Genomic DNA, 144,179 nt, shown 5'->3' with positions numbered 1-144,179 from the left:
TTAATGTTCTGGGACTCGGGTGGCGCTGTGGGTTAAACCACAGAGCCTAGGACTTGCCGATCAGAAGGTTGGTGGTTCGAATCCCCACGACGGGATGAGCTCCCATTGCTAGGTCCCTGCTCCTGGAAACCTAGCAGTTCAAAAGCACATCAAAGTGCAAGTAGATAAATAGGAAACGCTTCTGCGGGAAGGTAAACAGCGTTTCTGTGCGCTGCTCTGGTTCGCCAGAAGTGGCTTAGTCATGCTGGCCACATGACCCGGAAGCTGTATGCCGGCTCTCTCGGCCAATAAAGCGAGCTGAGCACCGCAACCCCAGAGTCGGTCACGACTGGACCTAATGGTCAGGGGTCCCTTTACCTTTACTTAATGTTCTTAATGCATGAAGCTCATAATGGTGAACAAAGATTCTAAAATACAGTACAGCAGCAACCAATGTCATTTCCTTTGAAAAAAGGCTATGCCTTCTCCCCCTCTTACTTGATGCAAGTCACTAAAATTAATGCTTTTCACATAAAGACACTTTTCCTTAGGGTGAACATGAATGACCCCTTATAGGTTAGCTAATGATGAAATCCCTGAAGGTGTTAATTAAACAGGACAATTATGATCTACCCATGATTTATACTTATAGATTACTAGCCCACAGTGGTTGGTCTGATAGGCATTTATTGCCTACTTAACCATTTAAGGTTTTTTTAATATTAAAAAAATCAGTGTGGTACAAAAGGTGATGAATGTTTCTGTTCAAACAGTCCATTAAGATGATTAATTAACATCACAATGAGGTCCTGCAGACTTCATTGGTGCCAGTAAAAGTCTGGGAAAGTGTGAGAGAGGCATTACCATAGGAAATTATTTGTGGCCAAACGTGCACGTAGAATCTAAAAACTGCTTTCCAGATCTCTCTCTGTCTCTTTCTTTCGCTGTTACCCAACAAGGTTTACATGGATGCTTTGTACAACTTCATGCCTTTGGCATAAAGAAGGTCTTATCTTTTCAATGCAAGAGATACTGGAAGAAAGGAATAATAAAATTCAAACACTAAAACTTCATAGTCCTCTTTGAAGCAGTTTGGCTGGAATGTCGAACCACTGGTTGCACCATAGGAGAATGAAAGGGGGGGAGAGTTAAATGCAATGAATTATGGTTAAGAAGGCCATAGCTTTATTTGATCATATGTAAAAATAAAAAGAGGTACTTTATGTGGTCATTTCAGGTCAAATAACCAACCCCCTGTAGCTGGGGGTCTCCGTAAAAAAGAAAGGGGAAATGCCACATTTTCAAACAGCATGATTTAGAAAGGCAGTTTTTGAGTTCATTACAACTCTGAAACTGGCAACACTTGTAGGTTTTCATTCCAAGCAAAAGTATAAGAAAACAAGGAGTTTCCTTTCTTACAAACTCCTGTGAGCTGCCCTGAGTGGCATTTAGAGAATAACACGGAGTGTTTTAAAAAAATTATCTGTCTGGGAAGTCTGTAAGGAATTCCTATTGTAAGGAAGATTCTGACAGTAAGTGCTATTTGACAGACGAACAGACTCCCATCAGAGGAGGTGGGTGGCCATTGGTCATGTGTGATCTAGTTGATATTCCTGAATTGCAGGGGTTTACACTAGATGACCTTGGCATCCCTTCCAACTCAACAATCCTATGATTCTATGAAATCCATAAACCAGTGTGATAAATTGGATTGGGTATCAAATCCCTTTTACTGTTCAAGGCAGTCCATATACCCGTGGTGGAGCTGACAGACAGTGTAAATAAGCTGTGTTGTGCCATCCCTCAATGGCGGGTGGATGAATAGGGGTGAGCGCTCCATCTCCCACACTTTGGGGGCCCCATACCTGGTGCCAGCAACCACAGTTGATGAAGAGTAAGTTGGGGGAAGAGTCTGCAGAAACAACAAAAATTTTACTGGAGATGGTATCAGAGGCATATAGTCAATGCAGAGGCATAATGGGCTGGTAAGATCTCACTTCAGTCAGCAATTGGGCTGCAGCATTCTGCACTAACTGCAGTTTCTGTTACCAACTGCAAGGGAAGACTTACCTAGAGTGCATCACAGTTACCCATGCTTGGACTACTTTGGTCAAGCTATCCTGGTTTAGGAATGGTTGCAGCTGTCATACTAACGGAAGCTGGTTCCTAGTCACCAAGGTCACCTGGGCCTCCAGTGATAAGGCTGGAAGAGCAGACACACATGCATAGGATCGAGTAAAGTTTTCCATAATAATAATACCCAAGAGGCAAGTGACTGAATGTGTGTGTCTCTCCTCAGATGTGTGCAGGTCACACCTCTTTTAAAAAACAGATTAAAGGCAATTTAAAAGAGAAGAAAGGAAAATGATGACAGTAAAAAAAAAAAGTTCACAAAACCTAATTGCTCATTTTGCCCTGGATAAATTAAAAATTCCTGTGACCTCTTCTGGGGTGGGTTTCAGAAAATAAGGTAAGGTGTTTTCAACAATTTTTTATCTGTCTGGAATTTCCAAACCATGAAGCCTTTGAAGCTGCAGCCAGCAGACTGCAGTCAGTTGTAGTCAACCGTTTATCAGAAAGACTCATAAGTACATTGCTGCCTTTTGAGTAGAAACTTTTCAAGTAACAGAGACAACATGTGGCATAGTTTATTGGTATAAAACTCTAAAGTGTGATACATTCTTTGATACATTTTGTCTTGCAACCTAGACCCCAAATACATTACAAGCATATATGAATATGTTTGCACGAAGAAATCCTTGTAGGTATTATTATTATTATTATTATTATTATTATTATTATTATTATTACCAGTTTTATATTAGGCAGCACAGATTAAGGACAGACAGCTGACAGGACAGAAGCATAATTATACAGTTTCCATCATTCGCTAAAGACTTGCTTCTTTACCCTGGCCTTTGATTTTTGTGAGACCACCTCCGCTGTCTAATGTAAATTCTTCGGTTTGTTTCAAATCTTTTTATGGGATTTTAATATTGTAACCTGCTCTGGGGCCTTGGGGTAAGAAATCTGTTAAATAAACAAACAACCTGATCGTTAAGATCTTTCCATCCAGTTCCATCAAAAACCACTAACCTTGAATGACACCTTCCCTTTATTACACACCTTGGGCCCCTCGAGACATTCTTTTTATTCTGCATTCACAGTGATTTGTTCTCACAATAGTATTGGGGTGGTTAAATGAAAGGGACCCTGAGGGTCATCTAGTCCAACCCCCTGCAATGCATCCAAAGAAACCTCCAAAGGACAGTCTACCCCCTCTTGTGAGGGTCTGTTCTACTGTTGAACATCCCTTACTGTCAGAAAACATACCTTTAAACTTTAAAGCACATTATTTCCCCCAAAGAGTCCTGGGAGTTGAAGGGTGCTGGGAATTGCAGCTTTGTGAGGAGTGAACTACAGTTCCCAGAATCCGGAGGGGGTGGCACAATGTGTTGGAAATGTATGGTGTATACGCAGCCCTGGTCAGTGAAGCATAACTTTGTTTGGCTTTGATGGGAGAAACTGCTCTTCACAAAGACCAGGCCTTGGTTGAAGGAAATGATGTTCATTTCTAGGTAGAAAGAATTGGAGTTAAGTCAGGTTGTGTGTTCTAATATAAACTTAGCCCTCACCAAACAACTGTCGGGAACCGGATCACAACAGTTCACAAAGCTCCTGACCCCTTTCTGAAAAGGCTTGGCAGATTTAAATCAATGTCAGTCCAAAAACCATCCACATGAAGGGGTCCTATTATCAGACCAATCACCACCTCCTAATTATGGGGAAAGAGGCAAGGAGTTCAATGCGTGCGTTTTCTTTCCGATTGGATTTTGGCGGAAGGTTGTGCCTTTCGCATTGTTCAGAAACATTTTGGGCATAAAATAAAAGAAGGGGACTAAACCAGGAAATGATTCATAACCTCCTTAACCCCCAGTTGTATAAAGAGACACTTTTCTGACAGCTGCTTAGAAGTACACAACATCTTAGGACAGGCATTTAACTTGCAGGCCACTGTGAAGCTTTGGGTTTTGACAGGAGCTAAATAGCTTAAGGTTACAAGTTGTGCTGCAGTTTTCCCCTTCGTGTAATCCTTTAAGGCCATGTTTTCCCCAAGTACACCAGCTGTGTGTCTCATTTCCCATCATGTTCCTCTAGACTCTTAAGAGCTAGTATGGTTTACAAGGCACTGTATGAGAATATAGTAGAGGGACCTGGGTTCAAATTCCAAGGAAACCATGCGGGTTACTAGGTAACCCGACTCTGTTGCTTTCTTTGAGTCTAATCTACTTTTCAGGCTTATTGTGAGGACAAAGTGGTGAGAGGAAACCAGGTAGACTGACCTGAGATAGGCACAGGATAACAATGTAATAAATTGTTTCCTTCCAGAAATATTTCTGTTTGCACAGCCTACATCATCACATGGCATGCATGAATAAAACCTGGATTTGTGCTATTGCACCTAATTCACAAGGAAAGAAACAAATTGGCCCAAAGAGACAAGTGGATGTACAACGATAAGGTCCTCCACTGAACATTATGTTAACCACTAAATCACACTGGCTATAGGCCTGTAAGAATGAAAGCCTAAGAACATTAATGATAGTAGGGAACATAGGAAGCTGTGTTATACTGGGTCAGATCATAGCTCCATGGAGCTCAGTATTTTCTATATTCAGTGGTAGTGGCTTTTCAGGGTTCATAGAATTGGAGAGTTGGAAGGGACCCCAAGGGTCAACTAGTCCAACCCCATTCAATGCAGGGATCTCAACTAAAGCATCCATGACAGTTGGCATTGAAACTCTGCTTAAAAACCTCTAAGGAAGGAGAGTCCACAACCTCCCAAGAGAATTTGTTCCACTGTTGAACAGCTCTTAGTCAGAGCCATAAGGTACACATCACCTTTCTTGTAACATAAAGCCATTGGTTCGAGTCCTGCCTTCCAGAGAAGGAGAAAACAAGCTTGCTCCATCTCCCATGTGACAGCCCTTGAGATATTTGAAGATGGCTATCACATCTCCTCTCAGTCTCCTTTTTTCAAGGCTAAACATACCCAGCTCCTTCAACCATTCTTCATAAGGCTTGGTTTCTAGTCTCTTGATTTTATTGGTTGCCCTCCTCTGCAAATATTCCAGCTTGTCAATAACCTTTTTAATTTGTGGTGCACAGAACTGGACACAGTATTCCAGGTGTGGCCTGACCAAGGCAGAATAGAGTTGTACTATTACTTCCCTTGATCAGGACATTGTACTTCTGTTGATGCATTGAGGGATGGCAGGGCCTATTTACACTGTCAATGTCCTATCTTGGGCTGCAGCTCCTTGGGTTGCAGGCATCTTTCTGAACCCCACCTGAAGATGCTGAGATTGACCCTGGGATCTTCTTCTGCATGCAAAGCAGATGCTCAGTCACTGAACTGTAGTCCTTCTGCAAGGATAAATTTGGGAATATTGCACTGCAAATGTTGTTCATTATGCTTATCTTCCTTTTTTATATACATAAAAATGTAAGACAATGATCACGCAGTACTCAGTCAAGGATTTGTATCACAAGCTTGTGTTTGCATGAAGTCAAGGTGGGAGGATTCTTCCTGTTTGAAAGGCTGGCTGGATGAAGTAGAGAAGGAGGAGCCTTGAAGCAGTCCATCAACAGTTTGCAGCTGGACAGCAGACTGAGTAGGCACACAGGTCACTTGGTCACAGTCTTCACTACCATGAAATATACGGTATTTTTCGCTCTATAAGACGCACCAGACCACAAGACGCACCTAGTTTTTGGAGGCGGAAAACAAGAAAAAAAATATTCTCAATCTCAGAAGCCAGAACAGCAAGAGGGATCACTACGCAGTGAAAGCAGCAATCCCTCTTGCTGTTCTGGCTTCTGGGATAGCTGCGCAGCCTGCATTCGCTCCATAAGACGCACACACATTTCCCCTTACTTTTTAGGAGGGAAAAAGTGAGTCTTATAGAGCAAAAAATACGGTATTTCTATTTTAACTCATAGGAATGATTTCTATTCCTAGTTAATTTATAGGAATGAGTTATATACTTGCACCTATACATATAAATTAGCAGATGCAAATCTGTGACCGCTTTATTTTTTTTTTCTCCTTTTCTGTGACACATAAGTGGGCACCCTTAAAGTTCCGGAGGGTTCATTCACCCCACCCCTTCTCTCTTGCACACATTTCCATGAAATTTCACAGGTCCTCACTTGCAGTCTCTGATTTGAAAATGAAATGAGGCCCCAGAGCAAAATTCAAACATGCCTTGCTATTTGTAGGATGATACGTCATGTTTCCATCTATTTTTGCTCTTGTTTTCTCCTATCCCCCCTTTTCTGCAGTCAGACCACCAAGGTGGTGCGAAGAGCCAGCAACTCTCTGTGAGTTTCTACTTCACGTTCTGCTCTGCTTAGCCTTTTGAAAGGGGTCTCAATACAGGGCCTTGTTGATACCTCCACTGGTGCCGCTGTTGATACAGGGGATCATTAGGAACAGTTTAGCCTGAACAAAAGACTTTTTGTTTCCATTGTCCTCCTTGCAATTTGATGTCTTAACTGAAAAAATCATCTTAATTGTCCAACAATATATATTTGCCTACGGGGTTCAGAAAACCATAAAGGGGGGTGGGGGTGGGGATCTTCCCATTGACTGCTGAAAAGTGGGGTAATTTATGCTGGAGAGCTCTGCCATATAGGGAATAGAGTTTTAATGTATATCATGCTAAAAATCAATTTGAGCTTTGCAGTCAGGATTATACGTTGCGGTTGTGCATTATTATTGTTATTAATAATCCCTCACATAAAAAGCTCCTTGCATGAAGTAAATTTGCATGTTAAGGTAAATGTTGTGCTAAATCTTTGTCACTGATGTGTTAAGGTTTTTTAAGCTGCTGGGGCCAAATATGCCCCAGCCTAAAATGTTATATACATTTGCAGGGATGTTTTCACACAACAGTTTTCAAATACAGTGGAAGCTTGGTTCTCGAACTTAATCCATTCTGGAAGTCCGTTCGACTCCTGAAACAGTCAAAAACCAACGCGCAGGCGCCCTGGAAACAATAGCCGACAGCTACATCGGACGTTTGGCTTCTGAAAAACGTTTGAAAACCAGAACACTTACTTCTGGGTTTTTGGTATTGGGAGCCGATTTGTTTGTCAACTAAACCGTTCAAGAACCAAGGTTCCACTGTATGGGTCTGGCATAGCACACTCCAGTCTTATCACCTAATTACAGTGAATTCCACAAAACTAGGCAGATCCAATGTCTGGTTTCAACATGAATTCTGAAAGAGTACAGTGGACTGCTCCTTTCTAAGCTGCACATGGAAGATGACATTTTCTAATGTGCCCATATTAACAACAACAACTCTATGCAAGTAAAAAAACCTAGTACATCAGGGAGAAATATTCTACCTCTTCACCTCCCTTTCCTTTTGTGTGGTGCCTTTTAGATTGCAGGGACCACCTTCTTTTTAATTCTGTGTGCAGCACTTAGCAAATTCTGGGCACCATTCAAGTGGTATGAAATAAACAAGTAATTAAATAAATACCGCAGTAACTGTGTGTTACTCAGCTCCTTGATAACTATGTACAGGATTGCTCCCTAGAAACATGAGTGAGATTTGCTGGTTTTTATGATTGACTAAGCAGAGGAAATGGATAGACGCATCTAGGTAATCTCTCAGTCCCTGAAAATATAGTACAGCAACATGGTTGTGGGTGACAGGAAAAAGACTGAACTGTGGTTTTGGAAGTTTGGGGCAATTGTGTAATTAATAATGGAATACAAATTAATCAATGCTTGATCCCTGCCAAGTAATTACACAGGATATGGAAGATTTCCCTTGCTAGTCAAAAGCACAATGATTAATTAACTTTATTCCTCCTGCACCCTGCCCACGCACTGCCTGTACAGATTGCATGCTACTTTCTATGTAGCAAATTAGTGAATCAGAATGAGCGCCAGGTTGATCCTACACATGCAGCCGAAAAAGAGAAGGGTCCTGAGGTGAAACGAATGAGCATTCCTCTTCCTGCTGCCAATGTGCAAAAACACTTTTGAATGCTCCTAGGTCCATGGCAAAAGGCAGCTCAACAGGTGAGCAGAGCCCATAGGTCAGAGGCAGGGGGCACTGACACCTCTTCCAAATGACCACTTGGGGCAAGGGGCTCCCTTTGCCTAATGGATGGGCTGGCCCTGAATGCTCCCACCAAATAATAAACTGTAAGAAGAGGAAAAAATAGCACACTAGTCAGAATGGTTCTCTCCAAGCTCTTTGTGCTAGTTTTCTACCTGCAGGAATTTTGTCTTTTTAACCACAGAGCATTCAAAAACATGGTTCCTCCCACATGCTGTTTGATTGGACAAGTCAATGCCCCCATTTCAGCATTATACCACCTTATTCTGCAGCTTGTGAAGCCCAAGCCTAAATCTTTCTTCCTGATATTCTAGTTTTCTACATACTGGGAATGAGTTCTTCTATTAGGAAGAATTTGAAAAATGCAATTCAGAATCAACCCTCTCACTCTGTGCAAAGTGGCTGAACTGTGCCCTTACCTAAACGGTTTGGAGCAAGTCACTATTTCTTGGCTTCAGTTGCTCATCTGTCTATGTTTGTGTATATGAGTGGGATGTTCCTCAACATCATTCATGCTATTAAAGGAACACATTTCAGTGATCTGCCTTTCTGTGCTTTGCACTGCAATGAAGTTCATCTTGGGACATGTCTTGCCTAGAAATACAAAACGCTACAGAAATGTGGAAAAGTTGTAGTTTCATTTAATGCCAATTACGATTTCTACCTTTCCCCTGGTTGTGCTCCAGTGCCCAGCAGGAGCTTGACTCAGAGAAATTTATCACCTTTTCCCCATTTTTTTCTTTTTACTTGCATGCCAAGAAAAGCTTCAAGTATTATTTGTTTGTATTTATTTCAGATGTGCTACTTAAGAGAGGCACAGGAGCCTTAAAGGTGTAAAAATAAAAACAAAGATGGCAGCCCTATCTAGAGTTTCCAACATTTTTTAAAAAATCAGTCCCTGCTCCTTTAACAGCACCTTGGCATGTTGGCATTAGCACAGAAAAGTAGTAATCTCATGCTGTGACAGCTTTACTTACTGATTTCTACAGATCACTGATGGCTCCAGTGTGTGCCAGGCCAGGTTTTTTCAGGTCAGTTGGCAACCTTACCCATGGCAGATTTTCCCACAGTACAGAGAGCTACAAGGGGATACCGTTCTGTAATGAGTTGCGGGTGTGTTATAAACCTGCTTAAAATAATTATGTCGTTACCACAAATCTCTTAATTGTCATAGAAGACGCAAGACCCATGCAGATTATTTCCTACACGATTGAGGTTGCCAGTGAAAAACAAACTATCTGATAACTGTAATGTAGGAACCAGCCCAGGGGTAAAAGTGGAGTTTCAGTTTCATTTGGAAAAGGACTAAGTAAGAAGAGTTGGGCGGCTTCGTATCCAAAAATATAAAAACAACAAGAGGCTTATCTGACCAAGTTCTGCAAGCTTACTTGCCCCCATAAGCCTGACATCAGGACTGCAACCTTGGTGGTGATGACCAGGTTCCCATCAGGCATATTCCAAACATCTTCTGGTGCAAATGTCACTAATGGATCAAGGCGACTTCAGCTGCCAGGAGGCAAGGCCTGATCTCAGATGTGCTTTCAGATTAAATGGCCAAGTAAAAAAGCATTTTGAGGGTATTTGTTGCTGTTACTCCTTTGTCCTTCAAAATAACCATATCAATGTGCTTAATGCAGGTCAACAAGTCCCCTTTAGGAGCCAAATTACCAGTAGATATTGTGTCACAGAACTGCTCTAGTCACAGAGAAAGGGAGGGCAGGGCAGGAGTCTGATTTTGAAAGCAAAAGGGTCATGCAGGTGAGGAGTGGGGAACCCTTTCCTTGCCATAAATAATCTCGCTCTAGCCTAGCATTCCTCACCTCTACACCATCTGGGACTTAAAAGTGATGCTGGCTGACATTGTTTTTTAACTGCTCTCCCTTATTCTGCTTTTCTTTTTAAAACCAGATTCCCTACATCTTCCTTTGGGGAACAGCCTAGTGCAGGGATGTCCAACTTTCAAGAGACTGTGATCTACTCCCACTATAAAAACACTGGCAGTGATCTACCCTTTAACCAAAGTTGTTGAGCTTTTTTGGGGAGCCTTCACCAAGCATATTGAGCTTTTGGGGGGAGTCAGACCCAAAGTCTCCCCCCTTTTGGGGGGGAGCAATACATTAGGATCATGGGATCAACCACAAATGACCAGGAACACCCCACGATTGACTGGTAGATCACGATGCACCTGTTGGATATCCCTGGCCTAGTGGTTCTGCATACAGAAGGTTCAAAGTTTAATCCTCAGCATCTCCAGTTAAATGGTCAGGTTTGAAAGACCTTTCCAGAGATTCTGGAGAGTTGCTGCCAGGCAATATTTTGCTTGACAGACAGATGACATGCAAGGCAACTTCTTAAATCTCTATGCAACTGGGGTGGCTCTGTGCTTAGAACACACAGAACTGCTGCCATCACATCTGGCTCATCCCTATGCATACCAAAGGAAAAAAGATTTGCAGAGCTAGTTTATAGGCCTATTTAATTGCTTCTAACAACAGCCACTCCCTGTATAGAGATGCTAGGAGCCACACCGAGGCTGGTGCAAGAACCTTGAGCCTATGCTCCATTTTTTTAAAATTTGGTAAATTAAATTTCCTTTACATATATTAGACTGTTTGTATTTAGGTTTCGCTCCTTCATTTATTCATACCCACTCTTTTATTTGTTTAGCCTGGGCTGCAGGCCTGTGTAGCATCCATCTCTGAGCACTGAGCTCTTCTTTAGACCGATCCTTTACATTGGCATTGGAATTTAACTTCTTTGGCACAGCGTAGGCTTGGTTGAGCTCCACAGCCCCTGCCAGAAGCTTCAGAACACTGATCCATTTGTGGCGTCCTTTGATAAAGTGGGCCGGTCCCATTTTTGCCTAATCCCCAGATCCATTTACTGCCTTTGGAGTTAATTTTGCATGCAGATGACCTTAATGAGCCTCTGGCATGTGCTTCCTCAATTTGCATGCATAGTATGCATGACAACTCACCACATGGGGATGGGCAACTGGTTACTTTGCTTTTAGGAAGATTCTTTTTTTTGGGGGGGGGGGAGGGGAAGGCCCGGGCTTCTCTTCCTCAAAGTGCAACAACAATTAAAAAAGACAGAAAGAAGTAGAAGCAAACCTCACAAAATGTATGAAAAAAACAACAAGAAGAGATGAGACTCTGGAAGACACAACAGCAAAAGTTGCTGATCTTGTCATAAGACCTAAGTGGAATTCTGCGGGAAAGAGGCACCCTGGGCTGGATGTTTATCTCATGGAAGAATCTGGAGAAACAGCTGCCAGCACACAGGTTGCTTCATCCTGGAGGAGAGGAGAGAGGGCCAAAAGGAAGGCAGGAAAGCAGAAAAACTGGTTTCTTTCTGCTGCTCTGGGATGAGATCATGGATCTGTAATATTCCCAGCAAACTGTTTTTATTACATGGGAGCTTAGGAGCAAGGTGCATTTCCCACATGGGTTATTAACAAACGTGGAGGTGTTCACGCAAGGTTGCAAACAACCTGGGAAAGTTGCAAATTAAAAATAAACAAATGTATAAACATAAGCCTTGAGGAGAGGGGTGCACAAGTAATACTTTCACAAACCTTCTCTTGGTTATACATTAATGTGACCATTCTATATTACTTAAAAACGATTCAAAGAATACGATGATGTGTCAATTCTGAAAAGTTTAACAGGGCTGTTGTAAGTAATAGCTTTATAGTTGTTTTCTTTTTTTAAATCTTTCTTGAGATGTAATGCATAGTGTCTGTAACTAAAAGTATTGTGTGGTGTGGAATACTGAGTGAGACCATTGGTCAGCCTAGTTCAGTATTATCTACTTTTGGCAACTCTCCTAAGCTTTAAAACATGGCTCCTTTTTAAATAAAAAATATTATTAAAACAAACAAACAAACAAACAAACAAACAAACAAGGCTCCTTTTCTGGAGATGCCAGGGGGCAAACTTAGGATCTTCTGCCAAAAAAGCATGCGATTTACTGCAACCCCTCCCTTATTAGTACTTTTTGGGTAATAAACTATGGTTATCACACTCCCTTTCAATGGTTATACACTGCTACATGAGTGGCAGTTCAGTAGTAATATTTCCAAATGATTGGTCATGACTACGGCTGCTGACTTCTTTTTTCCTTGGATGGCTTTTGTCATACCTGCAAAACGGGCAACAAAAATGCATAGGTTAAACTCTTCACATCTGCATCTCTGTACAGAAAAAATAAGAATTATTGTGGATTCCACACTCTCCGGCCCGCAGTTAACCAGAAATTTGGGAGTGGGGCAAATGGTATGTTGAACGTTGCAAGTCAATGGAAACCAACAAGATTGAAGGCAAGTAGCCCAATGTGATTATAAAACTTAAACCATATTGACAACCGGTTATCAATCATTCCAGTGCATTTTGTCATTGGCATAAACTCTGGGAACAGGAACGCAGAAAGTGCCCTAGACCAGCAGCGGTCAGCAAACTTTTTCAGCAGGGGGCTGGTCCACTGTCTCTCAGACTATATTTTGAGGGGGAAATGAACAAATTCCTATGCCCCACAAATAACCCAGAAATGCATTTTAAATAAAAGCACACATTCCACTCATGTAAAAACACCAGGCAGACCCCACAAATAACCCGGAGATGCATTTTAAATAAAAGGGCACATTCTACTCATGTAAAAACACGACTGGATTTAGAAGGCGATTGGGTTGGATCCGGCCCCTGGGCCTTAGTTTGCCTACCCATGGACCAGATCATGCACATAGCTATCAACTTTTCCCTTTTCTTGTGAGGAATCCTATTTGGAATAAGGGAATTTCTCTTAAAAAAAAAAAGGGAAGCGTTGACAGCTATGATCATACCACTGGCTCATTTAACGTCTCCTCTCAGTGGTGGCTGGTGTCCACTGCGGCTGGTTGGGTGTAAGGCAGGAGGCCAACAGTAGGTGGAGACAGAGCCAAGGACAGGTGCAGCTATAGCAAATGACAGGCAGATCCAACTAACTCTAGTTTTGTCTCCTCCTTCTTCCCTTCTGAGTTATACAAGGGGAACACAGACTGAGGTGGGGGAAGCTGACAGCCAGTGCCACCTGCAGGACTGGTTGTACATAGGAAGGCAGGAATTGGAGACTTTTGGGAAATGAATCCTGAAGACAAAGGGAAGAAACATACCCAAAGGGTCGGGAAACACCTGCCTTTAACCTTGTTTGAGCAGAGGTGAGCCCTGCCAGCAAACCGCTTGCAGCCTAGTCATGACCTGCCAGCGAATCACAGGAGTGTTTTGGCTGGGTCACCATCACCTATAATGGCTGCAAAGGGCAATATGGAACACAAAGTGGATTTGCTTCAAAGCCTAGGACATGAGCCAACAGATTAACCCTGAATAAAGGCAAACTGTCAATGGGTGTATCCTTGGCTTAGGGAAAACAGTATGAGAACTGCTAAATATGGGTACTGACTATGGCTATCTTTACACAATTATCTCTTGGAAGCTATTTTGGCTAGGGAGCTGTTAGCAAGCAAATCAATATTCATCAAGATCATTAAAAAGGTCAAGGCAACCGTAGTAAAAATGTTCAGTTGCTTTGGGGAATTGTGTGGCTTTTACATTCTTGCCTCATCATGTTTTGTCTTCTCTTCCCATGCTGAGCAAAGATACTATAGCCAGGTTAGCTGGGAATAAAGTTAGCAGCAACTTTTATACTGTGATGGAGGTCTATTTGCCAGCTTTTTGCTCTGGAGGGCCACTCCAAACTGTTTTTATCTTTTTTTGCTGGGTATTCTGAAACATGTCCGTGGCACAAAAGTAATACATTAGTGGAGGACTTATACTAGACCACCCATCCATCATTCTGCATTATTCACTGTTCTTCTCAGCTTTCCCCATGCTACCAATAATAATGGGGAAAATAATTGTAAAATCCCACTACAGTGGTACCTTGGAAGCTAAATGGATTCCGTTCCGGAAGTCCATTCAACTTCCAAAATGTTTGGAAAGCAAGGTGTAGCTTCCGATTGGCCGTAGGAAGCTCCTGCAGCCAATCGGAAGCCGTGGAAGCCCCATCCGACGTTCAAGTTCCAAAGAATGTTCGCAAACTGGAACACTCACTTCTGGGTTTGTGGCGTTCTGGAGCCAAAACGTTTGACTTGCAAGGTGTTGGGGATCCAAGGTATGACTGTACTTTTGCGGTATTAAAAGTTATGGGATTTCAACAGGAAATTATAGGATATGCACTGGTGGGAAACGAAGCTATACAACCTTCCCCAAACTTTTGCAGACATGAACAATATTGAAAATTGGATTGTGTATGACTGCTCCAGTAGCATAATGAGCACAAATAATCATGAATACACTTAAGAAAGGTGTCTGTAGAGGCCTCTGGACTCTAGGCCAGGCTTGTCCAACTTCCAAGAGACTGCGATCTACTCCTACTATAAAAAAACTGGCAGTGATCTATCTGCTGGATTGACCAGTTGTTGTTTTTTTTTAGGAAGCAAAAGTTGTTGAGCTTTCTTTGGGGAGGTCAAAGTTGTTTTCGCGGGGGAGAGGTCCCAAGATCTACTGTGATCTACCACAGGCACCCCACAATCTACCAATATATCGCGATCTACCTGTTGGCCATCCCTGCTCTAGGTCTTAGAATTAGATGCTTAGTCAGTGCCCCAGTAGTGCAGACCTTTGGGGACAAACGTTGCTTAATAAAGTAACGCAACTTTTTGAGGACAAAAGAATTAGGTACACCCATGATTCTATTAATCCACTTTCATAAGGGAGCTCGTTATGCCAGATAAACTTTTCAGCTTCCACCACCTGTGACCTGATTCTGAGCTTTCGAATAGCAGCTTAAGAAGAATCTTGGAAGGTTGTGGTGAGACAAACCATGTTTTAGCCAATGAGCAAAGCCCTGCACACAAGCTTTCTGGGAAAATAAGCAAGATATCCCACTAATGGGAAACATTAGGAAATGAGAAGATTCAAAACTATGTTGGGGCGGTGGCGACGGGCCACGGAATCCCATTATATAAAGAGCAGTTCTGCATAAACACAATCAGGACCAGGCTGTTAAATGACAACCTCAACCTAATCAGTGAACAGTTTAAGCATGTTTACATGGAAGTCTCACTGTATTCAGTGCAGTTTTAGCTAGCTTCTAGCTAGCAGTTTCTTGTGAAGTCGGTGCTACTCATGCATGCATAGTCTAAGCAGTGTCCGCACAACAACATCAAAATGCTGCCCCAAATTGCTTTCCCATTCAGGCTACATACATCATATGCAGTGAAACCCTTGTCAAATTCACTGAAGTCAGGCTCCAGTTTATGGGAGCTGACAAGATGGTGGAGAGACTCTATGCAACTAGTTTCCCCTTCCAAAGACCAGCACTGGTGTGCAATGAAATACTTGCTCTTTTTTAAAAAAGCAACAACCTGACAAGGCTTTTCTCCAGTTTGGTCAGCTTCACCTGAGTACAGAGAAGGGAAACAGTAAAGGAAATGGCCCTGTCTCAGAAATGCTGTTGCAGAAAAGGAGGCGTAAGGGAGCCACACTTGTATCCAATAATTATGACCAAAGAGAGACTTCCATATAGGGGTTGAGAGGGAAAGTGGAAAAAGAGACACTCTCAAATGTGTATGACTGTATGGAAAAAGAGGTAGGCAGAGGATTAAAAATGCTCTTTATATAGGAAGTAGGCAGTTGGAATGTAATTGTAGCCCCACCTTCCTGCATGGTGAACTAAAACAAAGTCTGCAGATAAGCATTTCAAGAACTGCATCCATACAAACAGTGATGCTCATGGCCTCTCCAGACGTCTTTTGTATTACTAATTATTTGTGCTCATTGACTGTGTTGGAGCAGTTATCCATGATCCTGCTTTCAATACTGTTTGTGCCTGCAAAAGATCTGGGGCAGTCATGCTGTTTTGCTTCAAACAGTCCATGTCCTGTCCATGTCCCTGCTGAAATCCTTTTCATGCCACAAATGTTCTGTTGCTGTTTCCCCCCCACTTGTGTTGCACTGTGGTGTAATGGTGCCCCTTTAGACAGTAATAATCCAGTAACATTGAGGAAGCATCACTGGGAAAATGAGTGGACGGTCCAGCATAAATCCATAAATCCACCACTGATGTACTATTATTGTGTCAATAACATTTTGTAGGATTCACCTGCTTTTTTTAAAATCACCAACTTGGAGTCATAAGCATTTTAACAGACTCAAGTGAAATTAACCCTGGGACAGATTCTCCAACCAGCAGATAGTGCCATTCTCTCTCTAGTTTAGGACGGTGGTTTTCAACCAGTGTGCCGTGGGGTGTTTTGAACTATGGTCAGGGGTGCTGCAGGCAACACTAGCCTCTGTCCCTCCCTCCCTCCCTCCCTCCCTCCCTCCTTCCTTCCTTCCTTCCTTCCTCTGATGCCCTCTTGTGTCTCTGCCTCCCAAAGGCTTGTGGGGCTGTTTGTTGCAGCAGCCCTGGCTACAAGCTCCGCAGGCAAATGGTGCATCTCTCTTTAGGCAGGGGGGACAGCTGAGAGACCAGGGACAGGACTCCCAAAGAGAGGGGAGAGGAGGCCTCCACAAAGGCGGGTCTTCGAAAAATGGTGAGGCTGCCAGCTCTGTAGGAAAGGGTGACATAACTGGGTTCCTGAGCCCCACAGGGGTGCTGCAAAAAAGGTTGAAAACCTCTGGTTGAAGAGCTGAATTCCACCTCCTGTCAATGGGGGTGAGGGCAGCTAAAATCTCTGAAAGATTCTTTTTTTATTTTTATTAAAGATTTTCTTGATTTACAGAAGTATGTGTAATGTCTCTCGTATTTTTTCCATGTAACATTTTTACAAATCAGTTTCATTTGTTGAGACATTAGGAAGAAAAGGGGGAGAGCGGTGGAGGGGGGGGAGATGGGTGGGGGTGGGGTGGCAATGTTTCTATTTTGCTTAATGTATGTAGGGTTTTGTGTCAGTGTCGCTTGTGCAGGCTCTCTGCTATTTACTTGTGTTCCTTTGGTGGTGAGAGAGGTTGGGGTTGGCCTAGGGTGTGGTTGTTTTCGTTTGTGATTGGCTGTGGTGATCTTTGTTTTCGTGTGTGAGTGGGGTGGGCGGGTGTTTTGGATCAGGTTAGCCATATTGATTTGTATGCTGTTGGTGGATTATTGTCATTGTCTTGTTGGGCTGTGTATGTGATAAAGGGGAGCCATACTGGGGTAAAGGCATCTTCTTCTGTTTGTCCCCATGTCAGTTTCAGTTTATTGGTTAATTTTTCTAGTAGGGCCAGTGGCGTAGCGTGGGGGGTGCAGGGGGGCCCGGCCGCACCGGGCGCAACATTTGGGGGTTAGGGTTAGGGGGCGCAAATCCACGGGTTAGGGGGCGTAAATCCACGGGTTAGGGGGCGCAAATTACTTGCCTTGCCCCGGATGCTGACAACCCACGCTACGCCACTGAGTAGGGCTGTTTCCCATAAGGAAAAGTTGGCTTTTCCAGATTGTGCTCCTGCTCCAGTTCTCTCAGAGTCTATCTCTGCACCAAAGAGGAGCAATTTAAGCACCTAATATCACATGCAGAGGACCAGCAGACCCTGTTTTATGTAATCATGGCACAGCAGTTGCTTGACCTGGTGACACAACCTCTCACCCCTGTAAGCAGCGAATGTTTTTTTTTTTTTTAATGCACTGTGGCATCCCCTCAAAGCCCAAGTCAGAATCAGGTGTTGTTGCTTTTTTCCTGTGAGGCAAAGATTATATATGATAAGGCAGTTGGATCATCAGGTTTGTCTATGCTAAAATTGAAGACAAGATACAACATGTGCACGTGGGTGGGGAGGCCTGGATCAAGAACTGTTAAGATCATGCTGCAACATAAGCTAACAATGATGGTATCAAGCTTATTTCACTATCTTATCCAACCGCAAGCTGGCTCTGCTTAAACATTTTCATGACAACTTTCCTTTCCCCTTTTCCACTGAGGAAAAGTGATCTTTGGCTGTCTTAGCCCACATACATGCTAACCTGTTTGTAGCATTAAAAGTGTTTCTCAATATGCAATCGTTCATGCTTATCCTCAACATGCTCCTTTCAATCTAGAGCAGTGGTTCCCAACCTTTTTCTGGCCATGCCCCCACCTAAGGTAAAGGGACCCCTGACCATTAGGTCCAGTCGTGATCGACTCTGGGGTTGCGGCCTTCATCTCGCTTTGTTGGCCGAGGGAGCTGGCGTACAGCTTCCAGGTCATGTGGCCAGCATGACTAAGCTGCTTCTGGTGAACCAGAGCAGCACACAGAAACGCCGTTTACCTTCCCACCAGAGTGGTACCTATTTATCTACTTGGACTTTGATGTGCTTTTGAACTGCTAGTTTAGCAGGAGCAGGGACCCAGCAACGGGAGCTCACCCCGTCACAGGGATTCGAACCGCCGACCTTCTCATCAGCATGTCCTAGGCTCTGTGGTTTAACCCACAGAGCCACCTGCGTCCCAATGCCCCCACCTAAGCATCTCTAAAATCCTGATGCCTGCCCCCTCCCCCCATGACATATAATTCTTATTATTCAAAAAGTGAAGTCCTATTCACGCGGAGGCAGCCTAAAAGGCCATTCACTGTTAATAACTCATTCTAGAATTTCCCCCATTAAAAATAAATTTGCCCCCCGCGGGACGTGTGCCCCACATTGGGAACCACGGGTCTAGAGTGATTCTAGATCCTGCCATCCACAATGGTGAGTGTAGTTACTTGATACAACTTGAAAAGGTTACTCACACCTTTTTCTCCCTGCACATGTTTCAGGTGAATGAAGGAGAAAGTGGTGACACACCCACCCACAAGATCACTGAGCAGGTGTGAATACGCCCGCCTCCCATTCTCTAGTGAACTGTCAGAGAAGCGGTCTCCTCACAAAGCCACAATTTCCAAGAGTGCCCTGGCAAGAGGGAATCATTGTTAAACTTCTCTGATAATTGTTGCTCTGTGGGGAATAGAGGTCCCCCAACAGCTGTTAGTACCCTTAACAAACTACAGTTTCCAGGATTATTTTGAGGAAGCCATGTGTGTTTAAAGTGCTAGGAGACTGTTTCAAATGTATAGTGCAGACTGAGTCCTTGAAGAGTCTCTGGCAGAGTAGGCAGTGGATCAATTGTCTGACTCAGTATAAGGCAGCTTCATGTGTTCACCCTGACTTGTATGCTGAACAGTCTCCAGGACGTGGTGAACCACAATGACTTAGTGGGCATTGAGAAGACCAGCTGCTATGAGAAAAAGAATAGCTCACAACTGCTCCATCATGCAGTCATCACTATGCTCTTCAATCTGAGCAGGCTGAAAGCAAAGAGTAAGGTTACTGTAACTTCCGTCATAGAGCTTCAGTATGCTGAGGACAACGTAGTGTGCGCACGCTCAGAGGATGACCTCCAAACCATCCAAAATATCTTTGCAGAAGCTTACGAAAAGCTTGGCCTATCACTCAGCATCCAAAAAACCAAAGTGCTGTACCAACAAGTACAAACTAACCCCTCCGCAGCGCCACAAATCCAACTCAATGGTGTAACGTTGGAAAATGTAGATCACTTCTCCTACCTAGGCACAAGGGCCAACATTGATGCCGAAATCCAGCATCGCCTGAGCTCTGTGAGTGTGGCCTTTTCCTGATTGAAGTGTAGAGTGTTTGAGGACCAGGACATTTGCAGAGAAAGCAAAATGCTTGTTTACAAAGCTATTGTACTACCAACCTTACTATATGCTTGTGAAACATGGACCACTTATAAACACCATCTCCAACTCCTCGAAAGATTCATAGAATCATAGAATCATAGAGTTGGAAGAGACCACAAGGGCCATCGAGTCCAACCCCCTGCCAAGCAGGAAACACCATCAGAGCACTCCTGACATATGGTTGTCAAGCCTCTGCTTAAAGACCTCCAAAGTAGGAGACTCCACCACACTCCTTGGCAGCAAATTCCACTGTCGAACAGCTCTTACTGTCAGGAAGTTCTTCCGAATGTTTAGGTGGAATCTTCTTTCTTGTAGTTTGGATCCATTGCTCCGTGTCCGCTTCTCCGGAGCAGCAGAAAAAAACCTTTCTCCCTCCTCTATGTGACATCCTTTTATATATTTGAACATGGCTATCATATCACCCCTTAACCTCCTCTTCTCCAGGCTAAACATGCCCAGCTCCCTTAGCCGTTCCTCATAAGGCATCGTTTCCAGGCCTTTAACCATTTTGGTTGCCCTCCTCTGGACACGTTCCAGTTTGTCAGTGTCCTTCTTGAATTGTGGTGCCCAGAACTGGACACAGTACTCCAGGTGTGGTCTGACCAGAGCAGAATACAGTGGCACTATTACTTCCCTTGATCTAGATGCTATACTCCTATTGATGCAGCTCAGAATTGCATTGGCTTTTTTAGCTGCCGCGTCACACTGTTGGCTCATGTCAAGTTTGTGGTCAACCAAGACTCCTAGATCCTTTTCACATGTACTGTTCTCAAGCCAGGTGTCACCCATCTTGTATTTGTGCCTGTTAAAATTCATCTTGTTTATTTTTGCCCAGTTCTCTAATCTGTCAAGGTCGTTTTGAAGTGTGATCCTGTCCTCTGGGGTGTTAGCCACTCCTCCCAGTTTGGTGTCATCTGCAAATTTGATCAGGATGCCCTTGAGTCCATCATCCAAGTCGTTGATAAAGATGTTGAATAAGACCGGGCCCAAGACAGAACCCTGTGGCACCCCACTAGTCACTCTTCTCCAGGATGAAGAGGAACCATTGATGAGCACCCTTTGGGTTCGGTCAGTCAGCCAGTTACAAATCCACTGAGTGGTAGCATAGTCAAGACCGCATTTTACCAGCTTCTTTACAAGAATATCATGGGGCACCTTGTCAAATGCCTTGCTGAAATCAAGGTAGGCTACATCCACTGCGTTCCCTTCATCTACCAGGCTTGTAATTCTGTCAAAAAACGAGATCAGGTTAGTCTGACATGACTTATTTTTCAGAAATCCATGCTGACTATTGGTGATCACAGCATTCCTTTCTAGGTGCTCACAGACTGTTTGCTTAATGATCTGCTCCAGAATCTTCCCTGGTATTGATGTCAGACTGACTGGGCGGTAATTATTTGGGTCCTCTCTTTTCCCCTTTTTGAAAATAGGGACAACATTTGCCCTCCTCCAGTCTGCCGGGACTTCGCCTGTTCTCCAGGAATTCTCAAAGATGACTGCCAGTGGTTCTGAGATCACATCTGCCAGTTCTTTTAATACTCTTGGATGCAGTTCATCTGGCCCTGGAGACTTGAATACATCTAAACTAGCCAAATATTCTTGTACTATCTCCTTAGTTATTCTGGGCTGTGTTTCCTTTGCTGAATCATTTGCTCCAAATTCTTCAGGTCGGGCATTGTTTTCTTTATCGGAGAAGACTGAGGCAAAGAAGGCATTGAGTAGTTCAGCCCTTTCTGTGTCCCCTGTTTGCATTTCACCATCTTCTCCTCTGAGTGACCCCACTGTTTCTTTGTTCTTCCTTTTGCTACGAACATACCCATAAAAGCCTTGATTCCATCAATGGTGTCTCCGAACATTTTTACACATCACTTGGGAAGACAGGTGAACTAATGCCAGTGTACTGGAAGAAGCAAAGGTCACCATTTTTGAAGCAACGATTCTTCAACATCAACTTCATTGGACTGGTCATGTTGTGTGGATGCCGGATTATTGTCTTCCAAAGCAACTACTCTATTTTGAACTTAAAAATGGAAAGCGTAATGCTGGTGGTCAACAAAAGAGGTTTAAAGACTGTCTCAAGGCAAATCTTTAAAAATGTAGCATAAACACTGATAACTGGGAAACACTGGCCTGCGAGCGCTCCAGTTGGAGAACAGCCTTTACCAAAGGAGTCATGGGCTTTGAAGACACTCAAACGCAGCTCGCAAGGGAGAAACATGCTAGGAGGAAGGCACGCTTGGCAAATCCACACTGTGATCAACTCCTGCCCAGAAACCAATGTCCCCATTGTGGAAGGACGTGTGGATCCATAATTGGCCTCCACAGTCACTTATGGACTCACTGTTAAAACTGTGTTTATGAAAGACAATCTTACTCGGCTACGAGTGATCGCCAAAGAAAGAAGAAGAATGTAAAAACAAGTGTGTGAATCATCCTTTTTTTTTTTTTCCTAGCTCCAACAAAGGCTGTAGTCAAAGATTTTCTGAAAATCTCAGTGATTACTATCAAATTGATATTGGCTGGACAAATAAAGAAATAATATAGCAAAATTATTTCTGGACTGCAGATGGGATATTGTGTGCTTGACCTCCATGGGAATGGGGAAGAAATAATCAAAGGTTAAAAACAAACACACACTAGAAGCCATCTTCTTGACTTCTAAATTTGTTTTGGGGTATTATTTTAAAAGTGGAGGAGAATTCAGTCATGTAATTCCCCACGCAACAGCAGTCTAATGGAAGTATAGTTACTGTACCTGGACTTCCTGTTATCTGCTACTGATGGGCTGGGTTTTTATTTTTTCTTATCTATAATCTGAACTTTGTTTGGCTTTCTTCTTTATTTGGTAACTGGTTTTTAACATTTTGTATGAATTGCTGTGAATCTTTCAAATTGATGTGTACTGTATTGTTAAGGAAAAATGACCCCCCCAAAGAGGAAACGTGGAGGTGCCCTGCAAAGTACGGGGGGGCGTTCAATAATGATAGGTTCAAATATTTTAAGACAAGTCCTTTGCACTGGGCCCTAGATTTCCTGGCCACCCTTTCTTAAACATGAAAAAAGTTTTTGAAAACAACTTTGCATTCAAGGCAGTGATCATGCTGCAAAGTGCGAGCCACTCACCGTCTTAATTTGCTCAGAGATCTAAATTTGCATCCATTCATACACATTAGCATTTGCAAAGTCTATGCAAATCTGCATCATGAGCCTGTTCCGAGAGTCCTTTTAAAGACCTGGCAACGCCCTTACTTACGTAGTACTGTAGCATAAAGCTGCGGCGATTGAAAGGAAGCAGTATCGAGCTTTATTTTGTTTTTACCTGCTTGCTGTGCTTGTTTTAAACTGCGCAGCTCCTTGCTAAGCCCTATACATGGAGAACAGTATACCAGAAGTACAGTTCCCACTTCACAATCCCTCCCCCCAAAAAGGTGGTTAGAAGCTACACTTTAGAAATAAACGCTGCGGCTTGATCCCCCTGTCCCAGAACTTTGGCGGGGCGTTGCTGTTGCCGGAACTGCAACAACTTCACTCCGAGCCGCAGCCGCTCGCTTTGGGGCTCGTCCGCCCACGTGAGATCCTACCTGGGGGAGCGAGCCCCGTCGAGCAAAGGGGGGGGGCTCGCTCCCGCGGAAACGCGCCGCGTGCCTGCGTAAAACAAGTGCCTCGCTTTCCCGGTGCCAGATGTGGAAGGCCGATGCGCACGCCGCGTGCGTAAAAACCTTTATTTCCTAACCTAACCCCACCCCCAGGGTCCGAGCGTTGTTGGGGGACACAGAGCCTGGATCGGCGGGGGAAGCAAGCCGGCGAGGCTGGCTTTTCCTGTGGCTTGACTTGGGACACTTCTCCCAGTTGGGCGAGGGAGTGCAACGCGCCGAGCTCCGCCCCTTTGCGCGAACTCCCGCTGCCGCCTGCTCGGCTAAGCCGCCGCTCAGAAGCCTTGCGCTTGGTGGCGAGGCGGGCGGGCGAGCGAGCACATCCCCGAGGGAAGCGGCCAGGTCGGAGCCCGGGGTCGCCGGGCCGCTCTCCTGCCCTCTCTCCGCGTATGGCTCTCGGCAAGTAAGCGCGCTCGCTCCTCCCTCCTTCCTTCCCGGGATCGCCCGGGCTATCATGCGCGCCTCTCGGTGGGCTCTCCAGGGCAGCTCGCCGGCCAAGTGATCGGTCCCTCCGCGGCGCGCTCGGCTGCCCCTTCCTTTTTAATGCGCGGCTCTTTCGGCCGGCCGCCTCTCCCCAGCCCGCCGGCTCCCTGGCTCTGCCCCCCGTGACGGAGATGCGCGCGGCGGGGTGGTTCAAGCGGCGGGCGGCGGAGGCGGCTGCCGCCCGGCTGCTGGTGTGGCTCCTCTTGGGCGCCTGGGCTGTGGAGCTGCGCTGCGCCCTGGCCGACTTCACGCTGGAGAACGAGGTGCACTCGAGCTTCATCCACCGGAGGCTCCGCAGCCAGGAGCGCCGGGAGATGCAGCGGGAGATCCTCTCCATCCTGGGCTTGCCCCACCGGCCGAGGCCCCATCTGCACGGCAAGCACAACTCGGCGCCCATGTTCATGCTGGACCTCTACAATGCCATGTCGGTGGAGGAGGAGGGCGCCGGAGGCAGCGACGGCGGAGAGGGCTACTCGTACCCTTACAAGCCCATCTTCAGCACCCAGGGGCCGCCCCTGGCCAGCCTGCAGGACAGCAACTTCCTCACCGAGGCCGACATGGTCATGAGCTTCGTCAACATGGGTGAGTCGCTCGGCTGGCAGGGAGAGGGAGAAGGGGCTTGGGGGACACTTGGGAGATGGAAGGACACTTCCTCGTGTGGCCTCCGGGAAGCCAGGAGGAACCTGTGGGATGGTGAGGCCAAGTGGCTGGCACTGGCAATGCAAGGGCATAGCAGCCCAGGCCTGGCATCCTGGGCAGTTCCTGTGGCATCCATGAGCCACCCTGTAGGGCCTGTTTGGGCAGACACCTGCGGCAGGCAGGAGCCATTTCCCCCAATGCCGCCCCCCCAATAGTGGTACTCCAGGGCACTGTGGGAAATTGCAGTGACCCAGCGGGATGGCCCCCCATGAGAGGACATCTCTTCAGACATGGAGCTAATCTTTTTTTAAAAAAACAACAACAGCCCCGCTTGAACTGACCTGGAACTATTGATTACTATCTCTTCAGTGTTTGTCCTGGCTTAAGGTGCTGCCTCTTCACCCAGAAGTATTAGACTGGGCTTTAAAAATATTAACGCTCCACTTAAGCACCTTTTGAGGAACCCTCTAGTTACACGTATGAGACAGCTGTTAAAGGAAGGGTTTAGTGCAGCACTTCTGAAGTGTTTTGATCTCCACCCCCCAAAAAGTTTATTTTAATTTCTGGGATTCCCCCATCCTTGCACCAACCATCAGGACAGCAATCCTTGGTGTGCCATTCTTGTGTGCCTGCAGCCTGCTTGGGGTTCTTACCCAACACTGGCATTTGAAAAGGCGGTGGTGTTTGAAAAGTAGATTTATGATGCCTCTCAAATCTGCAAGCAGGGAAACATATCAAATTAGTGAGTCTTTGCTAATTGGGTTGGATGATGGAGCAAGTGGAGGAACTGCTATCCTCACAAATCCAATGTGAATCAGTTATGATCCCCTTCTAAGGGACAGTCACCCTACCAGTGTGTCTAGAATACTGAGAGAAGGATGAGTCCCTCCTCAGGATCCTGTCCCTCCTTATAACTTTCTATCCCTCCTAGGGCTAGGTGATCCATACTCAACAAGGGGGGTGGTGTCCCACATCGTGAGAGCCATTAATTTAACATGTAACCTGTCAGTGCTGAGTGATCTTCAGATATGTGCTTTTGCTTATTACTGAGTGTTTCTAGGATAGCCACCTGAAATACTTTTCCAAGGCCAAAGGTTTGGGCCACCAGCTGTCTTCAGCCCTTTCCCTGCAAAGAGAGCACTCATAGATTCACTTTAAGGCTGCAATCGTATGCACACTAACTTGGGAGTGAGTGGTGCTTGAATGCGTAGGACCAAGATGCATGGCAAACCAGGGCATATTCAAAAGGCAGATTAACCACTGAGTAGCAAATAGAGCCCTTTGGGTTCCATGCTTGCAACAGCCAACGTGGATTGCAAGCATCAACTGAAACCTTCACCAATGAGTATGGATTTTTAAAAGATGAGGAAATTGCATCATTTTACTGTGTACAAGTGCTTAGAGCCTGGAGGTTACAGAATCTTGTGTATGGGCCCCTAATTATACTTTAATGTACATGTTTTGGTACCCAGTTCACAGTAGGGGTGGGGTACTTGTCTAGCTCTTTAAAAATCAAGTAAAACAGGGAGGGGTATGGTGCTGCTATGGTGTAATTTAACCTAGAATAAAGACCTTTGTGACTAATTTAGGATTGTGAGAATAATTCCATATGCATGTGCTGAAAGAGTAATAATTTCTTTTCTTTTACTATGGAAGTACTGTATGGACAAAGTGTTCTTATGGAAAACAGCTCTGTATCAAGAAGTCTTCAGAACTAGCTATAAAAAGGTGGTTCTCAGTTGTAGTTGCAACTGTGATGATTGATTATGTGGTGTTGTTAATTGTGGATTAATTAATCTCAATTAGTGTCATCTTGTAAATGCACTTGGGAGCTGGCTCAGAGACATTTGCTGTGGCGACTTAAAACTCCTTGCTTCACCTCCCAATCTTGTTTTGTTGTCTTTGCTGCTGCCTGAACAGGAATGCCATGATGTCCATCTTTATTTCTTCGCTTTAGCAGTGTTTGTCTGCATTTTGCCGTGAGGCTAGTTCAGACTTGGGAACCTGAACTGCAGCAGGCCACAGACTGCAACGTATAACAGATGAAGGGGCTTAAACCACCTTTGAATAACTGCAACATTGCTGGTGCTGCTGTAAATGGAGAAGTATTGGTGGGAAAGGACACACACACAGGCAGTATTTAAGCTTCTCCAAAGAGCCAGTTTTTGTAGGATTGCTTGTGGGGTTTCAGTTCTTTTTCAGGCTGCAGTCCCCAAACGCTTTACTTTAGAGGGATCCTATTTAGACCAGTGGGAGAACTCTGCAGTAAGTGGGTTGTGATCTTAATGACCCCAAGAAACGTTCTCTAGTAAATCCTCATTTGCTGCTCTTTCTAATGAGCTAGCCTGGGTTGCCAGCCCGTGCTCTTTTGGTGAGCACATGTGGATGGGTTTATGCAAATTAAATGGAAGTTGTCACTTTTCGGCTTGCGGTTGGCTGAGCCTTTTTAATGGGATGTGGTCCTCCAATGGGGATTTCTCTTTGTGTGCTATGGGTCAGAATAAACTGGCTGGATTTGAGTAGAACACTCTCAGGGGCAAGCTGTCTATTTAAAATATATAATTATAGGCACCAGTTTTGCTGTATCTGTTTTTAGCCTGTGTCACATGCATCTGTGAAACCACCGCATGTACAGATTGCAACTCTCTGAATCCAGACCAAATCCAAACAGAAGTTCAGAACAGCCAAGAGCTTTAAACGCAGCCCCCGGCTCCCCCCACTGCCCTCTACTCTGCAGCTCACATTTTAAACAAGAAGGGACTCCCTGGGAATTGGAAGGGACACACCCTTTGAATATGAAATGATAATCTGACTCATGTTTGTTGTTGTGTTTATGCGCTCTTTTGCTTAAGATTTCATGATTGTCCAAATGACCACAAAGTAAGACTGTTGATGACAAAATGATGGTTTTGGAAGAGTCTTGTGAATAGTCTGCTGGGAGATAAAAGGCTAAAGAGGTGCCACTTCTAAGTAGACCTGGGTTGGGGGTGTCAAATCGCCACCCCCAGGCCTCTTCAGGACTTTTCTGAGGTCATACCTCTTATCTCCAGGCCAGATCCTTCAGTAACCCTGCTCTGTATTGCCTAGGTAGAATGTTTCCTTTAACTGTGGTGATGCTGGCTTGGATCAATGGCAGCAAGATGGGTGTGGGTGTATGCACTATACAAAAGTTAGAGGCATGCCCACTTTTGCCTCTGGTCCTGCTCATCACTTGAATGTGGCCCCCAGAAGGTTGTCTATGATAGTATGTGGCTCTTGGGCTGACAAGGGTTCTGCACCTCTGCTTTAGACATTGTCGCTGAACCCGTATGGAACTCCATTGTTGGGAATCCTTTGTAAAACTTGGGTTTGGTAAGGAAAAACCCCATACTGAGCTGAGCGTCTGAACCAAGATTATTCTTCTCTGTACAGAAATCAAGTATGCTAGTAAAAGAGAATTGCCAGGAGCTTGCCATTTTATGTATTTCATCGTTTGTACACTGGGTGATACACATCTGATCCTTGTAATCGTTCCACCCCCTCTTTGATGCAGAAAGATCATGGCAACTGGGTGCACGCACACTGGCGACCATGTGAACCTGCACACAGTTGTTTATAAACATAGTGTGTGTGTGTGTGTAGATACATGCGCATAAACACAGAGAGAGCCAAAATGTTCAGGCACACTTTCTAAATCCAGGAAAACCAGGACGAACTTATAAACAGTGAAACTCAATTCATAGAATCATAGGATAGCTCAGTCTGCAGAGCATGAGACTTTAATCTCAAACCAATCCTGTGCAGGCTTTCTCTGAACTAAAACGCTTCTGTGTTCAGAGGAAAGTGGTCCCACATAAGTGAGGAAAGGATTGCAAGACTTAGAGCTGCTTTGCATATACACATCCGTCCCTTGGTGGCTGCAGCAGCCTCAAGCAAGGACTTGTATGTGTCATTGTTGAACACCACAGATAGAACTGTAGTATTTCATTCAATCAATTCCTTGCTTTTCCATGGAACTGCTCAGCTGTATCAGATGGTGAGCAATCAAGAGATGCAAATGAATGAATGAAATAGCTCACATTTTCCATTGTTTATCTCAGGGGTGGGGAACCTCTTTCAGCCCAAGAGGCACATTCCATCCTGGGCAGCCTTTCAGGGGCCACATACAAGTGGTGGGCGTGGCCAGAGGTAAAGTGGGCATAACAACAGGTGTGACTCTTACCTTTGTAATGGTAGGCTATTTTCCAGCATGCGAAAGTCAGAGATTTCTGCATGCACATACACCGCTCCCCGCCCCTCAATTCTCGGTCTTACACCTAGGCAAGTAGAGGCATTACTGCAGTTCAAGTATATATCCCATCCTAGGAGGATCACTTGAGGAGGTTTCAGGGCAGCAACAGTGTGGTGTGAATTGTAGAGTTGGAATAGCCCATGAGCATCATCTAGTCCATCTCTCTGCAATGCAGGAATCTTTTGCCCAACACTGGGCTCAAACCCAGGACCCTGAGATTTAAGAGTCTCATGCTCTACTGACTGAGCTATCCCAGCAGTTAAGTGTGCAGCTTGAGGAGAGGGGAGCTTAGATAAAGGTTATATAAAAATAAGAACATAAGGAGAGCCTTGCTGGATCAATCCCTTTCCCAATAACCTTTAACGTGAAATTTGTTCTTTTACTGCCCATGCACACAGTTTGGAAATATCATTTTGGAGCTCATTGCAATCCACCTTTCTTTTAAACTACTTTTAATAAATTTGTATCAACAGCAAACTTTGCTACCTCTCTGCTCACCCCTTAACTCTAGATCATTTATGAACAAGTTAAAAAGCACAGGTCCTAATACCAGTCCTGGGGGGGGGGGGAGGGGGTGAGTTCACTTTCCAAATCTCATCAGCAGTAGAAGTAGATAAACACAGGTGGCAGTTCCAGAGAAACAGCATGCATTATTTGTTTCCTAAAAAGCTAGCTGACTTTCCACAAATGTCTTAGAATCCTCATCCATTATCTCTATGTAAGAAAAAGCTACAGGAGTCTTGTGTTACAGTTTAAAATATTTTAACAAACCATTTCATTTGAGAGTTTTAAGCAATATCACAAAAATAGTAGCCCAGAGAAAAGTGTAAAGCTTCATTTGAAATGCTGAACAGAAAGCTCTTCTTTGTCAGGTCCTGTTTAGGAAGAAATCACAGCTTACATAAAAGCAGACAACATGCTTCTACACTGTGCAGGTTGATGGGTTGAAGTTAAGATAATTGCATGTACAGTGGTACCTTGAGTTAAGAACTTAATTCGTTCCGGAGGTCAGTTCTTAACCTGAAACTGTTCTTAACCTGAGGTGCCACTTTAGCTAATGGGGCCTCCTGCTGCTGCCGTGCTGCCGGAGCACGATTTCTGTTCTCATCCTGAAGCAAAGTTCTTAACCCGAGGTACTATTTCTGGGTTAGCGGAGTCTGTAACCTGAAGCGTATGTAACCTGAGGTGCCACTGTAGTTAAATATTATTATAACCTGAAGCATCTGTAGCCTGAAGCGTATGTAACCCGAGGTACCACTGTATTATATTGGGTCCAAACCCAACCCCTTCTTGGGCCAGCATATGCAATCAACTGGGTTTCTGTGCCCCTCCTTGAGCTGCTTAAGGTTCGATGAAGGGGCTGAGCACCTTTGTGTTGAAAAAAAATCCCTGCACATAGAAAAATACCATATCAGGGAGAAGGCAGTTTGCTTTATGGCAGAGCACCCAGTCGCTCCCCTGCTGCCTGCTGATTGTAGAGACCAGTCTAATGCTATACTGCAGGAGATGCTCGTCAAGAAATCATGGTGCTGTTATAGTTCTATTGTGTTTGCCTTCTGTTAGCATGGTCTGTCATTAGTAAGATGATAGGCAAGATCCAATCGTTTTAACATAGACAGGTGGAACTATTAGCAACAAGGCACTTCTGAGAGTTTTGTCTGTATGGTTTTGTTCCCCTGTCAACAGTGCATGCCAGGACGAGTTTAAGAAAGGACATAGATCCATAATAGCTTTCTTCATCCTTGTGCACACCTTTCATCCCATTGTAGTCTCAGTTCTTTCATCTCCATGGGACAAAGGCCAGCTTGTTTATAGACTTCTTAATGAATTAGACTAGTTGCTAGCCAGCCTATATAGCGAAGCACAGCACCTGCTTTCAGACATACAGATTTCTATTGACAGTGGAAATTAGAAGATCTTTTGTGAGGTGGTGTCCCCCCCTTTAAACTGAAGGGTTTCTATAGCGATCTTTTAAAATTGCAGCCTGTATTAAACTGTGTGCCTTGGTTTTGTAAGAGATACTCTTGTGGGCATTGTATTTCCCAGGTAGGGTTTTGTTACATACGTCAAACTAGCGCAGCAAGTGCCATAATGCCAGAATGTGCATTGCAGCAGAGAAGTGTCATAGCACTATGGAAGCCTTTGCAGCTCCTTTTCCTTTTTTCAAGTAAGTTAAGTACAGAACATAAATAAAATAAACGCAGCCCTCAATAATTGCAACATATTGGTACCCCTTTGCATGTCTGGTCATCGGGAGAAGGAGTTTTCAAGGAGGTGCTAGGTGGGCAAGCTTTGCAAGGATGGCGGAAGATCTAAAATATTTTGCATTTGGAACAAATGATCCTTTATGAGAAGACAGAGTGGCTTTGTAACTTGCAAGGAAGCACCGAAAGATGGAGAACCAGCAAACGACACTTATTCTTTTCTTTTTGTGCTCAATACAGTAAAGTGTAGTTGGGGAATGTGTGAGGAGCTGTGTATCCTCCGATGCATAGACAGCCACAGAGGTGATGCATGACTTTCCCCTCCATTCGTTACACTGGAATTGCAGAGAGAGAAAGTGCAATGGTCATATGCTTCCTTGCAATGCGCAAAGCCACCTTGAAAACAAACTTTAGTTATTATGGAAACCACAACAGTTTACTTGTCGTGACTCACACTGGAGAACCTGGGCTTTTAGCTTGAGGTAGGTATTGAAACTTCACTCTTAAAGAAATCCTGTCCTACTGAGTGACAGTTCCCATAATCTGCAGATCATTGTTTAGTGCGCACAATTCTCCGAACTGCCATCATAAGGGCAAAGGAAACGGGAAATACCGGTGTGCATTGATCTTTGCTATTCTTTTCCCTAATATGGCAGTTACGGATGCAAGTCTCTAGCACTAGCGTGCCAGCAAAACAGTGCAAGTTGGGTTTATGGGAGTATTGACCCTGCCTGCTCTGCCAGTAACACCAGAGCGCTGCATGGCTGCAGCAGCTAACAGCTCTTTTTCCAGCCCCTTTAAACAGATGTGGAATTGAAAAACAGCAGTGATTTGACAAACCACACAGAAGAAGGCTTTCCAAAGGTGTGGAACCACCACTGACAAGGCACTGATCCTTTAGGAGGGAGGGTACATTAACTGAAGGGGGAACGGGTTCTTTTTTCGGGCAGGGGAGTTGTTGATGTTTGAAGTTGAGATCCCATCTGTTACACTGTTTGCAGCCCTGGGCAAGTTTCCACCTTGCTGAATATTTGTAAGCCCATCAAATGCCTTTGAGAAGCATACAAGCAGGTATGAAGTCAACAGCCCTTCCCTGTTCATGATGGAAATGTTGGCTGTTAGAGGCACCAATTGCTCTGGATTCCCGAGGGCAGCTGGGACATAGAGCAGAGGAAGCCACCTTATATTGAGTCAGACCAGAGGTCTGTCTATCTATGTATTGTTTACATGGATTGGCAGCAGCTCTTCCCACCCTTACCTGAAGATGGCAGGGATTGAACTTGGACCTTCTGTGTGCAAAGCAGATGCCTTACCCCTGAACGGTGCTCCTTACCCAAAGCTGATGGACGGTTAAATCAGTTTTAAGTTTGTGGTGTAATATGCTCTTAGTATGATGATTTTGGCCCTTATTCCTGCTTCCTCTCTTCTCTTGTTCCTTTTCCTTGGTTTTTCCTATCTGGCTCTCTGCTTGTTGTTGTCCCTCCTCTTTTTCACACTCGCATATGCCAGATAAAGCATATTCCAACATGCATTTGAAGTACATTAGTTCCCCAAAAGAATCCTATACGTAGTTTCCCCCCTGACAGAGCTACCATTTCCAGAACTCTTTAAAAACTGCAGCTCCCAGCAGCCTTTGGGGGAAGCCATGCCCTTTAAACATGCATGGAATATGCTTTAAATGTGTAGTGTGGAACTGTCCTCCATTCTTTTCCTCTGGCTCCCTTCTTGGTGGCTGAGACCCACACTCCATTGTTGTCCTGTGCTGGGCTGAGCAGCGCTGCATCCTCAGGGATCCTTTCCTTTTCAACTGGCTCACCTTCCAGCCAGACTGCCAACACCACTGCACACTGGAGACGACTCCTTCCTGAACTCTCATCACAGTAGCTTAGCCCGAGAGAAGCTCGCCATAAGCTCCCCCACCCCACCCTGATGTTGTAGCAGCTGGGATTGGGGGATTGGAACCTGGCTCTCCCCAGACTCTAACTATTGCACCATCCTGCTGCTGCTTTTCCTCAGGTGTGGCGCTTGGGAGCTGTGGTAAGTCTAATGGGAAGTAGGGAACTGAACACCATTACAATCACCTGTTCCTTTTGGCTTAGTTAAAAGCAGCAGGCAAGGGCTTGGCAGTTGCCCAGCCGCCACCAAAGGACTCCCTCCCTCCCTCAGAATAGGGCCCCCAGGCCAGCTTCCAAGATTGATGGTTTCCCCAGATCAATAGGTAAGTGAAACCCCAGTATTCAAGGAGAGAACAATACCACCTCGCCTCCCTCAGACATGCAAAATAACCTGAGGGGGTGTGTGGAGATACTTGCCTTCTGCTTTAGATGATTGCATTTGAAACATAGCCATTCCAGGGTGAAACTCATTGTCTTTCTGTTGCAAATTGAGGAAGGACCTCGCCCTTTAAAACAGGGGTCAGCAACCTTTTTCAGCCGTGTGTCCCTCAGACCATGTGGTGGGCCGGACTATATTTTGGAGAGAAAAAAATGAACGAATGAACGAATTCCTATGCCCCACAAATAACCCTGAGATGCATTTTAAATAAAAGGACACATTCTACTTATGTAATAACACGCTGATTCTTGGACCGTCCGCTGGCCAGATTGAGAAGACGATTGGGCCGCATCCGGCCCCCGGGCCTTAAGTTGCCTGCTTTAAAATGAAGAATAAATCTTGGCTGCTGCTAATGAGAATCAAAAGGCAGGTGGTTGTTTGTTTGTTTTTAAATATATTTTGTTAAGGTTTTTGGATGTCAATTTAAGATGGCTTTGGAGGAGGATGAGGCTGTGAACGGCTCTTGGTCACCAGTCATGATGTATGCTATCTCCAGGATCAGTGAGCCTTTGAATTCCACTCACTGGGGAACAACGCCTTCAGAGTGCTGTTGCTCTCAAGTCCTACTTAGCAGGATGTCTGGTTGGCTGCTGTGGGAATCTGGGTTGCTGGACTGGATAAGGCTCTGGCCTGGTCTAGTTCAGTACCAGGTTCTCGCAGTGCTGTGGGAAACCCGCAAACAGGACCTCAACACAGCAACGCTCTCCCCACTTGTGGCACCCAGCAACTGGGAGCGACACTCGCAATCCTTATGCCTGCCCCACACTAACTGATGGAGGCTGTTTTGTGCTTGGTGACGTAAGGTGCAGGAAGGACGGGGCATAGCCAATTAGCAAGGGAAGTGCTTTAGGTAGCTCAGTGCACCTCGTTTGCATGCAACAGCCTCCTGGCATGTCCAGCAAGAGCTGGGAGGGACTCCTGGTCTGAAATTGTAGCTAGCCACTGGTAGTTCGTGTTGACAGTACTGATCTAGTTAGACCAATGGTTTGACTTGGTTTCCTCTGCACATTTTCCCAGACTTGTGTGAGGCTTTGCACATGCCCTAGCCCCTTGTCTGTTTATAGTGGTGGTGTTAGGGAAGATACTTTGTTTGCACTTGTTATTTGGGGATATAAAGCCATGAATGGCTTGGGAAGCAGGTAACTGAAAGAGCACATGCCCCAGTATCAGCCATCTTGGACACTACGATTGGCAGACGAGGCCTTGTTGGTAGTGATGCCACCAGGGGTTGCTTGGCTGGTGTTGACCTGTGACAGTCCCTTTCTGGTGGCGGCTCCCTTTTTGTGGAATACTTGCAGATATACTGTAAGTCACTGAGTAATCTGCCCGTAGATCCTACTCTTATCTTGGGCTCACTCCTGATCTGAGTGATTTTAGCAAGGTCGTTGCAAACAGCAGAGTTGTCCCACCTGCTAGGAACAGGTTGCTGAAAATATTTGCTGGTCAGGGTGGCCGTTTTTGTGTTCTTCCCTCTTCCCTCTTGGGCTCAGTATGAGTGCGAAATGCTGTCAGCTCCAGTCACTTCACTGACAAGTATAAAATTGTGGTTAAATGCTTGACAAAACTGAAGGACAGAGAGAGAGAGAGGGAGGGAGGAGGGGGACAATTTGGAAAATTACTCATTCTTGGAAAGAGTGCACAAAAGTGACTTTTGGTTCATGTAAGCGAAGATGCTGAGGAGACCTCGAGTTTCAGTTTACTTCATACCATCTGGTGGTGTTCTCTCCCCCCCCCCAAATTTCCCCCCTGACAAGCATTTGGCACCAGAATATGCATCCCGTTGCCCCCCTAGAATAGCAGGCTTTTAGCACTGTAGGGCATTAGCGTTTTCATTCTGAAGCAGTTTAAGGGGGGGGACTTGTAGAGAATCCTCCTTTGGGACTGGCTTTGTGAAGTGAATGCAGGGGGCAGGCCTTTGCAGCTGTAACCTGGCTTGTGTTAAAAATTGGAAAGGCTGCTTTGCATTCCATCTCGCTACAGGCCTTCCTTGGTGTACAGCCAAAGGTTAATATAGATGTCGCAAAGTTTCTCCCTCCCCGCCCCAACCCCCCACTTCGGAGAGAGCTTCAGATATAAGAGTATGTGTACAGCTGTGTTTGTAGTAACCCTTTCATAATCACGCTTCTTAAACTTGCATTTCCCGGCTTGTATAAATGAAAAGAATTTCTGAAGGGATATTTGACCTGCGTTTGAACTTATTTGATCTTCACGTATTTCCCACTTGAAACAAAGCAGATTAAATCTTGGCCCTGAGAAGGCCTGTCGAGGATCACATGATGTGGTCCATACATCAGGGTAAATACACTTTTTTTCTCTCTCTTTCTCCCTCATTTTTTAAACGTCTCTAGCCGTTTTGAGAAGCGTGTGCATTGGGTCATTTTATGCTGAGATTTAGAAACCCGCCCAAAGGCTCAAAGCAAAGCAACACCAGTGTTCCTTAGGGACCTTTAAGAATAGCTCCCACAACAGCAATCTTAATAAGGATATGCAAAAAGGCACTTCTGTGTGTGAATGTATAAAAGTGTTTGAAATTGCCTGTCAAATCGCCTCTCATTAAAAGTTTGCTAAAAAAAAAAAAGCTGCAAAGTTTTCTTTGAAGATGCTTGTGGTTTACAGCCTATGTTCTAGAACCTTTGAGAGACTCCCTCTTCCCCTGCTCTGTCCCCCCCCCCAGCATTTTAATCTGATGTATAGGCAGCACCGTCAAGCATTGAATGGACCATAGAAATTGACGTGGGACATGGCCTGGGCCGATGGGTTCGATAGCATGTGTGTCAAATAAAAATATCAGGTGGTGTGATGTTTTTCAGCAAGGTGGAAGGGTGATTATTTATAGCGATACGAAGGATAAAGGGGAAATGGAAAACGTATGTTCCGAAATCCAGATCTAGAGTGGTCTGTATATGTGTGTGTTGCAGGTGGGGGTCTGCATGCTTTTAGTTACGTTCCTGAAATATCTCCTTTCTCTCTAGCATTTCACATCAGGAGGCTTTGAAAACCTCTTTGGGTTGGGAAGCATTCAAACTACTTGACTTTTTTTTTTAAAGGGAGCTGCATATGTGCATAGGCTTGTAATTAAAGTACCAGGACAAGTGGTTAAGTGCAATAGGCCTCAGGAGGAATATTGCAGAGGGAGTTGTTTTCAGGCTTGCAAGCCTGCTTTAGTATATCATCGCTATGCACGAGAGATTCAGAACAGGTCCTCTAGCACGTGTATGTGATGTTGTGTATATATGATTGACAGGGGGTGTTCTATTTAGTTCTTTTTTAAAAAACAGTTTCCTAATCAGGGACAAAATCCAAAGCAAAGACTGCAATTCAGTTGCTTTCGTCTTAGGATCTCCTTCATTCTGAACATCAAAGTGTTCGGTTAACAGTTGTATTTAGGAACCTCTATCACTGAGATTAAGCATTAATTAATTAATTAATTAATTAAGCATTAAGCATTAATGCTTATAATCTTTAGATGATGCTATAATATTTTGGTATGTTACAAGGGGTGGGGGCAGAGGACATATAATTTATTTGTGACATATTATGTGTTCTTCCCGACACAAACAATTAAAAAAAGTTAAGAGTGGTGGCCAACTAAGTTTTACTCAGAGTAAACCCATTGAAACCAATGGACCTAAGTTAGGGAGCAATCCTGGGCTCAGATCTGCTGGGATGAGTAACTCCAGATCTCATGGCTGAATCCTGGCTCAGCTGGGCAATGCTAACATAAGCTCCTGCTGAGCCAAGACCAGCAGATTGTAAGAATTCTGGGGGAGTGGGGAGGATAGGAGTGAAGCCGGGGGGGGGGGCGCAACCTTATGTTAGATCCTAAGCCTGTTCATCTTGGTCACGTGACTTGACAACCTAGCATGAGTTCTGCCAGCAATGGAAGTCCGTGGGTAGGCTCTGCAGAAATCTGTAGAAATTTCAGCTCAGGCTCACCTGTAATCAGGGCCGTCTTTACCCGGGGGCGCAAGGGATGTGGGGCACCTGGGTACTGAATTCTGGGGGGCGCCAGGCACCGCCGCTGGGAGGAGCAAATGCGAAAACTGCAAAGGCAACCCTTGGGCGGTAGCGCAAGAGAATGCAATGTCGCTGTGATGGCCTGGGATTTGGAGTCGGAGGCTGAACCTGAGGAATCCCAGCCTGCACAGGAGTCCCCGCCTCCAGAACCAGCTGAGCCGGGGCTGGGGCCTGAGCCTGAAGGGTCCTCACCTGCACTGGATCCTCAGGTGCAGGCATCCGCTGAGGCTGCTCTGGCTCCTGAGGTGATGGAGGACCCATTGCCTGCAGGTGCTCCACTCTCAGCCCCGTCAGAGGAAGCTGAAGTTGCCTCTGGGTCTGATAACTCTCCAGCCTCTCCTGGGCTGCAGAGGCTCAGGGCAGAGAGGCAGAGGGAACTAAGTTCCTGCAGGAGGAGTGCTTGCCTCCAGGCCAGGAGAGGCGAGTCACCTGTGGACCGGGGCCGCCCTATGCCTCGGGGCAGATAAAAGCCAGCCAGCCCCAGTCCCAAGTTGCGGAAGCAACGTTGTTGGTTGCCAGTTCCTGCCTGAACCCTGCCTCTGCTTTTACGGACTGCCTTCATATTGCTCCTTCGACCTGGGACTGGACTTGGACCTTGCCTCTCGATCTACCCACGGGACCAGCACGGTTGCTGCTGCAGAGTCTTGGCAAGACAAACTCTACCGGGTTCCCAACCCCCTTAGAAGTTTGGCCTCCCGCTCGAAGGGGAAACTTGGGAGGTTGCTGCCTTTTGCTGGCGGCACTGGAGCAGGAAGGCGCTTCTCTCAGGCCTGGCGGCGGAGCGCAGCGACCTCAGGGCTACTGGTGATGGGGGGCGCTGGGTGGATCTTTGCACCCCAGCAGTGCATATGCTAAAGACAGCCTTGCCTACAATGCTTCAAAAGAGCACTCAGGATCCGCTGTAATTCATGGCAAATTGCACAGTGGCAAAGGCAGCACTCGGAGCACTTGTCAGAGACCACACCCAGAAACGGGGAATGGACAAGGCCTTTGTGCTAACAGCTCTCTCCCAAGCTTCTCTTCCCAGCAGAAATGGCAGCAGCAGTAACTGCTGCACTCTGGCAATTCAGCACCTCCAGCAACCACTCACGGGGAGGAGCAGCCATGGAGACAGAAAACCAGGTCAGTCTGAGAGGGGGACGCGCCACCCTGACCCCAAATGCCACTCACAACACGCCCCCATGCCCCGGGTCCCTTGCGGGATGCGGAAACTCACCAGCACCATAATACACGAGCTGTGGAATCCATTTGCAGGGGATCCGGCACCATGGATGGGGTGGGAAATAGAGGGGTAGGCACCCGCAACTGTTAGCCCCCATTCTCATTCCGCTGTGTGATTGCCTTGCAGATGCTCAGCTGCGGAAGAGGCGGCAGCACCGCCGCCACCTGCTGATGGGATCCAGGAAGGAGCGCCACAACCGCAGGCAGGCAAGGGACGCAGCAGACGCAGCTCTGAAGATCTGCCCCTCCATCAGCGACTCTGTGCTTTGCAGGAGCCAGTTCCTGTGACTCAGCGGAAGGGGCACTGACCAACTTGCAGGCCAGAAGCCCAACACAGAGGCACCCTCCATAAATTTGGTGTGTTCCCTCCCCATGATGGCGGGGGGGGGGGATAACCACTGTTGGCTGATGCACCAATAGCACTTGAGGACACCCCCTCAGTTCTCACCCCTGCTCCTCTCACTGTCCCTGCTGTGCCAGGCTCATAGTTCACAGGCTGCAAGTCAACAGGAGCTGCACCCACCATGGATCCCCTTCAAGCAGAGAGGCAGTGCTGCGACGGAGACCGAACCCAACTCCACACCTTGGCAGGAGGGGGACCCCACTGTCGTGGTTTGCAAATAAAGACTGAATGTTTGCAACTGTCTGCTCTGTCTCTTGTTTATTCACATATATTGATTGCTACATTAATTGGCAGTTGCTGTCCGGGGTTTCAGACACTGCTCTTTTCCAGCCCTATCCAGAGATGCAGGACGTTGAACCTCGGCTCTTTTGCATGTAAAACTCAGTCTTTTCTTATGTGCTATGGACCCCTCCTCCTAGGTGCTAAAGGAGAAGATGAGGTATCTTCTTGCACAAAACCCTCTTTCTATAGCCAATGATTAATGCTTGACCCTGGGCTGTTACTCATTTTGCACAAGCTCAGTATATGGCTGGGTTAACTGTTATGCTAAATGCTCTGCAGAGTAGGGCCCTATTCAAAGAGATACTCTTTTTGGAAATATCAACAACCTCAGATATGCAGATGACACAACCTTGATGGCAGAAAGTGAGAAGGAATTAAAGAACCTTTTAATGAGGGTGAAAGAGGAGAGCGCAAAATATGGTCTGAAGCTCAACATTAAAAAAACGAAGATCATGGCCACTGGTCCCATCACCTCCTGGCAAATAGAAGGGGAAGAAATGGAGGCAGTGAGAGATTTTACTTTCTTGGGCTCCATGATCACTTTCTTGGGCTCCATGATCACTGCAGATGGCGACAGCAGTCACGAAATTAAAAGACGCCTGCTCCGTGGGAGAAAGGCGATGGCAAACCTAGACAGCATCTTAAAAAGCAGAGACATCACCTTGCCAACAAAAGTCTGTATAGTTAAATCCATGGTTTTCCCCAGTAGTAATGTATGGAAGCAAGAGCTGGACCATAAAGAAGGCTGATCGCCGAAGAATTGATGCTTTTGAATTATGGTGCTGAAGGAGACTCTTGAGAGTCCCATGGACTGCAAGAAGATCAAACCTCTCCATTCTGAAGGAAATCAGCCCTGAGCGCTCACTGGAAGGACAGATCATGAAGCTGAGGCTCCAATACTTTGGCCACCTCATGAGAAGAGAAGAGAAGACTCCCTGGAAAAGACCCTGATGTTGGGAAAGATGGAGGGCACAAGGAGGAGGGGACGACAGAGCACGAGATGGTTGGACAGTGTTCTCGAAGCTACAAACATGAGTCTGACCAAACTGCGGGAGGTAGCGGAAGACAGGAGTGCCTGGCGTGCTCTGGTCCATGGGGTCACGAAGAGTCGGACACGACTAAATGACTAAACAACAACAACAACAAACCCTTTTTGCCTTGGTGAGTCATTCATATCATTGATATCTTTTTAGCTGCTGGGCACGGTAAGCAGAAATCTGTAGGAAGGTAGCTGAAAAGTAAGACAAAAAAAGCCTTATTTGCTAGAAACAATAGCAAAATCCTGTCCAGATTTCTGTTTGTGCATGCAAAGAAACCAGTATTTACACTGATGTATTTATCTAATGTTCTGGGGTTGTAACCAGCAATGTTGCACCTGGCTAATGCTCCTCTAGCCAGTTGACTCTAGTGCATTTTGAATGAAGCTATATGGTCTGTTTGGAGATCTCTCTCCCTCCACATTCCCCTTTTGTAGCCTCTCCCAGCTCAAGGCCTTGGAGGAAAAGTGACTGCTTGTGACATGTTAATGAGGTGTTAATAGCTCCAAGTGAGGTGCGAATAGTTGCTGATATAGTCTTAATGGCAGCTGCATGGACCTTATACTATAGGTGGGGAAGAAGAAGAAGAAGAAGAAGAAGAAGAAGAAGAAGAAGAAGAAGAAAGACCAAAAGGTCTTTCATTTCCCAGAATATGGAAGAAGTAGCAAGGGGAGCATCTTTCTTGGACCCGGTCCTCTCTAACAGGGAGGAACTGATTGACGAAGTGGAAGTACTGGGAATCTTTGTGAGGAAGTGATAATGTTCCCTTGGGTTTCATTCTATAGAGGCAAGGGAAAGCTGAATGTAGTCAAACATGCACTCTGGAATTTAAGAAGACTGATTTCAAAAAGCTTAAGGAATTACTGGGTAATCTCAGAGACTCTGTCTATCATCTTTGAGAATTCTTGGAATACAGGTGAGGTCCATCTTCAAAAAAGGCGAAAAGAAGACCCTGGTAACTATCAGCCAGACAAGGTGGTGTTGAGACCAGGAAAGGTCCTTGAGCTTATAACTAAACAGTCAGTCTGTAAGCACTTAAAAAATGATGCCTTGATTACTAAGAACCAGCATGGGTTTCTAAGCTGCAACCACAGAAGTACAGTGTCCTGATCAAGGGAGGTAATAGTACCACTGTATTCTGCCTTGGTCAGGCCATACCTAGAATACTGTGTCCAGTTCTGGGTGCCACAATTTAAGAAGGATATTGACAAGCTGGAACATAAAGAGGAGGGCTACCAAGATGATCAATGGTCTGGAAACTCTTGGGGAATGGTTAAGGGAATTGGGTGTGCTTAGCCTGCTAAAGAGGAGACTGAGAGGAGATGTGATTGCCATCTTCAAATATCTCAAGGGCTGTCACACGGAAGATTGAGTAAGTTTGTTTGCTCCTGTTCCGGAGGGTAGGACCCAAACCAATGGCTTCATGTTACAAGAAAGGAGATTCCAACTTAACATCAAGAATAACTTTCTGATGGTAAGAGTTGTTTGTCAGTGGAACAGACTCCCTCAGAAGGTGGCAGACTCTCCTTCCTTGGAGGTGCTTAAGTAGAGGTTGGATGGCCATCTGTCATGGATGCTTTAGTTGAGATTCCTGCACTGCAGATTTGAAGTATAGCAGCTGATAGGAAGTGGAAGTTACAAATATAATGGGTAAAATATAAGTAATATAGCAGCTTTGTAAGGTAAGAAACGAACACCATGGAAGGCTGGATGGAAAGTCGAGGCGTATGAGATGTATGTTCTGACGATTGTTTAAAAGAATTTGAAAAGCTAAAAAAAATGTTGAAAAGGAGTTTCATGAACTTCAGGGGGTTGGGCTAGATAACCCTGGGGGTCCCTTCCAAGTCTACAGTTCTATGATTCTTTAACAGGAGGGCATGTGCCACTGCTGTTTACATGGAAGATGGCAAGGAGGAGATCCATTGCACATGCCTTTGGGGCACAGAGAGGCATTACCAACTCATTGTTGAACATCCAAATACACCGAATAGTTGATTTTGCGAGGCAGTTGGGCAATCAGATCTGGCCAAGGGTACTTTCTAAGGGCATTCCAAAAAGTGTGAACCTGTCGACTTCGCTAGATCACCAGAAACCAGAGCTCTGGGAGCAGGAGCTGCTACAGAGACCCTCATCAAAGCCTGTGGTTTAAGAAGCTCCGAAGCAAGTCTTGCAATGTACAGCCCAAAAGGAAGTCCCCTCTTGAAACCCACAACATGTGTTATTACGGTGTGGCCATTGCTGTTGACGAACAACATACATTTTGACATCTCTGTGTGTGCATAAGCACACCAACTGTCTTTGGAGAGTGTGGGCAGCTGGAGCAGGTTTCTCTTAGTCACTGCAGTGGTGAAGTGACTGTTTTACACCAATTTGGGGAGCAGTTTTATTCCAAGATGCACAGAGGTCTAATTTGGCCGTTTTGTTCTTCTCTCCATTGTTGCTTGTTCAGCTGCTTTTAAAGCACACACGCACACACACACACACACACACACACACACACAGACAACTTTCTGCCTTTTCTTAATAAAAATTGCATCCAGTTTGGGATATCTTGTGGGGGAAACGGTACAGTGTGGAGAGGTGGGGATGAATGCAACTGGAAAGATTAATTTTTTAAAACACTTCTAACCATTAAAGCCTAGTCAGGGGCTGTTGACAGATGCCTTTTTAAACGGGACACTGTTATGCTTTAGTTTAATATATTCTGGCAGTGTCAGCGAGGTTAAGGCTAATACAGAGTTGTGCGGATCCTGTCAGGAGGAATGTGGGGATTACATTTAAAAGGGGGTGGGTGGGGTGAGCAGTGCAGCTGTGTACACTTATTACAAAAAAGGGGGTTAAGTCCCACCGCTAGAATCAATATATTAAATTGCAAGGGCCTTTGTTTTTAATTAGTCAAAATAAAGTATGCTGTTATAGCTGTTATGGCTTCTCTCCTTGAACCGCAGTGAGGAAATGCTAATATTTATACTGAAACTGTTAATTTGTGGCTAAAACAATAACATGTTTAGTTTTTACACAGCTCAGTGCGTCTTAATGCACAAGATGCCCAAGACTGGCTGAGATGACAGATTGGAATCAGCTGAGTGAAGGAATAAGGCAGAGTGTTTAACAGTGGCCAGGTGGAACATTTTAGCCAGTAATGCACCACATTTGGCAATAATGGTATATCTCCCCCCGCCACCTTTCTTTTTTCCTAAACCCTTCCTGTCACACACTTGACTTATTTCAATAATGTTCATCCGGGATTGACTTAATTGTGTCCGTTTTAGTCTTTCAAGAAACAAACGAAGGGACCGCTTTAGAAATAAATTTTTAAAAATCCATTCTACGGGACTTCTAAAGAGTAACACATACACACAAGAGACTGCATCCCTCTAAGTTTTACTCAGAGTAGACCCATTGAAATGAATGGACTGATTTAGTCACATCCATTCATTTCAATGGGTTTTCACTGAGTGTTCCTAAACCCAGGATCAGGATGCGGGAACTGATTCTTTAATGCAAGGGTGGGGTGCTGCAGATGTTTTTGGCTCCCAGCAAGGATGGCCAGTAGTTGAGGATGAGTTGCAGCCCATCAACATCTGAAGGGCCACATGTTCCCCCTCCTGGCTTCGGTGTTGCTTTATAATCTGCAAACTCATTAAAAGTTAGGTAAGCACCTGTCTGGAAGAGCAAGCACCATTGCTCATTAGCAGCAGAACGAAAACTGACCTTGACTTCAGTTACACAAGCATAAATCCTGCATTATTCTAATTGAACCATATTTTCACCCAATACAACTGGAGTAGGCTACAGCCAAGATCCTCACAAGGAAAAGGCTAGCATGTGGTAGCTTGTTGTTATGGTTGGCCTCGGATTAAATACCCAGTAAAAGAGTGCAACCTTGGGCATTATTTTGAAATTCAGGCCGAGTGAGATGGCAATGAGAGTGGACCATTTCACTTAATCATGTTCTTAGGTGTCTAGAGCAAAGGAGAGATGTTTTATGTTTGTGCATAATTTGGTGTTACGGTAGTAGTTTTCCTGTTCACTTCTGGGACCTCTTTTGTTTATTGATTCGTGTTTGGTCTGCTGCATCCCCTGTGCCACCTCCTGTACTGTCCCAGCTTGGCCCCAACTTTCTGGAGCAGTTTTTGGCATGTGCAGGGATCTAAATGGGGAAATGGGCAAAAGTCGCCTGCCATTCCGCCGGCAGGAGCAAAGTCTTGATCCAAGCCGTAGTAGCTATTTGTTGCAGTGTGTTAAGGAATGGTTGACGGTCATTAGTGTCAGAATGGTAAATTTAGGGATGATGTACGACTATTCTCTCTAAGTTGGTCTGACAAAATAGTTCTTATGTATTTTAACATGCCGATGTGCCTGTAGTTTTTAAAAGAAGAATTACAGTGGTACCTCGGGTTAAGAACTTAATTCGTTCTGGAGGTCCATTCTTAACCTGAAACTGTTCTTAACTTGAGGTACCACTTTAGCTAATGGGGCCTCCTGCTTCTGCCGCACCGCCTTCCTGCGATTTTTGTTCTCATCCTGAAGCAAAGTTCTTAACCCGAGGTACTATTTCTGGGTTAGTGGAGTCTGTAACCTGAAGCGTTTGTAACCCGAGGTACCACTGTATGTGCAATATTTTCTTGACTTACTTGTTTATTTTTAAATAAAAATCATGTTATATATACTTACCAATGTGCGCGAGGCACGTGCAGCCTAAGTAGTTCACGATGCTTGCTAAAATGAAGCTCAGCTATCACTCAGAACTCTAATTGTTAGTTCTTAAAGAGGAGGGCTTTTCCAGCTGGCATAGCCCTTTCCCTTGGGGCAGAGTGGAATAATTGTCTTTGCAGCTGCCCCAGGGAAGTCAGCTATAAATGCAGCATGAAATCAGTCCTGTTGCCGAATCCCCAGAACATATATTAGTGCAATCCCTCTTTCATAATGGCGTAGGAACAAAGGCAGCGGCCTTCCACTGATTCAGACTGTTTCTCTGTCTTGTTCATTATTGTCCGAACTGACTGGCAGCAGCTCTCTGGGGGTTTAGGCAAAGGTCTTCTCTGGCTCTACCTAGAGGTACTGGGGATTGAACTGGGATCTTCTGTATGCAGAGCAGATGCTCTACCCCTGAGCTATGGCCCTTCACTCTGCAGTCTCCACTGGCCTTTGGTCTGTGCTGAAGTGCCACGGCTACCTGGGGAAAGGAGGGTGAGCTTCCATCAGCATAGAAGGGCCTGGCCTGGATGAGAGCCAGGAAGAAGTAGCTCTAATATGATCTTCCAGTTAGAACTTCTTCATCACTGAAGCTTTCTGCTCCATCTGGGGAACAGACCAGAAGTCCTTAAATGCTTTGGGTTAGGGGGCTTCAGGGTCTGGTTGTAAGTAGTTCTGAGCTCTTGTAGTTCTCTTCTTATAACCACAAATCCCTATTATGGAGTCCAACACAAATTAGAGCCCCACATTCTCCTTTTGGCCTTTGGTACCTTCTTGCTAAGTGGAGCAAAACCTCCAAACAATGGCTTATCTAGTCGCTCATAACAATTATGGTCTGCAGTCCTCCTTAGGACTGGGACATTTCATAATGTTGCTTCAAATGCCTAGGGAACATGGGAAGGTTGCTTATACCAGGTCCATCTTATTCTAGTATTGCCTAGCATTGGGGTGGGAAGAAGGTAGATTGGGAATTTAGAGTAGATCTTTGGGTGATTTGCTGTAGGTCGGCTGGACTTTTGGTTTCCAGTTGTTGAACAATAGAACAACAAAGTAGACTTCTGAAACAAAGAAAGCTGGGGCAGGAGTGGGAAGTGTGGAGTTTTCTGTTCAAAGACTAGGAGTCATGGAATCATAGAGTTTGAAGGAACCCCGAGAGTCATCTAGTCCAATCTCCTGCAAAGCAGGAATCCCAACTAAAGCATCCATGGCAGATGGCTGCCCAACCTCTGCTTCAAAACCTCCAAGAAAGGAGAGCCGACCACCTCTCATGGGAGTCCATTCCACTGTTGAACAGCTCTTATCATCATAAAGTTCTTCCTGTTTAGCCTCCTTCCTTGTAACTTGAAGCCATTGGTTCAAGTCCTACCTTCCAGAGCAGGACCTCAGTTCTAGGGCCAGAAACAAATTATATGACAGAGCCATGTGCTCCAAAGTAGCCCGCACCAGTTCTGTATCTGGCTCCTGAGCCACTGTTTTTCACTTGGGTCTGGTTGTTGTCTTTTGAGGTTCTAGCAGAAACCAAAGTAGATTCTGTAATCCTGAAATCTCTCTCCCACCCACTAGGCTAGCAGCTGCTGTCCAAAGTCTCAGGCAGAACCTTACTGTCTGAAATAGCTCTTACTGGAGATGCCCAGGATTGAGTTCAGGACTTATAAAAGAATGTGCTCTACCACTGATCCTTAGTCTTCTCTATGAAAACTTCCCCATGCCTAGAAATGTTAGCATGTCAGGCAGAAAGCTAGACATGTTTCCCATAACACTCTAGCTTTCCAGAGGCAGTGTTGTTGTTGTTTTAATATGGAGATTCCCCACAACTATAGTTTACTGCCCCGCAAGGTCTCTGAACATGTAGATCAGGTCTGCGTGCTCTAAGCTCCAAGTTCCAGTGTAATTGCCTTATTGTTTTGGAACCAAGATGTTTATAATCTGGTTCCTGTGCAAACATGCTGAATGTGTGTTAATGTGTTTCAAAACCAGACCCCCTCAGCAAAATCTCTGCTTTTCATTAATTGACATCAGTAGCACATGCTACAGTATTTCAAAGTGCCGGCCAAATCTGAGCTGTGTTTCTAATTTCCTTACTTTCCTGTGTTTGGAATGCCAATGTTAATTTGTTCCCATGGAAGAGCGAGCGCTGCCAACCATCGCTTTAAGTAAATGGCTTTGCAGCGCGGGGCTGCCAACACTAAATGATACTTGGGGGAGATTCCTTGGCCGAGCTTGCCAGATTTTGTACCCGGTGCTGGGAGTGCAAAGCAAGGATAGGGTGTTTACAATATTGGTTACAAGTCTTTACTTTGAAAGATTTAGTACAGCATGCTTTCAATTTTAATGAATAATCATAATAATGAAAAGGGTCGGATTAGCTCATTTAACGAAGGACAAATGCAAAAGATTTACTGTTTGCACACGTTCCAGGCTGCATCCGAAGGCAGTGAAACCAATGGACTGATCCCTCCCCACAGTTACTTGCAACCTGATTTCAGTGGCGCTGTCTGCAAAGGAAGGGTGTTTGGGGCTTCCACCTTAAAAGGAAATGACTACCCACAAAAATCAAGTCATTATTATTTTAATTCATGTTTTACATCTATACACTTCCAAGAGCTTTGAGGTGCTTGATTTTACTTGCTGTGGTATGCTAACAGGTTCTTTCTGGTCACCCTCAGGCATGTATGCAGATCTTTCTTCCCTCGCTCTCCCCACAGTTATCAGGCAGGTGACCCTGTACATTTACTCAGATGTCAGATGAAGTCATTAATGTGTGGAACCCCTCACCTGAAGTTTATATGTAAATCTGCTATTAGGACCATTCTAACTATGTAGGGAATAGTGTCAGTTCCTTCTTAGAGTCATTTTCCTACTAGACTTTTTTCTGCTTTCTGTGATACTTTTACTTTTTGTTGTGACTTTTAACTATTATTGCTTCCCCCCTCCTTTATGGCCCTTTGAACCACAAGGGGCCCCAGAGTGTAGTCTGAAGCCACATTAGACCACCAACTTGCTGAAGCCAAGCAGGTCTCATTCTTATCAATACCTGAATGAAAGGCCACCTGGGAAACTCCCCTGTTTTGCTCCTTGTGTTCCACGATGGAAGAAAAGCGGGGTATAAATGTAAGAAAATAACTTTTGAAAAGTTAACTCTCATTTATCTCACAGAGAGGGCACGTCCACTCTATGGACTGGTTTAACCGTCATTACCTATACCTGGAACAGAAGCTAGAGATCTCTGAGAGTCAGTGTAGACATTGTTGCAGACAGCTCCTCCTCCTCCTTCTATCACCCTTCACCAGTACATTTCAAGAAGGTTCACAACTCTAAATAATTGCTTATTTATAGTTGCTGGGGCAACCCAGTCTGATGGGCGGGATACAAATAACAGTATTATTACTATCATTTCAGTGGTTTACTCATGTAAAGATTGGGCATTACAAGAACATCTCAGACTCCCTCCTTCTCCTCTGACAGAGCTGCAAGGTGGAGTCTGGAAGCTTCCACTTTTGATAAACCATAGCGTGTACAATGGTGCCCAGGCTGGGACAGACTGTGTTAAGGTTGACCAGTGATTGCTGGAAACAAGCTAACTGTAGTCCATAGTTTATGAAACTATCTTGTTTTGATTAGCCAAAGTTAAGGGTTCAAACAGCAGTTGATCAAATGGAAGCAGGAACGTCCGATCTCCTCATAGCCATGTCCAAAGAGGAGGGGAGGAGTGGGAGAGCCTAGCCTTGGTAGAGGCTAGATTCATTCTCATAACACAAAATTCTAAACCATGGTTATGTCCAGGCACACCTGTTTGTAGCATCTGAAGTGAGATGCTATTTCTGTGCATCTTGGGAGTTTTCCTAACCAATGCGTAAGAACTACACCTTGAGATGTTTCATAGATGTGTTGCTGCTGTGATCCTCTGAGGGAGTTCTCATGTATATATAACTGACAAACAGGAAACCTTTCAAAATGCGACATTGACCCCTACAGAGAATTCTCCGCATCTCCACCAAACTACAATTATTCCAATTGTCGGGGGGAAGCCACTATTAAAAGTTGGATGAAACTGATTGGAGTTTTGCAGTGCAGATATACATGTTTTTAAAAAGGTAAAGGACCTCTGACAGTTAAGTCCAGTTGCAGACGACTCCGGGGTTGCGGCGCTCATCTCGCTTTACAGGCCAAGGGAGCTGGCGTTTGTCCACAGACAGTTTTTCCGGGGGTCATGTGGCCAGCATGACTAAGCCGCTTCTGGTGCAATGGAACACCAAAACCAGAGCAGTGCACAGAAATGCCGTTAACCTTCCCGCCTGAGCAGCACCTATTTATCTACTCGCACTTTTTTGGGTGTGCTTTTGAAGTGCTAGGTTGCCAGGAGCTGGGACTGAGCAATGGGAGCTCACCCCGTTGTGGGGATTCGAACCGGCGACCTTCTGATTGGGAAGCCCAAGAGGCTCAGTGGTTTAGACCACAACGCCACCCGCATCCCATATACATGTTTAAAGGTAAAGGTAAAGGTACCCCTGCCCGAACGGGCCAGTCTTGACAGACTCTGGGGTTTGTGCGCCCATCTCACATCTATAGGCCGGGGGCCAGCGCTGTCCGCAGACACTTCCGGGTCACGTGGCCAGCGTGACAAAGCTGCATCTGGCGAGCCAGCGCAGCACACGGAACGCCGTTTACCTTCCCGCTGGTAAGCGGTACCTATTTATCTACTTGCACCCGGGGGTGCTTTCGAACTGCTAGGTTGGCAGGCGCTGGGACCGAGCAGCGGGAGCGCACCCCGCCGCGGGGATTCGAACCGCCGACCTTTCGATCGGCAAGCCCTAGGCGCTGAGGCTTTTACCCACAGCGCCACCCGCGTCCCTATATACATGTTTACTTATAGGCAAATCCATCATCTCTGATCAGGTGGGGCTGATAGGCGTTGCATTTCAACAACATCTGCAGAGCACCAGAGGTTCGCTGCTCTTGCCCTAGTAACTGTGTTTATGATGACTGTGCTAAGCAACACTTGAAGGATGCTGTAAGGTACAGATGGCCAAGCTTTGCCATGACATAAGGTAAAAGAAAATAAGGAAATTGTAGAAGCTCGTGGTTAGTTTTCGTTGTGTGCGCTATCTCTCTTTTAAAGATTCAGAGCATTTTGATTTGATGCATCTCCTTAAATGCTTGAAATGCAGCTTGACATAAGCAGGGCAACTTCACCCACTCCAGCCCTTCTCTTGAGGAGGCTTTTCAGAGCACAAGCTGCCTTCGGTTTCATGCGGCTAATGACACCAAATGGTTTTGAATCTCCTGTTTTATTGGAACAGGTGTAGCGCCTGCCATCTGCGCCAATGCCTTCCTTGGCCGGCAAGCAGAGCACTGTTTTGGTTCAATGGATTTAAAAGCCTCCTGAGAGCAAAGCAGCGAAAGAATGCAGAAAGCGTCTGGCAAAGGAAAAGCACTTTAAGTAATGAGCTTTGTCACTCAAGGCTTCTAGTAAATTGCCTTCAAATATTTCCAAACTATTTTTGGGGTGGAGGTGGGGGGTGGCAGAGTTGGGGACTGGAGACGCGGAAGGGAAGAAAAGAGAGAAAAATGCCTGCAGAGTTTTAAGTTTCTGTTGCTCTATGAAATCTTCTTTATCTTCTTGCAGTAGCTTCCAAGTGAGTTTGTTGGCCAGTTGATTTCAACCTTATGCTGCGTCCGTCAGCTGTGTGTGTGTGTGGGAGGAGATACTTTTAATACTTTGATAAGAATATAAAGCTGTTGCCGTGTTTCGGTGATGGGAATTCTGCTGATAAGAATAGGAGAAAGACCAAAACAAGATTCTTCAGAGCAGTTTTTTTAAAAAAGAGGAAAAAGGAAAAGGTAATTTTGCAACTCTAACAGACAAAGATCATGCTGAGTCTGCGGTTAGAGAAACCACCAGCACCCTTCATTGTGTCCGACCTGGCAGGGTTGAGTCAATCTGTCTGGAACACTCTTAACAGCTAAAGGGCCTGAGGGGTGGGAATGGATATTTCTCCTTTAGTGCACAACCTTGTAGTATCAAGTCTGTTTGACTTGGGAAGCTAAGCTGGCTTTCTGGAATGGAAAATCCTCTTAGTTTTATTATGACAGGAAACTCTTAAAAACCTTTAAAGCACTGTCCGCTCCTCCCCTCCCCCCAAGTTGGCACGCCTTTACTTGGAAAGCTTTAATGAGAGAACAACCCTCAAATAGATAGCTTTATATAATTATGCAGGTGCTCATTAAAAAATGTCTTGTTTCTCCCTCTGCCCAGCTGGTTTCCTTTCTCTTTGTCCCACTGGAGACTTTTATCCAATCATGTATACAGTAGCAACACTTGTAGAGCTGAGGTTGAAGATGCTGAAAAGCAATAAGGAGAAGTCCCTGAATGATCCTTCAACCCCCTCCCCCCGCTTTTTCCTTTGCCTCTTATTTTCACCTTGCAGTCTGAGTAGGCAATACTTCTATCTGTGTGTCGTATGAGTCAGAAAAAAGGAACATTGTGTCTCCACTGGCAGAGATAGGATGGCCTTTCTTGTCCGGCGAGTTCATAATTATGTGATTCGGAATGTAAATTGTATGGATGTATTACGAACTCAGGCCTGGATTCCCACAGAAATTCTCCTCCAGCTTGGAATGTAAAACGAGGTTCTGTACATAAACTTCTGGTAAGTTACTAAATGTGCATTTACAGATTGTTGTTATTAGTGCATTTCAAGGTAGAAAATAACATCTCTGGGAATTTAGGCTCAGTTTGTAATGCCTCCAAATTCTAGGGTTTCCATGTCGCAAAACCAGAGATCTGTCTAGTGCAGCTCAGAGTGTCTTTTAAGATTTCCTGATGTATCAAGAGTTGGAGTGGGTGTACCCTCTCCTGTCTGTTCCTTGCCCAGTCCAGACATTTCTTCCCTTGCTCATATCCCAATTTGCCTGCTGTAACAAGCCGGACTCAAGGTGTGGCACAATGCAAACGGAGAGGTGAATTGATGACAAGGTCAGAAGGAAGATCTGGCTGAGATAAAATACTAAGGGTTCAGGGCAGATATTTTGGTTGCACCCAAGCTGCTCAAACCATTGTACCCAACAGTGGCCTTTATACTTGCAGATTTGTCAATTGCCATGCAGATTTCCCATGTTAATTCCACATATCTCTATACCTTCTGGTTTACTTTGATCATTTTCCTGTGATAGGGAACATAGAAAGAAAATGCCTCTGGCCACAGGCAGTTGAACTATAGCAATGAAAACAATAGGATGCATATCTCACCTGTTTTCCAATTAAAAGGGTGGGCTACTTTCCCAGGTTGATGAGACCCATTTGCCCCTCTACAGCATGTGCAGAAACCGCCTTCTTGACTCTTGGACCCACTGTTGGTCTTGTCCATTCAACCCACTGGAGTCTGTCTATTTGCATGCAGGGAAAGCCGCTAACTCACAGAGGGTTTGAGACCCATTGGCTGCCCTCACCCGGTTTAGTCTGCCAGTCAAAGCCGTATTCTGGGGTGTGGCTGCTGTCTTATGCTGGCAGCTTCCAGGAGCCACAGCTGAGAACTGAGTGCAGGGCGGGAACAAAAGTGCCCATACATATTTTGGATGAACAATAATGTGTTAGGTTTTTTTTTAAATTTTGCTCTTTGAATGGTCATTGCTGAAGTTCTACGAGAAGTCAAAAGTCACAATTTTCTACTGGATAATAGAAATTGGTAGTCTGGGATGGCGTTATGCCTTGAGACATTTATATAGAAGGCGATTAATAAATAATAATAATGATAATAATAATAATGATAATGATAATAATAATAATAATGATGATGATGATGATAATATTGCATCCTTAAAAACTGTGTGTGTTTGTATGGGGGTGAAGAGAGAAGCCCCTGCCTCTCAATATGTTTAAAATTAACTCTGATTATTGGTGTGTGTGTGTGTATATATATATATATATATATATATATATATATATATATATATATAAAAGCACCATATTCACAAAAAATAGACCTCAGAGAATTTTATTCTTGCACATTTTCATTTTATTTTAAAGTATGGAGCAGTTTTAAACTATAAAGTTATAAGCCCAGAGGGAAGCTTTGAGGGTTAAAATATATATTTTGCCCATCACTTTTTCTGACCCCAGTGTGGCCCTATAAATATTTGCATGGGAGTTTAAGTTCCTCTTTTTGATTATGAGTTTTTTTGGGGGGGCAGGCAGGGTTGTTTCAGAAGGGTGACTGGGGTTATTTTAAAGTGGAAAAATGTAACTTTAGTTCCATGATCTGTTAAGTACATGGAGTAATAAATGTTTATTTGAGGCTGGGAGAACCTAAGCTAGTAGTGGTTGGTTGTTTCCTTTTGGAGGAAACTATAAATTCACCCACTTGTGTTTTAACTACATTACCACTGGGGCCCCTAATTACCCTCATGCATATAATAAGCTGCAGTGGAGGGGAACTTGGATTTTTTTATAAAAAAATTTTTTAGCATCGTTCTGTAGCTAACCTAGAGCACTAGACGAGAATCTTATTTCACCAGTAATTCTTAAATGTCTTGGTTATTGCAGGCCACTGTGGTGGTTTGCTTGTATATGGACCACCAAAACCGTTGCCTTTTCACCTGAAGAACGGAAGAAAAAACTGCTGAATCAGATCAAGGGCTCATCTCATCTAACATTTTGTCCCACAAGCAGGAAATGAGGACAACAGTTTGCTCCTACTGTTGTTCCTCAGAAACTGGTATTCAGGGTGCTCTGGGAGTGTCATGCCTGGTAGCCTTTGGTAGCTTTGTCTTCCATGAATTTACCCTAACCCCCTTTTAAAATGATCATTTTCTTTTCTCTCTCCTGAATCTTCCACCATTCTGTTCCACTGAATGACCCTGGGTTCTAATATTACGACAGAAGGAGGAAAATGGCTGTCTGTCCGCTCACTTCATACGCATGCATAATTTTACACACCTCTATCAGATAGCTCCTTTTCTTCGTTTTATCCAGAGCTTTCCTTCATGGGGGAGTTGCCCAAGCCCCTTCATTTTGGTTGCTTTCCCCCCCTACCCCCCCAGCTTTAGGGGGATACTTTCTGAGGTGTGGTGACCGGAATAGGACAACAGGCTTTTATTCCATGTAGCGTTAAGTAACTTCCCCGTCGGTGTAAGGATTTCCTCTTGCAGAACAGGACTCCTCCCGTGCAGCTTGTATCCTCCCCACATTTGCTGTGCAAAGTTGGGAGAACCCCCAGAAGAGATTTAGGGGGCACTTGGGGAGAGGAGAGAGGGGAAACTCCCATTGCACCAGTGGAAATCTTTGTGGTGATGGGACAGTTACTTAGCACTACAAAAGGGGCCTTCTGCTGATCAGAAGGTTGACAGTTCGAATCCCCACGATGGAGTGAGCTCCCGTCGCTCTGTCCCAGCTCCTACAACCTAGCAGTACAAAAGCATACCAGCATGAGTAGATAAATAGGTACTGCTGTGGCGGGAAGGTAAACGGCATTTCCATGTGCTCTGGTTTCCATCAAGGTGTTCCATTGTGCCAGAAGCGGTTTAGTCATGCTGGCCACATGACCCGGAAAGCTGTCTGTGGACAAACGTCGACTCCCTCAGCCTGAAAGCGAGATGAGCGCCACAACCCACTAGTCCCCTTTGCCTGGACTTAACCGTCCCAGGGTCCTTTACCTTACCTTACTTAGCACTCTGTTGGATACAAGCCAATATTCCAAGTGTGGTACAATGTAGAGTTGTAGAGGGGTCTTGTAGTTATTTCTGCTATCCCTTTCCTGATGATCCCTAGCATTGAATTCAGGTCTTTTCATCTTTCATATGGGAGGCTGGTGGTTCTGGGGCTCCATTTATCTATACAGCTGCCAGATGATGTTGGGCAAAAACTCCCATCTAGTTACTAGACAGGAGATTATGACTAAACACCAGGAAGAGCTTTCTGACACTAAGAGATGTTCGACAGTGGAACAGACTCCCACAAGAGGTGGTGGACTCTCCTCCTTCAGAGGTTGGATGGCCACCTGTCACGTATGATTTCATTGAGACTCCTGCATTGGAGGGGGTTGGACTAGATAACCCCCGGGATCTGTTCCAACTCTGCAATTGTATGATCCTTCTTGACCCTTTGTTGGGCTGGTTGGAGTGGCTGGGAGCTGCGGTCCAAAATATTTGAAGGCCACCAAATTGTGGAAGGTGTGTGTAAATGATAATTAAAAATGCAGAGAGTAGGGAATACAGTGGACGCTTGGGTTGCGAATGTGATCCGTGCGGGATGCACGTTCGCAACCTGCAGTGTTTGCAACCCACGTCTGCGCATGGGCAGGTTGCGATTCGGCTCATGCGCGACTGCCGAAACCTGGAAGTAACCCGTTCTGGTACTTCTGGGTTTCGGAGGTCCGCAACCTGAAAAAACACAACCTGAAGCGTCTGTAGCCCGAAGTATGACTGTATGAAGTTTGTTCTGGAGGGATAAAGAGTGCAACATCTCAATTTTTGCATACCAAAAATTTGGTTTGTAGGGAACCACTGTTTAGCATAATTTCTATACCAGCCTTTGTGTTTCATCTCTCCCTACCTGAGTCTTGCCATTTTATCCTGAGCATGGATTCTAATTGCACGCCTCCCAGACGCTTTTGGATTCGGATGAGAGAGTCAAATTGCGCATGACGCAAGAGACCTGTGATTAGCCTCCTTGGGTGTGTTTGTTGCACTCAAATACATTCATAGAGGGTTCTGAATTCATGGGGAGAGCATGTGTGCAAGTTATTCTCTGTTCTTTTTTACCAGTCAAAATCACTCTCCTACCTGCAAAAGGGAAAAGACACAGGCTCCACCCCCCCTTGGAGGGGGGGAAGAAAGCAGCTGGACAATAATTTATTCTGATTAGAAAAACAGTTCTAATTCCCTTGGGCTTCAGTAGATTCACAGACCTCTGTTGGCGCAGTTGAGGGGTGTTGGGTAATCCTCTTCCCTCCTCAACTCTTCTTCCTTTTATGCCATGTCTTTTAGATTGTAAGCCTTCAGGCACAGGGACTCTTTTGTTTCAGTTGGTTGTGCATTAGCATTAGGCCTTTTTTTGGCTGAAGAGTGGATGAAAGCTGTTCCAAGTAAATAACTGGGAGATTAATCATGAGTTTCTCACATCACATATAGTTTGAAGCTGCAAAGACAGAAAAATACCATGAACTTGAAAAATAACAACAGAGCAGGTGTTTCAGAGGTTGACAGGGAAAAGGCATGGGAATTATATTAAGAAACTTTTGCGGGATAAAGAGCTTTGTTTTCCCAAGACAACCATCTAGTCAACAGCAATCTAGTCAACATTCCAGCGATAGCAATAAGCCATTAGAAGATTCCATCACCTAATCTCTTTCCTTTAAGTGTTGCCAGTTGATGGATGTATGGGTTCTATATGCTTGTGCTTTTGAAGGACTTTTATTCTGAACTCAAGATGTGGATCTTATGGTATTAAGGGAAACAGAACAATCCTTTATTTAGCTGCACCTGCACCTTAATGCCTAATGAGTTTAGTTTGATGGAATCCAGACCTCAGGAAGGATTATAAATTCTCATTTGATTTCATTTACTTCTGAAATACCTTAAACCAGCTGTACCAGCCTGCAATCCAGTTAGCTCTTCAAGACTTTTTCTTCTTCTTTTTTTGCAAAGGCCTGTGAGCCTGTTGCATTTGTAACTTTAACTTTCTAATGCGCACACAGTAATAAAGAACAGGAGGCAGGTTTGAGAAGGGGGGGGAATCTACTGGAAAGATAAATTTCAACTTGCATGAATTTGAAAGCAATCACCTTAAGAGCAAAAGTCTGCCCGCCCTCCCCCATCATATTGAGCATGAAAGGAAGCATTTGACAAAAAAATAAAGGAACACACCGTCAGACTTGTTCCAAGCCTTTGAAAAATTAGAGGAAGTGAATTTTTATGGGTGACGTTTGAATTGCCTTTGAGCTTCTCTCACATGGTTCATGTGCATTAATTTCTGGCGGTTCTTAATGTGGAAAAGGGACTTTTCTTGAGTGTTGATCAGTTTCCTGACCATTCTATGTTTTAATTTTGTACTGCAAACCAGTTGAAGCAAACTCACTCAAATAGGGTTACCGTATTTCCAAAAGTAAAATTAATGACACCCGCAAATTTGTTGAGCTTTTGGGGGGAAACTTCTCTCCCCCCCATAGTGATTTTTTAACGCCATTTTTACACCCGAAAACCAGGACATTTCAGGATTTTTCCTGATGTATGGCAAGCCTACACTCAAAAACCACCAACAACACAGCTCTCCTTTTAAGGCTGTAATCTTTTATGCACTAACAGGTTAGTTTCTTTTGCAGTGGTCACATCCATACTATACATTTAAAGCACACTTATGACACATTGACTGTCATGGCCTTCCCCAGAGAACCCTGATAATCGTATCTGACCCTCACAGATCTACAGTGCCTGGAACCTTCAATAAAATGCAGTTCCCAGATTCTTTGGGAAAAGCCATGTTATTTAAATGTGCTTTAAATGTTTGATGTGGATGTGACTAGTGTTGCTGCTGCTGCTGCTGTTTAAAAGAAAGGAAGGGCAAAGGGGGACACAGATTTACAGAAAACAGGCATATGCTAATTGGTGCAAATTTAGGAATAATTTGTATAATTTAAATGAAAATATCATAGGTCTCACTTTATTATTATTCTTTATTATTATTATTTAGTGGGGAGTACTGTGACCAGGTCTATTGTCAAGATGTTGATGGGCATTTTCATGGCCCCTAGTCTTCAACGTTAGGTTTTATAAATATCTTTAAACCAGACTTGGACACGACACAGCCCTTCAAAGAGGGGACTTTCCTCTGTAATGTAGGAGTCAAGGCCACCCAACATGGTTAAACAGGGAGTAAGTTCCATTGGATTTCTTCTGAGTAGGGATGCATAGGATTCAGTTGAACATATCCTGTTAAAATGCTTGATGGCCCCAGCTGTACTTTATATATCCCCATCTTCTCTTTCTGACCAAAATGACACATTAGATATAGTTTTGTATAGCAAAGTTGCATAAAACGAAGCACTGAACAGATATGTACACAGCTGCATCTCTTGTCAGTCTTCATTTTCCACCCGTAGCATTGGCATGGCAAAGGAGCCCCATCTCTTGTGAGAGCTGGCAACCTCAAGACAAATTTGTTCTTCCCCATCTGTATCACATTGGTTCTGTTAGGCGGTGGTGTTTTCTAGTGTTCTTCAACCTTGCCTTCCCAGATATTATTGAACTACAACTCCCATCATCCCTGACCATTGGCTAAGCTGGCTGGGGCTGATGGGAACTGGTGTCCAACAACATCTGGGAGCCCAAGGTTAAAGGGCACTGCTTTAGATTCAATTGCGTTGCTGCTTCTGAAGGACAGTAGCACAATGCAACAACAACAAATTTAAAGAAATTTAAGTCCACATGACAACCCCGGGAGGAACAAAACCATTAAATGACCACAAAAACAACAAACTAACTTTGGAAACTCCCCCCCCCTAAAACTGAACCCTTACAGACATGGCTAAATATGGCTTAAGGGAAATAGCAAATCCCCTCAAACACAGTACCAACGACGACAAGCGGAAAATGAGCAAAAATTATTCCACACGCCAAAATCTACACCCCAAGGCACTTAAGTCACACACACACACACACACACACACACACACACACACTCTGCATGCATACACACAGAAACAAGATTGTGGTTACCTCTTCCAGATTAATATAATGCTTAAACTTCTCCAATGTGGGCAGCAACTGCCAACAATCCTCCAGTCTATTATTGAAAAGCTTCATTTGTTCCCCTGAACCGCCTTGCAGTAAAACCCTTTCAGGCAGTCTTGACTCTTTCTACAATTAAAAGGCCTTTCCTAACCTCCAGTTAAACAAAGCATTTCTAGAACTCATGATATTCCTTTATCATCATTTTCCTCTTCGCTTGTCTGATTGCTGTTTTGTTTCTGTCTTAAAATGAAGTGCTTAAACCTGGAGAAGACATTTTCTTTGCTGCAGGATGCCACTCAGTGCAGCTTTGCCAAACCAACAACCTGGAGCTGGGTATGTGTGGTTCCATCTTCAGTTGCGCTTGCAATTCTTTTCAGTTTGCTTTATCGGCCATAACATCTAGCATCTGATGCCTTCCTCTTATTCATACGAATGTCATCCAACTCGAACTTTTAATAGAGGTTCTGACTTCCTGAGTAACAGATGGAATAGCAGGATGTGGTCCTTTCCAACCTTATGCAATCTCATCACTTCCTGTAGCTTCAGGAAGGTTCTTAGTTCCTGGGTGATGGAACAAGGTCCTTCTGGGTGTAAGCTTGGAAAGGCATGTCTTCCATGGCTACCTCAAGCTCTCTCACACACATTTCTGGAGTTGGATTCCGTCTGAGACGAACACGCGACAGCTTGAGAGATAATTAAATGCATCTTCCCTGAGCTCCGACTTCTTGGTGTCTCCACAATGGTACCATTGTTCATGGCACACATGTTGACATTAAAGTGTTTAATCTTGTACTACAGTATTCAGGTTCTCCCTCCCCCCTCAACATCTGTATATGATAAGAAATGGTTTGTATTAAGAGGATTTGTTGACAAAGTAATAGCTAATGCTTATACATGTGTAGATGGAAAATGTCTCCCCCCCATTCCATTCAGCAGGAGGGACGTTCCTTTACTTCCAGTCTGGCTGCAGATGTGATATGCCACATTGCTATTAGAGATTTTTTTAAGAGAAGTCCATTTGTGATGGAAGGAAAAGGAAAGTCTCGGCTCTGTTTCAGGACAGATGATTTGGTTTTCAACAGCATTATTGTGATGAAAACTTTCGCCGTAGGGAGTGGGTCCGGAGCTAGCTTTACACTTGTGAAAAGTGCTTTTGCTTGAATTTTGCACTTGATTTTCACTGATACCCCCTATATTTACTGCAGTCCTCTGCACATACTGTTCTGGAAGGTCCGCCATCCTACAGCAACAGTTTTTCCGGGGGTGGGGGAGGGGAAGGGAGCTGCAGCAATTCAGGGGATTGGCAGAAATTCAGTGTCCTGCCGTGTATAAGCAAAAATAATTTCCACCAGCACAAAGCCATGATGGCTGGCCACTAGCAATTGGCCCTTGAGGAACGTTGCTTGGCTTTGCTTGACAGTACAAGTCACATTTGCCCTAAGGACGGCAGAAATAAGGCCTGCTTCGCAAGGTAGTGTATTGTGTTTTGCACACCATGGTGCTAGTGGGATGCCAGTGATAATACTTGAGGAAGGCTGTGTTTTCAAAGCAGGCATGTGGGCTGCAGCAGTGAACCAATTATCAGATTAATCTACTGGAGACTATGGATGCAGTGTGTTGATTTCCTAGCACAAAGCCTCTTGCGCTGGTGCCCATAATTTTTGACAGTGTCACGCTAATACTGTTTTAACAGTATTAAAGAAACATTTTCACGTTGGTTACACAGTGTGAAGCATTTTCTGCACTCTGCTTCCAGAACCCTTATTTGTGGATTTTTATTTTTTAAAATGCTGATTCAGCTCTGTGGTCCAAGCATGTAAATCTCTTTGTCAAGGGGGCTGGGGTAAATGAAGACGAACTTGAGTAACTTTGCCTTAATCATTGTCTACTTTTTGTTTTATTTGCAACAACCCTCATAACTTACGTCAAGCGCCGAGTGGAGCTAGAAAGACATTTCGGCCCATAACATTGCTAATGTGAGTCCTGAAGATGCTGCCAGACTTCTTTTTGCTACAACAGAGTAACAGAGCTACCTTTCTGGAAATTATTGTGGCACACCAGCCTGCTCCATCTTGGTGCTGTTTTGGGCTACAACTTGCACGATTCCTGGCCATTGGGTTGGGGCTGATGGAGGTTATCATCTTTGGAGAGCTTACGGGCCCATACGTGTACTATTTTGAATGCCATCATTTGGGGTGGCACACCAGAATTTCAGAGAGAAGGGGTGCCAATGCCAGTTCCAGGTTTAAAGTGGCTCTTTGAGTGGGACGGCTTCCTCATCGCCGCTGTCATCGCTGCTAATTCCCTTGCCCTCTTCCACTAGGCCCACGCCGCACTGTTGGAAGCGCAGCAGTAGAGGTCATTCTGTTTGTAACTTGAGGGTTAATTCTGTTAGTGTTAAAGTCAACTAGCCAAGGAGGAAGGGTGGATTGAGGTGTTGCTCAGCAACCTGGCAGAGTGGCATGATCTTCATGGCTCTGTCATTCTGAGGACGTTTCTCATCTGTATCTTCCAGTGGTTTTCAGCCAGTGTGCTGTGGCACCCTGGGTTGCCTTGAATGATGGTCAGGGGTCCCGAGGGCAACACTAGCCCCTGTCCCTCTTTCTTCCCTGCTCTGATGCCCTCTTGCATCTCTGCCTCCCAAAGGCTTGCACAGCTGTTTGTTGCAGCAGCCCTGGCTTCTCTGGGGCTGGTCATTGGGTGCTGGTTGCCAGGAGCTGAGGCGACCTTGGAGTAAGCAACCAACAACTCTTGGTTTGTGGCAACTGGCTAAAATGTTTTAAAACGTTTCTAATTTTGGTTCCTCTGTTTTGTTTTTGTTGGGATGGGGTTGGTTAAATGTTTAGTTTGGGGTTGGTGGTTATTTTAACCTGGGTATAACTGTAAACTGTTCGCTATTGTTGTTACTGATTTATTGGTTGGCTTGTTGCTTGTATAGGATATTTTGTTTTTAAATTTTTGATGTTTTGTTGCCTTGATTCAGAGAAAAAGAGGGTAATTCTTACTCCCATGCATTCTGAAAACAATCCTTTTAGGGTGTCACATGCTTCTCCACTTTTAATTCGTGGAGGAAAATTTGGGAAAACGTTGGCCTACATATTACCACTCCTAGCTGTATCTGTGCAAATAAATGTAATCCTTCTGCGCATCACCGTCTGCCTCCCTCTCCTTCATTTGAGGTGCCATCTTCCATTAGATGAGACTCTTAATCTCAGGGTCATGGGTGAAAGCCCTACGCTGGGCAAAAGATTCCTGCATTGCAGTGGGTTGGTCTAGATGACCCTTGTGGTCCCTTCCAACTCTACAGTTTTATGATTCTGTTATTCTATGACACAGGGAGGTATCATCATACCAGGAATGATGCAACACCAGCCCCTTTCACCCTGAAGAAATGGGTTTGTGTGTGAAGAGCAGAACCATACTGACTAGTGACATCCCATTATGTGACGCTCTGACCACGGCCCTGATCTTCACCAGTTTGGCTGTTTGTGTGCAGGGTCTTCCACACTGTTGAAAACCCTGATTGCTCAAGGTTTCCGGTTGCATGGATGCCACCCCCACTCCCGATGTGGATATCTGTACATGTGTAGGAGCCCTTTTATGAGATCAACTGAACACACAGACATCAGATGTGTGGTCAAAAGGGGACACTTGACTTTGGTGCCAGGAATAGAAGGCGCACATCTCCATGCGGTCTGAGTCCCTTCATGAATTGATGTGGTGAACATTGAATTACCATATTTTTTGCTCTATAAGACTCACTTTTTCCCTCCTAAAAAGTAAGGGGAAATGTGTGTGCGTCTTATGGAGCGAATGCAGGCTGCACAGCTATCCCAGAAGCCAGAACAGCAAGAGGTATTGCTGCTTTCACTGCGTAGCGATCCCTCATGCTGTTCTGGCTTCTGAGATTGAGAATATTTTTTTTCTTGTTTTCCGCCTCCAAAAACTAGGTGCGTCTTGTGGTCTGGTGCATCTTATAGAGCGAAAAATACGGTACATTTATGCTGGAGAAGACAATGCATGGTGTTTGTGCGTGTAATACCTCATTTTGTCCTTTAGACTCTACTTTCCCTTTGCTTATCTTTTAGTTTCAGGAATTCCAGAACTCAAGGTTTAGGAGTTGGGGTGGGAACAGAGAGATTAAAAGTCCTTCGCAAATCCCTTATGGCGTTTTGGGGGGAAGGAAAGAAGCTGAGAGGCATTGAAATGCGTGCGCACACTCAAAATTGTATGCACATTCCTGTTGGCCTGTTTCCTTCTCTCTCTCTCTCCAGCGCACTACCATTTTAAGTGGAAGGAAAGAAATGCTTTGCCCTCTTTCTCTTTGGGTCTTCTTACTGGTGTTGGGAGGAGAAGCCCACATTTCGTTATATTTATTTGCTACAGATATGCCTACCCCGTCTTTTCAACATAAAGAGAATTGCTGGAGGCGGCTTAACAATACGGCAATAACCATGAGAAAGAGAATTCGTCAGAATGCAAAACTCTAGCACGCCATAAAAAAGGATGCCCTAAAGAAATGAGCTGCTGGGAATACATAGATAGCACTAACCTTATCTCCAAGTAGCATAGGAAACACTCCAATAAAATATGCCAGGTGACAGGCCAGTGGGCAAAGAGTTTGGTTATCGCCACCAGTGGAATGCCATCAAAAGAAGCAAACCTCCCTAGGGAGGAGATACCAAAATCCAGGTGACAAATCCAGGTGTCCAGCCATTAAAAATCTCCTCTTTTTTGGCTTCCCACCAGAGGCACTTCTTACATCAGTGGGTCACAGAGAAGAGCCTCGCTTGTAGACCTTACTGCCTTGGGACAGGCTTGCTGTGGAGCAATCTGTCCTTCAAATCCAAGACAATACATTTTTTCAAAAGGAATAGATCTTTTCATCCTCTTGCCTTACATTTCGAATGCTTAGAATATTTACACTGTGGAACTATTACAGTAAGATAATTTTAAAACACACACTGACCTCTAGCAGAAAAGGAAGAACAAATGATCTACTAAGGCTAGTTTTCAGGGTTTTTAAAAATTGTGCACCCCTTAATGCTGGCTCTCTTTCTTGGGGTTCAGTATGCATTAACAGTGATCTAATGAGGGATGAGCTCCCATTCCTCTTGGGCTTGCCGATCAGAAGGCCAGTGGTTCAAATCCCCATGATGGGATGAGCTCCCGTTGCTCTCTCCCAGCCTCTGCCAACCTAGCAGTTTGAAAGCATGCCAGTTCAAGTAAATAAATAGGTAAATGGTGGGATGGTAAATGGTGTTTCCGTGCGCTGCTCTGGTTCGCCAGAAGTGGCTTAGTCATGCTGGCCACATGACCTGGAAAAACTGTCTGCAGACAAACTCCAGCTCCCTCGGCCAGTAAAGCGAGATGAGCGCCGCAACCTCAGCATCGTTCATGACTGGACTTAACTGTCCGGGGTCCTTTCCCCTTTTTAATGAGCAACTAGCTGCTGCAGTCTGTCTCACGCTGGCCGACAGTGGTCATACCCCCAGTTTTACTGCTGGTAGAATGACTTTGGTTTTGGCTCAGCAAGCAGCAGTCCTGGGAATGAAACTGGTCCATGGTTCCCACATGTCATGTGGTGCTCATGCATAAAGAGGGAAGGTTTTTGTTTGCAATTCCCACTGCAGTTGCATTGCTGGCATGAGAAGTGAGAGAAAATTTCAATTACTGGGGTGCAGTCAGACTGGTTAGGCCTTGATGGTCTTGATGAACTGCTGCTCAGAACAGCACACTGTTATTAAAAGATTTAACAGTAGGCCTAGTGCAGTTGGTGGCAGGCACAGTTCTGTGGAGAGATCTTGACCACTCGGTTGTTGGAAACCAATCCCATGTAGACTTTCCAGTGCTTTGAATTACTCTGTGGAGCCAAAGACAGACAGTGATAATATTTTATATTCTACTTTCCCACAAAAGCTGTGTCCAACGCACCTCACATAATAGAATAGCAACAATAAAAATCGTGCATTATTCCCATTGACTTAACTGACAAACTTGTCCCACTGATTTCAGTGGAACTAAAAAGCGACTAATGGTTAGGATACAACCCAATGCATTAGGGAAAAAAAAATAGAAATAGTGTTTCAAAAAGTATTGCATTGGCATTTCCTGCAAAACAGGGTGGTGGTCAAGATCTTGGAGAAGCTAATTTTAAGGACATGTGTGTGTGTGTTTTAAATAATCATTATTTTGTTTGTTTGATAATAATTTTTATTAGTTTTCAGTTACAACAATTCAGTAATAGCCTGATTATAACAATGTCAAGTTATAATACAATTAATAATATCAATAATTGAGATGCCAAATTATATAATTTAGGTGCCCCCCACGTGCTCGAATTAATGGTTTGATGATTTTCTTTGTTTCTGCATTCCAAAAATTTCAATTACACTCCAGTCCAGATACCAATCCCTTATATCACAGCTGCAGTTTTAACGACTTCCATTTGTATTGACACACTGAATGATTCCCTCACCTACAGATGAAGCATTCAAACTCTCTCCTTCCTGTGTGTCCATAAGGTTTCTTCCTGTCCTTGTAATATATTATGTCTGTTTTTTGTCAATTGTTGCTGTTCTCCAGCATGCCTGGCCGGTGCTAAAGGTAAAGGTACCCCTGCCCGTACAGGCCAGTTGTGTCCGACTCTAGGGTTGTGCGCCCATCTCACTTAAGAGGCCGGGGGGCAGCGCTGTCCGGAGACACTTCCGGGTCACGTGGCCAGCGTGACGAAGCTGCTCTGGCGAGCCAGCACCAGCGCAGCACACGGAAACGCCGTTTACCTTCCCGCTATAAAGCGGTACCTATTTATCTACTTGCACTTAAGGGTGCTTTCGAACTGCTAGGTGGGCAGGAGCTGGGACCGAAAGATGGGAGCTCACCCCGCTGCGGGGATTCGAACCGCCGACCATGCGATCGGCAAGTCCTAGGCACTGAGGTTTTACCCACAGCACCACCCTAGCCCGACACTAGTGGCCGGTGCTAGTGTCCCATTAAAGAGCATCATTCTATTATATCCTACCTTCATATCCAGCGAGCTTAAGATGGTATACCTGGCACTCCCTCTCCCATGTTATCCTCAAAACCACCCTGTGAGTAGGTTAGGCTGAATCATAGAGTTTGGAAGGAGTGACTGGTCTGTGGTCCCCCAGTGAGCTGAGTGGGGATTTAGACTTTGTTATCCTCAGTCCGAGCCTGACACTCTAACCATTAGACTGCAGAAACGCCCTAAAATGTAGTGTCCAGTTACTGTGCTTGCACTGAAAAAGTGGAGGGTGCAACAGGCAGTCACTATGTAAAATGTCTCAGAATCTGGGGGCTGTCTACATGTGTTTCTTTACTGCTGACTGTTCACAATTATCTGGTTATCTGGGTGGTGTGTGGCTTTGTGGAGAGCGTACAGTACGTTTGTCACACTTAAGCAGCAATTTCCAACATAGTTGCAAAGAATCATTTTTTAAAGCTCTGTCGTGATAACTGCGATTGCCAGCAAGTGCCTCTCTTCATTTCTTGACAATATGACACTTCCTTTATGCAACAGCTCACACCAGGGTGGGTTAAAGGTAAAGGGACCCCTGACCATTAGGTCCAGTCGTGACCGACTTTGGGGTTGCGGCGTTCATCTCGCTTTATTGGCCGAGGGAGCTGGCGTACAGCTTCTGGGTCATGTGGCCAGCATGACTATGCTGCTTCTGGCGAACCAGAGCAGCGCACAGAATTGCCGTTTACCTTCCCGCCTGAGTGGTATTTATTTATCTACTTGCACTTTGACGTGCTTTCGAACTGCTAGGTTGGCAGGAGCAGGGAACCAAGCAATGGGAGCTCACCCCGTCGCGGGGATTCGAACCGCTGACCTTCTGATTGGCAAGTCCTAGGCTCTGTGGTTTAACCCACAGCGCCACCCGTGTCCCTTTAGGGTGGGTTAGAATGGAGAAAATTCAGGTAAAAACACCCCCCTGAGTTGAACAGACTCTCTGAAACAGAAAGCATCGTTGTGGTTGTTTAAGGTTTAACTAATCAAACAAGAAGGTCAAGTAGGGATTTGTAAATAATGCATGTGTTGCTTCCTAGGGTTAATTGTTAATCGGGTAGCACAGGAAGTGCAAGTGGGATCAAGGAGGAAACAAGACAAAGCCAAGCACACACTTTGGGGGGGGGGGGAGAAAGGTACCCGTTTCAACCATGAATGGGTGATTATTGGGTTACTTACAAAAGGCCTCTCAGGTGTAATCAATCATTCACTTTATTAGTATGCCTCCTTTCCAGAGTTAAAACCATGCTCAAGGTGGCTTACGACGTTCAAAAAGTTACATTAATACACTGCTTGATTGTCAGAAACCTCTAAAGAGGTTTGCAAGAAAAGGGTAAGATAATAAAATGATCACTAAGAAAAACAACTATAATTTAAGATGTACAAAAGTTAAAATAAGTGTGGCCAATTTTTAAAATAAAAAAAGGAATTAAGATTTATTTAATTGGGTGACAAACGTACTTATTTCATCTGAATATGCTCTAAACCATATGACCTGTTATGAAGGGTTTCCTTGCTTTAGTTTACATAAACAAATTTAACATCATTCCAGAACTACTAAAGATAGGGACTGTGCAGGGCACCAAACTGATTTATTACGGGTTTGCAGAACTCACAAGAGTGTGTGATCGTACGTATAACTGGCTGCGTTTGCACATAATTGAACCTACTGTGGTTTAATGTGAATTATCAGCATGCTGGTACACATTGCTCAAAAGTCCCTGCCTTTCACCTCCCATCAAGTAAACCATGACCAGTAAGCCAAAAACAAACCTTGGTTACTGTTCCTGGTTTATTTGGAGAGAACCAAACCACAACCCCTGGTTCTGATGACACAGCGAACCAATTCTTGTGGTTTGCTGTTGACAGCATGAGGAGGAAAGTGGGGACTTCTGAATTGCAGGCACCAATACACTGCTTGTGCCTGCTAAACCATAGTTAAACTCAGTGTTTTTTTCCCCAGTAAGTGTGGCACTTACTGTAACAACTTCATGGTGAGTACCAGCACCTATTTTTCTAGGGGGGGGGGAGCACTGGTTAAACTATGTTTTAACGTGATGTGCGAACCAGGGCACTGTTGCCTTTCCCCCATTTTTTCTCCCCCCACTCCCCAAATGCTAGAACTAAAGCAGTATGAATTCCGGGCAGTTTAAGCCTCCATAATACTTTTGTAGGTCCCATTGGGCTCTTTCTTGATGGTGTAGCATATTTTTCTTTAAACACTTAACTAGGCTATAAGAGGCACTGCAGTCACCTAGCAGATGCTGATTGAGGGTCCATGTTTCCCATAAATTAGTTCTGAAAGGATTTGTTACTTCTGGGTCAGCAAATATATCCAGGGAGCAAGGAGAAATATGGGGCGGGAGAACTAATAAACCCTAGCTGGAAGGGTCTTTGGGGATTTATATTTTTATTCAATTGCATACCCAAACCACTATTCTGATATGTAGCAAAAGATGTTGGAAAGTTAATCTCTGCATTCAAACATACTTTGACTCCTTTTCCCCATCCGTCCTAAAAATTGCATAATTACTCCCAGAAGTAATTATTTTGAACCTATCTGCATTGTCTGTTCCTTTCCCTTCTTTTTCAGTTTTACATATCCACTTACATCCTCATTAATTGGTGGATTAGTAGTTGCTGACCCCTGTGATGCCCCAATATGCCTTTTTACTATGTCCCAGGAAAGTGAGGATTCATGGGAGATTCTTGCTGGAAAACAAAATACGAAAAGTGATCTATTCCTGGATTGGCTATCATAATTTATACCACATTGGATTTAATAATTTAATCCTGTGATTTCATATAAATTTTTGTCACAGGCTTCAGCCAGTCTATGGCTACAGGCAGTCATGTCCTAAGACTGGGCGTGAGGAACCGACCATGAATCCAAAGGATGTAGTTTAGGAATGGACTGATCTAGTCCGTGTCAATTTTGCTTGTTTTCATTTGCAATTTTTTTTCTGACATGGTTCCATATTAATCTCTGAATTTGTTTTTCTTTAAATAAAGATGTCCACAAAAGTCTGTGTTTAAATATTTTGCACATTTTAATGTATGTATTATTTCAAAAAAAATCTTGTATATACCTCTATGTCTCTCTGTTTCCAACCTTAAATTTAAGCAGTGCTTCCCCCCCAAAAAAAATATGTTTAGGGGTACTCTCATTTTGACTCAAGAAAATCACCATTTTATAGTTCAAATCAGGACAAATAAATACTGTAAATGGACAAAAGTACAATGATTCACAAAATGTTTAGGGGTATGCGTACCCTGCATCCCCCCAGAAGAAAATCACTGAATTTAAGCATCAAACAAAGCATTACAAAAAATCAAATTAAAAATTTACAGATGAAGGTCAAATATAAAGCTCACATCTACAGCGGCATAATTAACCAGAGAACAAAACTTCCTCTTAAATATGAAATGGATAAAAAAGAAAAGAAAACCAAATTCGAAAATACAATGATCTCCACAAAAAGGCATCATTAATAACTAAACAAAATAACTAAGGTAGAAGCTGCACCCCACTTCCCCTTGCTCAACACTGTAGGCTCTCCAAGATTTGTCCCCACATCCAAGAGACTCTCTTCTGCATTCTCACCAACCACACAGGTAAGCTAATCCTCAGCCAACCAGTTATTTCCAGTAATACTTTATTCAAAATGAAAAGGCATTGGGTACATCTTTTGAGCCAAGAACTGTATCGCAAAATTTGCAGGAGTGAAATCCGAATAATTATGGAGAAACAAGCTTGCTGAAAACCGTGTCCTGAACAGGATTCTCCGCCATCCTTAGTGCAGACGGAAACGCAACAGCGGTTGTGTCCCAGAGTCATATTCAGCAATCAGAGACAGCAGGAGCTTTGTGTTCAAACAACAGAAAAGGATGGGGTGGGCAGCAGCAAGGTTGAGGCTGTACCCACGAGAGTGCTAGTTTGGCTCTGCCAGTGCCAGCCTCATTGCCATCCTGGCCCCGACCCATCCAGGTAACTTGCAGTGCTGCTGTTGCTTGGGGGTGGGCAACTCCTCAGCTCCACCTCACCACCCTAGCCTCTCCTGCTGGGACCACAGCCTAGATGGCACCCGTGAAGCAAAGATCTGATAGGTTTGCATTTGGAGCAGGGTGCTCATGGTACAGAAGCCAAGGCACCAGAGTCTGACCGCTGGGTTCAGCTCTCCCCTGGCCCCAGGCACCTTACAAACCTGTAGTAAACAACTGCAGCGCCGGTTGGAACATGCTTGGCAAGAATAGCAACGTGTGGGTTTTTTTTGTTTGACCCGGTAGCCCTGAGCCCGGTTTGCAAACGTTGCGTGTAGCTTAAACGGGTCACCTCCAAATAGCCAGAAAAGTAGCTTTAAAAAATAAAATTGAATTAAAGATTCTAATGCCTGAACTAGGTATGCAAGAACAGGTGAAGCACTGCAGTTGTTTACAGGCCAACAGTTATTGTGGGCTTATTTACGAGCCAGTTCCAAATGTTTTGCAATTAGGAAGCTGTCTAGTCATTAGCAGCCTAGACTTTCTGTGCCTACATATAATTGCTCATGACGGATCATACCAGCAACTACCAAAATATGTTATGAAAATGGATTTTTGACGTTCAGCCAGGCCTACGCAGAAGTCAAGAGCTAGGAATAATAGCGATCTGTCTCACAGGTTGGTTGTAAGTATGAGCAAGAGACGATCTGTCATCCCGAGGCGTACACGGAATTTATAGCATAATTTCGCATGGAGGATTCCCCCTCGCTCTGCCATAATCTGTATTTCAAATGCCACTGAATTGAAACAGCATTGTGCAGTGTGAGGGAGGGCTGCTGGGAAGCTGGGCTGTTACACATGAATAGGAGCACATTAATCATCTCATTGGACCATGACCCAGAGCCAAAAAGGGCTTTGCACATTAAAACGTTCTGTTTAAATGTCAAGAAGGTGTCATAAGTAGACAGGCCAGGATAACTGTTTACAATTCGTGTGCCAAGTAATTAACAATATTTGCCATATATATAAAATTTCTTTGCACAGCTGAGAACAGAGTACCTCACCATTCATCCCAATGCAGTTGTCGTTCTCATGACATAAACAAGACAGGCCCATGAATGTTGATGGCCCCCAGGTCAAGTGCCCTGGAAGTCTGCAGCAATAAGTCCAAAACCACCTCTCTAAATTCATGCAGATAAAAATCCCTCGGCAAATGAAAGTACAGTGGTACCTCAGGTTAAGAACTTAATTCGTTCTGGAGGTCCATTCTTAACCTGAAACTGTTCTTAACTTGAGGTGCCACTTTAGCTAATGGGGCCTCCTGTTGCTGCTGTGCCGCCGCCATGCAATTTCTGTTCTCATCCTGAAGCAAAGTTCTTAACCTGAGGTACTATTTCTGGGTTAGCGGAGTCTGTAACCTGAAGCGTCTGTAACCTGAAGTGTCTGTAACCCGAGGTACCACTGTATTTCCCCTGGCACTTGAAAGAAAGAAAGCTGGAAGTGAATTTCTCTGGGAAGGGTGCCGTGACTGACAAGACCCTGTCTCTGATCACCAGCCACCTTACTTTGGATGGCAGGGGAACTTGGAGCCTGTTTTTGCATCCGCCAAACAAAGAAAGAAAATGCACCACACCAAATAGAGGGCACAGATTTGCATAAACTTGTGTACTTGTTTGTGCACATTTAAATAGAATTGCAATATATCTTACCATGAATTGGATGGGTTAAAAAGAGGATTGGACAAAACTCACGGAGGCGAAAGCTCTGAACACTAGTTTCTTAGTGGGAAGAATGCTGCTGAAGTCGGGTCCTGTTTGTTGGCTTCCTACATGCATCTAGCTGGCTACTGTGAGAACAGGATACTGTGTAGATGGGCCACTGGCCTGATTCAGCGTGGGTCTCTTGTATGTTCTTACCACAGCGGGAGGCAGGTCACAGAGCATGCGACCAGTTGCCTGCTAAGTTAGTTGCCCAGCTGCCCAGGTGCTAACTACCGTACTTTTCACTCTATAAGACGCACCAGACCACAAGATGCACCTAGTTTTTGGAGGACGAAAACAAGAAAAGAAAAAATATTCTGAATCCCAGAAGCCAGAACAGCAAGAGGGATCGCTGCGCAGTGAAAGCAGCAATCCCTCTTGCTGTTCTGGCTTCTGGGATAGCTGCGCAGCCTGCATTCGCTCCATAAGACGCACACACATTTTCCCTTACTTTTTAGGAGGGAAAAAGTGAGTCTTATAGAGCAAAAAATACGGTATTTATGGGCAAGTTCAAAGCCCTTTGTGTTCCCTTTCTGGGTTTTTTTTTTGGGGGGGGAGCATTTCTTTAAAATGCATCATGGACTGAGCAGATAGAGGATGCCTTCAAACAGAGGATAGTCCTATGTGAAGCAAGGCACATGGCTGCCCTAGTCTGAGCTGCTACCGGACAGAGTTGACAGGAGCAGGCCAGGCAGACGAATGTTACGACCTTCTGAAAGGCAGCTTCCTATGTCAATTTAGCTGTGGGATATTTGTTTTCTGGGAATAGCTGGGAGGAAACTGGTGAGGCCATTTCACTTTGAATAAAAATGTGCTTGCATTGTGCATAGCTCATTTAATCTTCAAAGGCTTTAATAATGAATCTTCCCAGCCCTGCCTGTAAATTGGTGTTGCTGCTTTAGCAGACGAGAAAGCTGGCAGGAGAGTACGATAAGAAGTTTTCCCGTGGGTACATGCGAGTGGTACAATCGAGAGTTGCATCCTGAAAGTTCTTTGAGCAATACGTCCTGAGTCAAATTAAAGAATGGGGTGAGGGAAGCGGAGCAGGGGAAGGGAGGCAGCTATTCTGAAGCCTAACGTGTTTTTCCTCTTCATGCCATCTGCATGTTCATGCAAATGGTTGCATCATTTTTACAAAAATGATTACCTTGTTTAATGATGATCTGATGCCGCATGGATAAGGTTGCATCCTTGCCCTTGAGAAGAGCCCTGTTGGATCATACCCAAAAGCCTATCTGGTGCAGGATTAGCCAACCAGAAACCTATAGGTCGCCCAGAGGCAGGAGCATGACTTTACAGTAGCACTGGTTTCCTTCTGCCTTTGAACTTGGAGGCAGCATGTAGGTAGGCCTTGCGACTGGGAGTCATGGATTGCATTATCCCCCACAGACTTGTCTTAGCCCCTTAGATGGTTTAGAAGTTGGTGACCACATCTTGTTACTTCATGTTGCTTATTCCAGAGTCACTATCACAGATGAAACCTGCCCTACTACTTCTTGTTGTTGTTGTTGTTTAGTCGTTTAGTCATGTCCGACTCTTCGTGACCCATGGACCAGAGCACGCCAGGCACTTCTGTCTTCCTTTTTTTTATTTATTTACTCTTTTGTTTTATTGAAAGTTTAAAATTACAGAAAAAAATGAAACATTAATAAATATCATTTTTAAAAAAATTACAGAAAAAAGTGGAAAAAAGGAGAAAAAAGAGATTAAACAATACAAGTCAATACATATAAAAAAGAAAAGAAAAAAAGAACAAAACACACAATACATCAAAACCAAAAACAAAAGCAAAAAAATTAAAAATAGATCCAATATTTCCATATCTTTGTCTTTCATTAACTTGTTTCATCGACCTCCTCACAGCTCCCTTTTTTGTATTCTAGTTATTAATTATTTCAGCAAATCCTTTCCATCTTTCACAATTTTCTGTCATTTAATTGTCTTAATTTATTTTAATCTTATCTTACCATAAAAAACCCTAAAACTTAAAACTTATTTGTACATAACTCCTTATAACATTTCTACTAAAGCCATATAGTTTCATTCCAACATTTTTCTAACACTCATAAATTTTGCAATATTTCTCTAAATAAATTTTTAAACTTTCTTCCAATCTTCATCCACTGTCTCTTCACCCTGGTCTCGGGTTCTGTCAGTCTTTTCTATCCACTCCATCTAGTCCATGAACCTGGTGATCTCCTGTCCGAGGCTCTTAACTCTCTTCCATGTCCCTTCTTCATATTTATACCAACACTTTGCTTTGTCTTCTGCTGATCTTGTTCTTAATTTCCTTCCTTTGTCACTGAGGAGTAGATCTCGGGAAGACTCCAACCTAACAATATCTTTATCCCTTCTCGACAGGTCAGCCCATTCTCCATAGACAGGGCCAAAATCCAAAAAATAATTCAAAACATTTCAAAGTCCCTCCAAAATTAAAGGCCCTTGCCACTCCAATCTCCCCCTGGCCCAAAACCAGTTCCCAAAGGCCAGAACATCCCTGCATAAGGGGATCTTTCCAACTTTCCTTCTCCAATCCAAGCAGGACTCCATCTCTCCAAATCTGGCTTTCTCCAGATTCGGTCTTCAAAAGCAACTGCTTATGCTCATACAAGGCTGAGGCTCTCTCCACTTGTATTACTTGAGGTTCAACAACAACCTCCTCCTTTGTCTTCTCCACAGCTTGCCATGTCAAAGCAGATTCTTGGGTCGGTTCCTGAGTAGTTTCTTTATAAGTATTCACTTTTTGTCCCAAATCAATACTTCTCATGAAGCTGTTCCAATAAGGCACTTGTTTTGCAAAGAGCAATCACTAAGGCTTCTTCTGTCCACATTCTTGTCCAATGTCAATGTCTAATTCTTACGGCTTTAATCTCTACAGCTGGAGAATTCCCCAGATCCACTCCTGCAACAGTTTCAAGAGCTCCCTCTAGGGGAAACAGTTTCTATTTGTATCTGTCTTTTTAAAAGCAGGTCCAGCAACAAAGTTAACAAAGTTAATTTCAATTTTCAGATATTTTGCTCCTTTCAAGTACAAAAGGAAACATTGGAATCAATATGTTTCTCTTGTTTAACTATCTGTCAACATACGTTTTATTGACAGTCAATGAACTTTCCCAATACGTCACTCCCTGGCAGCCCGTTCCCAGGTTCAAAACGGTGGTAATTTATCTTTCTTCACTCTCTCTTCTGCAGGCTTAAACAATCTAAACTTTCCCTCTCTTCTCCTGCTTCCAAGGGGGGTTTAGTAATTTTAGCCGATGGAGATTTAATCCTTTACAAAAGACTTTCCAGACTTTAGCTTGCAATGTCTTTGCTTCGATCTATTTACAAAAGCGGAAGGCGGACTTCCTGTTTGGAACTTTCCCGCTTCGGTGCCAAATGAAAGATGTTTAGTAATCCAATTTTCCGTTCTACTCACTGGTAGTTTAAGTCCAATTGTCCACAGGAAAAAGTCAGCGCTCTTCGGCAACAGCAGTGCGGCTTCACTTCGTGAAAAAAGCAGTCGATTCGAAGCACCGCGCCGCTCACCCCACGTCGCTCCGGATCCCCGAAACTGGGTTTCCCCGCGAGTAGGGGAGGCGCAAAAGGTGCCAGCCGAATCCCACGTCCACAGGCTTCTCCCACCTGTGGTTTTTAATGGGTCTCCACCTCACCGTGGCGGTCCAGACCCTGATTTCCACGAAGCGGATTCCTCCCGGTCAGAGGAAATCCGCCATTGCCGGAGGCGCTAACCCGGAAGTCCCCCAGGCACTCCTGTCTTCCACTGCCTCCCGCAGTTTGGTCAAACTCATGCTGGTAGCTTCGAGAACACTATCCAACCATCTCATCCTCTCTCGTCCCCTTCTCCTTGTTCCCTCCGTCTTTCCCAACACCAGGGTCTTTTCCAGGGAGACTTCTCTTCTCATGAGGTGGCCAAAGTATTGGAGCCTCAGCTTCATGATCTGTCCTTCCAGTGAGCACTCAGGGCTGATTTCCTTCAGAATGGATAGGTTTGATCTTCTTGCAGTCCATGGGACTCTCAAGAGTCTCCTCCAGTACTATAATTCAAAAGCATCAATTCTTCGGCGATCAGCCTTCTTTATGGTCCAGCTCTCACTTCCATACATCACTACTGGGAAAACCATAGCTTTAACTATACGGGCCTTTGTTGGCAAGGTGATGTCTCTGCTTTTTAAGATGGTTTCAAAGTTGGTGACCATATCTTGTTACTTCATGTTGCTTATTCCAGAGTTACTGTCACAAATGAAACCTGCCCTACTTCTAGAAATGTGCAATTAAAAGATGGGAATAGGTTTACTTTTCTGTTGTTGTTTCCCCCCTGTTATCTGGGGCAGCAGGGTGATCAGCTTTGAAGCCAACGAAAAATTATTAGCAATTTGATCTAGTTCCCGTTTGGCTGCAGTTTGATATAGGGCTCTTCCCCTGCTCCCCTTCAGCGTTAAGGAGCACGGTGGGCATTTACAGGAAACAGAAAAGCTGTTCATCTTCAGTTGGTCTTTCATCTTTGGACAGTGCAGGTAACTCATGTTCCAAGTTGAGGTGGAGAGACCGGCTTGTCCATGTACACTTCTGCCTCTATGGTGAGACTAGATCATTCCTTTATTAGGTTGGGGTTTTTTTTAATGCCACTATTCCTAAAAACAGGAGTAAGGCTTGGGAAGCGTTTCTATCAACTACGATTCAGAAGCAGACCGTCTCCGACAGTGGAGCTAGAACGTAGCCATTAGTGGCTTGGTTTGAGGGCAACCCGTCTGATAGACTTCAAACAAGAACAGTAATTTATAATCACACCTTTGAAAGTACTGTTGAAAGTGGCACTGGGATGAGCAAAGGTCGGAGATCTCATTGACGATGCCCAGGCAATGACCTGGTGGTGCCAGAGACTCGCAGCCCCATTTCAGACACAGTTGTGGCCGAGATTGTGTCGGGGTGGATGGGAAGAGAGGTATATCAGCCCAGCAACAAAGCTCTGTGGTTAGAATGTGTAAACTTCATCAAGCACAGCTTGGAGGAAGAACAGTTGCATTCTTCATGGCAAACAAGTAACAAGTACACCCAGTTAACAGAAAAAGACCGCATGGAATGGCGCAGCCATAGACCTCTGACCTTTTGCTTTTTAAGTCTAATTTTGCACATCCATGGATGAAGGAAGCACATGTTGGCCATTTTCTTTCCCTTTGTTTTTGTCATGCGAGCCATTGCGGCCTTTTAGGCTGTTCTGCATTTGCTGCTGTTTTTAATTCAGTTTAATGGCATGATATTTTGTTGGGTTTTATGATTTAACTGTTAGCTGCCTTGGTGGGACGGGTGGGGTGCAGTCCATTTTTGCAGTGGAAAGGCTGATTAGAAATATTTGAATAAAGAAAATAAAATTTTTGCTTTTTGGGGGGAAATGCAGAGCAAACGAAAGGTGGTGGTGATTTGCGGGGTGGGGGGCAGTGAAAATGCAAACCAGTTATTATGGGAGGGAGAAAGTGATAGTTACTGTATGTAGGGGTGCAACATGGAGGGATGGGCTGTAGCTCAGTAGCAGAGCATCACCTTTGGGTACAGAAGGTCCCAGGGTAATTGCTCGCATTTCCAACTGGGGCTGGGAGAGACCCCTGTGTGAAACCCCGGAGAGCTGCTGCCAGTCAGTGTAGACAATACTAAACTAGATGGACCAATGGGCTGACGGTGTGTATAAGGCAGCTTCCTATGTTCCTATGAAGGTTCTCAGGAGCAGACTGCCCAACCAAGAGGCAGAAACAACAAGATCCAAGAAACGATAAGAAGCAAACTGTAAGGGTTGTAACTGAGAGATGTTGGTGCCATCCTACGGCGTGTTTACATAATGGTTAATTTAGCCTTGAATAAATGAGTCCATCTAACTCTTCATTAGAGAGTCTGATGCTCGCGATAAGCTTTTATTCTGTGCAAGTATCCTTTGCAGAGGATGGGAACTAGACAGCCGCAGAGCCAACGACAGATGATTCAAAGGTATTACTAAGATCTGTAATGTGCCCTTCAAGTTTACCACCCCTGATGGGTGACTCAAATATTATAGGGCCTTTGGGAGCAACGGACCCTGGTACATGAGTCACAGAGGTCATGCAGCTGCCCATGGCAGCCCTGCTAAAAGACAGGCTCATTAGGCATATATTTCTGTTTGTTCTTAGCACTTGCTTCCTTACCTCAGTCTGCTGTCTAGCGCTTTCTTCCTTGCCACTTCTGTAACTCCATGGTCTTTGTAAAGGTGTTTGGACAGCAGGCGGATTTCTATGTCAGTAAGTAATTCAGTAAGTAAAATAATACGGCATTCTAAAATCAATTCATTATAAAATCAGTTCAAATCAAATTAATGGCAACCATTGGGCTACAGTTCTGTGAAGAATTAACAAAGGAGGGGGTCAGGCTGTGTCTTGGCCAAAGCCCTGGTGGAACAGCTCTGTCTTGCAGGCCCTGCGGAAAGATGTCAAGTCCCGCAGGGCCCTAGTCTCTTGTGACAGAGCGTTCCACCAAATCGGAGCCACAGCCAAAAAAGCCATGGCTTTGGTTGAGGCCAGCCTAACCTCTCTGTGACCCGGGACCTCGAAGGTGTTTTTGTTTGAAGGCCGTAAGGTCCTCCATGGGACATACCATCTAAATTGGATTCCTTTGTTTGGGTGTCTGCTCACGTGAAAAGGTGGGGAGCTCTGCCCTCTGTTCCACTATGCCTGTTGCTCTCAGTGAGAGCCTGTTGGATTAAGCCAATAGCCCACTTAGCCCAGCACCAGATGCCAGTGGAAAACCCACAAGCCCTCCACCCTCCTGTGGTTTCCTGAAACTGGTATTCAGAAGCATTACTGCTTCCTACTGTGGGGGCAGAGGAGATCCATCAAGTAGTCTTTGATAGGCCTCTCCTCCATGAATTGGTCCAGTCCTCTTTTAAAGCCATCTAAGTTGGTGGAGAAATTTGAAGTGGGCAACTTCCTCTAATCACCCTCCAGGGTCCTAAATCATGTGGGGAGCCTCCACAAGTAGAGGAGGCTCCCCGCTCCAGGTCTCACCCTCCAACTTGTGGAGGGTGATGGGCACAGCGGCATGGGGCACGATACCGCTTGACCTGTTCATCCCTGCTCTCTATTCCTATGTGTAGTCTTCACGTAGGAGCATAAGGCTGCCTATGGGTGGTAGTCCGGTTGTTCCCATGTACTGAATGTATCTCACTGGTGCTTAAAGAGTTGTACTGACTTCTATGCAGGCTGGAGAGCAGCGTTTCCATTGTTCTAGGCACTTTTTGTGACAGGGGATTTCATTTATGCAAGCAGTTTCTGAGCTCTGGGAGCAGTATTGCACCTAAGGTTTCAGATTAAAACTGCCACTGCCTCCCCACTTCCAGCCACTCGACCCTCATATTATGGGGGCAGGCAGGGGAAGTATGGCTTTGTGTTGTTGTTTTTTTTGCAGTCTTAGATGAGGACTAGACCATGTGATAAATGAATACAGTGGTACCTCGGGTTAAGTACTCAATTCGTTCCGGAGGTCCGTTCTTAACCTGAAACTGTTCTTAACCTGAAGCACCACTTTAGCTAATGGGGCCTCCCGCTGCTGCCGCACCGCCGGAGCACGATTTCTGTTCTCATCCTAAAGCAAAGTTCTTAACCTGAAGCACTATTTCTGGGTTAGCGAAGTCTGTAACCTGAAGCATATGTAACCTGAGGTTCCACTGTACAAGGTTTTAACTGCAGTTCATTATTTTCAGCTTTGCATTCTCCTCCATTGTCTGTGTCCACGTTCAGACATATACCACTCTGCTCATATGGAATGAGGCTGCATTTTAAATTGCATTCTAGCCTGTATTTTAAATGGGTTTTTTTCTTTTTCTTTCCCCCCCTCTTATTACGTTTTTACTGAAATTTTATTGGTGTTAGCTGCCCTGAGCCTGGCTCTGGCCAGGGAGGGCAGGGTATAAATAAAATTATTTATTTATTTATTTAAAAGCACACCTAGAAATTCCATTGTGGTGCCTATAACCTAGGTTTAAGGTGCCATTTAGCTCCTAGTTTTCATATCTTAGTTTCTTAACACTTCTGGAGAGCTGGAGTGCACACTCCTTCTACAACCAGCATATCTGTACACCAGACGTGTACCCTCTTAAATATTTTTCTGCAAGAGTAGCGGGTCTCTATACTGTTTGTAGATTCCCTACCCAACCATACCCTACTGTGCCCTCCCCTCTCCCCCATTGTCTGTGTCCACATTCAGACATATACCACTCCGCTCATATAGGATGCTTTATGGTTCGCCCAAAAAGCATGAGTGCTATTAAGTGTGTATTTTGTTTTTGCAGTGGAGCATGACAAGGAGTTCTATCACCAGCGCAGCCATCGTCGCGAGTTCCGGTTTGACCTCTCCAGAATCCCCGAGGGTGAAACAGTGACTGCTGCTGAGTTTCGGATTTACAAGGACTATATCCGAGAACGCTTTGATAATGAAACATTCCAGATCAGTGTCTACCAGGTCCTCCAGGAACACCCAGGAAGGTGAGTGACTGAGGAAAGACCCCAGCCTGAGCTGGGGTGTGAAAAGACAAGAGCCAATAATTGCGTGAGTGGCTGGAACAATTGCGTGGCATAGTGCTCATATCTGAATGTGCAAAGTCATCCTTTTTGGACTGTCAGGAGTTGAGAAGATGCAAAGCAATATGAAAGCTCTGTCTGTGATGGTTGTTGATCCACAAACGCTGTTCCACACATGCAAACTATCCCTTAAGGTGGCAGCTGAGAAGCATACACAGGGTGAACTCAGGGTGAATCAAGGATTGATATATTTCGATGTTCGTTGCGCCAGTTTGTGGACCAGGCAGAAAGATTAGAATAGAAAGATTTTGATTATTTGAAATGTGAAGAGAGAAATATAACATGCAGAGGAATTCCTGGGCTAGCCTATGCAAAAAACGACCAGGATAGTAATAAACAACTGAGGGCCACTGGCAATCCAAGAGAACTGTCCTTCCCCGCTGCCCTGAGGTGCGAACAGAGACGGGGGATTTGGAAGGTTGCTAGGGTAACTGGGTGTGAGCTGACAGGAAAAGAGTGTTTCTAACTAGGTGTGCTGGGAAGAAGAAGGGGGAAAAAAGAGAAAGAGAGATCCATCTTGGGCAGGCTGGCTGAAGGCAGGCTGGGAGAGATGCCTTGGAATCGAGTGAACAGTAAGACTGATGAGTGGCTCTGTTTTCACAGGTGTCTGGCTTGACCCAACTGCACAGACACTGCTGTTATATCTTATAGCTGAGCACTCAAAGAGGGCTCATTAAAGCCAGATACTAGAAGGACCCACCTCGAGACCTAGTTCACCCAAAGCCTTTCCATGCACACATTTGCACCAGGCTTGGTTGGAAGCTCAGAAAGCATGGGCTGGATCCTGACTCCAATCTTGCCAGTTGCCCGACGCTGCTCAGCGTTTGTTGCAAAACGGGACATGGAACCTTCCTTCCCCGTGACTTAATGTGACTTTCGTATGGCGTAACTGATTGATTGGCATGCCCTTTGATTTTATTTTGCGTTGCGCCTTCTGCATTTAGGAAACCGGATGAATAACAAATTGAGTTTGGTTGGTGTTTTTCTTGACAAAAAGGAATGATGGAAGAAGTGAGTTGTTTAGCTTGGAAGAGGTTTCGTGATTGCGGATGGTCGTCTTCCAGCACTCGGTCCCACTCTTTGGAGGCTAGAGCAGGGAGCGCTAATCCATTATTGCTGTAGAGTAAAATTATTGGTCACCAGGGTAGGAAAGTTCCAAAAGTGTGTGCATATGGTAAGGAGGACTCCCTTTGATCTCTCTTGCTGAGGGTTTCCCCCTCCAGGCCTGCTATAAGTAACTACAGGAAAACAAACGCATTATACAATTTCCGAGGCTGACTCACGGCGTGCAGTGACATGCATCATGCCGGCATGGGAGCTTTTCTTTCTTAAAGGCTGGAATTCTTTTTCCTGTGTAGATATAATAATAATAGCAGTAGCTTTCAAGAAGTGGCTGCTTTTCTCCGCGTTTCTCCCCCCCCCTTTTAAACTTTCGTGAATTGTGGTTTGTGGGTGAAGGAGATGAGTCAAGCAGTAAAGGAAGCATGAGAGCCTTTCACCTCTGGAAATTCCACATCAGATGCTGGCGTTGGAGTCCAAGAGCAATGCTTTCTCATCCCTGCTTCCTGTGGGAGTCCTTCGGTCAGATGTTGGTTATGACTTGAAAGCCCCAGGATGCGTTTCAGTGGCAGAAAGCTGGCTAACGAGTTGTGTGGTCTCCTTGATGCAAACCAGTAGAGGGAGGCCTCAAAAGCATTGTCTGTTTCCCAGGCTGGCCTTTTATAAGGGGAAAAGGGAAGTCTGGGGTCTGGACTTACAAAGTGTGTCTCAAGCAACCTCAAAAGGTGCCTTATAGCGGCGGTTCAAGCTGTTTTTCCAACCAGCCCAATGCTATCTGCTCTTGAGCCTTATTAACCCCCAGGATCTTTCTTGATTGCAAGTCTTTCCCATCAACAATTATATTTTATTTATAAAGATATTTATACTGCCAACCTAGCAGTTTGAAAACACTTCAAGTGCAAGTAGATAAATAGGTACTGCTCCAGCGGGAAGGTAAACGGCGTTTCCGTGCGCTGCTCTGGTTTGCCAGAAGCGGCTTAGTCATGCTGGCCACATGACCCGGAAGCTGTATGCCGGCTCCCTTGGCCAGTAAAGCGAGATGAGCGCCACAACCCCAGAGTCGGTCATGACTGGACCTAATGGTCAGGAGTCCCTTTACCTTTATATCATAAAAAAATTCAAAGCTGTTTGCAGCAGTATCTCTCTCTATAACAAAAACACATAAAAATTGTAGTCAGAGACCACCAACTAATTATTCCTCTGCTCTGCATAGCTCAGTTGGTTAGATCATGGTACTGATAACATGAAGGTAGCAGGTTTGATCCCCATATGGGACAGTTGCATATTCCCACATTGCAGGGGGTTGGACTAGATGATCCTTAGGGTCCCTTACAATTCTAAGATTCTAGGAATGCTCTCCTTCTCTGTGTTCTTCTGCAGGTATTTATATTCTTCTGTTTGTTCCTTGCTAGTTCGGCACCGTATCTCTTTCTCTCTTGCGTTTTCATGCTTTTTAAAATCTTCTGTCACTTTATGGGACTCTGCCAATTATTTTTTGTTCATGTTATTCCACTTCTTTCTCTTAAATGCTTTGAAACTCATTTATTTCATTTTGTGCATTTCGGCTTGCTGATTTCTAATTCTGCTCCACCTCCACCTCTTTCAGTTTAATTTTTAAAGCCCTCTGCAGGTGTTCTGATGCCACGTCAATGTGATTTTTCTGGGGTGCAGGGAACTTCCACAAGTGCAGGGGGGTATCCCTGCTCCATGAAATCATCCTGCAACTCATGGAGAATGATGGACAGGATCATACAAATGTGTGTGGAGCTAACACAATCACATCCTCCTTTTATGTGATTATTTATTTAACGATTTTGTTCATTTATTTGTTGCCTGCCTGGCCTTTACCATAAGGTTCCAGGGTGTTGGGGTGAGCAACAGTTTCGTAATATAATATTTAAAAAGTTAAAAGCATACGATGCATCCTCAAGAGTAGCGGATGGCAATGGTGGGACAGCAGGGCTCACTTGACCTCCTCACAGCCATGTTGCTCCTGCTGATTACTGAGAAAGTGAAGGCGAGGAGGGTAAGGAGACTGGCACAGTGCAAACACTGTCAGCAGAGTAAATCCAGGCCTCCTACTAGTGTGTTTGCACCATGCTAACCTTACCCCTCTCCTTCCTGGTGCTCCTTCCTGAAGCAATGCTGACCTGCCATGCAGTCTGCTATTGGTCCTAAAATATGTATCTCAAGTATCGTAGATCAGATGCACTAAGTTGAAATCTTGGTCTGTTGGGCAGGTTCTGTTTTTGTTCAGCGCATAATTTTTTATTCAGTTTTTAGGCATTTCACAAACAAGAGGTACATATTTAAATAGTTAAATAATTAAACTATTAAATAAGAGGCATACGTTTATAACTCTTTTCAGATAGTTATTGCCTCCTAAAGTGGCTCACCACATTTACTACTATTACTACTACTACTACCACTATTATTATTATTTTACCAGCCCTTCACCCAAAGGTCCCAAGTTGGGTAACATAATATTAAAACACAATAGTGAAAACAGTTCAAAACAACTTAACAGTCACACAAAAAAGATGGGTCCTTGAAATAGACACCTCTTGTCAAAAGCCAGGGCAAAGGGGTGCGTCTTCAGCATATGCCAGAAACTGTATCATTAATAATGAGAAAGAGTCCTGCTATCAGGTTTACAAACTAAACAGGCAAAACCCACAAAGGAAAAGGAAAGTCAGGAAAAAGGTAGAGGAGGGAGAATCAGCTCTTTGAAGCTGGAACAAAGTGATGAGCTGCAAACATTTATATTCAGGTGGGCTGATCTCCCCTTGTGGGTTGTTCTTGCCTGAGTAGCAGTTGTTCCTATGATTCAGGAAAGGGTAAGATCGGCCCAGTATACCTGAAGGAGCGTCTCCACCCCCATTGTTCAGCCCGGACACTGAGTTCAGCTCCGAGGGCCTTCTGGCGGTTCCCTCACTGCAGGAAGTTAGGTTACAGGGAACCAGGCAGAGGGCCTTCTCGGTGGTGGCGCCCACCCTGTGGAATGCCCTCCCATCAGATGTCAAAGAAATAAACAACTACCTGACTTTTAGAAAATGTCTGAAGGCAGCCCTATTTAGGGAAGTTTTTAATGTTTGATGTTTTAGCGTGTTTTAAATATTCTGTTGGGAGCCCAGAGAGGCTGAGGAGGCCTGGCCAGATGGGCAGGATAAATATTATTACTAGTGAGGTCTTGTTTCTTTGGCTGGTGCATGGGGCCAGAGTGTCTTTTCTCGTTGCTTCTCCAGTCCCCTAGCAACTGGCATTTGGAGCAGAGTTATTTCTGGCAGAGGCATGAAAGCGACCCACGGGAACAAGATGGGGGGGGCTCCCCCTTGCCACAATGTTATCCCAGAAAAGGCAGGGAATGCCACCCTCCAATGGCCTATTGGTAGAGCATCTGCTTTGTATATAGAAGGTTCCATGCTCAAACTCCAGCAGCTCCAGGTAGGGCTGGGAGTGTCCTGTGTCTGAATACCTGGGGAGCTGCTGCCAGTCAGTGGTCCAACAGCTTCCTGGGTTCCTAAGGCTGTCTCATGAGCACACAGCTGGTCTCATCTTTGCCTCTGTTGGAATGATCGCAAAGTAATTAGTTACACAAATATCTATGCAAAGTGTGCGCAAGATGTTTGGCAAGATGATACATGAGAGTCAGCAAAACAGACCGAAATTGAAGGTGCCGTGTTTGCATATCCAATTACCAAGCTTGCACAAACAGCCACAATATCTAGGCTAGTAGTATAAAACATAGATGTTGTGGTTGTTTGTGCAAGATTGGCATATATTAGCTCTAAGAGCAGTATATTTATATGGAACCTTTTATAGTTGGACCAGGCGCCTGAAAGCAAGTGCATGTGGTTGTGTGTTCACAGGTTGCATTGTTGCTCTACCTCTCCCGTTCAGCCCCTGAGATGCTCAGATTATTAGCAGGGGTGACGTCTCTCCTCTATATCATCCTATGTTTACTTGTCTTTCCAAATGCAATCCTATAAATGGTAAAAGTTGCAATTCAACGCCGAACGTGTTTTATTTCTCATGATCATATTGCAATATCACAGTGCGCGTGTTTGCAAGACAGGAAAAGCTCTTGTAGGAACCATAGATAAAAGAATGAAGAAATACCACCTTCTAGTAACATTTCCCCATAAAAAGGGATTGTATATTATGATTACATATTATGATGCTTTCATTTATGCATTGCTTCTTATGAAGCGTCTCAAAGCAGTTTCCCAGCACAATAAAACATATATAAAAATTGTGTACAGTGGTACCTCGGGTTAAGTACTTAATTCGTTCCGGAGGTCTGTTCCTAACCAGAAACTGTTCTTAACCTGAAGACCACTTTAGCTAATGGGGCCTCCCACTGCCGCCACACCGCTGGAGCACAATTTCTGTTCTCATCCTGAAGCAAAGTTCTTAACCTGAGGTACTATTTCTGGGTTAGCGGAGTCTGTAACCTGAAGTGTATGTAACTTGAAGTATATGTAACCTGAAGCGTATGTAACCCGAGGTACCACTGTATATAAGAAAATTAAAAAGAATTGCACATATTTAAAAACAGTTAAAACAATTAGAGGCAACAACTGATTTATGCCCATGCATGTGCCCATCGCGGCAACCCGGAAGTGGCAGAAAAGCTGGAATAGGAGGGGCAGAGCAGGCTTGTGTGCACTCTGCCATCATGTGCAATGACCCAGAATGCAGCCCCCCCCAAAAAAAAAATTGGGGGTTGCCTGTGCATATAGATATAGATAGATATAATTTCAAATCTCCTACAGATTCTAACTAGAATATACTGCATTTACTTGAATCTAACGCTCCCCTTTTTTGGCAAAATTTCGTTGCAAAAATTAAGATGCACATTAGATTCAATGGCACATTTACATTCACCAGCAAATACTTTTTTGGGTTTCAAGGTTCTGAAAATTGAGGTGCACGTTAGACTCAATGGTGCATTAGACTCGAGTAAATATGGTCCTTCTCTAACTGTTGAAAAAGGAAGGTCTTCAACAGATGAGAGATATTGCCTTTCTGAGATGTCACATGAGGGAGTTTCAAAAGGGAGGTGCTGCCACACTGATGGCCCGATTCCGACATCATGTGGAATGGACCTCCTGGTAAGATGACACCTTCCAGATGCCCTTTCTTGCAGACTGTAGCGATTGGCTCAGTATACAAGGGGTGAGGTGGTTCTTTATGCTGATGCATAAATCGAGCAACGATTCACACGTGCATGGACATCACTTAATAACTTTCAGATGAGCTCCCTCCTTCCTTAGTTGTGAAGTATTGTCTTCTGAAGCCAAATGTTGGTTGATATGAAACCTCTGTTTGCAGTATTTGTTCTGTGGAATGCAACAGAACAACGTGCAACAGGATGTCACTGAAACCTTAAAATTACAAAGCGCCCTGAAGTAGGGCTGGGTTTGAAGACTGCTTGGAAGCCATTCTTTATTTGGGAGCATATGTGAACAGTTCTCAGTACCTTCTCCCTCCACCCTGCTCACTTAAAATATAAACTGCGTGAGGAAAGTGTATGCTTTAGCTATCCTGTCTTAAAATATTTACAAGCGTCCCAGTAAGAATAATTTTCAAGTAAAGCTCTGCGTTTGCTTGAATAAAGCAGATGTATGGTTTAAATGTTGCATTCAAATGAAACAATAGTTCTATCAGTTCTATATAATTTGTTTACTTGCAGTATAGTCTTATATATCTCTATCCAGCTCCTGCCAACCTAGCAGTTCAAAAGCATGCCAGTGCAAGTAGATATATAGGCACCACTGCGGCAGGAAGGTAAATGGTGTTTCCGTGTGCTCTGGCACTTGTCATGGTCCTCCGTGCGCCAGTAGCGGTTTGGTCATGCTGGCCACATGAGCCGGAAAGCTGTTTGTGGACAAATACCAGCTCCCTTGGCCTGAAGCAAGGTGAGCGCCACAACCCCATAGTCGCCTTTGACTGGACTTAACGGTCCAGGGGTCCTTTACCTTTACCTTTTACCCCAAGAAAGAATTGCAGCCTTAGTATTCTTTTAAAATGTTCATGCTATGCATTATCTCTCGGCCAGTGTGTGTATGTGTGTGTTTTGTCTGCATCTGTTAGAGAGTTGGTGTGATTGCTGCCTGCCTGGGTTTTTTGGCTGATTGCAAAGTGTGGTATTGTTTGGCTGCTGCCTGAGGTGTTGTGGTCCAGAGTCTACCTCAGTATAAAGAGACACTTGGCTGTAAGCAGTGGGGTCAACACCAAAGCGTGTGGTTTCTTCTCGTAAATTATAAACTTGCAATTTTTTGGGAGGGCTAAATGTCATAAATGCTTTTTGGTTTTTTATTTCATTTTCCCATTCAGTCTCTTTGGTGCTACCCTCTAGGTCAGAGATTGCCCAATGTTGTTGGACTCCATTTCCCCTTAACCCCAGTAAGCATGGCAGTGGTCAGGGAATTACAGCCCCAACAACATCTAGAGGGCATCCTGTCGGCTATTCCTGCTGTATATGGTTTATCTATGGTTGCTTTTAGTATTGTTTAAATGTAATAAAATGTAGTAATATGTCTTAATTATCCTCGAAAGTCCTAATGTTTTTCTCTCCTTTTTCTTTATCCCTCTCTAGGGATTCAGATTTGTACTTACTCGACACTCGGACAATTTGGGCCGCGGAAGAAGGCTGGCTAGTGTTTGATATTACAGCAACCAGTAATCACTGGGTGGTCAACCCACAACACAACCTCGGCTTGCAGCTATCAGTGGAAAGCATAGATGGTATGTTTCCGAAAGGTCATCGCTGACAAATCTCTATTTCGGCTTCCTATCCTGCAGTTTATGGCTAGTTGTTTTTCAAAATGGCGACATTTTCATATCCCAACCCTCCATTCTTCCTGCCCACTGATTCGCTCATCTTTCCTGCCTCCCATACATGGGCCAGATTAATAACTGGAGCAGCTCCACAGGAACCAGATAGTTTCAAAGACTGTCACTTTGGCATTCATTTGCTTTTGAAAAAGGATGATGCTGTCCCTCATGATTGCTGATAAGAGTTTGGATGGACCTAGTTTTCCATGCTTTATATAGGTATCTGCTGCTTTCCTATGACTATTACTTCTTGTCCTTCTAGTGTCCCCTTGACATCTGCCATCCTTATATCTGTTTCCCCTTCCATCCAGCATTATGGTCCTTCCCTTTTGATGCCTCCTTCAGCAGCTTCTTGGAATACTTCCAGAGGCATTGGGTGAAATTCAGCATCACACTCTTGCCAATCGTCTGTGCAAACATTCCAGCTAGTTAGACGGAACAATACCTTCTCCCTGCACACTGTTCTAGGGTTCTCCTGACCCACCCAGGGCCATTTTTTTGCAGGGGAGGTGGGCGCAGGAAACCCCGTTGCTCAAGTGTTGCCCTGGCACAGGGCGTCTGCTGATGGAGCTGGTTAGGCGACTCCTACCCACTGTCCTGCAGCAGGTAATAATCCCAGCAGAATGAGAGTTCTGATGGCAAGGGACCAGCTGCAAGCAGAGTCAGTGGGCACAATCAGGGTCAAGCGAGACCAGGTTGAGCAGTTCCACATCCTGGTGGGATTTAAGACTGGGTAGCTCTATGGGAATGTTGGTTTAGTGACAGGTAACCTTGGACACGGGTTGGTGCTGTGGGTTAAACCACAGAGCCTGGGACTTGCCGATCAGAAGGTCGGTGGTTCGAATCCCCATGACGGGGTGAGCTCCCATTGCTCGGTCCTTGCTCCTGCCAACCTAGCAGTTCGAAAGCACACCAGTACAAGTAGATAAATAGGTACCGCTCCAGCGGGAAGGTAAATGGCGTTTACGTTCACTGCTCTGGTTTGCCAGAAGCGGCTTAGTCATGCTGGCCACATGACCCGGAAGCTGTACACTGGCTCCCTCGATCAGTAAAGCAAGATGAGTGCCGCAACCCCAGAGTTGGCCACGACTGGACCTAATGGTCAGGGGTCCCTTTACCTTTACCTTGGACTGAGTCTCCCATGGACAAGCTGGGGGCAATGATCTGGACCAACTGACATTTCCATAATATTTTAGGTCTTTAAAATATAAGCCAATTCTGAGCTGTAGCTACAGGGGTGCTACCCAGGGGTTGGTTTTGTGTGTGTGTGTACGCAAATGTATGTGGGGGGTACCAAGCTGGGTCTCTGGCCACTTAGGTATTTAAAAATCCCAACACAGTATATTCAAGGCCAGCACCAGATTCAGGTGGTAACATCCTTGAATCCTCAGAGGGAATGCACCCCCACGCTTAATGTTTCTTCCAGGTGCAGCAGAACTCCCAACCAACAAACTTAATCCATTTTATCAGGGATGACTTCTGTTTATTCACCCTAACCAGCTCCAAAGTGGTCCCCCAGACACAGGTTCATAGCTCCCATTGCCTCTCTAGCATTTAAAGATTTAAATGTGAAACAGAACAATGCAATTGGTGACATCTTGGCCCCAGACCCTGGACCCATTTTTGGGGTTTTTTTGGCAACATTCAGAACACCCTGTCCCTGCCCTCACCAGAAACAGACTTCCCTTTTTCCAAACCAAGCACGAATGAAAACCAGGAGGAACAAGGAGATCCATTATATGGGTAGTAGCTTAGCCGAGGAACAGATGGAATGCATGGCATTGACGCGGCCCTTGGTGTCCATCCCAGTTGTCCCATGGAGACCTTGGTCAGCCCAAGCCGAGTTGTTTTGAAGTGTTGTTTGAAACGATAATGAAAGACATTAGTTCATATTTAATAGCAATCCCGATTCCTTTGTATCAGCGCCAGCGAGATCCAGCAACGATAGGAAAGGAAAGGGAATTTTAAAGGCTCTTTGTTTACTCTTAGAAAGTTTGGATAAAGTGAAGCAATGCGAGAGAGGCTGAAGTAATTTTTTAGCCTGGGGCATTCTGTCATCTTCTAAGCACTCTTAATTCTTTCCTCCCTGACAATATGTTGGAGCAGCAGCTGACTTCTCGGAGCTTGCTTGGGTTTCTTACTTATTACGGGTTCACATCCTGTTTGTCTCATTGCAGAGGCAAGGAAAACAGAGCTATCCTTCAGCCTGAACCTCTGTGCATTTGCTTGGCACTAAGTCTCGTTGAGTTTAATGGGACTGTGCATCGAATTATATAGCCTTCAAGGTGCTGAAGCCTAAGGAGAGTCATTTGAGAATATGGTTGTCTCTTTACATTTAATTGTGGGACATCAGTATTGGTTTTTAAGTCCTAAAGAACCGTTGTTGTTTAAGTAATGCAACCATTTGAGCATATGAATAGCCATGCAAGATCAGCCCCAAAGCACATTTAGTTCACTATCCTGTTCTCCTATAATAGGCAGCCAATAATAAGATTCTAAATTGACCCAGCCTGCTGTAAATACTTTGAATTTGCCTAGGCGAAAGCAGGTCAAAAGAGCAGTGATCCCCTTTCTTGTGGCATCTTACTCAAAAGTCGACCCATTTAAATGAACGAACATGGCCAAGTTAGGTCCATTAATTTCAATGGATCTGCTCTGAGTAAAACTTAGTGGACTACCACCATATATTTGCTTAGGCTTCTGTCCCACCTTTCCTCAATGAGCTCCAAGTGGCACGCATGGTTGTCTCCCTCCCCATTTCATCATCACAACAACTCTTCGAGGTAGGCTACCCTGAGAGGGTGAATGATTGGCTCACAGTGTGGTGATATGTCCTGGTCTTGTGTGTCCTGGTTCAACACACTAACCACTATACCACACTGCCTTTAGGCTGCAGCATCGAGAGCAGTCAACCCTGGCTTGTGGGAATACACAGATCTGAATAGCCAGGCATAGTCCAGCTTGCACACTGAAGTTCAAGAGTTGGCGTCAGTAAGCAAAATATATTGGAAAGACTAAAGCCATTTCTTGCCCTCAAGCGCAATCTATCCGGAATGGCACTGGACTTCATTTCAGATGAGACGTTTTTATTTTAAGCCAATAACCTTCCAGTGAGAATTTAGTGTTCCGCTGAGGCTAGTTTTTATTGTTCTTTTTTACAGGATCACATCAAATTCTGAGCTGCTGAACTCAAAGAAACCTCTCTTAAAAGCAAAAAAGCAAAATAAATACTGTAAATAAATAATAATAATAATAATAAAAACCCAGGGAAGTCTAATATTGACGTTGACCTAGCATAACATAACATTTGCTTCAGTTTGGGCACCGTGGCATATAACATAACATTTGTTGCGTTGAAGCATTGCTTGCGAGAAAAGCTGCCTTAATTTCAGGGCCCAGTTTTTGATCCTAAACCTAATGAGAATGGCTTTGGGAGCAAACCCCCAAGAAAAAAAAATCTGTAACCACTGCCCTGTGGGGACATCTTTCAGAGAAGAAAGGGCAAAGGAGTAAACCCTTCACAAATCCAGAGTAAAGCCCCTAAGACAACAACAACAACAACAACAACAACAACAACAACAACAACAACTTATTATATGGCTGGGTTTCTACAGCCACTCTGGGTGGCTTTCAACAAAGATTAAAAATACATCAAAATGTCACACATTAAAAACTACCCTGAACAGGGCTGCCTTCAGATGTTTTCTAAATGTCAGGTAGTTGTTTATCTCTTTGACATCTGATGGGAGGGAGTTCGACAGGGCGGGCGCCACTACCGAGAAGGCCCTCTGCCTGGTTCCCTGTAGCTTTGCTTCTTGAAGTGAGGGAACCCCCAGAAGGCCCTCTGTGCTGGACCTCAGCATCCGGGCAGAATGATGGGGGTGGAGACCCTCCTTCAGGTATACTGGGCCGAGGCCGTTTAGGGCTTTAAAGGTCAACACCAACACTTTAAATTGTGCTCGGAAACGTACTGGGAGCCAATGTAGGTCTTTCAAGACCAGTGTTATGCAGTCTTGGCGGCCGCCCCCAGTCACCAGTCTAGCTGCCACATTCTGGATTAGTTGTAGTTTCCGGGTCACCTTCAAAGGTAGCTCCACGTAGAGCGCATTGCAGTAGTCCAAGCGGGAGATAACTAGAGCATGCACCACTCTGGCAAGTGCCTTGCATCCCACCTTCTGGCAACTTCTGGCCAGGATGGTGCCAAACTTATTACTCTGCTTTCCTTTGGACCACGTCAGCGAGACGGAGAGAGGGGTCCTGTCATCTGGTCAACCCAGGACCTCCATACACACAGGCTTGCACCCTGGGGTGGTTATTTGGTGCTGCAGATGCAGCAAAAAGAGTGCAGGGGGCAGCAGTTAGGCGTTACCAGTCTCTGCAGCCACAGCAGGCGCTGGGATTCTCCAGCAACTTGACTTCACCCCTGGAGGCTCACTCCGTTGTCTCTTGAGACAAATGGATGCCGACGACAAGTTTTTAAGTTAGCCTCAGCGTGCGTCTGGAAAGCCATGGGAGTTTAGCTTGTGGGTTTGCAGGTCCAGCTATTTGTCTTCCTGCTCTTCCTGGTGCAAATGGGAAGCAGGTAACAATCCGCTTTAGAGCTAATGGTCTGTCCATTCCCCCATCTCCTTAGGGCAAAGCATCAATCCCAAGTTAGCTGGTCTTATTGGAAGACACGGCCCGCAAAACAAGCAGCCCTTCACCGTGGCTTTCTTCAAAGCCACAGAGGTGCATCTCCGCAGTATCCGTTCCGCAGGAGGCAAACAGCGGAACCAGAACCGGTCGAAGACGCCAAAGAACCAAGAAGCCTTTCGGGTGTCAAACCTCGGAGGTATGCCGGCATTAGGTGTGTGCTTTCCATAAAGCTAACCCTGGTGGGGAATGCAGTTTAAAAGCTGGAACGATTTCTGTTTCAGGGAGTGAATGCTGGGTGGAGCCTTACAGGCCAGCAGTCAGGGTAGAAGATGGGCGGAGCAGGAGTTCCACTGGTTGGGTGGGACCCCACCGATGGCACTTCTGGCCATCCACAAGTTTGCTGCATTGTGTGCCACAGAACCATCAAGCCATAACATAACCGTGGTTCCCAACTCTGAGCCCGGGCACCAAACTATATGGAGAAATAGGCACCGGATCTTGTGTGCGATTTTACAACTGCCTACCAGAGAGGAGAAGCTTGACTGAGGCTAAAGTGTTTTGCGTTTGCCCAGTTAATGAAGAAGTAGCCATAGGCAAAAGCACTTGAATAAATACAAGCTAGGGTTGTGTAAACACAGAAGCATCGTTTACTTTTCTGAGGTTTTGCCCTGGTTTGAGTGAGATGGCAAAGCTGACTTTGCAAATACATATGTGGATCAGAGGTAACAATAATTTATTACTGGGGGCTTCCTTGATTTTTCATGGGGAACAATAGGCTGCTTAAAATGTTGATTGACAAAGTTTTCTATTGTTGAAGCTTATAATACAATAAGTCATCAAGTGGAATGACATTCACCTCTCACAATACTGCCAACAGCTTTTCCTCGCACAGAGTTTGAGGCAGAATTTTGATCCTGCCCCCAACTCAAATTTTGATATGTGCCCACTCAAAAAAAAGTCTGATGTTAAAATGTTCATGTAAGTCACTGGTGAGGGTGACAGAAAGTGCCCTTAACTGGGCTGTGCATTCACTAAAATTGCCGAGTAGTGTGCTGCTGGTCAATCTCAGCTAACATGGTGATTTTTTCCTCTCCTTTTCCTATTCAACACTTTTCAAACTCAGAAAACAGCAGCACTGACCAGAGACAAGCTTGCAAGAAACATGAGCTCTATGTCAGCTTCAGGGATCTTGGCTGGCAGGTAATGTGATTTCTGTGCTTGGAATCAGAGATTTGTGGTGCATTTTTAGTCCTCTGTTGCTATCGTGCTGGTAATGCAAACCCCATGACCCAGTTTTCCAAGTTCTGACCCTTAGAAAAGAGCAGTGACTAAGCCCATCCTGGCAGTTGCTGCAAACTTCTAATGTACAGTAATACCTCTGTGATCGTCCGCCTCATCTAGTGTCCATTCCGGCAAATGTCTGTGGCAAACCCAGAAGGGGTTACTTCCGGGGTTTTCCGCTCGTGCTTTGCCCTGTGTCCTTTTCGGCTAGCGAGCGGGGCTCCGGAACGGATCCTGGTCGCAAAACAAGGATGTATGTCTGCAAAGTCATAACAATCAGAGGGATGGAGGGGGTGGATATTATTGATTGGTCATCAGTCCTGCAGATTTGCAACTCCTCAGGATCATACTCTCAGCTTAGTTTGTTGAACTCTAATTTGGCTGCCTCCATCTAAAGGTCTGTTGGTTTAATGATGAGCGAATGCCCTCACCAAAATCAGCCACAGTTTGATCAGCCCTGCATACTGAATCTTGCAAAATGTGAAGAGGTTGCTTAAGGCCAGTGGGGCACATGCCCCTAATGCAGTTGTTTTCCAGTTTCATAAAAGATTACCTGTGTGTTCAGAAGCAGGTTAACAAATTTGTGCTCTTAGTGGGGTGCCCCAAACACTTTCCTCCCCCCCCTTGCTCATCTTCAAAGCCATCCTCAAAGACTTTAGGGCATTGCTAGCGATTTACTGAGAGTGATGGCAGATGTAGCATTGAAACAGCAGTCACCAGGGAGCGCAAAAGCCAAGTCTGCCTCCCCTATTTGCCATCAGCAAGGGGTATTCACTAATCCTAAAGATGGAAGCTCCACCTAGTTATTGGCTCCAACAACCATTGGCAGAACCATCCTTCCAGAATGTGGCCATTTGGTTCCTTCACCAGGTAGCTGGAACTTGATTCCCTTGCACCACCAAAAATGCCCAGCTGCAAAGCGAGAGATACAGTGAAAAATGGTTCTTGATAAGCTGGAGGGCCACATTTCCTCCTGGGCAACCTTCCTAGGGCTGCTCACATGCCAGGGCCAGATGCAGAAAGTGTAAAATCCATGTAAATTTTGCCTTTGTACAGTAGGGTAGCTTTTGCATCCTCCTCTCTGTCTTCCATCCAGACAGGCCAGAACCATTATCAGGATATAAGGACACATTCCAGCAAGGCAAAAACCAGCTAGGCAATAAGATGTGAAGCAGGGCCAAATGAGGGGTGTGGCCTGGGACAAGGGTATGGTGCGAGGAGAACTCCAAAGGGTCAGATGCAAAGGCTTATAGGGCTGTATTTGACCTCTAGATCTGAGGCTCCGCACCCCTGATGTGCAGCAGAATAGTCACAAAATCCTTCAATAGCTGCACTTGCATGTAGCAGTCAGCCAGACTTTCTTATAGGGAATTGTAGTAAAGTACAAGCTGCTTGTTGGCGCATGCTACCCAGTTCCTCCTGCTCTGCTTCTCCCCTGCTGTGAGCGGAATCAAGAAGACTTGATTTTGTGTTACGTCCAAATCAAGGATTGTGTTTTCCTGCACGCTGACAAGACACAATCATCCTGTCGACCACAAACCATGGGTTTAGATTGTTGGTTGTTATGGCTTGTTAGGGAGCAACAAACCATGCAGCCTAGTTCAGATGTAACACAAAGCCGAGGCTTCCTGGTTTGTTGTTCATCCCACTCATGCCAAGGGAGGAGCGATCAGGCAGGATGCATTGCTCTTTCCTGACAAACCATGGCTAGCACACTGCTTGTTCCTGATAAACCATGATTAACTAGAAAGTATGGCTTATCATAGAAGGGACGCGGGTGGCACTGTGGGTGAAACCACAGAGCCTAGGATTTGCTGATCAGAAGGTCAGTGGTTCGAATCCCCGCGATGGGGTGAGCTCCCATTGCTCGGTCCCTGCTCCTGCCAACCTAGCAGTTCGAAAGCACATCAAAGTGCAAGTAGTGGCGTTTCTGTGTGCTGCTCTGGTTTGCCAGAAGCGGCTTAGTCATGCTGGCCAGATGACCCGGAAGCTGTATGCCGGCTCCCATGGCCAATAAAGCGAGATGAGCACCGCAACCCCAGAGTCGGTCACGACTGGACCTAATGGTCAGGGGTTCCTTTACCCTTTACCTTTTATGGCTTATCATTATGTGCAAATGCCTCCATGGTGTAGCCAGAGGTCGGGATGGAAGCCAGCTGAAGCCAGTGCTGTGAAGCAAATGTCAAACGTAATGAGGAGTGTTTTACTAAATCTTCTCTTTCTCTGATGTAACCCAGGACTGGATCATTGCTCCAGAAGGTTATGCTGCGTATTATTGCGAGGGAGAGTGTGCCTTTCCATTGAACTCTTACATGAATGCAACAAACCATGCTATTGTACAAACACTGGTAAGCTCATCCTGATGCCCTTTTCGAACAGCTTGACTTAATCCGATCAATGTCTTTCTTTCTTTCTTTCTTTCTTTCTTTCTTTCTTTCTTTCTTTCTTTCTTTCTTTCTGAATCACGCGAGGTGTTAGTCATTGTGGATTTTAACAGGGTAAAATAACCTCTAGATATTATGCTGGGTATTATTTGCACCCGTTTTGAGACTTGCTCAGTTTAGGTAGGGGCACTTTGAGGAAAACCTGAAATGGGGAGAAGAAGGAGGTGCAAATAACTTTGTGCTGTTTTGAGAAAGGGTGGGGAGTGGCCTTACAAAGGCAGAAGGAGGGCTTCACCTCACCGCACTTTCCTTTCCTGGTTCAAACATTTGGCGGCAGCTGCAGCAGCAGAGAGTGTTCACATTGCGACTGCCTTCCTTCTCCTGGGCAAGGGCCAATAACTGTCAGGAGATAGAGCTTCATGTAAAAGGCAGGGTGTTGCTGTTACTCCTGCAGGGTTACAGATTGGGCAGAGCCACAAGGAGTGTGCTGGGCTCCTTGATGTTGCAAGTGGAGAAGCCTGGGCTGGCCATTCTCAGTGGTGGTACTTCATCGAGCCTCTTGGGCTTGCCGATCAGAAGGTCAGCGGATCGAATCCCCACAATGGAGTGAGCTCCCGTTGCTCTGTCCCGGCTCCTGCCAACCTAGCAGTTCAAAAGCATGCCAAAAAGTAGATAAATAGGTTCCACTGCGGCGGGAAGGTAAATGGTGTTTCCGTGCGCTCTGGCTTCCATCACAGTGTTCTGTTGCACCAGAAGTGGTTTCGTCATGCTGGCCACATGACCAGGAAAGATGTCTGTGGACAAATGCTGGCTCCCTTGGTCTAAAGAGCCAGATGAGTGCTGCACCTTTTAGTCGACTCTGACAGGATTTAACCATCCAGGGATCCTTTAACTTTGTCTTTACCTTTTACTCAGCAAGTGGCTGAGGCCATTTTCAGTGGATTGCACCCATTGTGACCCATTACACAAAAAGAATTAGTAGTAGCAGGTGCCCAAACTAGGTTTATTAGCTGCTCATCAGAAGAAAACTTTCAGAGGATATGAAGTACTTAAAAGCCTCTGTAAAAATCAGCCAGAGAGAACATAATAGTATTTGTGTGTGTGTAATCTCATTAAAAGATTAATCATATAAAGCGGTCACATAGAAGAAATAGCTTATTAAAATAACTATTAAAATAAATAGTTGTTTCTCATGGACACAGAGACATATATTTAACTCCACCCAAGTTTCACTTTCCTTTCCCCCTGTGAAGAAGTTTTTTGTTTGTTTGCTTGTTTTAATAAGAGCTCTCCAACACCATGTTCTGATTATGAGAAAAGGCAAAAAGAACTCCGTAATCGCAGTGGAAGAATGCAGTGCATATCTGAACTGCAAAGCCGTACCTATAACTGTTCAAAACCTCAAGCTCAAAATGCAGTTGCATCCTTCAAATTGCATGCATGTAATTGCAAAACGCGTGAGCACTTTTTGCATATTTGCAAGGACCACATCTACCTCTCTGCTGAGCCTTTTCTGCCCATGCTTTGATCTTCTTGCAGTAGATCTTCTTGCAGAGGAAGAAACTATAATTGCATGCTTTGCACAACATCAAAGGCCATTTTCCCTCTCAGCTGCTCCTCACTGGTGTTCAGGAGGCAACCCTAATGCAAAACTCAGATATATTGTTAGGTGATGATACTGTGTCTCTCACTTGAAACTTGAATGGGAATGGCTGTGGTGCAGACTTTTTCTGTCTTTCTCCTTGTGAAAGATATGAACATGGAAGAAAATGGTAGTGATGCTGTTTGTTACAACAGGAATGGGAAGCAGATATTGTTGGACTGCATTCCCCATCTTGACCATTGGCCTTGTTGCATTAAAGTTCAACAATATCTGGTGATCTACATCTTCCCCATCTCTGTGTTAAAACACCCAGGTTCTCAAGTTTGGGTCAATAGGAAAGATTTGTGTTAACACCTATCAAAACATTTTGTGATGGTGGCCATAGAAGAGAAGATGTGACTACCTTGATGTCTTGCAACCTTTTTGTCCCAACAGGTTCACTTTATAAACCCAGATACAGTGCCGAAGCCTTGCTGTGCCCCAACGCAGCTCAACGCCATCTCTGTCCTCTATTTTGACGACAGCTCCAACGTCATTCTGAAGAAATACCGGAACATGGTGGTACGAGCCTGTGGCTGCCATTGAACATTCAAATCGGGAAAGCCGCTTGCAGCTTGCAGAATGTGCAGGTTGTGTGTGCCGTTGTCTTATAACATGTGTCGTTAGAAAGAAAAGAAACCCTTCTTTGAAAACATGCCGCAGTTCTTAGGAACACCATTTCTGAAGTGGCCAAAGAAAAGAAACGCATACACAAGTGGCACCTTGAACAATTTTGGCTTCCAAATAAGCATCATTCTGCAAACTGATGCACAAGGAAAACAAGGACTGAGGATCGGTTTTGTAAACAGGTCCGTAAGGCAAGCAAAACCTGTCCAAAAGTGCTTTGTCAAGGGGGAAATGAACCTTTTTAACAACAACTAAAAGCCATCTGTAGTGGGAAACATGCTTGTGTGTGTGATTGCGTGTCTGTTGTGTCGGGGAGGGGTTTGTAAAAGTTACTTTTAGAGGAATGAATTGTTTGAACTGAAATGAGTGAATTAAGCTGCCTGAATGAAGCAGTGATTCTGTTAAAAATTACTGTGGATGTGTAAATCCTGACTTTTTGTTTTCATGGATGTTTCTATCTTCCCATAACATTTTACATGTTTGGCACATTTCACCACCAAAGCGGTACTGCAATTCTTGCAAAGCAGATCTCAATTGTCGGTGTGTGTGTGTGTGTGTGTGTGTGAGAGAGAGAGAGAGAGAGAGAGCGCAAGCGCGCGATTGAGAGATTTACAGCTGTGCATCATGTTCCCCAATCAAAAGCACAACCAGCAATAGAAATCTAGAATAGTTGTGGCTTATTTGTACATCATGTTCCCATCCTAACACACCGACAGCCATATAAACTGCACACGTATCTGATTCACTGTCATGTATCTCCAGTACAGTTGACTTAATTGTGTGACACCTTGCACAATTAAGCCACTACAGAACTCCTATTTTTATATTTTAAAAATTTGCTGTAAACCAACAATAAAATTTGCAAAACTGGTTCCTTTTCATAACATTTAGCCACAACAACAAATGAGCAGTTTTTACTCTAGGAACAGAAAATCATTGTTATTCTCCACATCCTTAAACTTTCTTTCATTTGATTTACTTCCAACTCCATAGGCGATAGGAATACTTAGGCCTCCAAAGCAGTGGACCTCTTTTGGTGTCTGGAAGGGATGTGCTTGTCACAAGGATTTTATTTTCCTGAGCAGCATCCTCTCTCAGATTCTAATATTCTGTAGTGCTGGTTTTAATCCTCCCCAAATCTGGCATGGCAGGAGGGTAGTATAGCATGTATCCAGCAGCATTCCACGGAAAAATATTATTGATAAATTTTTAATATTTCTTGTAAACCGCTTGGAGGTTTTATTACCCTCCAGTGGCATATGAATTGTGTTAAATGAATAAATAAACACTGGGCAGAGTTCTGTATCTTACCAATGTGGATGAGGAAATGGACAGGATCCTTATCAAATTGGGAAGGTCTGCCACACTGTAAAGGACAGGTCATACATTCAGAAGTATGACTTGGGGGACAGAATTAAATTCAGAAGAACCCATTTGCTGAGAAACTGGATAGGCGTCAGGGATTTTTAGAAAGATTTAGGAACTACAGTTGATGACCAACTTGTACACAAATCAACAGTATGATGTTAAGACAAATATCATTTTAGGTTGCACCGACTGGTAGAACTGTTCCAAAACTTGAGGTGTTCTTCTCCTGAGCTTAAGATGTCTGTATCTGAAGCACTGTGTTTCGTTATTTGTACTACTTTCAAAAAGAGGCTTGGGACACTGGGAAAGTTTTGAGGGGAAAGATACCAAGATTAGTAAATAGGAAGGAAGACTAAAGGAAGCAGGCCTCTGAACATTGGGAAGGGATGTCTTAACTTGCAGGATTATTTTCCGCAAGATGAGTATGGCTTTTCAAAAAAGCATTTGGAGCACAGAGGATAGCTCTATCAAGGACTATTAAGTGCTACAGCTAAATCCCAGTTTTCCCTACATACACATACAAAGTCCCTTCTAAAAATATAATGAATGAACGCAGAGATCTTAGGAACAAATCAGACTGGTTAATTTTGTGGGGAGCAGGTGGGATTTGTGTATCTTGGTTGGCCAAAAGCCTGTTTTGCTGGCGAAGGCATGCTTGGAAATTTGTGGGACTGAACAAAGTATCCACAGCAAATTTTGTCTGTTGCTGGTGGGACCTCAAGGTGTTACCAAGGACTCCCCAAAACCCCACATTACCAAAGATGTGACTGAATACCTTTTATACTAATTGGGCATGGAGTTTTATTATCCTGCATAGCTTATTGTGCCTTACGATGCTAAATACTTTTAGAATGTAGACTAAATTATGCAGAACAAAAGAAGTTTTACAGTTCATAGATAAAACCCCTGTTTTGCCCACCAAATGTTTTGGACCATGATTCTTATTAGCCTCCATCATGTTGGATGGGCTAATAGGAGTCATCGTCCAAAATATCTGCAGGGCACCAAGTTAGGGGGAAGGTTGGCCTGAGACAAGGGTGCTAACCTTCAACCATAGGCCTAAGAACACAGTGACTTGCCCAATAAATAGCCAGAGGGATTCATGTCCAAGCCAGGATCTGAACTGTGCTCTTCCAGACCATGGTATTTGCTGCCAGAAGTAGCAAGAGCAGCTTCGCTAAAAAGTTCCTTACATCCACCAGTCACAGCTTCAAAATTCAGACATGATTTGGTGCAAGAAATATCAGGCATCATAAATAACCAGCAGTCCTCTGTCTCATTGTACATTTCAACGAGGCCTTGGTGGAAAAGGGGAGGGGGGGGAGAAAAAACACCCAAAAGTGCAGCATTCACGTGAGAGAACGACTGAGAAGGTTTGAGATCCACAGCACAGCCGTTGTTGTCATTCAGCACTTGGGGTTTTGCAAACCTCCAATGAGGGGAGAAGGGTCCTGCTATCACAGTGGGGTTCGTGCTGTGATGAGGCATCCTTTTTCTTAAGGCTGCTCCTCTAGCAAGCTGGCAAATTGGGGCCCAGGTGAAAGGCCGCATGTTCTCCAAACAGAGCCTAACTACTTGGGCTAGCCACAGGCGCTTTCTGGCAGCATCTGAAACCTCAGCTCGTCCCTGGGCCAGCTGGTGCTGATGTGGGCCTTGGTTGTTCAAGACCACCTCTGAGAGAGGACACTTCCTTGTTCTCCTTCACAGAGTCAGAGGAAAGGTAGCATACTTGTTGCTGGAGCGCAGCCACATGAGGAAGAATAGGAATTGACGTCTCTGCTTTCCTACCTACTTCTCCCTCTGGCAGCATGGGGATGGGGGGGTTGGTCTTTGTGGGGAGGAGGAGTGGACCCCAGATAGGGCGCGTGTATTGCATGAGGGGCGCCCACCCACACCCAGAAACCCTTTAAATGATCATACCATCATATGCAGTGGTTATACAGTGACCTCAGCATGTCTTTACCTTCACTTTCTGATCAGGAATTCCAGTCCACATTCCCCTAAAAAATGTTTTCAAAAAACAAATTTCTTTATTAAGAAAATGCCTATGGGGTTCTTCGACTCCCGAGGCTGCCATTATTAAAAATGCAATTACAAGTTAAACAAGGAGGATTTGGTATTCCAAATCCAGAACTATATTCCCCAAGCTTATTTATTGTCAAATATTAGATGCTGGAAACCCCAAACTAGTGATAAATTTTCCGAATTAGGCAATCCTGGAATATACATATATAGCTCCTTTATCTTGATGGACAGCATTGGGATCAGAGTATATTAAAACTTTTTCTCGCAGTGTTTTATCTCTGATCAGAAGGTATATAATCAGATACTGGTGTATAACCACATAAAATTGGTCTGGGCCAACAGATACTGTATTTCACACAAGGCCCTGCAGCGAAGTCTGGCTTATCTGTTTGTTGTGGACCATCAGGGGCCTCCGCAAGACCTATCTTCTCCCTCACTTAGCTTTGCAACAGTCCCTGCCCATGTAGCCCATGCCAGAGAAGGCAGGATGGGGAAGTGCCTAGACCTCTGGTGCGTTATTATAGAAAAGTTCAGCCACCTAATTATCTACTTCTAGGGGTTTGATAAGCCTTGTTCAGGGAACTCAGATGCTTCTTTTAAGGCTAACGATACATAAGAAACACCTTCTGAGTGTGTACGCGTATATTATATGGGTGAGCTCCAGTGCCTTGTTGCCCTGTTGGTTGCTGTTCTATAGGTGGCATAAACTGTTTCACTGTATACCCTCCAGTCTCTTCTTTTTAAGATATGTTTTATGGGGATATTGTTTTTCCTGGGGTAATAAATGGCAGGCTTTCTGCCCATCTCTGTGTAAACTCCGCATTGTTTGTACATGTTTGTGTAAATAGTTTTCACAAAAGCAAGAACAAAAATTATTTATTTCAGCTTCTGGATTTTTCTCTCCCCTCCAATCACGTTCAGGAAAAATATATATATCTTCATCTCTCCTTTGAGCACATTTTGTTTCCTTATTTAAAGATATTTATTAACAACTGTTGGCGCAAAAAGAAAACTATACATTTTGGGTCCTTTCTCCCCCCTTAGAGCAGTTGTTTTTAGAAGGTTGTTTGTACAATTTAATCAAATAAATCATTGCTGTTTTACATGTTTTAAAGAAGAATGCCTAGTGTGTGTTGATGTGATCATTTCTCTTTTTTCCTCTGCTCTCCGCCCTACCTGTGGTTGCACATTTATTCAGAACTTGAGTAAAGTACCACTAAGGTACACTCAGGATTTCATCTGTGTACTTATAGTCCATCCTGCGCACATAAAGATGAGTGACAAGATCTGTCCTTTCGAGAGATAGGCAATTGATTTAACGTGTCTGCCATGGTAATTTCGTTGGCCGTGTTAGCAGTGCAGAAATGATGAACTTAAAAATATGTCAAGGCATCCTTGCTAACACTGCTAGAAGTAAACCTTTATTTATTCAGGCTTGCCAACCCATGGTCTCTGCTTACTGTCCCTGGTTACACACCATAAGAATCCTGGGAACTGTAGTTTTTTAATGGGTGCTGGGAATTCTAGCTATGTGAATTCTAGCTATAAGAATTCTAGCTAACTCCATCACTATGAGCCTCCACTGCCTCCACTTCACTCTAGTTGCTGGGCATGTCAATCGTCAACTCGAAATAAAACACAGTGGTACCTAGGGGATGCGGGTGGTGCTGTGGGTTAAACCACAGAGCCTAGGACTTGCCAATCAGAAGGTCGGCGGTTCGAATCCCCATGACAGGGTGAGCTCCCATTGCTCGATCCCTGCTCCTGCCAACCTAGCAGTTCGAAAGCACATCAAAGTGCAAGTAGATAAATAGGTACCGCTCCAGCGGGAAGGTAAATGGCGTTTCCGTGTGCTGCTCTGGTTCGCCAGAAGCGGCTTAGTCATGCTGGTCACATGACCTGGAAGCTGTACGCTGGCTCCCTCAGCCAACGGAGCGAGATGAGCACCGCAACCCCAGAGTCGGTCACGACTGGACCTAATGGTCAGGGGTCCCTTTACCTTTTTATCCTATGCAGTTACATTCCTTCTTTCCCCCTTAGTCACAAGGCCTGTCAGTCTACTAGATCTCAAGATCACCTAATAGTGGGGAACTCGATCACTGCCTGCCCCCCTTACTTTGATTCTTTCCCACCTCCTATTTCCTTGTATTCCTAACTGCTTAGATTATGTGCCATGGTTACTTGTCAACAGTCACAGCAACCACACAGCTCTTAATGCAGAAATGTGGGGGTGGGGTGGGGGGCTAAGAGCCCCAAGGAAAAAACGTAAATCCATTGCTGGCAGCCTTGCAAAGATGCCCAGTTGATTCTAGCACAGCTGTCGGCAGCTGTTTCAAAGAATTAGGAGGTAAATTAATTCTGTTTACTGCTGACATAGTTGAGAGATTTAGTCATTCCAGTAAAATTGCAGAGGCACAAGAAAGGCAGGGGGAGAGAATTGCTAGGGAAACATCAGCCAAGAAGTTGAATCTCTCTCCTTTCCCCAACTGCCCAATTTAAGTGGCTATATTTCCAAAGATGCTGCCAGCATTAAGATTCTCTCCTGACGCCTTGACACCACTTCATGGAGAGTATGTTCTTCCTCCTGAGGCAACATATAGAGTAGCGGTTAGAGTGTCAGGCCAGGTCCTGGGAAACCAGGGTTCAAAACTTCCTGCAGTCGTAAGCCTCACTTTGAACCAGTAACCACCTCTTAGCCCAACCTACCTCACAGGGGGGTGGGGAGTACATAATGAGAACCATGTACTCCTAGTGGTGCAGCAATAAAACTGCTATCACATTTGCAAAGCTAAGCAGGGTCTAGTGAGGTTTCAAATTGGATGGGAGACTGTGTTGAGATCCCTGCATTGCAGGGGGTTGGACTAGATATACAATTCTATGATTCTACGTGCACCGCCCTGAGATCCTTGGAGGAAGGGCGGGATAGAAACGGAACAATAAGTAAAAATAAATAAATAGGCTTGTACCCAGTGTAGTGCTAAGAACAGTCTCAGCGCAAGGATTTTTGCCTGCACAATGGGACTCCCTCTAAATCTGATTTGGGGGTTCCTCCAACCCTCTGGAGCAGATCTGGGAAGAGCAGCGAGGAGGAGAGGAAGCAAAGGCTGTTGTGCACTGATGATACGGTTACGCAGCACTATGTTAGATACAAGCCATAAAGTTTGTAAACACTTGTTTGCAGCAGGAATATTCACTAGGGACATGCCTCTCTATGTTCCCCTAATTGTTAGACAAATGTTTGCCCGTTATTCCAGAAACTGAACTGGAACCTTGCACAGAACATACTTAGGTACCCCACTAACTCCAAGAAGGTACATTTCCTACTGTTTCCAATATTCAAGATGTGAGTGCCATTTCTTCTGTAGCCAAAGCAGCACTACATGCCCCCCTCAAGAGACAATATACCAGCAGACTCAGGGGAACCGCAAAGTTCTCTCTTATCTCTTTCACACACGTGCACTCACATATAATATGTGACATCCAAAAGGAATGGAAACCCTCAAAACAGTCCAGTGAAATCTGAGCACATTGAGTGTTCATAGAGCTCTGGCTGAGTGATGAAGGGGAGGGAATGGAGAATTGATTGAGTTGAGGAGCCATGGAAAAGAGTGACTGGGATCCTGAACAGCAGCACTTCACACTGCAACACTTTGTTGCAGATCCTGCTTGTGTCTCCAATGCTGTGGTCTCAACTGGGATCATATTATGCTCCTGTGCTACTGCACATTTCAGATGATCAGGTGGGAGAAAGACAGTCGCCTTTGGTGACTTTTCTTGAAGCTCCTTACCATCTTATTTCTCAGTCTCTTTCAGTATTCATGCTGCCAGGGTGGTTGGAATTAGAGGCTGAGACAGCTCTGTGTGTTAAAATATGGGACTCCCCCAATTGCGTGGATTCAATTTTGAGAAGAAAGCAATTGGATAACTTAAGTGGTGATGCACCTTCATAATCGTGCCAAACATATACTTCTCTCCCCAAGCACTTTTGCACAGCAGAGGTCACTTTGGGGATAGAATAGGTGCATGAGAGAGGAAGAAATTCAACAGGTGCAGTTTCACCCACCAAAGATAGGGAAAGCTGCTCCTATTGAACTTCTACCTGCCATAAAGATCTCACAGACAAGGAGTCCTGTTAAGGGGGAGTAACTGGATGAGCGATGAAGCGTGAGCAAAGTATTTGAAAGGAGCCCAGCGCAGGGTAGGGAGCAAATATATTCTCAGCCCAGTGCTGACGGCGAAGGGGTATTTTGGTCAGATTTCTTTACTGCAACATCCTTAACCCAGCCGTTAATGTATCTGGCTCTGATATGAACTTTGGCCCGGCTAATGGAGGGAAACTATTCAAAGTTGGTGGATTTATCCCTATGCAATATGCTACTGATGTGTCAAGTTCCTTGGATGACTTCACATAAACTATGTGAAAGTGGAAAGATGCCGAGTCTGGAATGAGTTACAAAGGGTCAAAGTTCAGCTATGTTGTCTCCCAGTTCTCTTGCAAGCGAAACCACTTTCCCCCTCCGCTATTTGGGAATCTTATTTAACTGTTACCCCTAATCCTAAACACATTCGCTTGGGTTGGGGGTGGGGGGCAGGTTCCATGGCTGTCAATGGCGTGTGCTTGTTCCAAGTAAATAATAAACGCATTCATTGGAGGGGGAATTAAATTGCTAGTAAATTTATTGCAATTATGTTAAGGCAGCTCCAGTTATTAGATGTGTGCAGTATCAACACCAACAATAAAACCAGTACAACACACACACACAGCTTAACAGAATTTTTTTATATGAGTGGCTGACACCATAGTTCATTTCTCCTTTCTCTGAAGTTGCCCCACCGACTTGAACTACATTGCTCCAGAGAAAGTTGTGTGGGTTTTTCCCCCATTTATATATTATGTTTCTATCTCACATTCCCTCAAGGTGTTGTGCCTGAACCCCCCCCCCCTCGTTTCATCCTCACAACATCATTGTGAGGCAGGTGAGGTTGAGAGACGCTGACTGGCCCAAGGTATTTTTAATAAACAAATAACACCTATTCCCCACACTCCTGAAAGATTTGGGACTCATATTTATATGAGTCACTTTCCCCCGCCCCTCCCGGTTAGTTTTTGCAGAGTAAGTTTTTCATGACAAAGAAAAGTGAAGACAAAACGTAACATTGCAGATGACAGAATGTTCCAGGTTCCCCCCTCCTTTCTTTGGTTAACCCATCCATTATTTTGGTTTCACATTACTACTGAGAAGTCGGCTGTAACAAGGGCAAGGTAAAAACAAGCACGTACCATAGGCAGAATGTGCAACGATAAATACTGTTAAGGGCATCTGGGTTTAAGAAGCTGTAGTTAACTTTCTGTCAGCACTGCCATTGGAAACTCTTATTTTCTGAGATTTATATCTTTATTTTAGGAAGGGAGCGGAGAAGAGGGTGGTGGAAGAGAGATTGGATTCCCTTGGATTTCAACGCATGAGTTTTAGCTATCAAGCGTTTATTTTTGTAGTTTGTGCTGCATGCTGTGCGGGATGGGTTCAATTTGTCTGTTATGAATTTCAGTGGATCATGTAACTGTAGCACTGTTTACCTCCATTTTTTATTTTTATTTTAAGAATGATTATTGACATATTTTGTGCTTAGCAGGAAACCAAGGTCCCCTGCAGACAATGGTTCTTGTTCAGAGCACTACAACTGTAGGGCAACAGAGGCATTTTTCTTTTCTTCTTTAAAAGGCTCACAAATACAAGCCAAGGGTAGGCATACGGTGGCAGCCATCTTGTCCTGCACATCTTGGACTCGGCCAAGGGTTGCCTCAAACCAATAGCATGAATCCAAACAGCAGGAATTAAAGAATGAACATCCCTGGCCAAGGAGTCAGAAAATAACAGAATGTGTTAGATGCAGCACTGCCAAGAATCTGAAGAACACTCCAGAAATATGGTTAGGGAAGACGTGGATAATGTCCGAGCTGAAGGCTTGAGGAAGCAGGTGTTGGTTCTTCAGGGAGCCATGAGGGCTAGCCCAAATGGATCTGCTTCCTGGGGTAGAACAACAAATGGTGCCCACCGCTCCCTCACACAGGCTGCATACACACTCCTATTCATCCTGCACCCAGTACACTCCCACCACTGGTTTGTAATGTGGTGTGCACCGAACATTTGCTCTTGGTAGTCTCACCTGCCTCAGAAGTTCAGGGGTCATGACCCAGGAGAGGCCATTCACTGTGGCAACTTCAAAGTTGCGTAACACCCTCACCTCGGAAGTGTGTCTGGCTTTTTTGCTATACCAGAGCCAGGGCTTTTTTGGGTTGTGGCTCCGATCTGGTGGAATGCTCTGTCACAAGAGACTAGGGCCCTGTGGGACTTGACATCTTTCCGCAGGGCCTGCAAGACAGAGCTGTTCGACCAGGCCTTTGGCCAAGGCACAGCCTGACCCCCTCCTTTGGCAATCCTCACAGAACTCTAGCCCAATGGTTGCCATTAATTTGATTGGAATAAATTTTATAATGAAATGATTTTAGAATGTTTTATCATTTTACTGTTGTTAGCTGCTCTGAGCCCGGCTTTGGCTGAGAAGGGCGGGATATAAATAAAAATTATTATTATTATTATTATTATTATTATTATTATTATTATTATTATTATTACTGCTTTTGGCGAATGCCGAAAAATCATTTATTCAGCGTCTTCAGGAAAGTGAGGGGCAGATGGGACTTGTCAACCTGGGAAGGTAGCCCATCTAGGAGAAGGAAAACTCTGATCACAAACTTCTGCTGCCTTGTGGGCAGTGCTGTTTTTCTAGAAAAAGAGGTGCTGGAACTCACCATGAACTCCTCCCTTGTTCTCTTATAATGGCAATGGTGCCCGTCTGAGAGGTGCTGGAACTGCTTTCCGGAGAGTTCCGGCTGAAGAAAAGCCCTGCTTGTGGGACACATTTGGGAGAGGAAAAGGCTAATGAGTAAACCCTACACAAATTTGGATTGGAGTCCCTAAGTCCTTGTACACCTCCTTCTGTAGTCAAGCTGGTGCCAAATGTATTGCTCTGCTTTCCTTTGGACCACATCAGTGAGGCTGAGAGGGGTCTTGTTGTCTGGGTAGCCCAGGATTCAGTGCCCAGACTTGCATCCCGGAGACATCACTTCAGTGCTGCTAACTCAGCAAAAACAATGCAATTTGACTTCACCCCTGAAGGTGCCCTCCATTGTCTCTCGAGTGCGCCAGCAACCACATTTGTTACCCCTGACATTGACTCATCAGAAGAAATAACATGGAAGATGACAGAGAATTTGTGCATGAACCCAGCTTTTATGGTGCATCTCCAAATTAAAGTCAACTTGCAATCATAGTCTGTTCATATCAACTTATTCATTGCTTTGGTACATCTTCTCCCACCACAATTAAATAAATAATAACCCACCTCTTCGGACACTGCGGCAACCCTGAAGCACTGGTGTGGTTATAATATGTCATGCTGTTTTCTGAAAATGTAGTGGTTTGACCACTTAGCCAAAAAGTTGGAAAATGAAACCTTCAGCTTTCTTTGGGGGGCGGGAAACCCACTAAACCACCAATAGTAGCCTCTTGGGAAGCTAGGAGTCAGAGTGAATGGAGTCTGCCAAAATGTATGGAATTTCCTGTTAACACCACTAGACCACAAATTCAAAGCATGTCAAATTTAGCTGGGGACTGTAACACATGGAGTTACAACTTTCAAAGGTAGATGTGCAAAAGCATGGAACTACACATAAATGCAATTATGACTCAAAGCACAGGTTGGATGAAAATCTGAAGGAACATGGATACAAGTGCTGGTTAGGAAACTTCAAGCCCTACCAACTTTCTAGGAAAACACATTTATGTACTCACTCATATGTATCTTCCAATTTTGTAAAGAAAAAGGGACAGAAACATGTCTCATGTTAGTAAATGTTTACACAGAACATTTCTAACACGAAACTTCGGAAAAGAGGAGATAAGTTGAATGTTCAGATGAGGGGATTTGGAACACTTGAGAATGAAGATTTGGTGAGCAATTATTTGGATCTTTCAGTGACCACATTCATACCCTGCCTTGAATTCGGTTCATTGCGATCCACTACAACACACTGGCTTGTGGAAGGTTCCACCAAGTTAGACTCCCTTCCTGTGGGAAGCTAATGTGTCATGGAGAAGGTCTGTCACCTTGGATGAAGCTCCACATCTTTCCAGTGACTCATGCTCTTGACAAATGTTCTCCTGCCCTCTCAATCACAATTTCTGGGAAGCAGGAGAAATTGTATTGAACCTAGCGGCGAAGCTGTGAGGGGAAAACATAATGGTAAAGGCTTTAGCAAATTATAGCTGTAGTCCTATAGCCAGCTAGCTGGCCTCTAATGGACTGTAGAATCTTGTAGAAGTCTTATTTCATTGGTGAAGATGAGCTCCTTTAGCCAGTTCCCAGGGGTCTTCCTAATCCAAGACTAGATCTGGCATGGATGAACATCTGGCATTTGAGGTTGTCCTGGCCAGGCGTAACAAAACTGTAGTGAGGAATTCAAAGCAGCACTAAGCAGATCGCTCCATCAGTGCAGACGTTTCTCCTTGCCTGGTAGAACCATCTCTTCTTTCTCCCTGCTGCATGCTGTTCTGGGGGTTCTCCTGACCCCCCTCTGTGCCAATTTGAGGGTAAGCATGGGGGAGGGGGGAGGAAAGACCCATTGTGCTCGAAGTCCTTGCACAGGCTTCCATTAGCAGGACTTGTTAGTTGACTCCATCCAGCCCATGGTCTACAGACCTTAGTGATCTGCAAGCTTCATTCAGATGGTCCATGCCATGTTTGTAAAAATAAAAATAAAATCATATAGCGTCTAACACAGCACATTGCAATTGCTACAGCTGTCAGACAAAATCATTAAATGGTCTGCCAAGACCCTCAGCAATATTTAAGTGTTTGTGTGAAGTCTGAGAACCATTGTTCTAGGCAAAGAGTTAGTCTCTTGTAATGGATCTACCATAAACACTGTGATGGAACCCGCAAACAATTTTTTTAAATAATATTTTTTATTAAAGATTCTCTTTGTTTACAAAAATACATGCATTGTCTCTTTTCTCAGGTTGTAAAGTCTTTTCCATATATCAGTTACATCTGATGTGAGACATTAGTGTTGTATGCAGAATAAGGCTAGGGGAGAAGAAAAAAGAGGGAGGGAGGGAAGTGGTAAATGTTGGAGAGGCGATACCTCCACAGGCACATACCTCCACATGTGGTTGGAATGCTCCAAAATCCAACCGTTCTGGACAGCAGTCCTACAAGAGATATGCAAAATAATTAAACAGGTATTAGAACTCACCCCAGAACTGGCCCTATTGAACGTTTTCCAAGATCATAATGCCCACTCACATTATAAAGAGCTTATAACCCACCTACTCTCAGCAGCCAGAAGCTGCTGTCAGGAGTAAGCATGGACCAATGGTATCAAATAGTATAGGAAACAGCCTTACTAGAAAAGCTAACCAAGAGACTGAAACAGACATGGCGACAAAGAGAAGAGGACACCTTCACCCCAGTATGGCTCCCCTTTATCACATACACAGCCCAACAAGACAACAAGAACCCACTGATAGCATATGAGTCAATATGGCTTACTTGACCCAACAATTCCCCCCCCCCAACAAATCTCACTTCAGCCAACTAAACACAACCAACTATGCCCTGGGCCCCACAACCAACCTCCCTCACTACCAAGGAAATATAATAAACAAACAGAAAGAGAACCTATCCAAATGATGCTGACATAAAACCCCCACATACACACTAAGTATAAGAATCTGCAAACCTTTCAACTCTGATCAGATCTCCCCCCTCATCTCATTTATTTGGAAAGCAATGGTAGGGAAGCCCTGAACTGGACCAGAACCCCAGTGCTGAGGGAAGTGGTTAAATCCACCCATCTGCCATTTTCCTGATCCAAATTGCTCCCTCCTACTGCCGTTTACTCTGTTAAAGTAAACATACTTGTGGCTGCCTTTAAAAGAGATTAAAAGAGTTCAGAGAGCCATTTCCCAATGTCTTGTCTTGTTAGCCTCTGAAATAGCAAGGCTTCTCTCCCGTCCATGAATAAATACCAGGTTACATTCCTGCAATTTCCTCTGAAACTTATCTTTCAATCTTCTTAATCCAGTTACTTGAGCATCTTCATGTTAAAAAGGGGGGGAATGGCATCAGAATATGGTGATGAGAGTGTAATTTCAAGAGCCGCAGAGCTATATATAGGCATTGCTGAACAACCAAATGAACTACTTTACTTCTGTCAACCACAATGCCACTGAGATAGATGAATTACTGTCATTTCCAAAATTGCTAGCTGCAGAAGAAACATCCAAGACACTATCGTGTGCTCTAGCAGTGGGACTGACAAATCCACTGTAATCATGCAAAAACATTTTAAATGGTGCTGGTAAGGACCAACTCTGGAAATGGAGTGTCAGTCACTGAATCTGGAGACTTATGGCACTCTGATATGGTCCAGGGGTTGCATGGGTGGGGACTGAGCCAAAACTGGGCAAGGCAAGAGATGTAAAGGTAAAGGGACCCCTGACCGTTAGGTCCAGTCGTGGCCGAGTCTGGGGTTGCGGCGCTCATCCCGCTTTATTGGCCGAGGGAGCTGGCGTACAGCTTCCAGGTCATGTGGCCAGCATGACTAAGCCGCTTCTGGCGAACCAGAGCAACGTACGGAAACGCCGTTTACCTTCCCGCCGGAGCGGTACCTATTTATCTATTTGCACTTTGACATGCTTTCGAACTGCTAGGTTGGCAGGAGCAGGGACTGAGCAACGGGAGCTCACGCCGTCGCGGGGATTCGAACTGCCGACCTGATCGGCAAGTCCTAGGCTCTGTGGTTTATCCCACAGCACCACCCGCGTCCCTTATGTGGCTCTTACCTTTGACAATAGGATACATTGTTGTATCCTAATGTGGCTACATTGTAATGTGGCTACATGTGGATACATTGTTGTATCCTAATGTTGCATCCTAATGTGGCTCTTACCTTTGTACAATAGGCTACATTGTTGGCATCCATCTGCCTCGGGAGACAATGGAGAAGTGCACCTTCGGGGGTGAAGTCACACTGTTGGGGAGTTACAGTGCCTGCTGTGGCTGTAGAAAGCATTATGGAGAGACATGTTTTGTTGCAGCTTGGGCAGATGAAGTCCCGGTCTGGTTGTGCAGATGCACCATGGCATTTCTTTGCTCTGGTCACTGCTGTGGATGCACAACCTGACTGTCTCCAGGCACCGTGGTTGCCTGCAAAGGATTCTCATACAGCAGCATTGATATTGCCAGCCTTCATGTCTCATTTGCAGACATCTTTGTAGCACAGGGTTGGTCTGCCAATGGGCCTGGTGCCTGAAGCCAGCTCCCCGTGGAGCACGTCCTTGGGGATCCTGCCATCTTTCCTTCTGTGGACATGACCAAGCCAGAGAAGAGACAGGAATGTGCACATGCTGGGAATGTGGAGAGCACGTCTCTGCCCTGCCATGTGATGCCCAAAATCTTCCTGGTACAGCACATGCAGGAGGCATTGAGGCAGGTGTAAGTTTCCCATGACTCACTTCCATAAAGCAGTGTGCTCAACATGCAAGCCTGGTAGACCTTCATGGTTTACATTACCATATTTCAAGGACACATTCCAATCTCACAAAAAACACTTGGAGAAGGTGCAGAGGACAGCCCATGAGGACAGCCTTGGGAGAAGCCCTGTTGTGTTCTGAGCTGATGCCAGAACCCACAGGGAAAATGGCAAGACTCCTGGACCATGGACAGCTACAGGTGAGCCTCTTGCTCCAACAAAGATTGGTACCAGACTGAGGCCTCTGTCTCCAGACTACCTCCTCCAGGCACCACCTGACTGAGAAAGTTTCAGACCCTTAAAGGGGCAGCTCTCTGGCCTTAATGCTCTCCTTTGGCTAGGGAGACCTGAGTCCACACCCCTGATCTGCTGAGTTGTGTAGTTGCAAACCTGTGCACGGCTACCTGGGAGTAAGCTCCACTAAAGTGAGTGGAGTAACTTCTGATTGTTGTTAAATACACCAAGCTTTTCAAAAGGTCTCCAGTCAGCTGAAAAGCAGCCCTTAGCTATAAATTATTATTATTATTATTGAAATATATTGCTTTAATTTTTATCCAAACAACGTCAAACTGTTTGGTTCATACAGCCAACTCCTGATGTGAATTGAAGGCTTGCTGCATGCTGTGCTGCTTTGTGCCCAGGGTGTCAATTTAGGATCTATTTATAGAGTTTTATTCATCTGCCAGTTGTACTGTTCCCTTCTCAGAGACGTAGATACCATCCAAAAATTTCCTGATATCTTTATTCTTGACTGTGGTGGCCTGCTGAATCAAGTCAGCAGAGTTAGATACCAATTCAATGTCATTTCCTTCAAGGATCAGCTCATCCTTCTGGACTTGCGACACTACACAGTTGACCCCTGGCCTCATGCGCACCCGACGGATATACTTCTCCCCAAGAAAGTTACGGATTTCCACAAGTGAGCCATTCTCCTGGATAACCACATTGATGGGGAAGTGAGCATACACTGACCTCGTCTTGTAATGAAAGCCCAATGTGACACCCTTGATCATATTTTGCATGTGACTGCAAATTGTGCGGACTTTTGCCAGCTCCTTTCTGTTACCCCACCATTTGTCAACATGCAGCTTCTTGCATTTCTTTCCCAAGAGACAGAGTTCTACACTGATATGATTGAAATCCCTTTGCAGGGTTCCTCTGGGGCCCTTGACAATAACTGTCCGTCCCTTCAAACGAACCTCAACTTTTTCTGGGATGTCGACCGTCAGGTTGCTGGGAATGGTCTTCATTTTAAATCTCCCTGTTTGCGGAGAGGAGGAAAGCGCCCTTAGCTATAAATTAGAACAGCAGAGAATCTTGCAAAGAAGTGTTACCACTTAAACTGCTGGCATAAAACCGAAACCCTGTCAAAATACCCAGCCCCCGCTGGCTCATTTCCCCCATTCTCAGACTCTTTCTAGGCTATTCTGTCATAGGCAGTGGTAAAACTCGAAAGCCTTGTTATCACCTTATTCGTTTGGCGGAGCAAGGAGGGCCAATCCATTACCTCGGTGCTCTGGCAAATTACATCATTACTGCTGCTTTGGAAAGAAGAGTCCTGGTGGTCTTTTTCCCTTCTCTTCCCCATTCCTGAGCCACCAAACCACTGCAGTTGCCTCTCCTCAGTCAGGCTTCCTTCTACCCCTGTCTTTCACCAGTGGTGGTGGAGAAAAAACCTCCACAAGTATTGGAAGACACAGGATCTACCCACCTTGGAAGAATGGCAGATGAAGGTGATAGACTATATGGGACTAGCAGAAATGACTGGCAGAATCCGAGACCGGGGAAAAGAGATGGCGGAAGAAGATTGGAATAAATTTAAGAACTACCTTAAGAAACACTGTAAAATTCATGAATCTTAGAATAATGTTGTTTTTAAATCTACCGTATTTTTTGCACCATAACACTCACTTTTTTCCTCCTAGAAAGTAAGGGGAAATGTCTGTGCGTGTTATGGAGGGAATGCCTACGGGTGGCATGCCTACAGATTTTCCTCCTCTAAAAACTACGTGCGTGTTATGGTTGGGTGCGTGTTATAGAGCGAAAAATACGGTAAATGGAGTACAGCTGTAAAGATTAAGTGAAAGGAAAGTAAGGATGATAATTAGATAAAATAAAGGGTGAGGATTTGCTGAGCTAAATTTTTGAAATGGGAACGCAGAAAGGGGAGGTATGAGGAGGTCGGTGAAATAAGTTTTAAGAAAATAAGGTATTGAAATTATACTTGTTCTTTTTTATGTTCTTTTTGTTTGCGTGTGTGTGTATTGTTATGTTTGTTATAATCTGTAAAATCTTAATAAATATTTATATATATAAAAAAGAAAAAACCTCCACAACAACTATGAAGCACAGCTGAGCAGGAGAATGCAAGGCATGCCTCGTAGGCTGAGAGCAGTGCCATCATAACTACCCCCACAAAAAACCCCCAACTTTGTTGCTTCTCTCTGTGTCTTTCGGGGTGTGTTTGTTAACAGAGGCATATGTCTCATGCGTCAGAAATGTGCATGGCCAGAGGATAAGTATAAGGCTCTCTTGCCCCTTAATCCAACCATGCGTTTCTACACTGCTTCGTTTTGTAATGCATTTACAATACACCCCCTTGCACAATGTTCCAACAAGCGATGGCCTCCGAGCACTGCCTTATCTCTCACAGACATGACATCTGCAGCTGCTGCGGGTTTCTTCCTATGAGATGAAAGGACGAGAGGAAGATTCTTCCAGTAAATTTTATAGTGCCCACAACAGAGAGGTTGGAAGTCACTAGGATTAAAAATAAAATAAAATCAAAAAAATAAAATCACTGCCTCCTGGTGAGTAATGAATAAGGAGCATGCCAACAAAGTAAACACCAAGACAACATCTAAAGACAGGGCAAAAGGAACTGGATTAAAGGATATCTAATGGGTGGAAGGCACAAGAGGGACATAAACAAGCTTCTCCATCCTGTTAAGTGTCACTTAAGTGCCTTTCCCCCCATATGACCCCCACCTAAACTGTTCAACTCACCGGCTGAGGCCCTTCTTTGCACTCCCCATGCAGCAGGAGTCCAGAGGGTGTCAGAGAAAGAACAGGCCTTGTCGATGGCAGCTCCCTGCCTGTGGAACGTTCTCCTCATGGAAGCTTGCTTGGCCCCAACATTATATTCTTTCTCGAAAGGCCTTTTCTAAAAGGCTTCATGTGTTTCCCAAACTTGGGTCTTCAGCTGTTTTTGGACCACAACTACCACCATCCCTAGCTAACAGGACCAGTGGTCAGGGATGGTGGGAGTTGTAGTCCAATCACAGCTGGAGACCCAAGTTCGGGAAACACTGTTTTAAAACACAGGAAGCTGCCTTATACTGAAACCGACCTTTAGTCCATTAAGCTCAGTATTGCCTACACTTGAAGGGCAGCAGGTCTCCAGAGTTTCAGACCGAGGACACTGTTTTCCAAGATTTTGTGTGGGAAACTATTAGTATCACTAACCAGGTGAACACCTGGCCTGTTCAGGGTGGACTTAGGGTACCCCTAGGTCAGTTTTCCTCTCAGCCAGGGTCTCCTTGGATGCACAGCTATGTAACAACTGCACCTTGTGGGGGCCCCCTCTGCTTGAGAAGTCCTGACCTAGGTCATTTTGCCACAAGTAAGAACCTGTCTTTCTAAGGTCACCCAATATTCTTTGCTTTTCCCCGTATAAAAATGTCGGCAGAACAGCTGTCCTGGCAATGTTTTATTCATTGTAAACTCTTCCTATTGTGTGTTATGATGGTGGCCTCTGGCAAGGGAGCTTATCTCCCATCTACTTCAGCTCTCAGAAGAGCTGCTCTACAGAAGTGCTGAGTATCTGCTGAGCTCCCCAGTGCTTTACATTTTCACCGTTTGCCCCTCCTGGCTCCAGATGCATGCCTAGCTGAGCACGTCAGTTGCCTGCTGAAACGCCTACAGATGCCTGGTTTAGCCGGGCGATCACAGCACTCTGGTCCCCCAGAGTGGTCAGATTCACATAACCTCTTTTGCACCATCCCTTCATCGGTCCTCATTTTGGATGTTAGCAGCAAAGTGTCATCATCCTGTGAGCTGTGTGCCAGGGGGTGCTGCGGGTGCATCCATCACTTCACAGATGGAAATATCATCCCACCTCGTGGCAAATGGGTCACCTGTCCGTACTCTCCCCTCTCTCCCCTCTCCATCCATTAGACATCGCTGAAGATTCTAGTCCATATGTGGTATTCATTGACTCTGTCTGCCTTCCACTGATTTAAACATCTAAAAGGTGATGTTTGGTTAAATACATGCTAGAAAGACACAATAATTCTACAATGGGGGGGGGGTTAAAGTTGATTGCCTTATTTATTTATGTATTACCTGTATATAGCACCTTTTCCTCCAAGTAGCGTATCCTCACAACCACTGTGTGAGGTAGGTTAGGCTGAGAGACAGTGACTGGCCCAGGGTCAGCTAGGGAGGTTCGTGACCCAGTGAGGATTTGAACCCTGCTCTCTGAGGTCATAGTCCAACACTCTAACCATTACACCACACTGGCTACACATGACACTACACCCCCCCTGCCCCAATTTATATTGTGTTTCCTCTGCTTTGAAATGAATGGGGTGGAATAATGTAATGATGATGTAATTTACATAATTAATGATGTAAGGCACATAATTTCACCACAGCGGACAGCAAGACAAATAGCTTTTTTTTTTCTTTCCAGAAAGCAAACTGCAGTGAAACAGGAACAGTGCTGTGTGGGACAAACACAGGGCAGAAAACGATGTCTCCTTACATCCCTATTCCCTAATACAGTACTTGTAAGTTCATTTCAGCTTCACTTGGGTAGAGAGGATGGCGTATACATTAAATTAAGCATACTTGGACACTTGCCTAAAGCAGCTATCCCTCAAGCCCTTTCTTTCAAATCTTTCCGCAAAAGATGGCAACTTTAGCCTTCACCTATTTCTCTACCACGCACTTCCTCCTGCTTTCCTAAATCTGCAGCTTGTACCCTTAGGGGAACTTTGATGTGGTCCTTGTTATTTTCGCATCTGGGTTCCACATTTTGGAGTTCTGCACTTGATGATGATCTGGAAGAGCGGCCTGATGCTAGTGGTATCCTGGAGCCGAGCTACTTAATGAGTTGTTCACTAGATATCCTGCTGTGTCCGTATCTTGTTGCAGAATGAATTTCTCTTTCATTTGCTGATGGCTACAATATTTTCCAGATGTCAAAACTGCAATAGTAATAATAATTAGCATCATTTCCAGTTGTGGGTTGCGGAGCATGGTATCCAAGAGCGCAATCTCTTGTGACCTTCTCCAGTGCAAGTGTGTGAGAGCCCTGCAAAGGGCACAGAGCAATCCAATTGCTCAGCTCCTGCCATTTCAATGGCAGTTGTGCTGGAGAAACACCCAGTGGACTCTGCCCCAAGTGGAAGGAAGATTTAGATGAGTGGGGAACCTGTGACTCTCTAGACTACAACTCTCATCATCCTACTCACAATGTTGGCTGGGCTGATGAGAGTTGGAATTCAACAAGTATCTGGCGACCCATAGTTTTCCCCATCCCTGCTCTAGAGGTTGGGTATGGGTCAGAAATTTCAATAACAATGTGCAAATAATAATATATTGTTATGAGTTTTGGGTGTGAAGCTGTATGCCAGACCCTTCTAATCCCGGGTTCCAGCAAGTGTTAAAAACTAATCAAGTTAAATTAGCTTCCTGGTGAGGTGATGAGGGATTAAGGTGCTTGGTGCGAGAGGACAAATGGGTGGGGCCCCCTCCCTCAACAGACAGAGCCAGAGTTTGAAGTGGAGATTTTCAGTCATGTGGCTTAGAAGTAAAGCAACAAGCTGTAGAGAGAGTCAAAGCAATGTTTGAGAGCAAGGCTTGATTTCTGTTTGAATCGAAGGCTGTGGCTATGGGAGAAACAAGACCCACTTGGGGTGATTATGCTGTTGGCCTTTGTAGGCTCAGGTTGTATATATGTGTAAATAAATCCTATATCACAAAGACACCACAGTCTCCATTGTGCCTCATTCTGAAAAGAAAACATGAACCCTGGGTAAGTGCCTGGAACTCCTGGAATCTTGCACCACTCAGAAATTGAGATGGCGTGCAACAACATTGTTAGGATGGAATTCGTGCATGCGACATAGCAGGAAGGAGTTGCGTAAGAGCGCTGCTTTCCTCACAGCCTATATCGCTATGCATGCTTTTGTTGAAAAATGGGCTTCAGTTCAGAGATGAAGGATTCCATTTGCACTTCTTGTTCCAAGTACAAAAAAAGACTAGGGGCCTACCCATACTGTCATGTTTATCTTTCATTGACTAAACCATCAAGTGAGGACTTGCATGGGTGAATGAGGCCATCACAGATAGATGTTTCACATCACCCAAATGCAAACTGGCCGTTTAGAATCCTGAAGTCTCCCTTTTAACTCTCAGGGAAGTTTTGTAGAATCTCACCCTGAAGTCCTATATTGCAAAACAAGAATCTATTCTAAGCTGGCAGGGCTTTCTCCTTCAGCTATCTTTCTCAGTGAATATCCCCCGGAAAGAGTACAGCAGCAGGGGTTAGTTGAGCAAGATAACTAGAGAGATAACACATATGGAAAATTCATGGCATCTCCTTCCCTTCCCTATGTGATTTTGAACAGCCAAAGCCAGGCAAATTTTCATGTGGTGAGTGTAACATGTAGCTTGACTCTCAACCACCATATTTTCCTATAGAGCATGTTCTATTAGCCAGAGAGACTCTCTCTAAAAAGGTATTCTTAGTTTTTGCCCCATAGTCAATCCCTGGCATCTCCAGTTAGTGGAACTAAGGTGGTGGGGCTAAGTGTGCCAGAACTTGGAGAGTTATTTCAAATCAAACTACACAGCACTAAATTAGGTGGCCTATATTTTAACTAGGGACACAGGTGGCACTGTGGGTTAAACCACAGAGCCTAGGACTTGCTAATCAGAAGGTCAGCGGTTCGAATCCCCGCGACGGGGTGAGCTCCCATTGCTCGGTCCCTGCTTCTGCCAACCTAGCAGTTCGAAAGCACGTCAAAGTGCAAGTAGATAAATAGGTACTGCTCTGGTGGGAAGGTAAACAGTGTTTCCGTATGCAGCTCTGGTTCACCAGAAGCAGCTTAGTCATGCTGGCTACATGACCCGGAAGCTGTACGCCGGCTCCCTTGGCCAATAAAGCGAGATGAGCGCCGCAACCCCAGAGTCGGTCATGACTGGACCTAATGGTCAGGGGCCCCTTTACCTTTTTATATTCTAACTGCTAAGGCAGCTTCAAATATTCATTCGTCTCCCATGCCTGGGATCACATCTGAGGGTTTTCCAACCTACAGTACTCCATGCCACTGCCACCCCCAGTTCATTATTTCAGCTCATGCTCTCATCCTACAATATAGTTTAACAGTAGACACCACCTGACGCTGAAAGCAAAATAATGCCTAGAAAACTCAACTTGTTTTCTCTAATTCCATTTTGGGGATGTGGAAGATTATTACTGCTTGCTGTTGCTGCCCACACAGAGTTCAGGGAGGGGGGAGAGCGGAAATTAGAGGTTATAGCAAAACAAATAAATGTTTCCAGTGGTTGGATTAACTGTGGACGGAAGCAATTCAGCTTGTATTAAAATCTAGTGGACTGACTGTGATGGGGGCAATTGGGCTGCTCTGAAGTCTTTCTGTTTAGATGTTTGGAAGAATTTGTTGATGGCTATTTCAATCATTTCTCCTCCCTAAAGACACGATTCTACTTCATGACTGAAGAGGCATGACTGAAAAGGACCATAGCTCAGTGGTAGAACATCTGTTTTCTACCCAGAAGGTCTCAGATTCAATCCCTGACAATCCTGGGACTGGGAGATAACCTTCTTTGAATCCCGGAGAGCTGCTGCCAGTAGGTGCAGGCAGTACCAAGCTAAAGGAACCAATGGTTTGACCCATCATTCTAAGTGTCTATGTCTTGGCACTTCAGGTAGCCACTTCCACATCACCCAAAAGAGAGAGCAAAAGAGGACATGTATCAAACCTCTCCATTCTTAAGGAAATCAGCCCTGGGTGCTCACTGGAAGGACAGATCCTGAAGCTGAGGCTCCAATACTTTGACCACCTCATGAGAAGAGAAGACTCCCTGGAAAAGACCCTGATGCTGGGAAAGATGGAGGGCACAAGGAGAAGGGGACAACAGAGGACGAGATGGTTGGACAGTGTTCTCGAAGCTACCAGCATGAGTTTGACCAAACTGCGGGAGGCAGTGGAAGACAGAAGTGCCTGCTGTGCTCTGGTCCATGGGGTCATGAAGAGTCGGACAAGACTAAATGACTAAACAACAACAATGCACCTCTGTAGATTAGTTCTTTTAGTTCTAATTCATTGGTGGGGAACCTCTGGCCTCCAGGCTAAATTAAGTCCATTTGGGGTCCTAATTGGTCAGGTGAGGTTGTTTCCCTCAAGCCATGCCCACCTGCCTTGCACCTAACATTAGGTGTGATGTCAGGTGCTGGGCAGGTACAGAGCCTCCAAGTGTCCCTATTTTCCAGGGACGTCCTTGATTTAGAGAAGCCATCTTGGTTTCTGATTTGATTCCAGAATGTCCAGCTTTCCCTTAGGGCAGGCATCCCCAACCTGCGGCCCTGCAGATGTTTTGGCCTACAACTCCCATGATCCCTAGCTAACAGGACCAGTGGTCAGGGATGATGGGAATTGTAGTCCAAAACATCTGGAGGGCCAAAGGTTGGGGATGCCTGCCTTAGGATGTCCCAATTTTCATCAGAGAAATGTTGGAGGGTATGGAGTTATCAACCCCTGAGATGTCTGAAGGCAATCCTGTATAGGGAAGTTTTTTTAAAATGTTTAATGTTTTATTATGTTTTTATATATGTTGGAAACTGCTCAGAGTGGCCGTGGCAACCCAGTAAGATGTGTGGGGTATAAATAGTAAAATTATCATTATGGAATGGGACGTCCCTATTTTCATCAAAGAAATGTTGGAAGTTATGCAGGTAATGCCATTTCCCATCATATAATGCATTTTTGTGGGTTATTTTCACTTATATGTGCACTTTACCTCAATATAAGCATTTTTGTACACATTTACTTGACGGGAGAACCGCATTGCAAAATTTGTTGGGGAGCAAATTTCAAAGGATAGTTGTGTTTTGGTTCCATTATTGTTTTGGAAAGCATGGATCATGCAAACTGAATTGAATTTCTACCACATCCCTCAGAGGAGGACTGAATGGACTCTTCAGGTCAGGTGGGTGCAGAAGCTGTGGCCCCGGAGAAGCTGTTGGACTTCCATCAGCCCCTGCCAACATGGCCAGCAGCAAGGGGTGATGGGAACAATTGTCCTTGTTACAAGGCACTGTAAAGGGTCCAAAAGTAAATCAGCATACGCTCCAGCATTTCTCCAATGAAAATAGGGACACCCTGAGGAAAATTGGGATGTTCCAAGATCAAATCAGAAACCAGAACAGCTTCTGTAAATCTGGGACTGTCCATGAAAAATAGGGACACCCGGAGGGTCTGAATCAGGGGTCTCTCACACAAGGAATAAAAATTTGATGGCCAGAATGTCAACAGGTGAATCTTTACTTCTTCACACAGTGCATAAACTCTGGAATTTGTCCCCACAAGAGGTAGTGATGGCCATCCACTTGGATGGCTTTTCATGCTCCCTGAGTGTGAAATACTGTGGGGGGTAAGGAAGGAAAGCAGGCAGTGGGAGGAGGGATGGAACCCGGAACAGCAGCACTCCACAATGCAGCATTTCGTTGCACATCCCACAAAGGATGGAAGGGTCTGGAAAACAACAACAACAACAACAACCCAAACCCAAGCAGCCTCACCTCCTGCCCTTGAAAAATCTGGCCACAGTAGGGGGATCTGGACGCTTCTCAAGTAGGTCTTGTGCCTTATCTTTTTTCACCTTGATGGGAGCCGAGCTCTTTTGAAAACACAACTGCTGTGAAGCAGAACTGCTCTGTGAAACCAAGTTCCACCACGGATCAACAGTCAAATCTACAGATCCATCCCATGCCTGTAAACACATGCCAAAATCTGGCATCTTCCACCCTTTCTGAGTAATAGCCGATCCCGCTGCAAACTCTTAACATGTGACCTGCTTTTCTTGCTTTCAGCTAGTCAGTTATTCCCCCCCCTTCTATTTAAAGATCTGTTCTCCCCCTGCTCTCCCCCCCTCCCCACTCTCTACATCTCTTGTGCAATCTGGTTATGATTACGGCTTACAGCCACCCGCAGCTTGATAAACTTATAACAGCTGCATTGCAGGAAATCACCCGCAATTCAACCCTGATGTTGTATGGATGTCTTTAGTTAACTCAGGCTTTTAACATTTGTGTGAGTGTGTGTGTGTGCATGCATGTGTTGTGTTGTGTGTGTGTGTGCATGTGCACTTGCGCACGGGCACACAAAACACCTTTCATGAGTTTTGACTTGAGAGATCAAACGGCTAACAATGTGTTGATCCGGGGTTGCTTTCCCGATGATGTATTGTATCATTTTGGAGAATTATGAGGGTCCGAGGTTTTCGTTCGCTAATGTATCAAAGTCGATAGGCGAACGGGGGGTAAAGCTGCGTCCTGGGAGAGGAAGCTATTAACAGCTACGCCTGGAACATTTGGAGGGTCACACTGCGTCATAGCTATTGGCTTTATTGAACATTAAGTTATATTCTTCCCCCCTCCCCTAAACAAAGGAAATGAGTTCCTATAATCTAGTGCTTTGAGCCACGTCCTCTGCGGGGTAATGAAAAATGACCTACCTCATTTGATAGGAGACTGTTTGCAGGCCATGCATCATCACAAGAATGGACGCTATTCAACAAATAAAATTATTATTTCTTTCCTGAGCACTGAGTCGCAGCCCTTCGTAGAGGAATTATGTATTACCAAGCTGTTGAGTGTTTGCCTAAAAGGAACATACAGTGTGTGTGTGTGGGGGGGGGAGCCAGCTTCAGCACTGGCTGCCTGTTCCCTTCTAGGTACGATCCAAGAAGCTGCTTGTTACACACAAAGCCTTGAACAGTTCAGGCCAATGTTGAGTCCCTGCAACCCTTCATCCCGCCCCCCTCCCCACCCATTGGCTATGCTACCTGGGGGTTGTAGGAAATTGAAGCCTGCCAGTATTTGGAGAGCCAAGGTTCCCCACCACAAGCGGAGACCCCAAATACTTCTACAGTGGTACCTTGGTTGTCCAACTTAATCCGTTCCGGGAGTCCGTTCAACTCCCAGACAGAATTTCCCACACAGAATGGTTATTGACATGAGAACATACAAAATGCAGAAAGAACGATGAGTGTAACAAATAAAAATGGAAGGGGAGAGGAAAGCCAGGAGACAACTAAGAGAGCAATGTCCCATAAAATTATCATATATAAGAAGAAAAGGGTGAGACAATTTAGTTCTCAGTAAAGTCTTTCTGTATATTTATCTGTGGAGCAGGGGGTTTAGTGGCCTGTACATATGAAATATACTTGAGTTGAGTGTAGTTTTCATGCTCTTTATTTCAGCTCATGGTCAACAGTGAATGTTGTTGTTGTTGTTTAGTCGTTTAGTCATGTCCAACTCTTCGTGACCCCATGGACCAGAGCATTTCAGGCACTCCTGTCTTCCACTGCCTCCCACAGTTTGGTCAGACTCATGTTTGTGGCTTCGAGAACACCATCCAACCATCTCGCCCTCTGTCGTCCCCTTCTTCTTGTGCCCTCAATCTTTCCCATCATCAGGGTCTTTTCCAGGGAGTCTTCTCTTCTCATGAGGTGGCCAAAGTATTGGAGCCTCATCTTCATCTTCATCCCCTTCATGGATCACTGCCTTCCCCTTCATGGATCACTGCCTTGCCATGGCGAAGGGGCTTGAATAACTCAGAGAAGCTATGAGCTATGCTGTGCAGGGCCTCCCAAAATGGGCTTGTTCCTCAGTACAGGCTGGTTCTGAAGTAGGAGAAACCATAAACTTTTTGTTCTTGTTCTTGACGGAATGTGCATGTGAGTGACATGGAACTGTTAAACATACATTAAATCAAATTCAGGGGAGAGGGAGGGACACACACACACACACACACACAGAGAGAGAGAGAGAGAGAGAGAGAGAGAGAGAGAGAGATGCACTGAATAGCCCCCAAGCAACAGAAAGCTGGTCAGTCAATCTGCTAGTTTTTAACATTCCACAAACTGAATAAAAATGTGTATCCAATTATATTCTATGAAAGGGTCTTGCTTATAAGGAAAAACTTTTGTGGTCAGGTCGCACTTTTCCATTTGTTTCTTGACCAGATTCAACTTGCAGTGTGTGAGAGAGTGTTTCTGTGTAAGATGGAGAGGCAGGCAGACAGACTCTCTAGCCTGAACTTTTGGAAGAAGTTGGAGTTTGTAGAAATCAATTTGTCATAATCCTTCCTTCCTTCCTTCCTTCCTTCCTTCCTTCCTTCCTTCCTTCCTTCCTTCCTTCCTTCCTTCCTTCCTAGAATTCCCCAAGTGATGAACCTAGCACTAGTACAGTTCCATTACAACTCCTAATGAAGTGCATTTAAAATATAAATGTCACATAAAATACAATATCAAACCACTAATTCTTTTAAAATGTACATATATTGAAGCATTTGCAAGTCAAGCTTGGGCAGGTCTCTTTCAAGAGCAGATTTTGTTGCTTAATGATTGTGATGATGTTATTCTTTATGTGTGTGTGAAGTGTTCTATAATTTTTTGTGCTTTTCTTTTTTCATCACCCCTTCGAAGTTGGCAAACAAGCCCATTGGCACACAACCAGATTCTCCCAATGTTGCTGGGTGGTTTTGTACATTACATTGATTTGGGGAAGTGAAGAAGCGCAGATGAATTGTGCTCCATCTTAGTGCTAGTAGACTGCACAAAAAAGAACTTACGGAGAGAGGCCCATAATCTTCTGATGTAGAAAAAACATGCACGTATCACTATTCCAACACCATGGTTTGCTGAGCCCATGGTTTGTTGCTGCTGTTAAATTTATTACCTGCCCTTCATCAGCAGGTTGCAGGCTGAGTTACAACAGTTTAAAATTCAGTATTAAAAACAACTAAAGCAAATTGCAATCACAGAAGTAGGATGGGTCCTGAAAACCAAGTGGCGGGTTTTCAGCATTTGTTGGGAAGGAACTCCACAAGTTAGGGGCTGCTACGGAGAATGCCCTCTTCCAGGCCACCCTCCCCAAAGTTTGAGGGTAGTGGATCTACCAAGAGGGCCCTCTCTACTGATATTAACATCCGAGAGGGTCTCTAGAGAAGGAGGCAGACTCTCAGATATTTGGTGCCCAAGTCAGTATGCATGTCAGCTGATGTTCTCTGTGACTACTAGACTGGCATTCATTTACCAAATTTGGATCTAAATAAGTTTATGAGGTTGTAAGCCATGCCTTCAGATTTTGAAAAATTAAGTGAGTTCTGCAGAGGTGGAAACATCTTTGATTTATTTGTTTACAGCTGTCTGCCAAATCAACCTCTTAGATCAGTTCCTTCTCCTTATTTTCACGCTGTTGTCCCGTCCCTGCCAGTGAATAGCTCCTCCATAGAAACAGTAACACATTAACTTTGTTGGCATTATATTCTTGGCTGATCAACTGAAAAGTTCTCAGAGAAGCACAAACACCGCTTGGGTCACTGTGAGCGGAGACCTTTTGGCTCGGGAGTGTAATTAAAAGTGCTCGGGAATGTTGCTAACCTCACTTTTCAAAAACAAATGCCATGTGTTTACTCTGACACGAGGTATTGTGGAAATATTCGGAATACTTCTTGGGCATAAAAGAAATGTGGAGGAGAAAATGTTCTGCTTCAAAACAATATATATATTCTGAAATGTTGTTTTTTTCCAGCCACATTGAGGCTGAGCCTATGGAAGAAGTGCCCAGGAGCCTTCTTGATACAGGTTTACTCTTTATTTTGGTACATTTATATGTTGCATTTTTGCCAGGGCAGTCAAGATGCTGAGTAGATAAATAGGAGATAAATAGGTACTGTGAGTAAATAAATAGGTACCGCTGCGGCAGGAAGGTAAATGGCATTTTCCTGCACTCTGGCACTCATCATGGTATCTCACTCGCCAGAAGTTATGCTGGCCACCAGAAAGCTGTCTCCAGACAAATGCCAGCTCCCTTGGCCTGATAGTGGAGATGAGCGCCACACCCCATAGTCAAATTCCATTGGACTTACCGTAACTACCCAGGGGTCCTTTCCCTTACATTTTTACCAAGGTCTAAACCACTGAGCCTCTTGGGCTTGCCAATCAGAAGGTTGGTGGTTCGAATCCCCATGACGGGGTGAGCTCTTGCTGCTCTGTCCCAGCTTCTGCCAACCTAGCAGTTTGAAAGCATACCAGTGCAAGTAGATAAATAGGTACCGCTGCGGTGGGAAGGTAAATGGCATTTCTGTGTGCTCTGGTTTCTGTCACAGTGTCCCGTTGTGCCAGAAATGATTTAATCATGCTGGCCACATGACCCGGAAAGCTGTCTGTGGACAAACGCCGGCTCCCTCGGCCTGAAAGTGAGATGCGTGCCACAACCCCATAGTCGCCTTTGACTGGACTTTACCATCCAGGGGTCCTTTTACCTTTTACCTTATCTTTTTACCAAGGTAGTGACAATTTAAAACAATGGCATATAATCTGACACAATATGAATCAGGAAGATGGAAACAAACAAATTTGGGGGAACATTGAATATGATGTAAAAGTTCCATGACTGAAACATGTGATGTCTGCTGGAGGCACTATTTGGTTCGGAGGCATAGGATGTGAATGGAGCATAACTCTTTCGCTTTGAAGCGAGTGAGTGAAGTCCTTGGCAAAGTGTCCTCTTGTGGGCTCCTTCCTACATCAGTGGGTCCCTTCTGGTTGTTTAATGGTGGTGGCATTCAGTGGATAACATTGGCAAGTTAGCTGGGTCAGGGAGCTGGCATTTAAACATTTCCCACAATGCCCTGGAGTAGTGCAATGTTGGGAGCATTGCAGGAAATTAAAATGGCAGCTCCTGGACTTGGGCATTGTTTACAGGGGGAGCCCAGGGACAGCCTAGGTTTCCGGTATGCTGACATCAGGCCTGTCCCTCACAATGATTCTCCAATGAAAATCACTCCATGAAAATTGCTATTAGCTGTGGAGGAGAGAGCATATAGGCCCAATACGCGGACTACTCTTCCTTGCCCTCCTGCTCCCCCCAGCTAATAGCAGGTTCAGTGTAAGTGTGTGAGGTGCAGCAAGGAAGTGATGTGCGGGTAAAGAGTTTGGTCATAATCATGCTTGCCTTTGGCTCACTTTTGGACAACAAAGCACGAAGCTCCAGCATCATACCTAGTTTGTCTCTCAAGCTCTGATTCTTTATGCCAGGAAGGATTCCCAAATGTACTTTGTAACTGCACCTGAACAACCATGTATCATCCACTGAAAAATGCAGGAAAGTTGTTAGCAAAGTCACTTAAATAACAGATGGAGTGCAAAAGGAAAGAAATCCTGATGACACTTCACTGGATAAACGGAGCAAAAACAGCATATAATATGAGGAGAAATAAACAAGAGAAGTTTTCACTTTCTTAGTAGTCAGGCCTCGCATGCGGAAAGAAGACACATTCAGAGGAAAACTCCTTCAGACAACGCAGATGACCAGAGCACATGCTACCTCAGCAAGGCTCATGCAATTCTGACAGGCTGCTAGAAAACACTTCACCCCTTCATTAGCTGTCTGTCAACAGAATTATTAACCCTTAGGTTACTAACCAAATGATCCCTGCTGTTGTACATCCAACCAAAAGTAAGCAAATCATTGCTATAATATGACTTGCAATTGATTCTGCCTCTGTGTTTGTTTGGGCATTGAGTATACATGCAGATGGAGTTTAGATCTTGGCTCTATTATTATGCTGTTGGTTTTATATAACGAAACTAGCATGCATGGAGATTTACTCCTCTTGCTGTAAAGGTAGTAGGGCATTGTTGTATTGTCAAATACTCACTGATGAAACATTTAATATTGTCAAATGTTGACCACCACAAGTCTGCTGTCAGATACTGTTTTGCGGTAATAGCTATGTCTGATATTTCCTCCAAGACATTCAAGACAATGGACATGGCCCTCTTTCCTCCCCCATATCCTACCACCCCACAATGGCATTGTGAAGTAGGTAAGACTGAGAGACTGTGAATGACCCATCCACTGAGCTTCAAGATTAGGTGGGGATTTGATGGTGGCAAATCAGGAATAAGGTTAGGCTAGAATCCTTCTCCTTCCTAACAAGATTGTGAAAGGATTTTTATTTTGCACGTGGAAGCATTCCAATACACGAGTCTCCAAGTGCATTTTAAAGCGAGATGGGTGAGAAATGAGCTTACTATAGGATTTAGCTACTTGTGCATTGCCAAAAAGGAGGAAATGCCCCACCCCAAAGAAGGCAATATAGTTACATACTATATTCTTGTGCTAATTCTTATCTGCAGAAGTTAGAAATATGTAGTGTGTAAAATTCTGTGTGCCTGCTCAGTCTGTTGTCCTGTTTGATACTGATGAACAACTTAAATGCCTCTGCAATCCAGTCCAGTGGTTCTTCCTCTTTAAATCGGACTTGGACCAGGCAGCCCTTCAAACTGAGCACAGCCTTCAGATAGACAACTGTCCTCTGTAAGGTCAGAGTCATGGCCAGTGCATTTTACTGTATTGTTGGCTGCTTGGGAGAACAAGGCCTAAGACAATCACGTTGGTGTTTTGCGTCTATGTGCATACCTTGTTTTTCTTTTGTACTGGAGGAAGAGAGAGAGAGAGAGAGAGCGCGCGCTGGGAGCTGGGAGGTAGCTTGCTCTTTCTAATTTCATTGACAGCAGCGGTGATATATAGGGCAATTTTATCTTAACAACCTGTAACAAAGGATAAGACAGTAGTCATCTTACATTCCCCAGACAGTAGGAGATGTTTACTCATTCTCACAGCAGACTCTCTCATCATTCATCTAGACTTTATTAGCCTGCCAGGAAGCAGTAAACCTATAATTTAAGAAATGTATCACGAAGGGGAAAGCCTTTGTTTGCTTGTTTGTTGGTTTAGTAAATATAGCTGGAGATCTGGAATCAATTCATTGCTTTTTTGACTCTGCACAGCCCCCCCCATCCATAATGAGGCCTCCCACAAGCCATGGCATCACATTGCAGGGAAGTAGCCACTGTTGTGTCCCTGGGGACGAATCCTGTACCCTCCAGAGCTGGACAACAGAAACTATGTAGGTTCTTCCATGAGGGAGTCACACAGAGAGAGGCGTTTTTCGGGACACCAACGGCGTGCCCTGCTAAAGATAACATGCAATATTAACCTTACACTACGCATTCATTCACAACTAAGCAACTACATGTTTACCATCATAAATTTCCCCAGTCGGAGCGAAACTGTGTAATTCTAAATTCAGGATATAAGCTGCCTTTGAAGCAGCAGTGTCACCGGGGGAGGGGGGGACCTATGGGGTTGCACAGAAGGGGCAAAATATAATTTTAGGTGGGCAAGAAAAAAGGAATAGCATCACCCCTTCCCGACATGCCCATCTCAGAAGGCCAGGAGTAGGACCCAGATAATCCCTTGAGTTGTTTCCAATTCTCCCACTAGCCATTCCAGGCAGGGGCTCTGACATGGTCCAATGGGGTGGAAGATAGGGTTGCCAGACCTCTAGGTCTTACCTAGAGGTTTGTCTGACCTTTTCCAGGTAGCACGTGGAGAGCTTGAGTCTTCAGGTGGGGAAGAGTCCCTTTAACAACAACAAAGAAGAAGAAAACTTGGCATGCGGCTTGCAGGCTTCAGCCCAGAAGCTGCTGGCTGCAAATTATACCACAGACACTCGTGTGTGTGTGTGTCTGCCCTCCTCCCTTCCCCTCTCCCAATTAACCTCTGTCTCATGGAAGCCACTGGACTGGCACAAAAACAGTATTGCAGAACTGAGTTCTCCTCTTCCATGATTTATTTAAACTTATATCCTGCCCTTCGTATAAATCCCAGAGTGGGTATAGGAACACCCTGTATTATGACATCATGGCATTATTTGCTTCTGCTGCTTGGTTCCATTTCATTTATTGGCAGGTGCAGGGAAATATACATCACAATGTCACCATGGCACATGGTTTTGATTGTCAGCTATGTGTTTCCTTTTGCAAGTATTTTGGTGTTTGGCCAATCCTGGAATCACTAGAGTCAACTGAGGTTCATTAATAAAAAAAACAGCATTTTGAATGTCTTATAAACATGCAACACCATATGGCGCTGGGGAGCAAAATAAAAATTAAGCAATTTTTCCATAGCGGTTTTCTTTTGTTATAACGATTTAATTTCTGACTTTTATGTTCTGGCAAGCCTTCTCTGCTGGATGAATAGGATGGGGAGGATCCAAACCAATGGCTTCAGGTTACAATAAAGGAGATTCTGACTAAACATCAGGAAAAATCTTTCTGGCATTAAGAGCTGTTCAACAGTGGAACAGTCTCCCTTGGGAGGTTGTGGAGGTTTTTAAGCAGAGGTTGGATGGTTGTCTGTCATAGATGCTTTAGCTGAGATTCCTGCATTGCAGGGGGTTGGACTAGATGACCCTTGGTGTCCCTTCCAACTCTAAGATTCTATGATGTCTCCTTGGCATTGTTTTAAAATTTATTCATCATATAGAGATGATGATGATATTTATATACCACTTCAGAGGATAAAAATACCAGCAAATAAAACAACCAAATAGTAAGACCCCCTCCCACAAACACATTTAAAAGTCTGTAGAATATTAATCAGCTGTATAAAGCCAAAAATACTAATACAAAATATAAATTAACATGTAATACTTAAGAACAATTTAAAACAACACCCCCACAAGTTAAAACTCTATCCCCATTAAAACTAAAAATTTAGCACAAGGGAGCAGAAGTGCCACCCCGAAAAGGATGATGCCCCTTTGGTGTTTCCCATTTGGGGGCAGCCTCACCCCCAGGGCAGGGAGACTTTATAGAGCTGCCCCAGCAACTGGTGCATGCCTAGGTGGGGCAGCAGGTGTTTCCAATGCTGCCTGCCTGCCCAGGGTCCTGGTCCTTGCCCTATTTGCACAGCTGCAGGCAAGTCCTGGTCTGAAGGTCCAGTAGAGGCCACAGGTCCAGCAGGTGTGGGGAGATGGAGGTCTCCTGGGCAGCAGCTGCAGGCAGGTCCCAAGAACCACCTCACTCAGCTGAGTGACCCCACAGCTTCTGCTTCCACAAGCGGTTACAGCAGATGATCAGAACGGTGCAGCTGAAATCACTCACAGGGGACGTTGGGGACATAACTTGGGATCTTTGACGAATGCAGTCCTCATAAATTCACAGTATAAAATGCGCTGATCCACACCCCCTGGATTTAACATGCCAGTAGGATCTGATTATACACCAGCTTTTGGACTTCCCAAATGTTTCAGCACAGCTCTCAGGTCAAAAAAGTATAATTTGGAGTAGCATGTTTTAAATGCAAATCTTTACACAGACTTAAAGGTAAAGGTAAAGGGACCCCTGACCATTAGGTCCAGTTGTGGCTGACTCTGGGGTTGTGGTGCTCATCTTGCTTTATTGGCCAAGGGAGCCGGCGTACAGCTTCCGGGTCATGTGGCTAGCATGAATAAGCTGCTTCTGGCGAACCAGAGCAGCGCACGGAAACACCGTTTACCTTCCCGCTGGAGCGGTACCTATTTATCTACTTGCACTTTGACGTGCTTTCGAACTGCTAGGTTGGCAGGAGCAGGGACCGAGCAACGGGAGCTCACCCTGTCGCGGGGATCCGAACCGCCGACCTTCTGATCAGCAAGCGCTAGGCTCTGTGGTTTAACCCACAGCGCCACCCGCGTCCCTATTACGCAGACTTAAAAATAAACAATCAAAGATTGTGGAAATAGGACTTATTATGGGTGAACACATGCAAAGCTACATGAACCAGAAATATGCTGATTTGGCCATCCTTGACACAGCCTTCTCAGACCTTGTGCACATCTCTAGGGTCACCTCCAACACCCCTCCAAATCTTGCTGCTCCCAAGCAATTGACTGCAATCTCTGTGACTCTTCCACATGCCTTCTTGGGGTATTAAGCAGAGCCAGCTATTGAGCATTGCCTCTGATTGTTATCCCGGGCTTGGCCTGCCAGCACATGTTCCAAGGCTAACATGTCGGTTCAAATCATTGCCGAATCTTTCCGCTTCTCCGCCTGCGGGGCCTGCTCATGACTGCCACGTAATAAGCGGCAGTGGGGAGCACAGTGGTTGGGATGAAAAGCGGGGGTGGGATCCCCTATAGACTTCTCAAGAGGGTAGATTCTACAAAATGGAGACAGAAGAGCAAGTTGCTCCTATCTGTGGCCGATTTTTTGTTTCACACCACACTGGAGCATGGACGGTTATTGAAGAGCTCTATGCAGTTGCTTATTTGCATTTAAAATTACGGGTTCCTCTGCACCTTCTTACAAGCCTGTGCAAACAACTCAGCAATCATCTCTTATCTGAGGATCATAGAAAGTGATAAACGATGATCAGTAATGAGTCTCTGAGGCCTCTCTCGCAGAGGGTTTCGACAAAAGCAAGGAAGGCCGTGTTGGGTTGGCTACTGTTAAGTTGTGGGTGAACATATCAGACGACACAGCTATTCTTCAAACAGCTCTTGTTTATTCAGAGGCCAGAACAGAACTGAACTGAAGGGTTCAGCCAGCCTGCTTATATAGAGCAGTGTTTCCCAACCGGTGTTCCGCGGCACACTAGTGTGCCGTGAAACATTGGCTGGTGTGCCGTGGGAGGGAGGCGGGCGAGTCGGGCGGTGAGAGGCGGCAGCGGCGAGGATCCGCGTCGAGCCGGGGGCGGCTCCGCGGTGGTGGTGCCGAGGTTTCTCTCTCCATTCTCCCCTCACACACACACACACAGGAAATAACACAGGATCAGCTGACAGGACCCAGCCAATGGGGCGGCGGCGGGGCAGCGCGTGCAAAAGGGAGGAGCGCGAGACAGCGGACGAGGAGGAGGCCGGCATGTCCGGGCAGCAGCAGCAACAACAGCAGCAGCAACTCCCGGCGACGGCTCCTCAAGCCCCGGGCAACCCTACTCCCTCACCGGCCTCGGCCGCCCTCCTGCTCCACCCGCCGCCGCCTCCCCCGCCGCCGCCGACCACCTCGGCCCCACCGCCGCACCCTCCTTCGCCCGCTATCGCCGCCACCACCACAACAGCCGCCGCCGCCTCAGCTGCCGCCGTCCCTCAGTCCCTCGCTCTGCTGCCTCCTCCCCCCCCCACCCCCAAAGCTTGGAGGTTCCCCGGCAAGGGGGAGGGAAAAAAATTGAAAACTTTCACTGTCGTGCGTCCCTCCCGGCGTGACGCTGCGCGCTGACGTCACGGGGCTGTAATGGTGGTGTGCCGCGAGATTTTTTTCATTAAACAGGTGTGCCGTTGCCCAAAAAAGGTTGGGAAACACTGATATAGAGCTCCAGAACAATGTAACTTTCTAAAACTATCCAATAACTGAACATCACTTTCAATCCCTTATTTGCATAACTATCTACAGTATCCCCCTGCTGGCCCAGGGTGAGAACTTCAGTACATAACATTAACGATGCACATGCATTACAATTTACTCCGGATCCAACAGGCTCCTTCTGCTGGTGTGTGGAGTACACATGACGTTACTTGTCCCACAAGATTTATATACAGCTTGTTTGCAATGAAGCCTCAAAGTGGTTTACAAAAAGAACAAAACAATAACATTATCAATAAAAAAGAAATAAAACGACTACAGGCAATCCTCCTTCGGAGCGGGGTCTTTGTATGATCTTTATTTCCTGTGTTTCCTCTTTTTCTTTCTTTTTCTATTCACTTTCCTCTTCCTTATGTTTTGTTTTTTGATGCCCTCTGTTCTGGGTTAATGAGGGTACACACAGGAAGGTGATGGCTGGCTGGTGGAAGGCTCTGTGTGAGAGGCAGGGAAGGGAAGTCTCCCAGGTGAGAGCAGGGAGCGCCCATCGCCTTTCATGTGAGACAAGGGTTAAGTTCTACCTCTGATAGAGTGCTTTGGGTTTCTTCTCCTTTTCTCTCTCTTTTGTTTTCTTTTGTATTTTTTTCGTTTAGATTAGTTTGCTTTTTATTGCATTGCATGCTGATGAGTTTCAATATTAAAAAAACCCCAAAACATACGACACTGTATGGGGGAAACACACACACACACATTCTGCATGCCTGGATAGGCTTTCATGAACAAAAGCATTTTTAGGAGGCATCAAAAAGAATACAGCGAAGGTGCCTGTCTGATGTCAATAGGGAGGGAGTTCCCAAGTGTGGGTGGTGCCACACTAAATCGCATCCTCCCTTAAAGTGTTGCGGTGAGACCTGGAAAACCGACCCCCTGTGTTGTGAGTGGGTACGATTGGTCAGCCACAACACCCGATTGGTAGGTCTCTTGAAGCTGGGTGCAATCTGGCCAATGGGACGCAGTCCAAACAGTTTGAGGGACCTATTTATGCCCATGCACATGACCCAGAGCTTCCTCTTTCGGCGCATGCATTTGGAACACCCGCCCACCTCTCCCTACTTTTAGGGCTTGTGCGCTTGACCTTGCTATGCCGTCATGTGTCGTCTGTCATTGGGACAGGGGCACGGCAGGAATTTCCCCCACTTGGCTGATTGGCTGTTGCCATTTGGGTTTCGCCTACTGTGTAGCAAATAGTCAGAACTTGTAAGGTTGCGGATAGGCTCTGGTTCAGGTGATAGGGATGGGAGAACGCTCTCACCATCCCTCTGTGAAGGGTATTCTGTTAAAGGAATCCAGGGATTCGATGGTTTGGTCAACCCCTGAGAGGGGGTTGTGCCCATGCCTGAGTCCAGGGGGGCATCTGGGTGGTGTAGTTAGCCCATTCCCAGCTTTCCACTTATCCAGGTGTTCACCCTTGGCTGACCTTTGCTGGAACCCTGGGTCAGTGCTATCTGCATGGCAGGGAACTAGTTGAACCAGAGCCTATGCAACCAGTCACTTTCTGTAATCAATAAAGTTGTGGCCTAAATTCTGCCAAAAACCAAAATCAAAATTTGAGTCAAGTGTGAATTTATTTAGGGAGGAGGTTTCTGGGTCTGAACACGCAAATGACTGATTTCTTACAAATGTGGAACATTGTATGGGGTAAGATAATCCCACAAGTAAGCTGTTCCCGAGCCGTAAAGGGCTTTGTATGTTAATAGTTACACTTTGAACTTGGCCCTGTAGCAAATTGGCAACCAGGGCAGGTCTCTGAGCACAGGAGTTATATGCAGACAAGGTCTCACTTCAGCCACCATTTGTGCCTTGACGTGAGGACTCCTGCAAACAGAGGTAAGGTAAAGGTAAAGGTACCCCTGCTCGTACGGGCCAGTCTTGACAGACTCTAGGGTTGTGCGCTCATCTCACTTTAGAGGCCGGGAGCCAGCGCTGTCCGCAGACACTTCTGGGTCACGTGGCCAGCGTGACAAGCTGCATCTGGCGAGCCAGCGCAGCACACGGAACGCCGTTTACCTTCCCGCTGGTAAGTGGTCCCTATTTATCTACTTACACCCGGGGGTGCTTTTGAACTGCTAGGTTGGCAGGCGCTGGGACTGAACGATGGGAGCACACCCCACCACGGGGATTCGAACCGCCAACCATGCGATCGGCAAGTCCTAGGTGCTGAGGTTTTACCCACAGCGCCACCCGCGTCCCTTTGGACCGTTCTCCAAAGCAGAACATCCGGCCACTCCATATAGGGTACTTTATCACACCGATGTCCGTCTCTGCATTTCCTCTATCCCTTGGCATCTCTCCAAGCTTGAGGGATACGAAACAAGGGACACCCTTATCAACACACGGAAACAGGCCTTTATTATCTGACAGGAAATATCTCTATAAAAGCTGAACCTGCCACCTAAACATGAGACACAGGCTTGACTGTAGAAATCTAAGCAGCCCTGGTGTCGGGGGGAATCAGCCTTCCTTGGCACCTGCCAGCAGCAAACATATTTTGCTTCTGTATAATCCAGGATTTCGCTGCCACCGTAACCCCAACAATATCACCTTCTCCTTCAGCGCTCCTGTTCGCAACTCGGCGTTACAGCTAAGCCCTTATGAAAAACAAAGAGGTGCCTGTTGATAGATAATCCTTGAAGACTGGCCTTTGTGTGAAACTCAGAGAAGAAGGGGGAAAGAACACCCCATCACAGAACGGCATTGGCAGGAAACACAAATAACTCTGGCTAATTTTCACGAGTGTTTTTCAGCTCTGATAATGGGTTGCATTGAGTATTTCTTTCTTCAGAGAGGCCAGCGGTAATGTGATGTATTTATCAAAGAAGAGATTCCAGGAAACAATGTTATATAAGGGGAAGGGGGGGGGAAAGCCCACTCGCATTAAACAGCCAGATAGGAGAAAGTGGTGGTGGTGGTGGGGATTCCAAAGGGTACAATCAGGTGCAAGAGCTCTTGCATCATGGAAAGATTATTCAACAAATGCAGTTTTATTCAACAGATAGGCCCAAGCCCAAGACGTGAGCCAAACCCACTTTGGTACAAAGCGAACATGCTCCTATTACCAGATGACTCTTGGTCAAGAGGTCTCAAACTGTCAGCAGCTTCTAGGCAAAGCACGTGTTTTTCTTTCTTCCTGCCCTCCCTTCACCCCAGGCAGATTTTGTGTACCGTAGAGCTAGAACAGATAGCTTGTGTGCAGGAAGAATTTGGCACCTGCCATAGCTTTCCCACTTGGAATTGCCTTCTCTCCGGTTTACAGCTGTTTGTCACATCCCAATTCCATCCTTGGAGTAGTGCAGGAAGTTGTGTTATGCCAGGCCAGACCATTGGCCCATCTGTCCCAATGCTGTCCCCTTAGGCATGGACAACTCTGTAGCATCTCCAGCCTTTGGCTTCTGCTGCTACCAGATCCCTTTGCAACAACAGGGTCCAAGAACTGAACCTCCTGCTTTGCATGCCACTGGGCCTCTTAAAGCTATATTGGAACCACAGAGATCGCCTCCCTCCCTCCCTCCCTCTTGTCTCTATGTGGATAGTGTCATAATAATGTTTTGTCACTAGATGGCACTGGACTTGGTTGTATCTGGGCGGAGTCAGGCGTTTCCTACTGCTGTTCTGTTTGTGTTTAAGAGAAACAACAAAATTCTTGTCTAGCTTCCTGATGGATGTGTCCTCTAAGCTTTCTGGGACTGTCTCCAAAGAGGGTTTTACCTCTTTCAATTGCTTGCTCTGATAGGTTGGCTGCTGGCTGACTGATTTTGGTGCTGGTTCAGTCCCCCCCCCCATCTGCAGTTAGTGTTGTGAGTCACAAAGGTTCATTCCAAAGCAACTCAGCTGTTTTTCTGTCTGCCTTATAACTGACAACAGTTCTTAAAATAGGCCACCCACTGCAGCCTCTCCAGTTCTGCTGCTGCTGTTCTGAGGAGCTCTTATCGCAAATGCAGAGGCAGCGGTTGGAAAGGAAGGTGACAGCTTCTGAACAATCTCCAGTTTGGATTCTTCCCTGGAGTATTTTAATTGGGATCCCTGAGACACAGTTCTTGGACTTTGTCTACCGTATGTGCAATATTTTGTGCACAGAGGGTGTTTGCATATCACTGGGCTTGATTTTGGGTCCAAGCAATCCAGCCAGCTTCTTTTTCAGTACTTCCAGCCTGCAACTTTGGGGATGTGGAAATTGCTGTGTGGGCCAATGATTATCACAGAACAATATACATGCCCTAGGGAAGGTTGAAGGAACTGGCTATGTTTAGCAAGGAGAGGTGAAGACTCTCTTTCTCTGTGTGTCTGTGCCTCCCCCTCTCTCTGTAGCATATGATAACATTCCTTAAATCCCCAAAGGCTTGAGACAAAGACTCCTTCTCAGTGGCCCCAGAAAGCAGGCTTAAGTAACAGGAAGGTAGATTTCAAGTGAACATTATGAGGAGCCTTTTATCAGAGCAGCGTGACAAAGGAACAAACAATCTGCTGGGGTGGTAGACTCTCCCTTGAAGCAGAGGCTGGACAGCCACCTTTTGGGGATGGATGCTGTAGCAGTGATTGAGGGGGTCAGACTAGATGCCCTACAGGAGCCCATCCACCTCTACAATTCTATGACACTGGATTACACCATATGCTGAATTAATCTTGCATTCTGGGTCCACCAACCAGGTGCCACTAGCAAATAGAATCATAGAATCGTGGAGTTGGATTCATCTCGTCCAACGCCCTTCAATGCAGGGATCTCAGCCAAGGCATCCATGACAGATGACCAGCCAACCTCTGCTAAAAACCTCGAAGGAAGGAGAGTCCACAACCTCCTGAGGGAGACCACTCCACTGTCGAACAGCTATTACTGTTGGAAAGTTCTTCGTGATGTTTAGTCGGATCTCCTTTCTTGTAACTTGAAGCCATTGCCTCGAGTCCTAGGCTCCAGAGCAGGAGAAAACAAGCTTGCTCCATCTTCCATGTAGCAGCCTTTGAGATATTTGAAAATAGCTATCACACCTCCTCTCAGTCTCCTCTTTTCCAGGTTAAACATACCCAACTCCTTCAACCGTTCCTCACAAGGCTTGGTTTCCAGACCCTTGATCATCTTGTTTGCTCTTCTTTGCACATGTCCCAGCTTGTCAACATTCTTCTTAAACCGTGATGCTCAGAATTGCACACAGTACTCCAGGTGGCGTCTGACCAAGGCAGAATAGAGTGGTACTATTACTTCCCTTGATCTGGACACTACTTCTGTTGATGCAGCCTATAACAGCATTAGCTGGAATAGCATTAACATGGCATTCACTGCCTCTGAACTCTGATGTTCTCTTTAGCTATTCACTCTTGATAGCTCTATCTTTCATGTATTTATGCAAATCTTTCTTTTTTTGCTTAGCAATAACTATTTAATTATATAACAATATAACAATACAGTATATACCATACTGTATATAACAATACAGCAGTGTGATCTGATCTGTTGTTCTAATGCTGCATTTGATTTTACTGTATGTTTAAAAAATAAGATTGCATTGCTGTGTTATTTTACGAGCATCCCAGTGTGTTACTAAAGGTGGTGGTGGTGTGGTGTGGTGGTGGTAAGAGACTAATCAATAGCATGTTGCTCTTCGTGACCAACTCTTCGTGACCCCATGGACCAGAACACACCAGGCACTCCTGTCTTCCACTGCCTCCCACAGTTTGGTCAATCTCATGCTGGTAGCTTCGAGAACACTGTCCAACCATCTCATCCCCTGTCGTCCCCTTCTCCTTGTGCCCTCCATCTTTCCCAACATCAGGGTCTTTTCTAGGGAGTCTTCTCTTCTCATGAGGTGGTCAAAGTATTGGAACCTCAGCTTCAGGATCTGTCCTTCCAGTGAGCACTCAGGGCTGGTTTACTTAAGAATGGATAGGTTTGATCTTCTTGCAGTCCATGGGACTTTCAAGAGTCTCCTTCAGCACCATAATTCAAAAGCATCAATTCTTCAGCGATCAGCCTTCAATAGCATAAACAATGATATAATTTTCTGCATTTACAAGTAAGGGCAGAAAGGCAACATTATTATCCCAAAGGCTTCATTATTCACCTTTGTGCATGTTGATTCCTAAACATCATTAACACAAAAGAGAACAGAGGAGAGGTATTTGCACTGCAGAAGAGAATTCTGGCTAGTACAGCCTTTCAACAGCATGTCCTGAAGCAAGAATCATTTTAAATCCCATATGCAGGAATGCTCAGAATCTTGCAAATGCATTGTGTATCCTGACAACTCCGTAGCAGCTTGCAGACTTGTTGTACCAATATGCCCTTGGGCATTATTTTGATTACGGGGGGGGGGGGGACACCGTTTATATAACGCCCACCAAGGATGGCTTGTGAAATCAAATAGGAGGGCTGCCACAACTTTTATTAGGAAACCTTCCTGCTCTCTGTCAAGGCTGGGGCTGGTTTTTACAACCTGTGCCTTTGACACAGGACACATGCTCTTTCCTTTGTCAGTCCCTTGGCAACAAGGAGTTAATCTATGCCTTTAAAAATAAAATAAAAAAGGAAGCCATTGTCTCCCTAGTACAGTCTCATTCTTAACTGGCCTTGTCTTTCCTTTTCGCTCTGCACCTGAAGGACACACAACACCTCTTCTTCCACCCCACATTGGCACTAAGGGATGAACAAAGTTCTCAGGATATTTTCTTTTTTAAAACAAAAAACCCCAATGCATTTATGATAATAAACATTCCCCCTCTCCCACTCCCCAGAGTAGAGTTTCACCGGTTCTCAGTGTAAATCCCAATTTCTTTCCCCCCCTCAAGACAATCTTTATTAGTTTTACAAATTTCATGCTATACGTACATATTGTATTACATTTTACATTTATACTTGCTCCTAGGAGCTGACTTCCCTCCTTCTTTCTTCTGGCTTTTTTATATCACCTCTAGATTTTTCACATTTTCTTTCTCCATTTTATATGTTGTCGTTCTGCTTCTGCCTTTGTCCATAAAATATCTGTCCACGAATAAATCCTCCTGTATATTCAATCCTTATTGTCTATCTGTGTATCATTTGCAACTACCATTGTTACATTAATCACATTATACAATTTATTTCTTATTGTTGTTATCTTTCCAATAAAGTTATTTGTATTGCACATTATGAGGTTTGTTTCCGTTCTACTGGTTTCTCTATTTCACACCTTCTTTTCTATGCACAACATAAATTTCTTCCATTCTGAAATGTTTCATCACCCTTTATAAATCCCTATTTCATTACTCATTTCTGCACATTATAGAGCAGCCAGAATAGTGTTGCAGTTTGGGATGTAAAAGAGGAGGAGGCAGCCTAGCATTATACTACCCAGCTTCTATACCGTTGCTCTTTGCACCAGAGGTGGAAACGTGGCCCTTAAGAGCACAGGAAGCTGCCTTTTGCTGAACCAGACCACTGGCCCATCCAACTCAGTAATGTCTACACGGACCGGCAGCGGCTCTCTCTCTCTCTCTTTTTTTAAAAAAAGATATTTATTAAAGTTTCCAATTTTTTGCAAACAAAAGAAAAAACAAACATAAAAATATTAAAAACAGTTAAATTTCACACCTTATTTTCTTGTAACTTATTTCCCCGACCTCCTCATACCTTGTATACCCAGTTTGGATTATTTGTACAGCAAATCCTTATCTCAACATCTTAGATTATTATAGCTTTAAATTCTTACTTACAAAAAGAAAGTCGTTTTATCATAGTTACAGCTTGAAACCACTTAATTTCAATCCAGCATCATTCAGCATTCCTTAATTTTACAATATTTTTGTAAATAGTCCTTAAAATTTTTCCAATCTTCTTCTGCCGACTCTTCTCCCTGGTCCCGGATTCTGCCAGTCATTTCTGCAAGTCCCATACAGTCAATCAGCTTCATCTGCCACTGGCAGCGGCTCTCCAGGATTTCAGGCAGGGGGCTCTCCCAACCCAACTTGGAGATGCTGGGGATTGAACCAGGGACTTTCTTCTTGCAAGGCAGATACACCGCTCCTAAGCTATGGCCCTTCCTAAACGGAGCGGAGAGAGGTTGTGCGTGAAATTTCAGGCTGCACCTGTGCAATGCATCTGTCAGTTTTAGTTTCATATTTTCCCCACTCTTAATTCACATTTCCACATCCGTTTGCAATTTTTTAAAAAGCATTTCAGTTCAGGTTTCTACCAATATGCAATTTTGCTTCAAATTATCTTTTTTGATACTTTGGCGCGGGTGGCGCTGTGGGTTAAACCACAGAGCCTAGGACGTGCCTATCAGAAGGTTCGGCGGTTCGAATCCCCACCACGGGGTGAGTTCCCATTGCTTGGTCCCTGCTCCTGCCAACCTAGCAGTTCAAAAGCACGTCAAAGTGTAAGTAGATAAATAGGTACCGCTCCAGCGGGAAGGTAAACGCCGTTTCCGTGCACTGCTCTGGTTCGCCAGAAGCGGCTTAGTCATGCTGACCACATGACCCAGAAGCTGTATGCCGGCTCCCTCAGCCAATAAAGCGAGATGAGCGCCACAACCTCAGAGTTGGTCACGACTGGACCTAATGGTCAGGGGTCCCTTTACCCTTTATCTTTTTTTAAAAAACCCCCAATGAATTTCTCCTAATATATTGCATATTTGTATGTTCTTTTCACAAACATGTACATTTGTGTAGCAAGCTGGAAAACTGCCTTGCAAAATTTAGAGAAGTGTGATGTTTGAAGGATGGCTGGGTTTTGGTTCACGTATAGTTTTTCGAAAGTGCTAATTGGGTAGGTTCCGCTTTGAATGCAAACCAAATCAGATTTTCCCCTAATTTCTTATTTGAGCATGTTCTTGGTTTTGAATGCATGCTGAGTGGTAATAGAAAATGAGGGGTGTGTGCACGGGATTTTGCTTTGCATCATGGGTTTTTGTTGTTGTTGTTTAGTTGTTTAGTCATGTCCAACTCTTCGTGACCCCATGGACCAGAGCATGCCAGACATTTCTGTCTTCCACTGCCTCCCGCAGTTTGGTCAAACTCATGCTGGTAGCTTCGATAACACTGTCCAATCATCTCATCCTCTGTCGTCCCCTTCTCCTTGTGCCCTCCATCTTTCCCAACATCGGGGTCTTTTCCAGGGAGTCTTC

The 144,179-nt window shown here is 44.9% G+C and overlaps 1 protein-coding gene, 1 long non-coding RNA gene and 1 pseudogene across 4 annotated transcripts; 2 read left to right on the top strand and 1 right to left on the bottom strand.

Annotated features, from left to right (window-relative positions):
• Nucleotides 1–23,714: 23,714 nt before the first annotated feature.
• On the top strand, nucleotides 23,715–103,104 carry BMP7 (bone morphogenetic protein 7). 2 transcript variants are annotated; one of them, XM_082226270.1, is made up of 7 exons: nucleotides 23,715–24,504; nucleotides 79,835–80,027; nucleotides 87,784–87,932; nucleotides 92,656–92,868; nucleotides 93,781–93,857; nucleotides 96,176–96,286; nucleotides 98,361–103,104. In XM_082226270.1, exons 1-7 carry the CDS (start codon nucleotides 24,054–24,056, stop codon nucleotides 98,508–98,510), a joined length of 1,344 nt encoding a protein of 447 aa, XP_082082396.1. In that variant the 5' UTR covers nucleotides 23,715–24,053; the 3' UTR covers nucleotides 98,511–103,104. The 2 variants fall into 2 exon arrangements, with proteins under 2 accessions (XP_082082396.1, XP_082082397.1); XM_082226271.1 differs by having other exon boundaries at nucleotides 23,718–24,504; nucleotides 92,656–92,853.
• An 11,137-nt stretch (nucleotides 103,105–114,241) lies between these two features.
• Nucleotides 114,242–114,860, bottom strand: LOC309533789 (large ribosomal subunit protein uL6 pseudogene; annotated as a pseudogene). The gene has a single exon. The product of its transcript is annotated as a large ribosomal subunit protein uL6 pseudogene (transcript).
• Nucleotides 114,861–127,209: 12,349 nt separating this feature from the next.
• LOC309534450 lies at nucleotides 127,210–129,705 on the top strand. The gene is made up of 3 exons (XR_014220737.1): nucleotides 127,210–127,325; nucleotides 127,433–127,485; nucleotides 129,659–129,705. It is a non-coding gene; the product is annotated as an uncharacterized lncRNA (long non-coding RNA).
• The last annotated feature ends 14,474 nt before the right edge of the window (nucleotides 129,706–144,179 follow it).

This window comes from Podarcis vaucheri, assembly GCF_965113315.1.
Source record: "Podarcis vaucheri genome assembly, chromosome: 6".
In the NCBI taxonomy this organism is placed as follows: Eukaryota; Metazoa; Chordata; class Lepidosauria; order Squamata; family Lacertidae; genus Podarcis; species Podarcis vaucheri.
This window is presented reverse-complemented; position numbering and strand designations above follow the sequence as displayed.

What these genes read in the sequence shown, in the direction of transcription:
- BMP7 (XM_082226270.1), top strand. Translation starts at nt 24,054, where the DNA reads ATGCGCGCGGCGGGGTGGTTCAAGCGGCGGGCGGCGGAGGCGGCTGCC. An exon ending in CTCCAGGAACACCCAGGAAG is followed by an intron (nt 80,028 to 87,783) that starts GTGAGTGACTGA and finishes ATCCCTCTCTAG; the next exon opens with GGATTCAGATTTGTACTTAC. An exon ending in ATCAGTGGAAAGCATAGATG is followed by an intron (nt 87,933 to 92,655) that starts GTATGTTTCCGA and finishes CCATCTCCTTAG; the next exon opens with GGCAAAGCATCAATCCCAAG.